General features: G+C 42.6%; 3 protein-coding genes across 9 annotated transcripts in view; 1 reads left to right on the top strand and 2 right to left on the bottom strand.

Moving 5' to 3' along the window:
• The window catches only part of rspo2 (R-spondin 2), a 62,511-nt gene extending 8,090 nt beyond the window's left edge, over positions 1 to 54,421 (bottom strand). The window contains exons 1-5 of one of the 6 annotated variants that reach the window (XM_037075984.1): positions 54,235 to 54,421; positions 52,237 to 52,562; positions 26,746 to 26,934; positions 16,438 to 16,581; positions 15,961 to 16,149 (exon numbers count right to left, since the gene is read on the bottom strand). In XM_037075984.1, coding sequence (XP_036931879.1) covers positions 15,961 to 16,149; positions 16,438 to 16,581; positions 26,746 to 26,934; positions 52,237 to 52,336 — 622 coding nt within the window. In that variant the 5' untranslated portion in view covers positions 52,337 to 52,562; positions 54,235 to 54,421. Of the gene's footprint in view, positions 1 to 15,960; positions 16,150 to 16,437; positions 16,582 to 26,745; positions 26,935 to 31,403; positions 32,133 to 32,268; positions 32,593 to 52,236; positions 52,563 to 52,869; positions 52,958 to 53,261; positions 53,402 to 53,852; positions 53,974 to 54,234 lie in introns of those variants that run through there. The other 5 variants (XM_037075987.1, XM_037075985.1, XM_037075986.1 and 2 more) reach the window with 5 other exon arrangements.
• A 3,923-nt stretch (positions 54,422 to 58,344) lies between these two features.
• Positions 58,345 to 89,165, bottom strand: eif3ea (eukaryotic translation initiation factor 3, subunit E, a). Its single transcript, XM_037073510.1, has 13 exons — positions 89,007 to 89,165; positions 87,731 to 87,848; positions 87,393 to 87,510; positions 85,422 to 85,464; positions 84,341 to 84,445; positions 76,810 to 76,935; positions 76,345 to 76,469; positions 73,471 to 73,597; positions 73,184 to 73,285; positions 66,177 to 66,286; positions 60,289 to 60,391; positions 59,693 to 59,827; positions 58,345 to 58,519 (listed from the first exon to the last, which is right to left on the bottom strand). Exons 1-13 carry the CDS (start codon positions 89,094 to 89,096, stop codon positions 58,484 to 58,486), a joined length of 1,338 nt encoding a protein of 445 aa, XP_036929405.1. The 5' UTR covers positions 89,097 to 89,165; the 3' UTR covers positions 58,345 to 58,483.
• A 9,104-nt stretch (positions 89,166 to 98,269) lies between these two features.
• emc2 (ER membrane protein complex subunit 2) lies at positions 98,270 to 124,117 on the top strand. 2 transcript variants are annotated; one of them, XM_037073511.1, is made up of 11 exons: positions 98,270 to 98,370; positions 99,130 to 99,243; positions 102,649 to 102,713; positions 104,514 to 104,599; positions 106,360 to 106,417; positions 111,055 to 111,140; positions 111,440 to 111,499; positions 114,718 to 114,799; positions 115,049 to 115,159; positions 116,876 to 116,980; positions 123,476 to 124,117. In XM_037073511.1, exons 1-11 carry the CDS (start codon positions 98,331 to 98,333, stop codon positions 123,560 to 123,562), a joined length of 894 nt encoding a protein of 297 aa, XP_036929406.1. In that variant the 5' UTR covers positions 98,270 to 98,330; the 3' UTR covers positions 123,563 to 124,117. The 2 variants fall into 2 exon arrangements, with proteins under 2 accessions (XP_036929406.1, XP_036929407.1); XM_037073512.1 differs by lacking the exon at positions 98,270 to 98,370 and adding an exon at positions 98,559 to 98,689.
• Positions 124,118 to 144,179: the final 20,062 nt, after the last annotated feature.

Here is a 144,179-nt window from a genome sequence, read left to right as displayed (position 1 = left end):
CTCCAGAGGTCAAAGTCACGCTCTGCTACATTTCACAATACGGGGAACTGAACTGTACCCCCGTGCTGTTTGGGTTACCACCTCTGGCTCGGGCGCTCAACGGTAGGTTATCATGTCCAAGCCTTCCATGACAGATGTTAAATTAGGCCGACTTCCAACACTGGCTTTCCAAAGCTATTACCGCTCATATGCCTTCACTTAAACAATTAAACTGTGTTCCAGAAATATTGGAAAGTTGTGAACTACTTCTTCCTACTATTCTAGGAAAAATTAACCAGAATAATCCTCTAGGTCAGACTTCCAAATTGGAAACTCTGGGCACAATTTCTCAGGTTTCGGTCGTTCACTTTTACACTGCTGAAATCCTTCATATACTCACAGTGTTGACATACAGTATATTAAATCTTTCAAAGCATCTGTGTAATAAACAGCACTAACCTTGCACTAGTGCTAACCTGGCAGTCACACCAGATCAATCAATCAAAAATCAGCAATTATATTAATGTTGATATTGGATTGTATCTGAATTTGACGCCAACACTTTCAATGTGATTTCAAGAAATCACAAGTCAGAAGCTAACATGCTTGTTTTTTCTTGCTAGATTGCTTGTAATAACAGATACAACGATAAGATGTGAAAATATAGCATAAACTAGCATCAGCTACCTAGCATCTACGAAACAGTAACACATGATAGGCTATTTCATCTAAAATGTATTACATTACTGCAATGAATACATAATAAATGCTTCACTGCCTATCACTGATGTGCCAAGTTGGCTAACATGCTATGCTAGCAAAACATTAGGCTACAACAGTTGCTGGCTCACAAGCGTCTTACATGGATCTTCTGTTTTATTTTCCCATGCCAAATCAAATTAGGCTCTGCAACCTCATAACTCTAAAACTTCAGAACATATGTTAAAGCAATTTACAATCTCCCGATGTAAATAAAAGGCAAACAGAATGGCCGGCCGTGTTAACAAATATAATTACAGTTGCTCTCTTTAAATTAGTTTTCATTAAACATATCACTTTTCAACAACAGCAGTATTAACTGTCCTGACTAGGGGGAAGTTAAAAAGGGTCCCACACAGGAGCAGATGGTTTCCAACCAATCCATGTAGAGTTTATTAGTTTAAAGCTGCACTAGGCAAGATTTATAAGAATAACTGCACCCAGCTTTAAAAATTGTGGATTCAACAGGGAATAGCATCCAATCTAATAAAACTCTAGTAACAGCTTCATATATACCATACACGGAAAGCGTTTCATATAAGGTTCACGTCAAAACACAAATGACTCTCCTAAATTGCAGTGAGCAGATGCCTCATCCTGAGACAACTGGACTCAGTGACTGGGCCTAAATTTCATCATTCCAGTGGTAAAGTGGTTTCAGCCATTATTTCTAAATGTCTGGTGGGGGAACCAGACACATAGGAGTAAGAAATTAGACCTGATGAGTAAAATCACAGGATGTTATATATGGTGTCTGGGCTGTGACATCCTGCCAACTGTTACGGTTCCCCCACTTCCACATGAAGCTGCCAGAATGTAAAGACTTGTAGTTCAGCTTGCAAAGCAGGAATCTATATGCACACTGCCGCCCCCTGCAGCATAGACGGCTCACTTTAATGAAAGCCTGGTGTTTACGTGACTAACCCACTGCGCAGCATAGAAAAATGGGCCAGCTAGTGAGGAATGCCACTGTCTCTTTATGTTTCAATTTTGAATTAAGGCTTATAACTGATCATTATCGACCTTTTCCCCACTAAATGGGAGCTTGCTGTTTTGCAGTGGCTTCACACAGAAAATGGTGTCATGACGGAGTAATGTCAGCAGCCAGGCAGCGAACAGGCATCACGGCTGGCCCGCTGAGCCCGATGCGCCTTGAAACCGCAGGACTATGAGAGAATTGAGCGGCCCCCTCTGCGGTCTGCTATCTCCCCGACTGACTCATCGACACATCTGGGTCTAAGTATATGGGGCTCTCCTGCCCCATGGGCACTTGGGCAAATGAGGGATAATTAGCTTTAGTTGACTTTAATGAATGGCTTAATGTTGTGTTTCATTTTCTGATGAGAAAAATATAAAGCTCAGCACTTATCAAAGGGAGTTCCTTCAGGCCCGCTACTGGTGTGGGTCTGTTTGTGTTTGTATTTGTTGTGTGTGCGGGGGCGAGGCAGAGCAAGCTGAAGATAGCGGCGGCAGACGAATAGGGGGCGGTTTTTAAAATGTGACCGCGTATCCAAGATCAGGAAACCTGCTGGGATATACGGTAGCAAATTCATCATTCCAGCTGGGAAATTACAACAGATGTGAACTCTGTTTTCGCTTTACTCGAGGAAAGAGAAGGGCCAGAGCGCTCCACTTTGATTTCCATTTCTTCTGTATCAAGATGCGATATCTATAAAGGCTTTGATCCATCTCATAATTCCCACAAGCTGTGATTCAAAGCAGGAAGAGTCTCGTGGAGTTATGATAGTCATTTATCTTTGTTTCCGATAAGTGTATTGCACCAGGCTGATGAAATCAATCATTTTTAACGGACATGAGATTGCTAGATCCAGCATGCATTTATTTGTCTTATTCAATCTTTGATAACAAACTGCTCTCAAGAAAGTCCGATATAACCGTCATCTCCGTCCCCGTGTCACTGCAGCTCGACACCGTTCATTATCCTTGCTGTGCCATTAAGAAGTGGAAGCCAATAAAAGCTGTAAAAGCTCTACCTTTCCCGTTTTACAGCAAATCAGGCTTGGCATCCCTTTGACTAACAGAATAAAACACACTCACTCCACCTCACCAATCACCATCTCTCTGTGTAAACCAGCACCCCACCAGGATTAACTGTGCACTTTTAAAAAGCACCCTCGTACTGACAGTGGATCAAGGCAGGACTAGCTAATATTAAATATATCAATGTTAGACAAATATTTACAACACTCATTGTTTGTCCGAGGAGGTGAATCTGCATTTCCAGGAGTCTGATGTAAGTCTGGGGCCTCGGGTTGAGGGGGGGGTCCAACCCCCAACAGAGGGCCTTGGTCTGGGGATTTACCTGCCTCGGCCCCCTCTCATGAGCCCCAAGGTCTTCACAAACAATCCCGCCGCATTACAGCACCCCACCCCACTTTATGGAGAGGAATAAAATGGTTGTTAACAGAGCCATGAGGGGGGCACGCAATAAGGTTTGCTGAAGGCAGTGGGCTTTCTGCAGCCCACTGCGGCCGTAAGATCGAGGAGGGATTTTTACAAACAATTTGTCAACACTGTAAACTACTGACTACTACATGGCAGGGTGCACCATGGAAAATGAAAGTGTAATTGATTGAGTTTGCGAGCTTATCTACCGTGTGGTTCTCCTCCACTGTGTGGAAGTCACTCATTGGTTTCTATCAGAGTTTAGTGTAACATTAGCAGCTCTGTTCTGCTCTTTATTGGATCAAAACAGAGCCAAACTGATTTACTGAGATAGCGCTGCATCTGCCAAACATCGGAGAGTCCTAATCCTAAAAGACTTTTTTCTGTTGTATTGTAAAAATGAAAACATTTTGTGTTCAAATTTAAAGCAGTAAAAAAGCAAAGCTGCCAAATGGTTATGTCAGAATGCAATAAAAGTGTGATCTTTTCCTTATTAGCCTGATAATACCTGGACCTAAAGGCTCTACACACCAATACAAGGACAATGCTGATTAGATATTTTCATGTCATGTAGACGGATTATCAATTGGTGGGGAATCTGACTTATTATGGGACCTAAGGACATTTCCAACGAGTGAGGTACAATGCGTTACAATAGAGATAATCCAAATGTGATTTTGCTGCATGACAATTTTAAACACTGGGTCCGGTGCAAACTATCGCCAATATGTTTGTAGTAGCATTAATAAATACATTTCACGATCAGATTGAGTCTTAAGCTATATGAATGAGGCTGAATACGTTCCCTATGGACCCCCAAATTTGCTGCTTATGTTAGCCGTTGTGGCTAGCCAACAAATAACGTTAGCAAATAAATATCAGCTTCATCTTCATTGTATCCCAGCTGCTGGGCAATCTTAAGCCACGTGCCATCCTTAACTTGTAGATTGAGGTAATGTTTGTGGTGTTTTTCATGCCAGACATGGGAAACTAAATTCACAAGTTTTTCTCCTATTTTGTCAGCAAGCTAGGTATGACCTGGAAGTTGAAACAAAGGATTTTGTTAGTTAAGTGCATATTTTCGTGGACGGCAATCCACTGACATTGAGATATGTCAAAAAAATGTACCGCCCGCCTGAGAGTTAGGGTAACGTTTGGTTTTCTGCAGACAAAAATCTACCATTGGTGTAAGAAGGCCTTTAGGCTAACGTTAGCTCAGTTAGCTGGACAGAAAGAGCTAATAAGGTCTGCCCTATGATGATTGTAAATTCAGCCAAATAACAACGGCCGCTGGTTAGAAATGAGAGAACCAGATGTTGTTTAGCTCTGTTTAAAATCACTTAGAACTTATTGTTTCAAAAAGCAGAAAACATTTTGATGGTATATCTAACAGTGACATCACTGTAAAACTGCATATGTGCCAGGCAGGAAGAGAAAGATGACAGGCATAGCAACAATTTCTAAGTGGGGCGGGGGGAGTTACGGCTATTTTGAGACGGTACAAAGTGCCCATGTGTGATCCACACCAATCACCATCTCCAGCATCCCAAACAACGTGTGCTTGTGCGTGAGAGCGTTTCCATGCACATGTTTACATGCGCGCACATACTCCTCCTGGTCTGCATCCTCCTTGTCTCTGTGGGGCTTTGCTTAAGGGAATGGCAGTGGGGGGGGGGGATCTCGGAGGAAATTGTCCAGCATGATTCCCTCTTTATATCTCATTTCTGCACAAGTCCTTTTATCCCTCCTTCTCTCTACTGGGAAACCCCAGGAGGAATTCCCTCACATGTTTGGACATAGAAGCACAACTGTCCCAAAACAGAGACCAGACCCTAACAAGTCGGGAGCCAAGCTAAATCAGACGGGCTTAGACAGTAAAACAGACATAGGGGCCATCAGGATCATGCCGCAATCCCCGTGTGATGGCCAGTGACAAGGGAATCAAGTCCGACTGGCGCTTTTTTGTTTTCTTTAGTGTTCGACTAACTCTCGAAAGGCGCTGATGTCCGTCCAGTCTCCTCTGATGATCCAACAGCCCGCTCATATTTTTTGATAAAAATAGTTCATTGGTTCACCGCGGACGAAAATGCGGGGAGGGGGGGGATGTGTTTGATGTGTTCCCAGAGCTCCTGTTGCACAGGGGAGAGAGGTAAAGCCAATTCAGGAAGGGCTTGATCCTCTCTAAGGCCTGTGCTGCATCAACCACTTGTCAAACACCGGGCAGACAGACAGCTGAGTGGCTCTGACAGATCTGATCACAGACACGGGCAAATAACAGTCACCGCTGCTCAGCCCCTCTATCCAGGCACCGCTCGCACACTTCTGTCAATAATCCACCTCCGACTCACTAAAACACAAACAGAGGGCTCCGAGGCATATGGCAGACATTTTCTTGTTGTTTTTAGCTGTGTATGATTACAGTGCAATTTCAACGGTCATTTCAGGGTCTCACCTCGCAGAGGAGAGGTTTGTGTACTCCAGAAGGCAGCAGCATCTGTCAGAGATGCAGCAGGAGACGGAGAAAAGGAATCAAATCAAATGGAGACTTAAGCTCCCACTAATCTGAACGAAATGTCTCAAGGCCTGTTGGGATCACGGTCCTGAACCTTGCCACCCAGCGGGAAGGAGAGTTTATGTTTGAAGGGATTGGATATGGTACCTGGAATGGGTCGAGTTTCATCACATCGACCACTCAATCATGTCTTGAGATTTTCTTTAGGGGGCCATCATGTTATGTCCTCTGACAGGGCAGTATAACGGGTATTTCTGGCAAGACAGAACGCTCATGTGTTTGATCTGAAGCGTGATACAAGTGTTTTACATTTTCTTTTGAAGAACACACTGTATGTATCGCTGTTACTTTAAAACTTCTACTGTGAATGTTTCTGTTTTAGTAACAGTCAAAAGACCAAATTCAATTTCAAAATTGTCGCTCAGAGTGACCGACCCAGAGAGAATTATCACCTGATCCTGCATCTGTCTTGTCAGGCTAGAAGCTTTGTGCTCGTGCCCGAACCACAGCGGGTCGACAGATCGGCATCCTTTGAGCAACTACTTGCAGATGCGTGTGTCGTTAAGATGTGGCAAACAGCGAGAGAAGTGGCTGTTGGTTTGAAACCAGCAATAGTGGCTGCTCAAGAGGTCAGCAAAGGGCAAAGACCAGCACTGAAGGCAAATATTTCTTCACTCTTCTCTCAACGGGCTTCAGTAGGCGTTTGATTAATCAACTGCTTTCAACTCTGCTAGTGGTAGTACTCTCCTAATGTTGATCTGATTGATTGAAGTTAGCCGGTGTTATACTCTGATAGCCAGATGGTTTCTCCAACTCTACGCTGCCTGCCAATGACAAATGACAAAGTTAGTGGCTAGCTGGTGAACACTGGAGAATTTAGCAGCTAAAGAGACAGACATGTTCTGCAGTAGTTAATGCCCTATCACCCTTGTAAGAGGATAATATTTAGAGTTAGGCCCCTTGTTGGCTCCAAACCAGTGACTTTTCAGTTACTCACAGAAGATGGACTTTGTTGATTGGTGCTTGTGTTTTATGCAGTGAGAAAACATGTTAAGGTCTCTAACTTGTGCCTGTATATGCTCAGTTAAGTTGAAATCCCTAACCTGTGACATCACCTGAGTGTTTGGCTTTTTTTCTAGTTGATGGGAGCGTAGTGCTCTACAACTGTGGTAAATTGGCCCTGGCCTCTACTTACCACTATAATGGCTGTGCTTTTAGTCTGCATCCCCCCTGTATTTGTCACTGTTAGCTCACACACAAAAAAAAAACCCAGACACACACACAGCCAAAGGCCGGCAGGCCTATACTTGCATTTTGTTGTGTCTGCATGTCTGTTTGCTGGGTCCATGCTCATGGACATGAGTGGGTCATAAGCCACAACCTCTCTCTGAATCACCAGCTGTAATTTAAAGCTGTGATGTCTCCATAAAGACGCCCTCCAGTGATGGAGAAAGAGAGGGAAGGATGGTGGAAAGAGGAGAGGAGAGGAGAGGAGAGGAGAGGAGAGGAGAGGAGAGGAGAGGAGAGGAGAGGAGAGGAGAGGAGAGGGGCTTCTGGTGGCTGAGCCAGTGCAACTGTGCACCAGATGTTCCTCTCCTTCCCTCTTCACTCCTCTAGCCAGACCACTGGAGAGGGAGAACTCCAGTGCACGCAGCGCTGCCTCGAACAATGTGCGCCACGCGAACACATCCTCCTCCGTGACATGCACGTTGCTCCTCAGACAGCACTGCACTGTGATATGTGATACATGATGTGAGAGAGTGTCATTCGAGTGGGAGGCAGGAAAAGAGAATGGAAAAGGAAAAAATAAAAAGGGTAGATAATGTGGTGACTTGTTCTGCCTGTGAGGTCTGTTTTATTGTCTGTCGGTGTCTATTACGTGCGTCTCACGCTCTGGCTGCGTGAATGTGTGCGTCTGGAAGCGTGTATGTGCATCCTCGTGTGCCTGGTGCGGCGTAGATGTTGGGGATGAAAGGGTTTGTGGCCCACAGGAGAGCTGGCAGCGGTGTCGGACTGGAGGTCTGGCAGACAGAGAGCGGAGGTGCAGAGATGTAGCATGATGACACAGCTCGGGTTATCTAAATATGAGCTGAGGAACACCTGGAACAGGGGCCTGTGCTACACAGGGTCAAACCCAAGAAACAGATGTTATTCTGTGCCTGTATTCCATACATTTCAGTATTCCAAACATTTGGAATAAAGTTTTCCTAGAAGTCTATGCCTGTCAGGGTGGAGGAGCCTAAAACTACATCATAGCACTCCAAATCCATACTCGTCATTTTTTTTAAAGCAGGGTGAGCAGGTTTCATTACAAGTTTTACAGATTGCCACCTCTGAAGCCGCTCTATAAAATCCTTTAACACCTCACTGTATTGATTTCTCTGGTCAGCCTTCTGACATAAAATCGGAAAGGATTCAAAAATCGTATCACAAGTGGTCATCTCTGGCTGGCAGTCATCAAGTCTTTTATAAGAGACCAAAACGGAGCCCCGTATATGAGTTGAACTCTACTTCAAAGATCTCATCACAAGCTGTTGCCATCCATCCCTGTAAAGACACAGACCGTGTCTCGGCTGCTGTAAAAAATCACAGGGTGTAACAGCACAAGCTGCCCAACGAGGGAAAGCTTGCCGAAGGTGTGCTTTACAGCCCCGACCGTGTCATGGGCAATATCAGCCCATATACTGCCCAGCGGGGGGAAATAGCTCCCGTTTGTGGAGCATGAGAACATGAAAACATTCCACTTCTGTACAGTATCTCCCCCTCCTCCTTCTTTCCCCCTCCAGTTTGCTGCCACTTTGTTTGTTTGCGTACGTCTGTTTTTGATGGGGCTGTTGATGTCGGGCCCATATGCCTCATTTCCTCTGCCAGAAGACGACAACGGAAGCCTCGCAAACCAACGCAGCGTTCCTGCTGTTTGATAAAGTCCCACTGAACTACCGTGTACATGTGAGAACACCCGGGTGTTTGAGCTTACAAACGATCAATTTTAGATTGAATTTCATAAAACTGTGCAGTCTTCGGTTGTGACTGGGTGTAAACACCAACCTTTGATGATGTTTTGGCCTCTATTCAACTGACTCTCGAAAGACACCCACATCTGCTGGCTTGTATTTATTGGAAAAGCATTACTACCGATGCACGCTTCACAATAAAGCGAGTCAAACAAATAGGAGGACTGCTGCATCTAATGTGTGTACATGAGGCAGTTCTGCAAAACCACAACTCAACTAGGCCAAGGAGTGTGAAAAAAAAAAAGAAAAGAAAAATCCCTCGCTCACACCCCTCCTCTTTCTTCCTGCTTGGAAAAGACCAGATGACAATAATGTGGAGTATAGAGCCCCAGTGAGCGCCACTGACCCCTCCTCCTCCACCGCTCCCTCCCTCCATCCCCTCCACCCCCCCGGTCTTTGAAAGGCCTCCACATGTTTATGGCTCATGCCTGTGGTATGACGATGGATTCTCCATATAAAAGCCAGCAGGATCATGGGGTGTTTCAAATATTGCTCTCTGAAGACAGTTGCTGACAAAATGACAGCAGCCATATTTATTTTGGTCAGGGAGCAGGGGCACTTAGTGGGAAGTTAATCAGAGACCCCTCCTCCTCCTCCTCCTCCTCCTGCGCCCCCCCAAATGAGGAATGTACCCAGGGCAGAGAAGTCTCAGAGACTACTGGTAACGACTTTCTCCTCCGATGGAAGATTTAATGCCGCCAAAATGCGCGAGAGGCAAAAAAAGAAACCTGAAAGTTTGGTTTCAGACTATCAGCATAAAGCAAGCGTTGATTGCCTGTCCAGATACAAGCCCAGATAATCAATTTTCATCTGGTTAGGAGGAGATATGAAACAGAAGCGCAGAGATGGAGGGAAAAAAATAAGAATAATCTATGGCAGAGATTTGCAAATATGGGATAGCTAAAACAGAACTTGTGTTAATTTGTGACTGTGACCGCAGTGGTGACCATAACTGCCATTGGCATTGGGATGCTGGAGACCAGGCCAAGTCATGACAGGTTGATGTGTCTTTCCTCTTCACCCATGCTCTATTTCACTACAGCACAGTGCGAAGCTTCCAAAACACTATGTGTCATCTCAGCTTTACGGCTTCACAGTCGTGCGTACAGCATGAGGGAATCATCATTACGTTGCTGAATTTATTTTTTTTTTAACTTCACAACCAGTTCCGGCAGCATTTAATTAAATAGATGAACGATGCAAGAATGTCCGGTGGGTGGTGGTGGCTGCGGCGAGGGGTCTCAGGCCCTGTGTCCGGAGCCAGCCACTCCATGCTGTCCAAAGGAGGCAGAGTACTTCTGAGGCCTTCTCACCAGCTACTGTGTCAGCTCCTATGGAGCCGCCTTATTAAATGAAGATTAAGCCGTGGCTCCCCCAGTCACAACAGGCTGCGGTGTGAGGCACACATAATCACTATGACAGGGCGGCTGCCAATTAGAGCCCTCCTTCTGTCCTGGGAAAATGCTCCTCACTCCGCTCCCGCTGGCGGGAAGAACTGATCCGGATTGTCCATGATATTACCCGGGCCAGAGATCACCGTTAATCACCCAGTCATTCCACTGTGGCAGAAATCAGAGCGGGACTTGTCATCTGCGCACCAGCTCTCCCTTCCAAAAGTCCTGACTTCCCGTAGAGCACACCCGGGGAAAATTAATTGGAATAATGAGATAAGTACATGAAGGAACAGAAGTGCAAATCTCTGTTTTCTAGTGCTTTGGGTAGACTTCAGAGTGGTGGCTCAAGCAGAGCAGAGCTCGATTGTTGTTTGGCTTGGACAAACAGCACCGTGAGCTCTTCCGCAGAGAAGAGACGAACACATTCGATCAATTAGCCTCATGTTGAAAGCGTGCGTCTGTTTAAGGAAGAAGCTGGCCTGATGGTAGAAGCCTAGATCTGACAAAAACACATCCAGAAATGTGTTTGGATGTCGGGTTTCCAAGCCAAACACAGGCCAGACTCAGATGTGATCATGCTGAGTGCGTAACTAAAACGCTCAGAACTGAATGGCATCTTTCGCCAGAGCCTAAACCTCTTGGCTCAGCAAGTATAAACACCAAAATTGTGTGTCACACGCTCGTATGCATGCACGCGCATTAACTGCTTGCTCGAACGCAAGGACTGCCAGAAACCGGAATTGTTTGGTGTCTCAAACGTTGTGCACTACAGACAAGGCGGTTGAGCTTCCTCCAGAGCGGATTTGAGGCAATCACCATTGCTCTGTGCATCGGTTTACAGGAGCAGAGAGTTTGGAGCAGATGGTTCGCAGACGGTGCGGACCAGGAGGTCCACAGTGCTGTGGATTCACCGCAGAACCAGACTGGCTCAGACAGAACCTGGCGTAAATCCCACCAGTCAACCAAATCCTCATGGGTCTGGTCGATCCGAGGCGGATCTGGGTTCACTTTGGTCTCCTGCACCAGACTGTAGGTGCTTGTGGGGAAAATTAAATGACTGCCCGCCTCTCCGTCTTGTCCAATGGCCTTAAATACAGGCAAAGACCTCGAAGGGCCTTTAGATGTCACGATGCAGAGGAGTGATGAGGTGGGTTTATGCTCTTCCACACCCCTGCCGCAGGACGTGTAGCAAAACTTGTTTATCCAGGGTTTCAAATTGATGGCGGAGGGAATAGATCAGGCATCGTGGCTGCAAGAGGTAGTTATCACAGTTACAGTGCAAACACAAACTGCACACAGAAGTTATGACAGACAGTATTAGTGGTGTCTGGACCCAAGCACTCGGATGACTGATGGGATGGAAGGCTTGGCCTCGGCTGAGCCCTACAGCAGAAAGGGTTTCTCTGGTTACACACACGGGAGATCAATACTCCCACAAAGGCCTGTAGCTCTCCAAGTACAGGTACATAATCCAATGGCCAAAGATAATCATTATGTGTTCTTTCTCTTTCCCTGCCTCTCACTGCTTTTCCTTCGTTCTCTTTCCATGAGGTCAGCAGGGTGGCTGTGAGTCTTCACGAGCAGTCATAAAGGCATTCGGAGAGTAAATTGTGCAGCACTGTTCAGGAAAACCAGGTCTTAAATATGCTTCTGTTATCAGTTCCAAAATTTGCTGTGAAGCCGTGAATTTTTACTGTTCCATAACTTCATATTGTAAAACTTCTGTTCTCGTCTGGGTTCGCTCTGTGCTTGGCCGCTTCTTGCACCCACACAAGCCCGTTAAAAGAAGCTTCTTTTAACCTACAAATCAAGCAAGCAGAACAGAGCATAGCAGCACGAATGTCACTCTGGGCCCTACCATAAAGACTCCTGTGCCGTCTGAGAATCTGAAAGCCGATTTGTAAAAAAAACTGTTGGAAATTAGCCCGAGTTGCAGTGGTGTGTTTGTGTTGGACTTTACTCCCTCTTAAATCTCAAATCAGGGATTAGATTAAGTGGGAGTTTTTCGAGAGCTTTAACATTTTAAGTTGTTTACTCAACATCTAATGTCAGTGGTGTGGCAGACGCAGCTGTTGTTCAAAGATTATAGTGACGGCGGATGGGCAAGAGAGGAAGAGGGTAAATGCACAGATGGAATGATAGGGGTCAAAGGGGCATCAGAAACAAAAAAATGAGGTAGAAACTTGTCACATGTGTCTTTTAGTAAGCCAGTGAATCCGATGACAGGGGTTGCTGGGAAATCTCTGTTGGGAATTCCTTAATGGCATCAATATGCAGCAGCCAGGCGCTGCCGTGTTATCACTCTCCTCACCTTCCCTTCAGCTCACAAGATGGAGAGACCCAGTCTGTGAATGCTGATAGTGCTGGAGCAGCTATTAATAAACTCTCTTTATTGTTTATAGCCCGTCCAGAGCACCATCCGGAGGATAGAAGAGCATTCTACCATCTCAAGGGTACGATGCAAATGCCTGGCACATGCAGCAGCCAAGCAGCCATGAGAGAAGAAGTATTCCTTTAGGGATTGTCTTGCATGTTTTTCTATTGAAGTGTTATTTGCAACAAATTTAAACAGCTGAGTGAAAACAGCAGAATTTCACAAACATTGCATGGCAGGCTTTTTCTAATTGCCATTTTTTAATTGAAGTAATGTGATGAATAGCAGCGGGAACACCAAATAAATATTGCCGCAGTTGTTTAATCTCATTGCGAGAAACAAACGAGCAGGTCAAACTATTCAACATGGTCACTTAAAGGGGCACTGTCTAGTTTTGGAGAAATGATTTTAATATTTACAATATCAATGAGGTAATAACACAAACTCAGAAGCATTCATTGTTTTTCCCTGACTGAATAAACAAGCTGTTTTCAGTGGAAAATAAGGTCCCCAGGTCACTGTTTGAGGCTATAAAAGGTGGCAGGGTCCGCCATATACAAACAAAGTAAAGCAGTATGACATTATATTCAGTTCAAAGATCAGTTTCTTTATTTAGTTTATTCAGTCAGCAAAACAAATGAAAGTTTGTTTATTTAGTTTGTTTAGGCATCAAATATCAGTCAATGAAGATCTTTCCCTTCTGATTAAAATGTCTTCCCCAAAACTACGTAGTGCCCCTGTAAACTGACAAGTAGATTACCAACCCCCATTAAGATTCAAAATGTTGTTCTTATAAAAAGTGTATGAAACTCAAAAATACCAAAATACTGTAATAATAATAATAATAATAATAATAATAATAATAATAATAATAATAATAATAATAAATGATTTCCCTTTTTGCTGCAAACCTCACTGGTCCACTCAAGGACCCTGAGAGAACACTGCCTCACTATTCCGTGTGACCCAGCTGCTGTCCAAATCCAATTTTTATTTTCCCCAACCTTCAAAAGCGTGCCTAAAATTAGCCTGACAGTTGGATGAAAATAGCTTTTGTGACAGTGCACCGCCACATGTTTTGTCTTCTCCATGTGCACCGCGCAGCCTTTTCCTCCCCGCCATTTTCATGAGTGTGTTATCAGGACACGGCTGTTCTGGCAAACACCGGCTGAGAACGGCAAATGAGTCCCAGCAGCGCGAATGATATACGGTGTTTACACTGTACGGAACACATCAGACACGGTTTACACAACTCTTCATGTTTGCTGTGAAAACGCCTCCCCTCTTGACATTATCTGGGCTTTACTTTCCCTGCCTGCGTGTGTTTTACACAGGGATTAGATCTCTGGCGACACAGAGGGAAAAGAAGAAGATCGCTCACGTTATCCTTGCGCAGCTCCGGCTAAGCTGGGAGACAGGGATCTGTCGATGACGTCCAGTGTAATTTAAATATGTGGAAATGTAGAAATACAAGCCACGGTGATAAGATAAGCATTTCCATAAATAGTGTATACCTACATGATGCTTCCTCCGTCTCCGTTTAATCCACAGCATCTTTACGGTCTGCAGTTATATAATCCTGTGCTTATCCTAAACACTGGTGTCTGGTGTCCAGCAAGAAGAGCAGATAGAAGTGTTCACTTTTAGACTGTCTCGTGTTCCAAGTGATCATTACAAAGCACTTCTTGTATTTACAATTTTTCTTTCGGCTGTAAACTCCATACAGCTCTAGACTGTATTCAGAGATTAAATTTACGATATTGCATTGCACAGCCTGTTATTTTCAAGAGGTACAGGGGACACATGGGTTGCAAAGTGTGTGTATGTATTTCATGAAGAAGTCAATTCTTTAACCTCCACTTCCTGATCACCTGGCCTCTCCTCCCATTGGAACCGCGCTTTATTATCAGTCACGGGAAGTGATTATTTTACAATGTCGGTCGGCTGATCCCATGCGACGGCTCTGGATCTCGTCCCGTCTGACTTCTGCCGCTTACATTTTTTACGTTGTATTTATTTGAACTGAAGAGTGTTGCCTTTCACTGGCCTTTGCCAAGTGGGGGATTTTTAACTAGCGGTCGAGCGGCGGGGAATTAACAACACATGCCTAAGTCTGAAATTTACCTTTATTAAACGGGCCACCGCAGCACTTCACAAGCCCAGAGAGCCTCAAGATGCACACACAGTGACACTTTTACGCACAGCTGAGGCCGCAGAGACGTAACTCAGTCACCGGACGAGGAACTGTGCTGAGAGGTTGGAAACGGCCGTCGGAGAGCAGCAGCTTTAAGTAAGAAGATGGACATGGGGAATCGGCTGCGGGTTTCTAAAGGTCCGAAGATGAATGACTCTGCCATGGACTCAATTTAGACTTCACAACAATATCCCGTCAGTGACTTCATGCTTGAGATAATTAACAACAGTAACCATGGGCAACGATGCCAAATTTTAATAAAAGAAGGTCATAAAGTGTCTTTGAAAAGGTCAAGCAGGCACAGCAAAGTCATGAAGAGGTGCACAGGGGGGCTGGGGAGAGTTTCCCTCACAAACAGGATGGGAGCTTTTAGGAACTAAATGTGCCATGGAATCACAGTTTCCAACCCAGACAGCAGCCACTGCCGTGTTAGTGCTGAAATATGAGAAACTATCAGGGTTTACTTTGAGTTTATTTATTCTTTCACCACTTTACTCAATGATCCTCCCATTCAACACTCCAGGCCAAAAATGGAGAAAAATCCTCGAGGTTTGAATATTTCCCTCTTTCTGTTCAACGCTGTTTTTCTTATTTTGACAGCCTGAATGATATCTGCCACCGTAATTGCTTCCTTATTTGGTGAATTAAATATTTACACTTGGTCTATCCTAATCCAAAGTTTATGAGAGATGTAAAAGTACATTAAGGGAGAAGACATTTATTTTAAAAGCACTGCTAACTGGGGCCATCACCCCAAATGGCGTGTTTGGACCGTCTGAGAGAAAATGGTTTACTTTTTTGAGAGGAAAAATATTTCCCTTAGCTGTATTCGCACACGGAGAGATTCCAGATTTGACTTCTCATTTAATGGCCTGACATACATGCTGTGTGCACCGCAAATATCTCTCGAGCTGACGGGAGGAAACAGAGACGGCCATTGAGGAAACCTGCAGTTCGTACTTTGAAGAATTCCACTGAGGGGAGGAAGGGAGATGGGGGGAAAAATATACCTCAGAAAAAGAAAAAAAAAACTGGCTCGAACAAGGCCCGCCATGGAAAAATACTGATATTTCATGCACGGAAACGCCACTGTGCACCTCAAAAACGCAGACGCCGAAAAAACAAAGTTTGAGCGCAAGGTAGAAGGGGTTACATGAAACAGGTGGAACTCAGAGAGGGGGGGAAAGAGCCCTCCTATGGGATAAGTGGGCTGTTTTTCTTTAATATTCACCAGAGTAGCGTAAAGTGAACATGGATGGAGTTCGGACGGACTGACAGAATATCTCTCTCACACATCAACATATGGCTGAATGGTACGACATCCTTACCTCTCCTGCAGTGCCTCATGGCCATTTTGCACATCCTGGACTCAGCGATGGTGGGACAGGGTATTGTGTCCTTGGGTGGTTTCTTTACAATGTGCCGCGTCCGGGTCTCCAGACCCCACTTATAGCCACAGGTTTTGTTTCTCCTGGTGCAGGCTCCCCATTCGCTCCACTGGCCCACCTCGCAGCCCTCTGCAGAGACACACAGAAACAGTGATGTGCAGTGAAACCACAGCAGTGTGCCGTTTAGAGGCAACTCAAAGACCCCGGGTCAAGCTTTAATACAGGGTGAGGGAGCTTTACTGGCGTGCTGTAACCTCTTTGTGTGTGGTCCCTGCTGAACTGCTCGTTTTTTTTGGTGCAAAATAAGCAGTTGAACCGAGAAATTATAGATCACTGTGTGCAGGTAAAGAAAGTGCAAAAGGTTGTTTACTCTCTTGAAACTTTTTTCTGTTCATATGTCTGTGATGTCTCACGTACCTCCACACTCCATGGTGTCCTCGAGCGGGGCAAAGCCCTCGGGGCACTTGTCAAAGCAGCGCCCTTTGTGTAGGTAAAAATCTGACTTGCACTTGGTGCAGAAGTCTTTGCTGAAGCAGGACTCGCAGTTCTCTATCCTGCACCCTGGAGGAAAAGAAGGAGAGAAAGAGGAGAGTCGTCAGGGTCTGAGCAACCCTCTCATCTGGAGTTGATCGAAAGCTAAGGGGTTTGGGGAAGGGGGTTCTTGAAAGGATTATACTGTCTCTGCCGCAGAAAAAGCCGTCGATGCCCTGTGAATCATTTCTCTCCAGGGCTCAAGTGTATTTCAGAGAGCTTGTTTTGCCCGACAGAGTTTTTTTCTTTCATCTTCCTGTTCATGTTTAGAGAGGGCGAATCAACAGTGTGAAAAAGCAACAGCGGAGATGGTGAGAAATTATGTCACGCTGACCCCTTTCAACAATTGCACCAACATCCAACAGTCTGGAAACAGACACACACGCTCACATGTTTTCAACTAATGCTGCACTTCAACAGGAAGAATACATCCCATCAGGGCTCTGAGTAGTTTCCTTAACATGCTTTCTTATCACTCCGCACTGCTCCGATCCTTCCGTAGCGGAGGATTATTGGGAGGTCAGGTTTTCTGTTAAGTGTGTGCTGGCCAGCTGTGAGGATCCTTTACGTTTTGGCTACAATATGAAGGGGGGGGGGGGCTTGGGGGGACAACAACATTATGCGCAGCCTTTCAAAACAAATGCTGATGCGTTTAGTCAGCAAACACACAACAGCACACTTATCCTCCCACGCCACACCCTGCCGCTGCGCATGACACAGCGCCGCGCTCACAAAGAAAGGCACGTCGATGTGTCACCGAGCTCTTACCCTGCAAATAGCACGTCAGGCAGGGCCAAATTACAACAACCACACCAACAGGGCGACGCACAGGCCCACATGATTAGAAGGAGCCTCCCCAGAGCTGTCTAATTTACGATGCTGCTCAGAAAGCTCTATTGCCCAATCGGCTTGCACAGTCGAGGGAACCACAGTCTCTAACCTGCAGCCACCGTCTCCAGGTAGGGTGTCATCTGCTCCTCTCATTGTGTCTCGCACAGGGGACGCAACCATGCATTAGCGTGTGCGCATTCTCGCACGAACCCGCGCCGGTGTGATTTCCAACATGTGAGAACGACGGAGGCTGAGGGCTGCTCTTTTATCTGTGACCCTTGCAGGGCCCGGGGAAGGGAAGGTTCTCACAATCACACCCCTTAATTACACCATCTCCAGCTAACCATCAGGCCTCCTCCTCGACATTCCTCCAAAACGAGGGGGTCCCTCCCCGCTTTACTTTGAACCCTAAAGTATGGCCTCTGCCCACTCACTCTGGTCTCACGCTTTCCCGACCAGTCTAAACAAACCGTGGACACACGCACGCACATGCACAAACACACACATACCAATCAGATACGGCTGGAGATAGACCCAATCTGCAGTGACGCCGTACTCCACAATCTGAAAAATGTAGATCTCTTTGGTGATTTCCTGTCATTATTTCAATCATATCATATCGTTTAGCTTATCTGGGTATCACTTTTTGTTCCATTTGATCTTACATCTCAACATGTGTCTTGGATCTCTAAAGTCTAAGGGCGGTATAAATGCATTTTGCCGTCCTTTTTTCAAAAGCTCTCTGTCACTCATGCATATTTTCTAGGTGAAACTGAATCAGTCGGGTTTGGGTTTGATACAAGACAATATCGGGAGCAGGCTAATAAATCACCAAGCTAATTGGAGAGCACAAAGCTGTCTTTTAGCCTTCACATTTCCCAGGCCTGTCATCACCTGAGAGACTTTTAGCTCCCAAACAAAAAAATAAAAGAGTAAGCGGGGGAACAAGAACATCTGGCAGTACTCTCAAGGGCTGGGGTTGTTGTGCAATCCTCGGTTATTGACAGTAAATACGAGCACCGCAGATGTGAGAAACACTGTATCCTTGCAGCAGCAGAAGCACTCAACAAGGTTTTTGATTAAAACATCACCGCTGGTTTCAGTTTCAGATGCGGTAATGCGATGGCTCGAATGCTGGGAAATCCTGTTTTCTAAATAGAAGATAAGTAATACGGTCACTCTTGAGAGATGGAGGAGGTGGATGTCACATCAATGCGGCTACATGGGAGTTAGAGTGCAGAGAGGCAAAGCTGGAGGGTCAGAGGTCATCAGAGAACGAGGTGGGTCGGAAGGGATCACCATGACAGACATTTATCCCTCTGTCCAGTTATCTGGCAAAAGGCTATCTGGGACAGTGAGGGCTATCAGTGACACTGGAGAAGCTCCCACACTGACGGCCGGGCCGAGTCGGCCTTCAGTCAGGCAGCTCGTCCAGCGGCTCCAGAAACAGATACAGGGGAGCGGGTTCATTCTCCCTGCGGGATTAACCTCTGGACCACCTTTAAAGTCTTCATCGAGGTGCCTCAGGGAGACTAATGAGAAATAATGAGGTCATCAGATCCCATTGAGGGCCCAATGTTCCTGGGACTTAAACGTATTATCATCATTATCTCCCAGCCTGGTTCTGGCTGTGAGTTATAATATGAATGCAGGAGGAAAAGCCTTACGTTTCGGCTTGGTGAGGAATTTCAAAAGCTGCCAGCTAAGTGACCGAGGATGCACGAGCTCAGTCTTGCACCATTTCAACCGTTACCCATACCACTGTTAGAATTTTGGTGCTGTTGGTTTGTTACAGGGATTACACAAAAACTACTGAAAAGATTTTTTTTACAAAGTTTGGATGGAAGATTGGTCTTGGCCCAGAGAAGAACCCATTAACTTTTGTCCAGATCCAGGAAAATTTTAAATTGCAAGATAGGGCATTTTGTAGACATTTTCCCATATTTTCTCTGGGAATAATGCATTGATCTTGCTGAAAAAAAAGAAGTCTGGCTGGTATCTATGAGCAAGTACAATTTGATGCAGATCCAACTGAAAATCTGGATCTAGCCCATTTAAATTTTTTTATTTGGTATTGGAGAAGGTTTGATTGAATTAAAGGGGACTGTTGGGCCTCGGCACATTCCTGTTAGATTTTTCACTTGAATTTTATGTGGTCTGCATGTCAAGTGCATTTGTATCGAGAGATGAGTCACCAAGCGTTGTGAACTAATGGTGCATGCTTGGCAGAAGCCGGTCCCTCCGCTGTGGTCTGGATAAGGAACCCACGGATTTTTATCACAGATACTCAAAGCCTCATGTTCGACTGCAGTTCCTCCGCAGGGTGACATGTGCAATCACTATTTATCTACATGAATATTCACAAAGTAAGGAAAGGGTGCTAAATCATTCTGCAAAGATTAATGAATCTCTTGTGTTCCAGATGGGATCTTTTACGTTATCTGAGCTGGAGGTTCGGTTGTCTACCGAGAGAGTCTCGGCCTCCTCTCAGAGAGCTAACCAGACCCGATGTTGCGCAGCAGGAGTGTCCATGTCGTAAAAAGGCCTGGCAGTGCGAGGGGGAAAACAAGCCCCATTTTTCCATCTCTCGCCTCCAAGCTGAGGCGAACAACTCTGACCTACTCTCTAGGCCCTGGGTTTGGCTGACATGGAAGCTCTGGCTTGCTCACTGCCACCCAGCCATGTCATGTGGAGCTGCGGATGGCAGGAGTTCATGGCAAAGGCCAGAGCTGCCATGTTCTTCCCAGCTCTCCCTCCATGCTGTTTTTTTTCCACATGGGTGCTCCCCACACGCCGGTGTGGAGCTAGGTGAAGCAGAGGTGCTGTTCCTGTCAGTCAGCATCTCCCAGAGAGAGCACAGGGATGACAGATGTGTCAGCGGTCCTCTCGGCGTCTTCAATCCAAGGAACACAGTGTGTCCTGTCCTGTATCTGCTCAGCCAGCTCCAGCACACACGCAGACAGCTTAGGCTTCAGACGGCGGTCAAGCACAGACAGCCCTTCCACTCACACTGTAGTATGCACAATTACACAATGTTTTGAGGATAAACCCGATTCAACTCTTGGGCTTGGTTTGGTGGGTCTCTTGTATTGTCTGGCAAATCCGAGAGTGCCGTTTGTAAAGCTGTGATGATTAAATGTCCCTTGGTAAAGCTCAAAGGCCAAAAGCAACTGGTCTTTTTGTTGGTTAGGCTGTGCAATGGAAATACCCACAAGCTCAGAATTAGAGCGAGAAAGAGAGATATGGAGAGGCAGAGCAGGAGTGAGAGCTGCCAGCGCTGCCAACTAAAGGTTGCAAAACTCACGCAAGTGCCTTACACAGCGTCCGTACCCATTTGGCTGAGACCCACGATGCATGGCTCGAGTCCATCTCCAACCCAACAAATTCCCATGATCAAACAATGTTGGAAAATCCAGCCCGATCACCTTCTACTTCCAGCCCTAATTTAATGTGACAAAGCAGCGAGAAGTACAACAATGGGATTTGGTAACAGATTCCCTCCGTCCAAGAAATGCAGTAAAGAAGAAATCACAATTTGGCAATCCCAAATAATTACCTTCGACAGACGAGACTCTGGTGGCACATGAGGTTGGCACAGAGCGAGCTGTTATATTTAAACCACACTTCCAGGATATTGGCAATCTCAGGCCTTGATCAGGCTGGTTGTTGGCTGGCAGCGAACACAGCAGGGGTTTCTGCGTGTTTTAAAAGCTGGCTGTAGCGGGGTAATGCAACTGGGTTGGTGGCTAGAGTATGTGTGTGTAACAGTGGGGGGTCTATAATACACCCAGAGGGAGGAAGTTTTGAATGGAGCTGTGCTCCCATGCTGACCCTCTCAACACGTTCTCTTTTCAAAGACAGCTCTGATAGTCGGCTTTAAGCTCGTAATTCTTTCAGCCAGAGAACTCGCTTGTGATACAAAATGACAGAATATGCTTTGGCTTGGGAACGTATGTTAAAACCGAGGTATTATGAAATGTGACTGAGGCGAAAGCATGACTGCTCCACATTAACACAGATTTGGCTGTACATAAAGCAGCACACTGTGTGACCGTTGCTACAAATCTTCCCTGCCGAGCAGTGGGTTGACACCCACAGACACTGGTGTGGGGCCTCTTCTGGGCAGCTGATAAGAGCCCCTGTGGATAACACTGGAGTTACTGCATATGGTTTATGGCTCATATCAATCCGCCCATTAGCTGCTGAAAGGAGTTCTTGCAAAGTAGAGACCGAGGAGCATAATATATGGACTTAAAGAAAGGTATTACGCAACAAGAAGCCATTGCTAACGACGCAGCTACATCTCAGTAGTAGCAGTTAACACTTGCGGCTCCCATTTCTAGGGCCTCTTTGGAATCCAGCTGAAGTGTAGCTGTAAATGGGCTTCCCGTTATGTTATATGAAGGAGAGTACGGCTTCCATTGTTTTTGGCTCTAATTATGGCGATATGTTCTCTGCAGTGTAGGGGAAGTCCTGGGAACAGTGAGCCTTCAATTTAGTGTCTCAAGTAGTGCTGAGAAATTAGTAGGTTATGTTTGGTAAGGCTGATAAATTAGGTTGCTGAATCAGCACTGTATACTGGGCTGGTTCTGGTCTTTACGGAAGTGTTGGGAATACAGAACTGGGTGGTTCCCATAAAATGAAATACTTCAAAACCAGTAATGAATGCAGATTTCATTTTTGTTTTAAGAGTATTTAAAATCAGTTATGGAATTTCCAAATATCTAAGAATTCAAATTCTCTTTTAACAACTCACCTTGAAAATATTGTAATGTGACAATATTCAGCGATACTGAGATAATACTGCTAGCTACTGTTTTCCAATGTGACTCTACCCTTTTGTGTCCAGACTTTAAAGGGTAACTCCACCAGTTTTACACATTAAAGTGTGTTTACAGGTCTTGGGAAGTATGACTGACTATGTGAAAAGAAGCAGTATAAAGAATTTTGTGGCTCCAGATGAAGCTGCATGTCATCTGATAAATTGCCTCCAATGATGTCACTCAGTGGCTTAGTTGCATTGTGGGTTTTCAAAAAGCAGTTCATTCCTATAGCACTGTTGGACTCATTATGGACAGTTTTAAACAATAATTATACATTATTGATTTCAATACAACAGAAACAGAGATGTTGCCTTTTTCATTCTGCACTTACGTTTAAACTTTTCAATATGTGGCCTCATCACCCACAATGCAACTGAGGGAAATCAAACAGTTAGTTGCTGATAGGTGACATTGTGATAACTGCATATGTGTCCCAATTCAGCATTCTCAAAGAGAATCAAAACTATTGGTTCATTCAGAAAGTCAGTCAGAAATGTTTAAGGTTTTGACCAGAAGGTCGACTTCTAATGGCGACAAGGCTCCCGATGCCTAAATGTAGTCTGAACCAGGGGTGGAAAACTCTACGCACCTTACAATTTGATTCTGAGTCGGATGGCTACAATGAAATTATAAAATTATTTCAGATGCATCAGGTTGCATCTAAAATTTTGATTTCTGTACATTATTTTTTTGCCACATTGTGACTACTTGCTACTTTCAAAACATATCGAGTTGGTAATTACCCATAATAACAATACACGTATGAATTTAGATCTTCGATTTTAGAATAAAACCATGACGCACATGTTTCACATTCATTATGTATCACTGTCCCATTGGTTCAGCTGTAAATGCATACAGCTGATTATAAAGTTGAGAGCTGTGTGTCACATTTCTGATTACTGACTTTTTCAACATCTAGACATAATCTTTTAAGAGAAAACAGCAATGCATGCTCCAGCCAATAGAAGATGCAGAAAAGTAATACTCCTGTAATGTTTACTAATGCTGCTTCAGAGGATCTCCCACCACTGAAAAGAACATCTAAAAGCACATTTCACAAATGTTTTTTTAGTCGAAAATTAGCAGCACTGCTCTGGCATTAAACTCCTCATTGATCAATCTGTATGACTTTGCATCACACTAAATCATATTTTTAGCTCATAGAGTAAAAAAGTTTATTCATCCTCTCTCTCCAACCAAAGCTCTCTCTGTCACATGCCTCAGGAGCCCCTTCAGAAAAACTCAAACTGAGGTTTTCAGCCAGCGAGGGGCTGAGTATATAAGCCTCTTGCTTGTCTAGCTCTTGTTTTCTTTTACCCGGGCAGTCCAAAAGTCTTGAATGAGATAAGATCACATAGACAATCTCTGGTGTAATAATAAGCAGCTGCTCTCTAAGCGATTTCAGAGACTGCGTTTGAAAATCGCATGATAATGGAGACGTAATACTGCTTTCCAGGGCCTCCTCGGACACCAGGAGCACGCGGCAGGTCTGACCACGCCGGCCCGAAAGCCCCTCGCCGCCATTTGCCCGCTGTGCCTTTGAGCTCTTGCATACCGGTTGCCTGTGTCAACTCTCGCAAACTACTCACTGACCCGACAATTAGCTTCCAACCCCCAGAAAATTTCCGTTTATGGAGGTTGGACATGCACTGTTTAGTGAAAATGACATGCGGAGCGCAGCTGAGAACGAGGGTCAAATAGGAAACTGGATTAGAGAGCCATGACTGAAGCAGCGATCACATCAAAGTAGGTCTCGCTCTGAGATCTGATGCTACGTGACAATACAAGATGTTGTTCTATGAGCGGTTGGTACGGAGAGGGATTCAGATTAACTTGCCACACATCAGAATCAGTTAGTATCAAAACTCACCCAGCATGGGGATACAGCGGTTAGGACAGCAGGGTTAGAGTGAAAAAATAAAAGACTTTTCACAGGAGAACAAGATGTCTTTCTCTTCCAATTTTCTCTGGGTCCTGAAAACAGTCGGAAATGACTGTTACTGGTTAAAACTGCTGTAGACATGACTTTTCTGAGCGTCTCTCTGTGATCGCATTAGCCTAAATGACACAGAGATGCTACAACATAAGAAAATCTTATCACATGGTAATTTATTTGCTAGTTACTTGAATGTGTGCCCCATGTACAAGAGGTCTTCACTCCATTGGACCAGGATCAAATCAAACCTGATGCCCATTACTGCATGTCATCCCAACTCTCTCCCCACTTTTCTGTCACAATATACTGCTTTCCTGTCTATTAATGCAGGCATAAAAGCACAGTTGAAGGATGGGACATAGGCGTTAAGACGCAGCTAGCAGCAGTTTGAAGCTACCTCAAAGAAAAACTGCAACTGAAAAGTCTACATAGTGGGGAGACAACAAGGTCTGGGAGCTTCTTACCCTCCAGGCCAACAACCACCACTTAGCAGGAATGGTAAATGATAACTACCGGTATGTTATACCATTGTTTCGAAAGCGCTGCCCGACACATAAGCTAATGTAGAACATCACCATAGACCCTGACGTTGTGGTGTTGGCCATGGCTCTTTTGCTTGTGAGCAAGCGCAAGTGTCTCTGTGTATAGAGGGCTTGTGAAATAGCTGGGTTTGCACTCCACACGCGTCTCCCAATGCCACTTGTTACTGCGTTATGCATTAGTTCCCATCTCTGATGCAGAATCCCAGGTTGACCCAGGTAAACATTAACATGCGCTGACTTCTGGATTTCTGGGTACTGAACTTTTTTCAAAACCATCTCGTGGTACCAACATCCGCAGCTGGCTGGTGCAGCTAGAATATGCTTTTCATTTCCATGATTATATGGAGCCAACGGATGTACTCGCATCTCAGTCGGCAGTGATTGGGTAAGCAGAACGTTTTTTGTTTTGTTTTTTTTGCTGCGGTTGCTACATGTTCATATTATTGGGCCCAAAGGTCCGGACACCCTCCTCTGGGGCTTCATTTTAGTGCATCTGTCAGGAGTTTGGCTCAGGGAACCAAATGAGTTCAAGTCTCTCTCTGTTTTCATATGAAACACTCAGCCAACACCTCGGGCTCCGTGTAAACCTATAAAGTCTCTCTCTCTCTCTCTCTCCCTCTCTCAGAGTATATTCCATGTTAAAATAAGGTTATGAGATCGGGGTGGTACAAACGGAGTAGAGGGACACATTTCATTAATTGGATTTTGGAGTTATTCTTTAACAAGAATCATGAGGACATTTCCATTTTTCACTGTTATTATTGGTGGGGTTCTTTTTTTTATTGGTAAAAAGTAATTCAGAGTGTGTGAAACCGAAGGTGTGGTCTATTTCAAGCTATTAAATGAAAACAGTGTTTTCCAGCAGACAGTTTTGTTGAAAGATAACAGAAAAAAACACATATTTCTTACAATCAGGTGACTATTAGCAAAATGTTTAATGTGATTGATGAAACACGCTTCTAACCTGAAGGGTTAAAGGGACACTATGTAGTTTTTAAAAAGAAAAAATAATATCTGAGTTTGTGTTATTACCTCATTAATGTTTACAGTGTGTTAATAAATATTAATGAGGTAATAACACAACCTCAAGATATTTTTTTTTTCTTTCCATTACTGAATAAACAAACTGTTCTCAGAAGAAAATAAGGCCCCAGAACACTGTTCGAAGCAAGAAAGGTGTCAGGGTCCGCCACATATAGAAAAAGTAAAACAGGATGAAACTGTGTTGTCCTTTCAGGTCAGTTTGTTTATTTCAGTCATGAAAACAAAGAATTTGTTTATTTAGCTTGTTTAAGCATAAAAAAATCAGTTGATAAAAATATTTCTCTTCTGGTCAAAAACTACATCGAGCATCCTGCTGCTTCGTTTTTCTTTATCAAACTTTAATGAAGAAGAACTTGTTGGTGGAGGATCTGGACAATTCAGTCCTGACTGGCTTTCTGTTCAAAGTCAAACACTACTTTGGCTGCCAAAAAAAATTACACTGTCTGGTCAAAGTCTCAATCCACAGACCGCGCAGGCATCAACAAAAGACGTCACTTTATGCCAGAATGCTAATATATAATCATCTCTAATGTTCAGATGATATTGACTGACTCACTTGTACATGTGACCATTGTCTCTGGAGTAGGTTTGGCCAAATCGTCAGAGCATCTTGGTTGCATTTGCACCTGGATTTCATGCCTTCAGACATTCCTGGTGACTATAGGAAGTCCGGTAATGCGAGTGTAAAGGGAGTGTTAAAGAGAAATGAGAAACAGCGCTCATCCTAGCTGGAGTTCACCGTTAAATCCCGCGGGAGACACTGCGAGGACGAGGCTTCACTACTTACATCCACCTGTGTGAACAGATGAGCCGTTCAAATTGCGAGGTATGTGTGTCTCCTTTGGATAATGGACAATAAATCATGTGTTGTGGGAACAAGGGGATGTTGAGGGGAATGTGTATGTGTGCCTGGGGATGATGGGGGGGTGTGGGGGAAAAGGAGGAGGACATCAGCGGTGTGTGAGACGGAGATTAGGTGGAGTGCGAGGGTAGATTTAAACATGGAGGGACTTACTGGAGCACATGTTGAGCTCAGGGCTGCGCATGCCGTAGTATCCGGCTGGACAGTCGTGAAGACACTCCCCGTACTGCCTCATCCGCTCCCTCCGCAAAAACAGGAAGAGTTTGGGCTGGCAGTTTACACAGCCATTGTCTCTGGAGCACACCGAGCAGCCTTTACAGATGGGGTACGCTCCATAGCTAGCTGCAGGACAAACAGAGGAGGAAACGGCAAAGGCAGTTAATAAGATGGTATTAAAGGTGTCAATAGTTCAATCAAAGTGTCGTTGGATGGTTGACCGTTATGAAACCGACTCCGACATCAATTTGCGGCTGCCTCCAACAATTCTAACAACTTTTTGGAATTGACAGTCAACAACATATATAGCAGCTTCACACGGATAAATTAAAAGGATTTAATTTTGATGAAAAAATATAGTTACTCTCCAGCATTTTTGTTTATATTTGTTTGGTGGTGGGCATAAAAACAATGTATTTGTGATAAATGACTTCATGAGCTTGTATTTGTGTATCTTAATTAATTCTATCTTAATCAATGTTATTCTCAAATAAGACACATTTTATCACCAGGTTCAAACTTGTAGAAAAAAAAACTACCGCATGTTATTTGTGTTCCTCATGACCAGTAGCTTGACGGAAGATGCTGCTTTGGTGTTTCCCACTAAGACCTGAGTCTTCAACAGGTGTTCTCCTGTTAATTATTTTTTACTTACTTTTTTTTAGGTTCGATTTTGTCCGCCATTTGTTTCTTGCTAAAGAAAAGGAACATCCTGTTTAAACCCCTCTTTAAAGATCCGTAACTATAACTTGTTAATCATGACCAGAGTAACAATGCAGAAGGTCGGTCAATTTAAGAAACCTTTTAACAACGCAATACAATAGCCGTTTGCAATCGGCCCCTGGCCCACCATTTACTTTCAGTTTAGGATCTCCAAGGGAAAGAGATCAGGCACCCCTGGTTTTAAGAAAATGTAGCAATGTCTAAATACTAAGTTATTGCTTTTGTTTTTGCCACAGATGCATTCGAAGATGATTTACCGTGGCAGTGCAGAAAGCTGTTTAGCCTGTACTGTAACGGAAAAGCGGAATCATTTTGGACTGTTGTATCATCACTCAGCGGTGGATGACCCTGACTTCACCCAACAACGGGGACAGGGTGAACTAGAGGCAATGGACTCAACTGTGGGAGGGCTGACCAACAGAAGACAACCCACGTACAAGAATCAAACCAAAACAACCATAATAGATATATCAGCAGGATATTCTCTAACTCATAGTAAATATGTTCAATTCAACAATTTGTCATTCATGCAAACTCTGGCTCCCCTCTCAGCGTCCGAATGCTGATTGGTTATGAATGTGAATATTGCATTAATTCTGGTCAGGGCTGGCCTCCTGAACAATTGTGTTGAGACAGCCGATGAAAGACCCCAAAACCGCAGTGGCTCTGGCCTCAGCTCGAGTTGCCTGCAGAAGACAAAAGGAGCCAGGAAAGAGACAGTCCATTCCACAATATGTGACTTTCAGCGTAAACTCCTTAGCGTCCCGTTTACAGGAAAATGTCCTTGGGCGAATCCAGTCCCTCCGAACGAGAGATACTTCAATTGATGTAAGCCAAGTCTTAAATATCACAAGCAGGGACCGGTTAACAGCGCCGCTCAAACCGAGCGACCTACCACAACGCTTAATAAAACACTGCGCAGCAAACTGGACAAACCCTGAGAGACAGAGCAGAGCATGCCTGCGTTACTGGCCGTGGACGCACATATTAGATTTCTCCGAGCGGATTCACCCAGACAAAAGTGAGCGCTAAGTGGGCCCAGTGCAAGCATCAGTTAGTAATCATGTGAAAATCAGTCAGCGGATGTCAGACTCATCTTTTTTCATTCCTTTTGCTGGAGCGCTGGGAGATAGTCTCGGAGAGGTGCGCCGGCGCTGCCAAACTGCACTCAGTCTCCCGAAGCCAGGGGTGGATGGAAGTAAGATTAAGTGCTAATCAGAATGTGTCTCCGAGGGTCTTTAGGGATGAGGCTTACAGCGACACCCCATCGATCACAGCAGCGCCGGGGATGTGCGCTGCTGTGCCTATTCATCACACACACACACACACACACACACACACACACACTCACTCATGATGGTTCATCTCCAGTCGGTGCTCGTTCGGTAAGACATGAGGGAGAAATGAAAAACCCCCCCAAATTATGTCTGGTTTCATCTCGTCCAATCCTCAGATGGAAAACCGTGTCCCATGTCCAACTGTCAATCCAGTGTCTTAGATATTATCATTTCCTATTTCTGCTGAGTATCTTCAGAGTCAGCTGGCTCTACTAGTTGGACACAGGTGCTGTTTTTCAAGTTTACAAATGGCCAAAGTACAAAATGCACAACTTTTCTTCACACCGTCTTAAGTAGTTTTTCATATTTTATTACGAATATTTGTACATTACAACACGCCATGAGCAGCAGGCTGTATAAAAGTGTTACCCTTTCCAGTCAGGTAACACCTCAACCTAATTCCCCAAAACATGTATCGTATTTCATCCTGTCGCTCCTTCCTTCCGGGAAAACTAAACTGCAACATTAGCCCAAACCTCATACCTAACCATATATTTCTGTAGAATATACAGTCTGGGTGTGTTTACAGCAAACTGACATTCACATTAACTTGGTCAAATTTACTCGCTCTGCCCTTCGCCAGACTCGAACACAGCACTGACAGAAAGGGAAAGCCAAATTGGCAAACGCAAAGAAGTGCAAGGCTGGGAAGCTTATTTCTCCGGGCCCCATTTTAAATGGCCTCAGCTCCATAACTATTAACAGCGCGCTAACAATACTATCCAAACAATAATAGAAAAATAAAATCAGGGCCTGTGGTCGTCTTAGATCACCGGCCAGTCAATCAGCAGCGTAATTACAGTCAGTGAAAGGACTCTTCGTGGCTCTGGCTTCGAAAAAGCCTGCTCAACTTTTGTTGTCAAACTTTTGTTTTGCCGGTTGCTAATCTCGCAATGCGCGCTGATTGAGGATAGCATAATCACTCGCCGTTCGAATGCAGCGGATCCCACATCCTGGAATTAGCGTAAGATTGCGGGGGGAAAGAAAAAAAAAAGCGGGGAAGGAAAGGCTGTGCACGATGGAGAGAAATTTTTTTTGGTGCTGATCTTGGGAGATTAGCTTGTGTGTGTCTGTGGAAAGGTTTGGGGGTTCAGGCCACAGGTATGTCAGGAAGGAGGCCACAATTCACAGCGTCTGGAGCGGCGCTGTCCAACTCACGTCCTGCACTACCGGCACACTGTCTAGCGCACTTTACATCAATCTGGCGGCTGCCAGTAGGTTTCAGCCATTCTTAAAGAAAACACTCATTCATATGAATCAGATCTTTGAGACAGGGAGAAATCTAAGAGTGGTCGTTTTACAGCAGGACTGAAACTGTAGCGAGAGCTATTTGAAAGGGAAAGATTTGTTTGACCTCTGCGTGCCTTATTGGCATGAAAATTGAAAGCAGTTCGCCAAAGCATGTAGCAACCGTATTTTTAAGTGGCACTAAAGACGAGAAAATCAAAGGAAAACGGGTTAAGTGTTGGTTCTGAAGTCTATAGATCATCACAGCTTAACCTAATTTGGCAGGAACATAAAACTGTATGTTTAGTGTGCTGGGGGATGTGCTCTGAGTTATGGATGTGGTTTTTGTTTTTTGCATATCTTCCCCCCCCCGTTCCCAAACAGCATTCAAACCCAGTCCAATCCGAAAAATGCTCAAAAAATATGCTATGCGTCATGTTCTGACACATGCCCGACTGCCCTCTACGGCCTCTCCTTTCCCCACAAATCATGTAATGCCTCGGCTCCTCTAGCGCTCCTCCTGTCAATCACGTTGAAAGCGAAGTGACCCAGACACACAGAAAAAAGCCACACAGAACGTGGTCAAAGCAAGATTATGGATGCCATGTTTTACCATGCATGTTCTTCGAGACAGCTGAGGAGAGTACACACCATCCAAAGTGCCACTCCCTGCGCACGATAAACCGACTCCGTTTACGGTTTCAACCACAGAAATCATATTACGTGAACAAAAACAAATCCGCAGTTCCCACTTCTGACAGCTAACTGGAGATCCCTCTGAGCCTAAAGTATTGTATTTACAAAAGGCCGGGTCCATGTGAACATCACTGAAGAAGCCTTCGCAAAGACCTTTTTTAATAAAAAGACTTAATACGTGCCTCAGTGTGTCATGCCTGCAGGGCAGAGGGCCGCTTTAAAGCCGCTGCTTTTGTACATGAACCACATGAAGGACCCGTCACTTTTCTGCTTCTTCGCCCATCACCAATACATTGTGACAGCTTGACAGACTGAGGATTCTGTGATTCTGTGTAAAAAGTAAAGAAAATTATGACTAGAATTTTTCAGGGGAATTGCTTTGTTTTTTTTGCATTTAAAAGTCTAAATGATATTTAAAATTTTAGGAATATGCTAACTGGCTTTCTTGCAGAGAGTTGGACTCTTGTGTCTTTGGGTGCGTTCGTGAATCCAGTCTAACGCTACACTAAAACTTGAGCATGGCTGTTTAAAGAAGTAGAACAGTCAACTGTCAGAAAACAGACGAAAGAAAACTTTACTGTCAATCATGTACAACATTACAAATCATCTCACCTCTTCTGTAAGAGCCTGACAACAGTGACGAGGATGACGTGAAAGCTAAGAGACACATGACTCTAACAATATGCTTATGAAATTAAGTTTTAGAGATGCACTGCTACAAGTTAGCAGTTAGCTAACGTTAAACGTACAAACAGCTCACTTTCTCTGCTAAAGTTAGCTAGAGCTTACCTTTCAGCTGCTCATTAAGAGCTGACTGTTTAGTGCTCTAATAAAATCAAACCATGTATTCCAACAGTGCCCCGAATTCACAAACGGTCCAGCTTATGCCAGAGAACGCTCTGAAACTTGGAGTGATTCATTTCAAACGTGTAAACATGCAGCTACAGCCAACAGCCTGTTAGCTTAGCTAAGCAAAACATCTTGCAACGTGTAAACAACTAGCCGGGCTCCGTACCAAAAACAACCGGTCAGATTTAATTTGGGTTTTTCAACAGCTGAAACAGATATAAAATGTGTAATTTAGTGAGCTTTAGTGGCACTGGTTGGTGGACTTTGTTACTTTTAACAGGCTAGCTGTTTCCTATTTCTTCTAGTCTTTATCCTTAGCCCTGAGCTCAACGGCAGCTATTTTTAGCATGCTGCTACATAGCCAATTTAGGCTACCACACGAAGAATGGAATAAGTCTTCTCAGGCGACCCTCACTAAAGTGTACCTAAAGTGTCAAGCTCTTCCTAAACAAAATCCATCATCATCATCTTTGAAACTATTTGACAGTTTAAAAAAAAACATTCTAATCGAGGCCGTAAAATCAACGGTACACGGTGCAACAGCCCTGCAGATATTCACTGATACGTATCTAACATGTTCAGGTGAAGTTCGGGTCTTTCATTCATGCAAAACAGTCACACAGCTCACAACAACATGAAGAATGACGGCATGTTTGGAGCGCAGCACTCTTCATTCTGCAGCCGCGGGCAGGCTGGGAGGTTTTGCTCTGAAGCAGCTCAAGAGCAATTAGGGCTGCAGTAAGATCCAGCAGAAACCCAAACTCTGTCTCAGGTACGTTTTTATGAGTCCAAAGCAAGCGTGACAGACTGCTCTCAGGGCTGCCAAAAACCTCCGCATATACAAGGGGGTTCCACCCACGGCCCGGCTAACTTCCTGCCTTCCACTCACCTACCGTTACCCATGAAATCATTCACATTGACCCATTCCAACTTTCTGCAACCCGAAACCCTAACAAGGCAAATTGCACATAATTTTTGTGTTTCTCTTAGAGCCCTGAACTTCACATTGAGAACAAGAAGACATTCTTATGTACGGTTTCACTGATGTGGGCTCTTCAGTAAATATGTTTTCAGGACCAGCGCTGCCGAAAACTGGTACTTTCCAACCATTTTCAGCTCTTTAAATGTGACAATTTTATTACAAACCCTAACTCTATGCTAAAAAAAACACATAAAGAAAATGCATTTTACTATCAGACGTAAAGTTTAATATAAACTTTGACCATATCAAAGTTTGATATTGGAGTACATATGATTTTTAATAAAGTTACAACAAATCCTTTAAGTTTAAGTAGTTATGTTTTGTGTTTTACGGACAAAATGGGATTGAGCAATGCCATAATATTCCTGTTCACATATATGTTACTGTAAGATGAAGGAATTGTTTTGTGTTTTGCCATACCTGAAAAAAAAAAAGTACTTACATAGCTCTTTTCCTCCTCTTAGCTCTGTTCAATCACAGACTGGTCCATGGAGCAGCTTTTACAGCTACAGACCTTTTAAGACCAAACCCCATCCAGTCATCATCTCTTTAACCTGCTATGACATTTTTTTTATACGAAATATTGATTATTTCCGTGTGTAAAAACCCAAAGGGAGTGCAGTGGGTCACACATAAAGTGGAATGTATCCACATTAGCAGCCGATGATACTGGGGCACAGTTGTATAAAACAGCGGTTTGTGAGACGGTTATTTTGATTAGACCCTGGTTTATTTTGTCACGTTTAATTTTTACACTGAACTAAATGGAAAAATAAGAGTTCTGAAAATTCCGGTCAGACGGTGTGTCTTGATTGAGAGCTGAGGCAAAATCATAACGCAGCAGTGAATTCCGAACCGAGCATTCGGAAGACAAGAGCTTATATTAAAACACAAGTGTTTCTATTCTTGCAGTCCTCCTCCATTTCTCCATGGGGCCCTGGTATGTAAATCTAATAACGCAGACTGCGAGTGCACCTAACCAGCGGCCACACTGTCCATTGTTTTTCAAAAAAGACACTTTACAGTACAGCCTATGTTAGAAAGTGTGGTATCATCACGTACCAGGACAATAAAGTTATTCAATTCATTCACTGCATCCTACCGCCTATAAATGTCATATGGCTAAGAGGCAGCATTGGCAAACCTCAAGTTTTGGAGTCACATAGCAGCAGCAGGTCAAGAAGACGTGTGCTCTCATGTGGAAAGCATCACATTCACCAACAGAATTATACGCTTTCATCGTGGCACTGAGACAATTATTGTTTATTGTCCACCTCCCTTGTTCCCCCTAAATGATGGTATAAGCTTACTGCTGCTCCAGTTTAGAGGAAAAAGAGAAAGCTTGGGAGAGGGAGAGAGAGAGAGAAAGAAAGGGCAGATACGGGACAGAGCAGCACTGCAGCCACCAGCCGACGGGCGGCGGACCAAACCGTAAGAAGCAACAGCCGCTCTCTGGATCCCTGTTGAAACCACCTCACTATCCCGGCTTACACGCTGCAGTGGCGAAAAGGCAGAGGAGCCAACAGTGTCAAGCCTCGCACTCAAGAGTTCACCAGCCGCTGCACCATCTCAACATTGTTCAAGCTCATTAAAAAAGCTGGTGCATGGAAAAATGACATCAAACCGCCCCGCTTTTCAGGCCCGTGACTTTATTTGTCATGGAACTGGAAGTTGCACTTAGCTCAAAAATTGCGGAGAAAAAACAGACGGGGCAAGAGGGGGGTACATTGGGCCTGTGCACTGAAGGCACATTTCTGTTCCAATTTAGCAGAAAATATGTTGGAGTTGCCTCTGACTCCTTTCCAGCTGGAAATAGTCATGTTTTAGGATCTACGTTTTTTTTTTCCCCCCCCAGTTTACTTTAACAGATCACACTGTAGGCACATGTTTATAATTTAGGACAGTCCTGCTGCTTATAATGATTTTGCCAAATGAGTCTGAGCAAACACTTGCTGTCAGACGTATTAGCTCGGCCAAAGTGTTCCTTTGACACAGATCCACCGGGCAAGGCGGGCAGCGCAGAGATTGGAACCATCACTTGAAAGGGTGGCGGGTTTATATTGTGAATGGGTAAAACAGGCAGCCGCGGTCCAAACGGGAAACTGGAAAATGGGGGCCAATTTAAAGCTTCACTTTTTTTAGTGCACAATAAAACAGAAGCTGAAGGTAATTTACTTGTGTGTGATTCAACAGGTTGAGCCAGAGGCACATGCAGGTGAGAAAACTACATTTGACTCATTCAGTGACCACATTGCCATCTTACAAAGAACTTGTGTTAAAGACATAGGACAGAATAGAATAGAATAGAATAGAATAGAATAGAATAGAATAGAACAGAATTTGACATTATGGGAAAGGTGTGCGTTTGCTTTCCAACTCAGATCGAGCCATTTTCATTCTATTTTGTTCATGTGTATGTGTGTATATGTATATATGTATATGTATATATCATACATTGCCCTTCTTTGAATAGTGAATTTGCAGTTCTTAAACTTTTGTGCAGAATGAACCAATCAGATTTAACAGGATAATCCGTGAGTATCAGAGGCTTTCAGGCGGGTCTTGTAATCAATTTGGAGACAGTCAGGCTCACTGTTTTCTGGTCCCAGTCTTTATGCTAAGCTAACCTGCTTTTGGCTCCAATATGTTCACCGTACAAATGTGCAACTGGTACTGCTCTTCTCATCTAACTCTCTGCAATAAAATTGGTAAATATAAATGAAATATAAAACTATTTCTTTGAAATAGCAGTTACAGTTAGCAACCTGGTGAAGCCGCGCGTGCCAAAAAATAACTTTCCATATTTCAAGGGGCTCTTCAGAAGTTTTGTGTTGTGCTGGAAGCCGGTCAGTCATGTCAGCATACTCAACTTCTAAACTAATGTTATGTACAGTTGCTCTATGTTAGCGGAGTCCAGCAGCATTAACCCTTTAAACCCCAAGGTCCCCCAACTTAATGCAATATTGTGTTTTAATGGTGGCAAATGTAGAAACTCATAGAATATTTCAGGTCTGGGTATAGTCTACACAGTATTCCCAAAATTGAGAAAATAAGGTTATGACTAGATTGTAGATAAAACAATACACTAAAATACAATTAAATAGATGTTATTTCTCAGCCAGATTGCTCACACTTAGTCAGCAGTCAAGGAGATGTCCTTGTACAATGTGTATTGACAGTCTCTCTGCCCTGTTCTGTGAACCTGCAGCCAGTCAATAGAGACATTTACAGTGTTTCTGAGTCAATCTGGAAACACTCTACACCTTTCACCCATCTGTCCAGCTGAACTCATCATGGCTCTCACCCCTGCAACCCTTTCCAACTCCATATGAAGACCCTCAGTTAGTTCACTTCCTTATTAACATCTTTATGATGGATTATGACTTAAATCCCCTGTCCTGGGTCCGATCCCACATCTGGATCCCCTGATGTGAAAGAGACCTCATAATTCCTGTTTGGAGAATATTAGAAATAAAAGGTGACCTCGCTGACCTCATCTCACAGTATGCGCTGCAGTCTTTTAACACTTGCTGCCACGATGATGGACGCTTCAACCTTTGACCAGAGCAGACATGTGACCACCATGGAAAGCTCTATGGTCACATAGGAGGGAAAAAACTGAGAGGATGACCTTGATGTGGCGGTCAAGACACAGCATCGCCTATTCACTGTGGCTTGCGGTCCCGTAAAATGTTTTACAGCTCAGTCGGGTCTTGAAAACAACGGAATATCTGTTCAGAGTCGTTGTCAACATAGCTTAAACAATGCACTATAACAATGCAAACCTCTAATCAGATTAAATCTTTGTTCCAGGGGAGGAAAAATCCACTCTGAAACACAGTTTTAACACTTTTAAAATAGCTGCTGGTGATGGTGCATTAATAGGTCAGCTTTATTTTTAGGAGTGTAGTTTACATATTAACATAACAGCTATAAAGTGGTTACTCCAACAGAAAAAAAAAAGTAGGGTAAATGGCAGCCCTTCATCACAACGTAACGCACGAAACATCACACGCTGAGTGGGACTTTCCCCAAACATATACACATGCTCAAACTTTCCAACCAAAAATAATTTCTCCCTCATCATGGTTTTTTCTTCTTCTTCTTCTTCTTCTTCTTCTTCTTTTTCCTTTTTCTTTCTGAATCAACCTTGCACTTCCTGCTGAGTGGCACAGGTCACTGCTTAGCATCTGCCTTTGATTCTCCTGACAGTGACACTTCATGCGCCATGGTTGATCAGGGCAGGTGCAAAAGGACTTTATGACACTCAGGAATGGGATCGCCACAGGAGTTCATCGATGAGTCATGAGGATGGACTTTATCGCTCTCTGGGCAGGCGCTGGGAGGCGAGCATGTGGTTTATGTTTCTTGCCAGCTCTTCCCCACCCGTCCACCGTTATGCGTTCCTTCAAAGTAAAAAGGTTAACGCTCCCTTGAAGTGCCCCGGTAATGTTCTATTCATCTCCACTATTTCCGAGGAGCTCGCGCTATACCTGCGATGTTGTTCCATGAATGCAACGTGATCTAAGATCAGTATTAAAGCACTAAAATAGAGCTCAGATTGGGAGGTTCCAAGCACCATGACAACTATACATCAACGAAGCACTTTGTAGGCTTAGGCGATATAAAACTTGACATTTTGATATTCCCAGAACTTCTGAAGCTTAGACCTGATAACTTATGGTCTCTTTGTAAAGGAGTGCCAAACTATAAGGAATATGATGAACAGCTTTATAGCTTTTTAGTCATGTGAGTCCAGAGATGGGGCATGCCACATTTGGAAATGATTTGTTTAACTGTCCAGGAGGTGTTTGCAAAATACTTTACATTCTTTAGGTAATTATCAGAGAAATCCATTGAATCAAACATGGTCTAAATGAATGGAACTATGTGCATCCGATGGAGCTTGTGCTGGTTTCGCACTAAGGAACTGACTTAGCTCAGCTGCTCTGTTGTCTCTGTTTCTAGTAGCAACCCAAAATAATAACATGAATATGTCACCTTTGTTTATTTTTTTGTTTTTAACTGACCAGACAGCAAAATCAAAGAACTTAGTCCGCAGCGTATTGTATTGAGAAAATGGACAAACAATCTATGGAGGTGATGTTAATGATGCTCTTCTTCCTTTTGGGAGAAATCTCTGCATATTTAGACAGATGCATATAGACAGATGACTAGAATGGATGCAAAGATTATGATATATCTTTGTTATTCCTCAAATGAATCTACCCAGGTGCTTGAAATGCCCCATCTTTTCCAAAGTTCTCCGTTTTTTTGACAGTAACCAATAAAATAAAACGACAGATGAAGTTCATGCAGTGTAAAGACAGAAATAAGCACCAGAAGAAAGTGAAAAGTTTGAAACTTTGAATTTTTAAATATTTACACTCCCTAAAATCCAGTCAAGCTGTGGGAAAGGCGCGTTTTCCCCCCGTTGGAATGAAGAAAAGGGAAAGGAGAAAAAGGGTGGAGTGGCTCCGATTAGCCCACATGTTGGTAATTTATCACACATAAACCTCACACCTAATTTTCACACCTGTAGCTCAACGTGCTGGAAGTCTAGTAATTCACTCAGTCACACACACCCACACCTCACACACACACACACACACACACACACACACACACACACACGCTGCAGAGTGGGACCTGGCTGTGGGTTTCCCTCAGTGTGAGAGGAGAACGAGGACATCACAAGTAAGGATCGGTAAAGTCAGCGGGCATGCTCGGCATATTTGCACCCCATGCTGCATTGCTCTGTCCCTCCCACTCCAACCCTATGTTCGACTCTCCCCTGCCTATTTGTCATCACCTTGACTAAACTCATCCCGACGTCCAGCTCACACATGAGAGAAACACAAAAGCTGGACGTGTTTTCTTTTTCTTTTGTTACGTTCCAGAGAGCACAACGTATTAGATCTGCAAATCCAGATGTGAGACACTCATCTTTTGTGGAAGTGTTACACAGAAACAGATTGCAAACTAAAATGTAAAAGGTTGATGTGAAAAACAGTGTTTTATTACTTCCTACCACTGACTGGTGGTGCTGGAAAAAAGAAACCAAATCCTTCACTTACTGGTCTGATTTTGATAGTGATGCTTGAATATAGCATACGTAAGCAAACGAGACAATCCGCAAGAAAAATGTATGTTTCTGAATAGTTTTTATAGTTATTCATAATGCCTCCCTCCACATCAGAATCCGACTTTTCTTGGTTGGATAGGTCATAAATTAAAAATAGTTTGCTGAGGATGAACTGAGGAGTTTCACAGCCTGAAGAAAGAAGCTGCACTGTGGTCTGGTGGTGAGGCACTAAAACAAAGTTGTCTTTTTTCTGCTTTTGTCCACAAGGGGCGCCAGAATCAACAAAAACATAAGTTCAATGTTGCAGCTTTAAGTAACAGTAGAACAAAAGCAGGATGGATCACTAAACTATCGTGAAAATCTGGCAATAAAAAATGTATAATGTTCATTCAATTGTAATGTCATGTATCTGAGACAATACTTTCTTTTCCTTGTTTTTTTAATAATTGGAGTTAAACATGTAAAAAGTGTGTTGAGAGCTGAATTCTTAAGTTGGGACTCAGAAAACTACACTTTTAAATGCTTAAAAAGAAGTTCAACATTTTGGGGAATACCCTCTTGTCTGCACGCTGAATATGAATCTAAATCAAGTTAGCTTTGCTTGGCAAAGGGACTGGAAACACAGCCAGCCTGGCTGCATCCACGGGTAATAAAATCTGCCAACCTGTTCCTCTAAACTCCCATTCCCATCCTCCATTTCTTCGCATATGGCTTTAGATTCATATGATGGATAAGAAACGCAGTACTGATCTTCCCAGCTGACTCCCGCGTGGAAAGTAAGTATAACAACACAAATGTTACCTCAAAATTCTGTGAAAGTCTGCGATTACGTCACAAACTGTCGACAATGGTGGAGAAAGTATTTAGGTTCCGTCTTTGAGTAAAAGTAGAAATTCCATTATCATATATTACTCAGTTAGATCATGAAAATAAGCGTCCTCTGAATAAATAATATATATATATTATATATATTAGTGAAATATTGCTACTGCTGCATAATGTTGAGAAGGAGCTAGTTATTAATATGTACTGCTGGATATATTAATGATATCAATTAATCAAGTGTTTTCTATCTCTACCTGTTCAATATGTGTAATGAAATGCAGCGTGAGTGTAAAGCAGCAGAAGGAAAAAAAACAAACTTTTTGTACAATAGAGCTGATTTTCACATGTCTTGTATGATTGAAAGAAATAAAAAGAAGCAGTAGCTGGCATGAGCAAAAAACGCACTACCTAAACAAACTCAGCTTTCATCAACACATTGGCAGACGTCATACTGTTTGACTGACATGTGACAATCAGTCCAGAGCTCTTTGCATTAAAGACAGAGACAAAACAACCAAAAGGAGAAGGAAAACACGAACTTGCTCCCAAAAAAAAGAGCCTACGCTGTCCAACTGCCTCCGGCGCATACCAATCTTGAGTAGGCACGACGTGAGCGCCTGCCACAAAGTTCTACCTCATTAACCCTTTAACAAGATACAACTTCGCACCCCTCCTCGCCCGCTGAGGCCAACGGGGAGATGTGAGGTGACCGCCAGGGTCAAAAGTGGAGCGCACCGCGGGGGACAGATGGCAAAGACCTGGTCTCACTTTTCACACATGGTGCCTGCCAGACAAAAACAAAAAAAGACCCTAAACATCAAAGCCGTATGTTTCTCCTCTAAATAAATGGTCTGGATCCAGTATCTACACTCAGTCCCTCACTGGAAAAGAAGACAACTTTGCTTGTTTTCTCATCTAACTGAAGTCTGTTTCCTTGTAGAGAAAGGGCCACATCATTATTCGATCACTGAGGGTTGAATATTAGAATAAAACTGACATTTTTCATGTGAAGCTGCCAACGATTGATACAGTGTTCCTGTCTTTACCCTAAAATAACTTGAAGGGTATCCCAAAAGTACAGGCACGCACATCAAGACTTTAGAAAGAAGTTCATCTGAGGTGCGTCCAAGGCTTGAGATGGACGGCTTGTTCAGCTACACTGAATCAAGATGAGAGCTGCCGCCCCCTGCTCCAACAGGTGTCCGGGTCACATCTGGCTCCCCGTGCTCACACCACCATGAAACTGCACCTGAATGGCTGGCATCGCCCAGGCTTCTTAACAGGAACCGGCTTGTGTTGGCTCCAGTAGGCCACGCTCAGGCCTCAGGAGTTCACATTTATTCCCAACATTGCCCTTTGAGAGAGGGAGAGAGCGACTTGGAATAAATGCTTTCATAAAGTATGAAGGATGAGTGGACTCCACCGGCCAAAATGGAGCACATAAAGCAAAATGAAAATGACTGTGGTGCAAGGATAATTTCCTCTCAGCAAAAAGGACTATATGTGCTCCCGGGTGTGGAAATGTAATCTGCTGCCACAAGAAAAGAGAGCTCTGGTATGCAGGTGTGCTCGAATCTAAAGGTGTTAGATGTTGCGATGAAAGACACTTTTGGATGAAGGAATGGAGACTCGCATCCAAAACGTCTGGGTGGCACGAGGCGGCGTATCATCGCATGGACGCAGCAGACGCGTGGAGCTGTACCTGTCTTGTGCCTACATGCCACAGTGTTTACGACTACAAATGAGCGGCAAACTGGGTTCTCATACATTGGCTGCTGTTACAGCAATGCCGCGAAGCCTTGGATGTGCCAGAGAGCTACGCAATAACTCAGCCACAGGAGTTGTCTTCCTCTCCTCCAAACAGTCAGGAAAAAATCTCTGAGATGCAACTCATTCTCCGAAAATAACTCTCGACCTTTGAAGCTATTCATAGAAATATCCTGTTCTAAACACTCATATGCATATGCATGCTCCATGATGATAACCAGCCCCACGTTGTCCATTACACTTCACTACTGCCCATTACTGCACCAAGGCAGTACCATCTCTGAAGCCATTAGCTGGTAAACATGTAAACTACATGTGACCCCTGCCTACAGATACCTATTAGTTATGACTCCTGCTGGTGACAGCTGTTTACACAGCTAAGGCCCCGCTCCTGAGCCCTGGCCCCAGTCCAAATAAAATAATATCCAGTTAAGGAGAAGTCAGCCAAGATGTAATACAAGTGCATAACTAGAGGGGGGGAAAGAGCGAAGGAATCTGAGCAATGTTAATGGACTTCTTTTTCTTTTAAATCTTTATAGCGGTTGTCTCTACCACAGCCTTGTTTCATTGTCTGGACCCTAAAGCAAGATTAGTGAGAAGCCCTGATGGAGAGAGAAAAGTTAAAAACAGTCACCACAATTGATGTCCTCCTTGACAGAGTGCAACATAAAAATGCGCTGCATTAAAATCATAACACAGCTTACAAATTTCCCCCCACAATTAGACTTCCACTCACTTCTGACAATGTCTGTGTATGTGGGGATCTTTGTCCAGAGCCTGCGTGGCCTGAAGCCAGAGCGATTCACAAAAATATACAAGGGCTTAAGTCAACACAGGCAATAACAAGGCAAACAGCAACTAAGACCACAACCACACAACTACTCAGACAGACATTGACTGTGTTACAGTGAACAGAGCTGGACCCATTCTGGTGGATACATCTTGGCGTAGGAGGGCAAGTTACGACTAGGATGCATTCAGGGGCAGGTGAGAAGAAAGCAGGACTGACTTGACTGACAAAACGCCTTTGTTCACCTACATATGGGCGGCAAATTACAGGAACATGTGAAGCCCCATAGATAATAAAGTTCAATGCCTTTGATCGACTTTGGTGATACTTTGCTCATTTATTCAGATTTTTTCCTTTAATTAGTCTGCCATCTGTAGTTTTCTTATGTACTTATGCAACCCAACTGAAACAACCATGGAAGCAAACCTTAAATTATAATTGGACTGCATCCGCCCACAAAGGCCTGACTGTAAGAGGCGTCAGCAGTGACGCCTTTAAGTCTGTCTGTACTTAGACTGTGTGAAAGTCCAACACTTTTTTGGTGGGATTTAACAGACCCTTACAACAACAACAATACTAACCTCACTTAGAAAAATTGATATGGACATAGCCCTCTGTGCTTCTATGACGCCGGTCATCGATTTCTCTCATTGGTAAATGGAAACGAGCTGTCCATCCACATGTTGTCCACATAACTCGAGCCTAAACATGGATCTAACAATTAAAATCTGGATGAAGCACTGGAGATGTACTCAGTGGTGCGTGAAGCCAAAAAAGCTCAACTTCCCCAAGTATGAAAATACCTGGATATTCCGCACTGAGGGGACCATAGAGCGTGCACATTAGAGACTTCTGCCAACCGAGCCGGCAAACTCCCAGTTTAGCACCCAGCTAACCTGGCTGTTCTACACCAAATTTTATTGAATCGCATGGCTCAAATTATGAATGAAATCAGTCATTTCCCGGCGGTTGTGATGCTCACTGTTTTACAGACACTTCTTTCACAATGTACGCTCATGGGTAAAAGTATTGCCGGGCCCCAGTGCATAACGTGACGTAATTACATGGCTTGGCCACTACTAAACATCTTCCTGATTAATGTTTATCCACTGGTAACACTGAAAATTCTCAATTGAGGCAATTAAAAACACAACTTCATCAAGTGTTAGCTCGTTGTTGCTAGCACCCGGTGTCACAGCTGTTACACTATGGAAAGACAGTATGGACAATTGTAGATAACATTTGCACTGTCGCAGTTCTGCGAGGAAAAAGACATGAGACAGGGCTAATGTGCTCACTACTTGACGACCAGGATGCTAGCCAGCTAGCTACAAGTTACGTAAAGGCGGACAAGTTCCTCTCTTATCACAGAGCTAATCACACAGCTCATTAAGATGATTGACAATTATTTGGGTGTGAGCTTGAACAACTGTAGTGGAACAAGCGAGACTGCCTTGAGGCAAAACATTATGTACTGTAGCTTCCATTACATGATTGATCTACAACCTTATTGCTTTGCTGTGATGACAGACAGATGCATGTCTCATTCAATCACCCCCTCGCTGCCCGCCCCCCTGCATCCTCTCTTCCCATCACTTTCCTCCTTTGCTCCATCCATTCTGACCACATAAATCTTAAGGAGATGACCCTTGAAGACCTCTTTACATCTGACATGCACGCTACGTTACCCTCCACGTCCCCCCTCCTCTCACTCCCTGTCTCCCTCTCCCTCCGCGGAGGGAGTCACAGAGACAATGAGCTCAACGTCGAGGCCCAGTAATGACTCCCAGCCTTGCTCCTGATTAAAAACACACCGGGTGCTTCTGCACTCCGCAGGCAGCCATGAGGCCTTCCCCTCCTCACACCACAGGGCCTGAGAGCGGGGAGATAGAAGCACAAGCCAGCCTCAACACAGCTCCATGCCCAAGAAAACAAAACAAAAAAAAATCCAGTGCAAGCCTTGCACTCTGTAGCATTTGAGGCTCTTGTCCCGACTAGTCCAAGCCTGATTCCACGGGCAAGTCTTCATTTAGTCTAAGGGTGCCCAGTTACCAACATGAACCCCAACCTCAGCCAAGCCAGTCCCTGGCTTGGATACATCAGTGGTGGGGCTCAGATATCCTGTCACGTATTTGCATGCGGGTTGGGATTATCTTTCACACTACTTCATCATCGTACTGGCAGAAAATTTTGAGAGAGGCTTGACAGATGTACACAGTGAGTCAGACAGGCAGTTAGACAGGCAGTAGGCAGCGGTGGAGGCAGCTGCACCTTTACCTTTACCTCTCTGTGTCCACACTCGGGCCGCCAAATTACAGGCGAGCTCCTCAGAGAGACCCTTTATTGCATCTGACCAGCTCACTTCCTCTCCATACCAAAGGCATTGCATGCTGAGCTCTATTTTGATGTGGCGTGTAAGCATAATTAGAGGTCCCATAAAAGCAGGGGGGGTGGGGGGGGGGAAGGAGTCTTGTCCATCTGTCGAGTGTTAAAGGGTGGGCATGAGGGTAGCGATCAGAGCCCCATGCCTCACTGTTGTTAAAGTAGCAGCCATTCTAACAAGCATCCATGCAAGCGCCAACCTACAGTCGGTGTGTGTGTTTGTTTCTGCACACGGTGTGTTTCCTCAAGGGGCCTCCTTTAGTTTCAGATTTCCAGGCCTTGCAGATCGATGCAAAGTGGGTACAAGCCGGCACGCACACGGAGGAACACACTGACAAGGCAAACAAGAGCCGATACAGAGTGTGACCTTTTCTAGAAACATTAGAGCATCACTTCCAAGGGCTCCCAGATCCTTAAATCTGCACAGCTCTTCTACACGTCAGGCAGGTGGCAAATCAAATTTATGGCCTGTCGAATCGGCTCAGCTACCAAGCTGCATGCCCAAAAGTTGTTTAAGTGAAATACGCCTATTTACTTCATTTGCCTGGAGACGTGAAGAAGATTGATGCCATCCTGACATGCGGCTGTAAATATGGAGTTAGCTTAACATGAAAACTGGAAACAACGAGTGTGGCTTTGTCTAAAGAGATCCCCAGAACAAAATCCAGCTCCCCCGTGTTTCTAAAGCTCACGAATGAGGGAATGTCATTTGGCAGTTTTACGTGGGGCTACGTGTTGGACCATTTGTTGGCCGCTGGTTCTCCCCTGACGCCTGCCACAGCTGCTGCTGGCCAAATTGTGACGTTTAATATAATGTTGTACAGTTAATTAGTGAATTAGTGGTACTTTCAGGTGGATATCATTGACAATAGACAGAGCCAGGCTAGCTGTTTCCACCTGTTTTCATTCTATTTGATACGCTAAGCTAATCCAGCCTCCAGCTCCATATTCTCTGATACATATTTACCACACACAGGTGAGAATGGTTTTGACTTCTCATCTAACTCTTGATAATAAGCGAGCATATGTGTATTTCCTAAAACATCCCTCAACTCAAAGGATGATCTTTTCCTTGACCTAACCAAGTAGTTATGGAGCCTAAACCTAACCAAACTGCAAAGTTTTCAAAGTCTAAAAGTCACTACATCTCAAAATAAGTGAACTGTTTGACAGCAAGCCTTGTTTTGAAAGCCGAACCAGACGTTGCACATGACGTGTCATTTCCACCTCGACTGCGGAGACATTTTCACGTGCAAAACTCATAGTTTGGAGCTTAATGGTTGCTGTATTTGATGTGTTGGGATCGAGAACACGTTGCCCAACATGCCTACGTTGAGTCTCAAGCGTAATTTAATTAATATGTAAACAGCGAAGGGGAAATTGGTCATTTTAACAATTCTCGTGATCAAATTCATTGGGGAGCAAACACAATGGATGCCTATTGTATCCACGTCATTACCTCTAAACAGCTCTTCGTTGGACTCTTTTTAGAGGTGTGTATTAGTAATGTGAGAGGTAAGCAGTCTGGAAGTGTGTTTCGGTGTAAGCCTGAGGGGCTCCATCTCCGGCTCTGGGCAGCTCTCCTACCTGCGAAGCCCATGAGTCATTTTTTCAAAAAATGCTCCTTTTGTGTTGTTGTTTTATGTGTGGCACTTAGAAATGATTCCCACATTAGATTTTTTTACAGCCCAATAAACTTGAGAGAATCGGACCAAATTGGCTGGTCACATTTAGTAGCTTTATAAGGAAACGTATTAAGGTGTAATTGCTTTTCGGGGGCGTGCGCAGTTGAGGGAACAGGCCTAGGTGAGGGTTACAAAACCGCCCTCTGGAGGGACACTGCACTTTTTGTCTGCCGCTCAGGAGTTTCCAATCACCGTGCGGAAATATGGAGTGTATTATAAGATTTTTATATGATAACTTCATTTTATTTCACATTTCCGAAAAAATGAACTTTTACAGCGTGGTAAAAATGTAGCCTGGAATAAAACCATCTGTTTGGCGTTTGGCTCTGCCAGCATATGGGATCCTCTGATGACAATGATTGAGGGTGAAAGAGAAGGTCCCCCTTGTGTATTGCCTCCCTGAAAACATTTTTTGAAAAAGGAAAAGGAGGGGCCAAATCTGCTCACAATGAATTCTTCCCTGGCTGTGATGTGATAGATGGACGGGTGCAGAAGTGTTACAAAACAAGTTTTATCATCCATGGGAAATGGATATTACTCATACAAGGAGCAACACCCAAAGAACTGACAGATGAACAGGAATCCTGCATCCCACCTTACTGCTTCACTTAGTTCCAATTGATAAATGTCAGGTAAAGGAGCATTATGCTGATTTAGATATATTTGGCATAAAGGGGCACTGTGTTGTTTTGGAGAAGATATTGAAATTCTGATTTTTTATATTTACAGTTTAAATTAGGTAATTATTCAAACATAGAAATGTTTATTTTTTTGCATACGTGAATCAACAAGTTGTTCTCAGAGGAAAATTAGGTCCCCTGAGCGCTGTTTAAAGCTAGAAAGGCGGCAGGGTCCACTACATATAAACAAAGTAAAACAGTATGAAATAGTGTTGTTAAAGTCAGTTGGTTTATTCGGTCACGAAAATGAAGGGGATTGTTTGTTTAATGTATTAGGGCATAAATCATCGGTCAATGAAGAACTTTCCTGACTAGAATTTTTTCCCCAAAACTGGTGCTTAAATTCCGACGCCAGGGGTCTCAAAATAATGACCATCATTGCCGATAAAAAACCTGCCTATGACAATCTACTGTTGAATGTTCACAGACGAGGTCCCGTGTCAGAGTTTCACTCACGTTACCTATTAGTGACATTCTCCGACTTCCTTCCTCGACACATTATCTTCGAGTTTTTTGATGTTGCAACAGTGGACCAAATGAAATACACCATTAAAGGTGCACTATGTAGTTTGATCGGAAGAGAAAGATCTTTGGTGACTGATATTTTTCTGTCTAACCAAACTGAATAAACAAGCTCTCTTTGCTCTCATGACTGCATAAACAAACTGACCTTAAAGGACGCAGCTTCATACTCTTTGACTCTGTTTACATGTGGCGGACCCTGCCACCTTTCTAGCTTCAAACGGTGTTCCCAGGACCTTATTTTCCTCTGAGAACAGCTTGTTTATTCAGTTATGGAAAAAAATGAATAGAGTTTGCATTATTACCTCATAATTCTGAGTTTGAATTTCTTCTCCAAAACTACCATGAAAACATTAAGAACGATGCAAGTTTAAAACTCAACAAAATATATATAACAAATAGTTTGTAGACATTTAAATGCGGAAACATTATGTATTACGTCTTTAAGTAAATTCATCAAATAATGTTTTTTTTTTTTCTATGGGAAAACAGAGACAAAGTGAAATGGATCATCCCCACTTTGTCACATGGTGCCTGAAAGAATCCCTCGCTCTCCAGCAGAAAGTTCATGCCACTGCATGTTTTTTCCTCTGCCGGGGTTTTTCGGCAGTGTAGCATGGCATGAGCGCACTGAGGAGCCTTTCACCGGCTTCATCTGATACCGCTGTGACTCGGAGCTGGAGCTGCGCTACAGGCCAGGATCGACATGCATGGGTTAGTAGGTCAAACAAGGAGCTAGTCTTTCGACAGAGTTCGGAAGCTAGGTCAGACTAATGTGATTTATCAATACAGCACATAAGTGAATCATTGTCCTTAATGGCCATGATAATCCCCGAGACAGAGGCTGGATGTGATTGGTCCAGGAGTCCCGGGTGTGAGCTGTTCTTGAGTTGATGTCTTGATTTGAGCATCAGGAACATGCACCTGCGGGTTATTCATGTATCTCCCTGGACTCCTTTTTTCTCCCTCTCTCTCTCTCTCTCTCTCTCACACACACACACACACACACACACCTTTGAGCACACACACACACACACACACAGATTTACACTCATGGAGGCTTGGCTGATGGGGCCTGGGAGAGAAAAGACAGAGCTCTGTTCCTTGACGCCGGAGCTCTGGCTCAGGTCAGGACTCGGCTCGCTGTAATCCCTCTCAGGTGATGCTGTTCACATTCAGCCGTTTCCAGCTGATCTGCTTAAATGCGCCTCACTCATCCCCGTAAAAAAAAAAAAAAAAAAAAAAAGCCCCCGCCTCTCCTCAAGCGAGGACGAGGAGGAGGGGGAGGAGGAGGAGGGGCTGCTAATGCTGCCGCTGCTCCACGCTGTCAGATCACAGATCACTTTTCAGCGTTTCCTTTATGCGATCAATCTGCCGCTATATACACGAATCAGATACACCAACTCCTTCTGTGTCACGGAATGAAAAAGGTCAGGATGCAGGGCTCACATCACCTGGATTAGAGTGGCATCATGTGAGAGAGCCTTGTTAGCAGACGTGCCATCTGCGGGGCTTTTTTCACTTTTTCCAAAGGCGAGAGTGGCAAGGCTGGTTTTTAAAAGCAGCCTCTTGGAGCACTCCCTCCCCTCACTTAATCAACGTATTATATTGCTCCCGTGCACCCGGTTCCAACGTTAACACTTACACACACAAACCTGGGACCTGTGTGTGTCAGCACACCGAGGCCTGATTTCCTCTGGCTTAGAGAGAGAGGCCGCAGTGTTTGAACGGCTTATCTGCATCAAAAAGAGTGCTTTCATTTTAACATTTGTACGACCGAAACTCCACATCGTCTTCTCCTCTTGCTTTATCATCAACAAACTTAAACCACAAAGTCCACTTACAGGAGTCGAACACCAGAGAGCATCAAGTTTCAACACACTCTTTAGAGGGAAAAAAAAAACAAAAAAACAAACCCTCGGCCACAGATCATGACACTTTTATGTGTATTCTGGCATCAGAATCTCACCGCACACACCCTTCGCTGCCGACTGTCATCGGCAGTACGACATGTCATGCATCTCTGACCTCACTCCCTCCGCCCTGCTGGGCTGCGTCTAATCACGTTTGCCCTTCAAAACATCTGGCAACGCTGCTGAAGTAACAGATTACACAGTCGGGTGTGATCTGAAACGCGCCGCGGCCCCGCTGGGAGCTCAAATTTTGGGATTTTCTGGCTAGATGCGGAAGGGTTAACGGTATCGCATGGCAACTTCTCACCACTCCCGACTGCTGCTACCTATTCATTACCTGTTTAAACGTCCCAGGGCCCCACTGCCTGTCTCTGTTCCTTCAGGCAGCGCTCGTACTCCAGCCTGATTTTATGTAGTCAGCAGGTGGCATCATTAGCCAGAGAATAAAAATGAAAAGTAATACCCTTGAGTCTAGCTATGATATCATAGAAGGGCTCATTGGCATCACTTCCCCGCTCCTAATTGGCAGGATAGGGGGCAAGGAGGTGTAAATTTAATATGTTTTGTCATCTGTTTTGCATGAAAACATGTATGTGCACGGTCACCGCAGCCAAACGGGAGGTTTGGGTCATGTCATGCAGTGAGTGAGCGAGACAAGATCAGCCCCGAAACCACACAAAGATCCCAATCTCTGCCTCTACATACATTTAAGCAGCCCGAGTCAAATGCAATGGCTGTTTTTCTCCTTGACATCCCCTAATTATACTGGCATCTCAATCCCTCACACCTCTCCGGGTCATGTGGTCACACGTGTAATGGCAAAAACTTTTCTCTTTTTTTTTTTTTTTCCCCTGCACGTAAAAAAAAAAAAGAAAGAAAAAAAATGAGAAAGACATTCGCTAAATTACGTGTTTTGTTGCGCATAAAACAGTCGCGCCCGGGGAGGCGAGCGTGGCCAAAATTGAATTTTCAAACGTGTCTGGGTCTCAACACTCCTGAACGGTTTGGAGGGCTCTCCGTGCATGCCAGACGGCGCTGTGTATAAAGCTGTCACAGGAACCTCGAGGGCTAGAACAATATTCAAGCATTTCTGGGCCTATTGGACAATGATCTCTTACACATGCTTCTTTCAATATAACCGTGATAAATAAAGGAAGGAAGCAAATACCGAACACTTGGCCGGCTGCCATCGCCTGCTAGAATGGCACTTTTGGCCCAAAGTACAGTTTCCCCCCTCAAACACACACACACACACACACAAATACACATTCAGCGATACAGTAAAACCTGTACATATTTGCATGGGATTAGTTTGACAAGTGTAACATCCGCTCTGAGAGCCGTGGGGGTAACAACGTGTAGCTTATGGAGCTCAACCTAAAGCTGTGCTTGAGGTCAAATGTGTAAGTTAACCTCTAGATCTCATCCCCACCACCACCACACCACCCTCTCTGCCATTCTTTCTCACAGGAACCACGCAGATAAAGCTACACACACGTGTTGTTGCCGCTTCGACTGTCCAAAAACACCCTCCAGGTTGAAGCAACTCCGAGAAAATGAACTGATCACACTTGGAAAAAAAAAAAAAGGATTCTATCTCTTTTATACTGTCTCAGATCGCACAGTCCTCAGAGGGAGCAGCAACACACAGAGGAGCAGAAGAGCGTGTGTGTGCCAGTACCCCGCACTGCCTGATTATTTGCAGATGGGCAGTGGAGGGCTCACAGAGTGTGGAGGTTCCCCCTGGCACGCAGCGCATATGATTAAATCTGTGATTGCCTTACAATTTACAACACGACCCCCCCATCTCGCTCTCTCGCTCTCTCTCTCTCTCTCTCTCCCCTCACTTGATGTGACTCTTTCTTCAGTGCGGACTGCGTAATGCTGCCCAAAAAGTGCGCTGCGGTCCCCCGTGCGCCCCTTTCCTCTCGTGGTCACTCCGAGGGATCTTGGTAATGTGTTATGTCACAGTTTCAGGAGAAGGACTCTACGGGGGGGGGGGGGGGGCGGGGGTGCTCTCCTAATCCCACTGTCTCCTCATTCATTCAGAGTGGAGAGTAGTATTTACAAAGGGGCTGATCCCCTCCTCAGCCCCCTGCGCCTCCGCCGAGCGATTGTTATGCGGGTTTCCTACCAACCGTTCAAAGTGGTTATGAGATCAATTAAAACCAGCTTAGGGGGGGTTGGAGGGGTGGAGATGTGCAATTCATAAGTCAGAGGAAGGGGATTCCGTATCTATTCATTAAACAACCCCCCTCTCTCTCGATAAGCCGCCCGCTCTCTACACAGCGATCCGCACCAGCAGCTTTTTCAGCAGCTTCACATGTAAATAATAAAGGGAGCCCTTTGTTGGGGCCGCAACATTTGGGAAGTAGCGCTAATGGCTGTCTGACAGTGTGGTTTCGATATGATAAGCCAATCCACTGACGCAACACGTTCTAATATTCTTTTTTTTGTTGTTGTTTTGGTTTTTTGGTTTTTTGTTGTTTTGTTTTTTGTTTCCGGAGAGCCACACGCGTGGCCAATTTTGCGCACATTTTACGCATTAGCCACCGGCCCTGAAATCGTTACATAATGATAAAAAGTCTTCTTTCAAGAGGTGAATAAGTTACATCAGATGCCACAGGACTGATTTGCGGCTCGGGTAACAAGTTTCTTTAAGCGTGATATTTTTTTTTTTTCCTTTTCTTTTCCGGAATGTTCCTGGGTTACAGTTACAGATTCTCACCTGCGCGCTTTTCTTTATCATCAGCTGTGGTGATCGGTACTGGCTTATGTCTCTCCTGACTTGCCCGCCTTGCTCTGCGCGCACCGTGCCCCTCTGGAGAAGGAGCCGGGCTTGTTTTCAGGACCGTCGCCTCCCGTGACCCACACTCCAAACTCTCCAGGCTCCTTGTTAAAAAGTCGCTCACTTGGATGCTGATCTGAGACCTGTGGGCTGCAAGCCCCCCCTGCACCGTCTTACCTCTTTTGCTTCTCCTCCAGCGGTGCGACGGCGCCTGACAGTTGCTGTACTCCATACAGTTCAATACGATCAGGGCAAATGAGAAGAGTCGAAACTGCATCTGGACGGCGATCTGGTGCTCGGACTCCAGTAAAAAAGGTGCCGGCGGGGGGGCTCGGGATGAATTCTCTGACTTTCGCAATGTCCTCCCTCCAGTTTTTCCTTGAGTCGATCCTCGGATGTGTCAGACATCAGACGGGATGCGACATGTTATCGCGCCGCCGATCGGGATCATTTTCTGAAGCGCTGGTGATCCTCCAGTCACTAAAAGTGTCCGTGTCGGTGCGCTGCGGGGAGAATGACAACAACAAAATAAAAGAGGTTAACTGTGATAACAGTGTAATGAAATCAACACCATTCTAAACAGTGATGCGCGGGGGGCTGATAAGATGGAGGTTCAAAAAAAAAAAAGAAAGAAAGAAAGAAAGAAAGAACGACTCGCTCTTCTGTGTGTTAATGTGCGGAGAAAACCATCACAGACGCGCAGGCAATGCGTACCGCTCAAAACGCCCCTTCCCAAGGAAAAAAAAAAACAAGCGCAACCGTGCGTAATAGTCGCCAGGACGCTCCGTGTAAGAACGTGTCGGTGTGTACCTTGCATCAGATGGAGAGTAATCCCGCTCCGGTCCACTTTCTCTCTCTTTTTTTTCCTTTCTTTGTTTTTTTTTCTTTCTTTCTCTCTCTCTCTCTCTCTCTCTCTCTCTCTCCCTCTCTCTCTTTTTTTTCGTCAGGTTCCCTCTTAGTGCAAGTGCGGCTCGGGAACGTGCAGCATCCCTCTTTGTGTGTGAGAAAAAACAAAAAACAAAAAACTTGCGCCTCCAGAAGAGAACAGAGGTCCGAGGAGGAGGAAAAAAAGGTGGTCGCGGTGAAGGAGGAGGAGGAGGATGATGAAGGAGGAGGAGGAGGAGGGGGTTTCCTTTCCTCCTCTCTTTAAAAAAAAAAAAAGAAGAAGAAGAAGAAAAAGAAAAAGCTTAGATTCCGTTTACCTGCGTCTCCTCACTCCGAGCTCGTCCCGTTCGGTTCCAGCAGCAGGGACAAACTCACATGTGTTGCTTTCTATACAGCGGAGAGCGAGAGCCGGTAACTGACTGACTGGCTGACTGACTGGCTGAGAGTGAGTGAGTGAGTGAGTGAGTGAGTGAGTGTGCGTGCTGCGCGCTGCTGAGGTTGACTGGCTCCCAGCTGGTCCTGATGCTTGCTGTCCCTTTCCGCTCATATAGCGCCCGCGCCGCCGTCACGTGTGGAGATCTCCAAGCTCGCCGTCCTCTTCCTCCGTATTTAAGATGTTGAAGATGACATTTAGTGGAGTCTCCCCCCACCTCGGTGCGCGCCCCCCCCCTCACCCCCACCCACACTGGCCGGTACGAGGGTTGCCTCTGGGTCCTAGTGAGCGGGAAAGAGTCTGGAAAACCATCCCAGAGGAGCAAAGTTAGTTCATGGAGGAGGAGGATGAGGGAGGGGGGGAAGTCACGACTTTCACCGCGTCCCCCGTTCCAGCACCCAGAATACCCCTTCAATATTCAAACTCATTGAGTATCTCCCCCCTCTCTCTACCCCTCACCTATATGCAGACTTACAGATCTCATAATTGAAGTCCAGTGACCACTCTCATTTTTGGGGGATCAACAGAAACGGGCTCCATGATTGCCGCACGGTTTGGTTGAGCTTGCCTTCCGCTGACGATAGCCCGATTCAATAATTACAGGTTCGCAATTATCCGCATAACGTGCGTAATGAGGTGGGCCGGCAGGTCAGCCGTCCCGTCACGCCTCTTTTAGGACGACTTTAACCCTCTCCTCCTTCGGAATGAATGATAATCGTTAGGGAGGCTGTAATTGTGGGAGAAATAATTGAATAAATTCAGGGTTGTTGTTTTTTTCCCCCCCTCCCTCCCCAGGCATAGGGCCTTCCACACTGCCAGAGGAGACTCCATCAGCGGGAGGCAGAGAGAGGTCCTACCTTGTGAGGAGAGAGAGACGAGGATTGTGGAAGCCATCCGCTCCTGAGTAACAGGTCAAGAGGGAAACTGTGACACAAATGTTATAGGGAGAGAGGTTCCGACGAGAGGAGTGGGGGAAAATAAAAATAAAAAATGTGTGGCGATGAACAACTGTGAGGAGCTGGAGGGACAGTGGACAGTCACAGGAGGCATGTCTGGGCTTATCATCCCCCCCAGCAGCTGGGACACAGAAGCTGTGAATGCTCTACCCGCTTCTGCCACTAGGTGTGGCACTTAATCTTTTATTTATTTCAGGGCAATTATTTTTTCCATGTGAGAGCTGCGCTGGGCCCATGTCAGTGTATTCTGCATCAGTCAAACTAGTGTGAAGTTAAGAAAAACACACACACACACACACACACACACACACACACACACACACACACACACACACACACACAGGAAATGAAAGACAAATGTCAGATTGTTAGGGAAAAAATCAAGTTTAAAAAAAAAAAAAAAAGCTAACCTTTCTGTCTGGTTCTCCTCCCAGACCTCCCATCTGAACACTACAGAATGTCATTCAGACGGTGGTTTTACACTTTAAACACCAGGAAAACTGTTGAAGAAAAAAAACGTCCACCCTCAGGCAGTAAAACACGCGCTCGCTCAAACACACTCACTCACACACACAAGTGCAAGTTTCCATTTCGTCACTGGAACTGATTGAAAAAAATATGTGTGGGGGGGAAAACTTCTGACAATATGTTAAAAAAAAAAAAAAAAAAAAAAAAAAAAAGAAGCAGAAGGAGAGGAATCATGGTTGTTTCCTTGCCAAAGCCTATAGTGACCTTTGTCCGGCCTTTGTTTATTTATTTACCCGGGGAACAGTGACAGACTCTGTGGTGAGGAGGGCTGTTAGCCACAGGCAGTGCCGCTGGTTTGGACTCCTCTCTAAAACAACATCTGAGAGTGCACGGTTAAGGTGAATGTGATAATTTAGGCCTCCAGCACTTTTATTTTCATGATGTGTCATGGAGAAGGGGGCCGGTAAACCAATCACTTTACTCTCCCCCATCCCTCCTCTCCTCTCCTCTTCCTCTCCCCTCCCTCCGTCCTACTCGTTGCAGTGCACATAAGTGGGGGTGACGTCAGCATTTGGATGGTCTGGCTCCGAGCCCTCAGTGCCATAACAGCAATGAGGGGAGCTGCTGTACACCCTGTTCATCAGAGATCCAGACTCCTCAGCGTGGGCTGATGTCACGGCTCGCTAGGTAGAAGAAAAAAAGTAAAAGAAAGAAAAAAAAACAAAGTTCCAAGCCACAGCGGCCGTCGGGAGTCAGAATCTTCGAAAATGTCAAAGGGAGAGGATGAGAGTGAGGCGAGCTGAGAAAGTTCAAGTTATACTTAGCAACTTTCCATGTTTGCAAGCTGGAAAGAGGCAAACTCCAATTTCCAGAAATAATCTGACGTGACATTTGCAAACAAAGCTGAAACATTGCAGTCCACATGTACAAATAGGATTTTATTGCCACCATAAATCTAGTTGACAAAACTTCCCCCACCTCCGGGTCCGTTTCGTCCTCCCTCCTCTGGAGTTTGAAAATTGAAAATGAAAATTGAAACATCTTTTACAGCTGGAAATCCATTGATGGAGATTGTGTGGTATGATCAGAAGTTCCAGCTGTTTATTAAAGAAACCTTCTGGTGAGTTTTTCAACTTCTGAGTCCAACAGCCGCTGGAACAAAACACTGGCATCCCACATTTCTGCAAACCACGAGACAGATAAAATGGGCACGTTTCATATGTGTCACACTGTAACGTTTACATTACATGGCACATTATGTTCTGTAGGACTCGATTTTCTCATCGGGAGGCTGAGAGGCTGGTGCATCAGCGATTGGTGAGAATGGCTGCCAAGTGTGATGCCATTGTTCGAGACTATCTGCTTCCTTTTTCAACAGTCAAAACCAGGTATTTGTATGGAGAAAGTAGGCCATTTTCTGGCCGCGTCTGCGACATCAAAACCAGCTATTTTAACCCTGACCAAGTTCTTCGTGTACCTCCACCTAACCAGAGTAACGTGGAAATAAAAAACACACTGACAGCTTCCACCCCCCAGCGATTCTGAATGGTACTGTCGGCGCCACTGTCGCAAAGACTACTGAATCGGTTTGGCTTGCCTCGACCACAGGACAAATGTGAGTTTATTCATTAGTTTGGTCTGTAACAGAGACACACAGAGTGAACAGAGGAGGTGCCAGGTTGCCCGTCAGGCAGAGCTGCGAATCGGCCTTCATTTTCCCAGGTTTTGCGCCCAGTGGCAGACAAAACTGCACTGTGAAAGCAGTGTTTATAGGGGAACCAATGTAAACGAAGATGGTTTCTGCAATCACCATTTACTTCCTAAGTTAATGCAAAAAAGTGTCCACTGCCAGTTTAAGAAGTTGCCACTACGTAAAATGTTATAATTCAGATGTCAAGAGAAAAGAAGCATGACATTTCACCATATCTGTGGTTTGCAGAAATGTACAGTGCCAACATTTATTTTGGTAAATGGGTTGCAGCCGATTGTGAATGACTAATTATTAATATTAATACTACTACTAATAATAATACTTATGACCTTCAAGCATGGATCTTGATACATTCCATTATCCATCCAAAACCATTGAAATGTCCCTTAAAAGGTATGAGATTGAGAAGTTGATAAAAGCTCCTTTAAAGAACATGAAAACCGGTCTCCCAGCTCAGCCTGGTGAAGGTTTCTAATTGAACCCAGGAAGAGAGGAAGAGTTTCTGACTGTTAAACCGTCAATAAGATGATGAGTCAACATGGTCGACCCCAGTTTGTACAGACAGGTGCCGAATTGTCAAACGCAAGAATTAGAAGGACAGCGCCTCATGTAAATTGTTTACTCATGCACGGCCCCGTCTACTCCACACTGTTTAACTTAAATAAATAATGGCGAGGGATGTTTTTGACTTTAAGCCTTTATTTACTGTAATCCCAAGTAATGTTAGAGAACGACTGTAGATGTTGAAACCAGGTTTTCTGAACCCTCAAATCAATACCTACGTCACAGTTCATCTTTGGAACTTTAACGTCTTATTCCAGAAAACCAATTTAGCGAGCGCCACCATTCAGACAGGTTGTGGTTACCACCTTAAAATGCTGTGGCTGCTGGCAGGGAGTGACATATTGGAGGTGAAAATAAAACAAACGGCAAAGAAAAACAGAGTGGTGCTGAAAGACGGGTGCCTCATGCACTCCGCCTGTGGAGCCTGAAGAGGAGCATAAATTCACCTGCATGTGAAATTACTGACTGACAGAGCAGCACAGCTCGTCTCAAAAGAGATTCATGGCCACAGTTTTGTATGTTTTAGATGGCACAGATGTAATGATTTACTCTTGTGGCATTTCTTCTTCTCTGAACAAAACAACGCCAAACATCTGGTTAGAAGTCTTTTCTTAGATTCTGCCGCATCACTTCATGGGAATGTGGCGGACACGCAGGTAATGTGACGCTCTCTGCACTTTCCAGACTTTTGATGGAGCCTAATATAGCAGGTGCATTCTCACATAAAATCCATGTTTCGTAGTTAAATTATATGTAAAGAGATAATTAAAAGGCTGGTGAGGGAATGAATGCCTGTTTGTGAGTGAATGTGACAAAGAAGGAGAGGCAGAGGACTGAGTTATGAGAAGGTCAAAAGCAAAGGAAAGCGGGGGTGGGCTGGGACATTAAAAAGATTGTGTCCGTCTGGCTAATGGTTCTTTATGGCTCCCTGATGTCCTCAGATGGGCAGGATGACTGGCAGAGAGTGTGACCGCCGGTAACTGTACATCACCTCTGTTTGCCCCCTTCAGCTGATGTCCCACTCAGCGGGACCGCCTGCCACAGTGAAGCGAACCACTAAAACGCCATAAAACCGACAGACTAAACAGCCATTCATCATTACTGCGCACACATGAGCCGCGTCACATGCTGCAGTCTTAACTGTCCCAGTCGGTGACTCAATACACACATTAAAACTTCATCAAGTATTACCGATAGAACAGAGTCTGACCACTCAAACCTCAACCGCCATTTGTAATGTCCAGAAATAAGGCAATCATGGGTGAAAATGGTTTTGTTGGTCACTTTTATTGAATTGGTGATGACTTGAACCAAGTGCAAAGCAGTGCTGTGCTCCTTGAGAGTCAAGTGTGGAAAAAAAAAGATGTAAAACACAACGAGTGGGATGGCTCCATCTTCACTGTGACGTTAAAATCCTGCATCCTGACCGGCCCAGTTTGGTGTCTGGAAGAAAAGCATGAAGAAAATGGAAATTAGACCGTTTGTAGATCACTGAGAACGATCAAAACAAGACTTTTGTTGTTGATTGTGGGAATTGTGAAAAAGCAACATACATGTGCAAGCAGTTAAGTGGTGACGTTTCCCTTGTTGAAGTGTGTAATGTGTGTGTTCTGTTGTTGAGCACTGGGTGGCTGTGAGGGCTGACAGGGACCCTGAGCAGCCGGCCCAGATGGTAAGCAGTAAATGTTCTCTATATGTAAGTGATTTGTAGCCTTGAGGACAGCAGGATGTAGTGGTGCTCTGTGAGTTGTTTGCAGCCTCTTTTGTCAAATTACAAAAACTCCTTAATGAGTGGTGGGGGGGAGCTTTGCTTTTTACAGGACAGGGTTACGGCTGCACTCCCACTGCACATATTCAAACAATAGGGAGGAGGGTAATTGAGCACATCAAAGATAGCCACTTAAGAGCTGCACGGTTAAAAAGTGAACATTTAACATGTCTGTTGTAACTCTGTGGCCTTGGTGCTGTCAGGTGTCGGCCCAGGGAACCAACCCATCAATCTGCTCTGACACACGTGCATGTCCTCAAGGAGTTGTGTGAAGCAACAATTCACAGCTCCACCTCAGAGTATGTGCGTGATTATGACATTCTCTGTAGCTGCAGTACTTGAACAGTCTACATACCACTAAAACATACAAGGTCAACATCAAAAACACACTTAAATGGGATGACTGGACCCTGAGCCAGACATCTGCAACAGGTCCTAAGTGCAGGGAACTCCAGGCTTTGAGTAATGTTCACCAAAAGCCAGTGTGAGGGTCCACCTTATTTACGTTGCTGAGCTGAGTCACAGCGCTCAGGCATCGTTTTATGGTTGTTTGGAATCTACCTTGTCATTAGGCCTTTGAAGAGCAATGGAGGGATGAAAGCGTTAGCTCTGTTAAACTTGCTCTTACTAGCTTATTTCGTGTAAAGAGAGCTTTTGTTGATGGTTGTTCATCAACATTCTTTAGCCTTGTTGTTCTGAGCTGATCATTTGAGACGCTTTGAACTGCCCTGGGTTCATGTTGACCTTCAAGCAATGTGATCGGTTAAGGGAGGGTGGGTTGCCTTCAGCGACAAGCTGGGAGTGGTGGTTTATGTGCATTCAGTATGTACAGTATGGGAGTTACTTGCCTCGGTCTTGGTGCTCTGAGCCTGCTTTTTCTCAATGTTCATGGCCAACATTTGGCTGCGGAACGAGAGGCTCTTGGTCTTCTCAATCACCTGCTGGTAAGGTGATACAGCGTTGTTCCCCATGACCACATGGCCCTAGAAATAAAGACAAAAATGGACAACAGATTTTCAGAAACTACCAATCAGCAAATCATACATGGTCCTGTAGACACGCCATCCTACAAAACACCAACCAGCAGCTACTCAGGTCCCATGCACATCCACTGAAGGCACATCTAGATAATTCTATGTCATTCTAGAGGACTGGGCTGTGATTTGCTGATTACAGAGAACTGTTGTGATGCATATGCCAAAACATGCAGGTTCAACATTGAGCCTCGTGAAGGGGAACTAACAAGGGTGAGAAATTATGGTAACAATGTCCTTACATTGTGCTCAATTACAAAATCAGGACACGAATAATGACTCTTTGTCACTCTAAAGTAACACGGGAGAAACATCTAAAAGGGATATATGACTGTCACTGCTGCCTGGGCTGTTCGATTCATTCATTAAATTCTGAAGTGACTGATTGAAGGGGTGACAGCAGGTCTCACCAGTTTGGAGTCAATCTTTGCATCCAGCCTGGCATTGCGGATAAGGTTGACGATCCATCTCTCAGCTTCCTCTGGCGACATGTTCAGTTTGTCTGCCAGCATGCTGAAGAGAAAACAGAGAGACATGTAGCAATATTACTATATGTGAGGACCCTTTTGATTAATGATTTCCCCCACAAATGGTCTTTCCAGGGATAATGAAATTCCACAAAATCACTGGAGCTTTATATTTGTGATGTACCAACTTAGCATATCAGAACCTGATGACTGTACTGATCATATGTGAAAACACCTCCTTGATAGATGACACCATACTGTCAGAATTACACACGTGTTGCAGAGAAAAACAAAAGAGAGACGGGTATGAGCCGAGCAGCTCAAGTCTGCTGTGCTGCTCTTACATGTTTACCCAAGAAAGACAAGCAAGATGTTTTTCGCCATGCACAACCAGCGCTCATGCCGGATATACATGTCCCACATGGACATCGTTAACAGTACATACCTTAACACAGACAAGTTACCATCGTGGTCATAAGCATTTTCAGATACTGAGATTAGTTATCAGGGTCGAACTAAATCTGTTGTTTGTTTTTTTTTTAAATCACAGACAGGCAATCTCTTCAAGTAATAATCCTACCTAGGGACAAACAACTGCAAACACTTGCATCCGCTGAAATATTGCTGTCTGAATGTGTTGATGCATTCATGAAACATGTATTAGCACTAAATGACTCTAAACCATGCTAAATTACATTGTGAAGACTGTTGCACATTTTATGCCAAGTCACTATTTTCATTTGAGAGTGTTAATAAAAGACAAACATACTGCGTCCAGGCAAAAGATCCACATGAAGAAACACGTCTCAAAAACACTTCTAATGGTCCTCTACTAACAGGAACTTGATTTACAGACTTGTAAGAATAACTCAATTAGAAGTGCTGGGACGACCTCATGTTGTGAGCCTCTGTGGTTACTTAACCTTTCATTTTTTGTACCTCTGTTCAAGACACACTCTCTCCCCACCTGGCTGCCATGTCTTGTGACACACTGGTCAGAATGGTGACTGTCCCTCAAAATGAAAGCAAGGTTGGAGGCCGGCCTGCTCTTTGATACAGCGAGACATGGATGTGTCACAGCAGAGAGAGGGGAGGTATGAGGGTGGCTGCCATTCTTTGATCCAAAGCTTTCCCCAGTGCAGCTGGCTTCCCTTGTGGCTTTCAAAATAACTAGACCCCCCTCGATACCCCCATCTAGACCCCCTCCCCCCCACGTTTCCTGCCCCCTTCCTTCTGTCTGACCCCCACCACCCTATACGCCTACCACATTTCATATAAGGGCCCCAATAAATATCATCAACCGCTCTGTGCACTGCCTACAATTACTACAGAAACCCTACCTCTCATCTCAAAAGCAAGACACCGACCCCTCCCAGCCCCGAAAAACCTTACTGACACACATACTTAATGAATACTGTAGGTAAAAATGTGTCAGTGCATAGTCTGTGTGTGTTTCTACAAAATAATCAGGGTTATAAGGCCTATGTAAAAACAATTTACTTCACTAATTATCACTTCCTGGTCCATTCATCACATTTTGTGAGACTCCTTCTGTGAGTAAGCTAGAATTTGCCCAGACCACAGCACTTCTCACGCCACGGCTCTGCAAACCACCACTATTACTGCTTTCAACTGTTGCTTTCGGAGTTAAGACATTCTTTTTGTGGAAAGTAATCTTATTTGGGATTTGTGATAATGTCTGTCTTACCTCACGGTTCAAAAAGTAAATGAAAAAAAAGCGCACCACTTTCTAACCCATGAATGTTGGTCAAATGGTGGCAAAACCACATGAAGAAGGGAAGTGGAATGATGTCAGTGTCTGGATGAGGCATTAAAAGCATAAACAACAAATACAAGCATTACCTCAGCATAATGAGAAAAAGTGGGTTTGGTCTCCAAGTGACAGCGCACATCTCTCAACACTTTCACCGCAGTGAACTGACGGAGGAGGTGGATAATAAGACAGAAGAGCAACAGTTGGAAGTTGATTCATGAATATCTAGGCAGCTCAGAGGAATGTAAGGGCAACAGAGATACTCATCAACCAGTCACTCATCCCAGCAAACTACCACAGCTGACTACAATTCAGGTCATCAAAACCCAGGGAAAATGATGCTTGACAATGAAATTGCTCCTATGGATCATTATTGGGAACCTAACAAGTTTGGAAAAGTGTCAGCTGTCTAATGACGCAACTTCAGGTTGTGATGGGTAACACATGTGGCCGATCTCAGACTGACACTATTAACATGAAGGAATTTAGTCACACTGAAAGCTTAATCAATGACAGATTTTGATTTATCTTGTTATCTGGATTAGTAATATAATATGTAAGTATAATATATAATGCAAACAAACAACTAAAACTACTGCATCAAAAAATTATCATAAAAGTTAAATGCTTGTCTAACAAAGCAAGTAAACTAACAGGGGGTACAACTAACTATTACTTGCATTAGCGATTAATCTGACAAGTATTTTTAATGATTAAGTGATTAATCGTTCAGCAGTTAAGAAGTCAAGAGATTGTGATAAAAGCTACAATTATAATTTTCCCACGGCCCATATTGGCATCTTCAAATTGCCTTTTTTGTCCAACCAACAGTCCAAAACCCAAAGGCTCTTCATTTACTGTAACGTAAAAGCAGAAATGCAGCAAATCCTCACATGTAACAAGCTGGAACCATTAAATGTTTGACAGTATTGCCTATACAAATACTGACACAAATAATCAATTTTCAAAATAGTTGGTGGTTAATTTTCCTTCTGTTGACTAATCTTGGCAGCTGTATACCAGGGCAAAAGTAAGATTCAAGTGTTTGTGTTACCTTGTCCACTCCATTATTGTGTTTAACAACAGTGTAATATTACAAGAACCATAGTCAACACCTGTTGGGAGCACCCCTCCATCACAGCCACTGACATTCAGAAACACCCTTCACTTATTTGCCCTACAATCAAGTAATCTAAAGCAAATTTGAATGAAATTTGTTATTGGTTCCGATTTTACCCGTGTGATTAAGTGATTGCTGCGCAGGGGTACTGGGTGTTTTGTTTGGCAATTCAGTTTAAGTGGGGACACATGTCAGTCAAGTCCAGGTCAGATATGATGATCAAAACAAACACGATCTGGTTTCCTCACTAGGGAGTTAAGCTAACCCTTCACCCCTCAAACATGATCTGTGCAGCATAACACAGGAACACAGAGTGCCCCCAAAAGGCCCAGGGCCTTGGCCTGTACCAGCCAAACTCCTCTAATTTAATTTTTAAAAGAAAGTCTGGCAATGTTTTCCTCTCAGGAAGGACATTTGTACATCAGAGGAGGGTCACTTTATCTCATTGTGTCTCAGCAGGAACTCCTACTTCAACCTTAGAGTGAAAATCAGAAAAAAAATGGAAGGTGGAAAAAAAAAGACATGGAGAGAGATTGTGAGGGAGCAGGGAAAGGGTCAGACTTATATAACCTATGCTATTGACATCCTTTGGCCCTAAAGCCAAGCAGACAGCCTCCATGACCGGTTTTATTTTACACAATCATGATCCTGTTCCTTAGGGGAGAGGGGATCACTTACATTTCGACCCCTTACTCACTCTGGCTCCTGAGCTTTCGACTTCAGGCTAGGGGACTCCTTTGGGTCTCAATACCAACCTCACACTTGAAGAGAGGGGTCAGGCATCGGGGTCTAATTCTGTTAGAGGAGAGGAGGATGAGAGGGGGGGTTCCTCCTCAAAAGTAGCCCCTTTCTTAACATGACTGGTCTAGAATGAATGCATTGTTAAACACTAACATATGATAGCATTTGGGAGACTCCAGGCCATTTGGAGCAACTTCGCTTTCGACTTCGGGTAAAATTGATTTTTCAGGGAAACCGAAATGATCGTGTGGTCTTTTTAATGACTCAATTGTGAGGTGGAAAGATCCTCAGTGTTACATCCAAATACATAAGGCACTCCTTCCAACTACCAGTGAGCTGTTGTGTACAAATACACGCATGATGAGGGGAAAAGAACAGCCCAAATGATCATGTGTCTGAAGCAGTTACTCAAAATGTCAAAAGGACAAGTGTGCATCTGAGGTCAAACCAGGGTCTAGCCACTGAAAAGTCATGGAAGGACTAAGGAAATAAACCCTGTAAATCAAACAAGGAAAACAAAGCTAAATTGGAAACACACACTCAGAACACTGAAAAGTCTAGACAAAAGGATGTGTGTGTATGCAATTACGGGTGCAGGCTGAATCACATTTTCACTGCCTACAGTACGTTTTACATAAGGCTTTATTGCATAAAATAACTCAATTACGCCAACTTCTGGTCTACTTTTGTGTCCCAAGCTGTGGGCAAAAGGCGAGCTAAATATCTGTGAAACCATCATGGCCAACAGCTGTAAAAATGTCCTCATTAAAAACAGCCATCAAATTCATTTGAGTCCACGCTTGGGTGCAGAGGGCTTCTGGGTAGAGGACTAATGACTTGGAATTTGGGTGTCTGTCAAAAATAGGCATGTTCTGTCCATCGTCACAAAGCCACCAAAAATAAATAAGGAAATCCCTGAAACTGCATCTGATATTTGTTCCTCAACGAACTGAGAGCCCAAGAAACAGAAAAAAGGTGAAAAGTAGAAAAATCACCGTTCCACTTCCTCTTTCAGTGTTACCACTAACCTTTGTGGTCTTTAACAAGTAAATGGATCCAATTGCAGTAAGTCTGCCAAAAAGAACCAGGACTCCTAATCAATTCCAGACAATCTGCAACTGGAGATTTCGACAGGGCCTGATCATGTTCCACGGTTCAACCTTGACTACAGACCTCCACGGCTCTATATAACAGTCAATGCAATCATTTTCGTGTCAGCAGAAGTAATTCATTCCCTCTTTCCACTGAGCATCATGTGTTCGTGGACCATAATTGAAATGCAGATCTTCCTTCAAATCTTCAGCATTCACAACATGTCCAAAGAGCAGTTGAATGTAGCTTTCTAAAAGCAGTGTGAATTTGTAGCGTAAATAAATATGGAACAGGATAACAAAAAGAACGTATGCATTAATTAATATCAGAGATTAAATACAACAACAAGCGCAATTCTACTCTTTCAAATATCAGGATTAATGGCTGCAAAGGGTGAATGCTCTGCTTCATCTTAGTCACTCTCTAAAATTGATATCAAGAGGCAGCCAAATCCCATAATCTCTCTTAATTGCAGACAATTACTATAATCTTTTATTTTCTCTCCACTAATACGCACTATAATTAGCATTGACTAAATTTCTTGGTTTTGGGGAGGCATCCAAGGTCAGTTTTATTTTAATGCAACTATACTGAATTTTGAACCTACAAAACCTTCTGACCTCCATTCACCCATGAAAAGGAGCTGAAAATGTCCTGCCTGTCAGAGCAGCTGGTAACATCTCCAACAGTCCTTCCTGAGAGAAACTATCCAAGAGTTGGCCTTGGACAGGTGGTCTTAAAACTTGAGTGTAAAGACCAACCTGTGGAGACCTGGAAGCAGTTAAACCTCACAATACTTAAACCCCAAGATGTGTGAGGTCAGCATGGCTGTATGAGGAAAGGGCAATAAATGCTTATCTTTGAGGAAAATTCCACTAATCATTAAGCCCATGTTCTCACTTCCTGTTTACTGACTGCCATCAAAGTTTTGTGACAGCAAACAGGAGTTCCTTGTGGTCTCAAGATATGTCTGAATTCTGCTATGTAACAGGGTTGGGATTTAAAAAAAAAAAAAAAACTATTGTCCACATGGAACACTGAAAATGAGACATCCCAAGTGGCAAATTATAGTTAACTTAGTTTTGGTTGTATTGAGTGACTAACCTGATACTGATGCACTGGTGAATTCTGCAGAAAGTCTCAAAGATGAAGAGACGAGCATTCTCAATGAAGTCCTCCAGGCAAGCCACCAGGAAGAAGTCATTCACAAGAACCTGAGAGACAGAAAGCATGTCACATTAAAACAGCGCAGAGAGTATACAAAGAGTTATTGATGACAACACTTTAAGGTTCCAGTACGGCGGAACAGTTAAACATGCACAGAAGCCAGGGCTTTTCTTGGACTCAATACGACAATCAAACAGGGACCCTTATATTAAACAGCATTGGAGTCATGAGTGTAGCATTACAAGTTTCAATCCGTCTTTGTCTCTGAATTCATGTCTTATTCAATTAAGTAAAACAATCAATTGACTGAAACCAAAATCCAATCAGTTTTTTTTTTGATCTACTTTTTATTGAATTTGTCACATTAAAACTGTATTACACAGAAGGGACCATAGGTAGGGAGTCCTCCACAAAAAACAGCACTTAACATGAGCTATAAACATACTGCATTTGCTTTAAAAAAAAGGAAAGAAGAAAGAAAAAATCAGAGAGTAGACAGTGTGTATCTGATTCTCCTTATATTCTATAAAATTTGCAAATTAGGCCTATATCTGTGCAAGAAAAAGCAGATTCTAAAGAAAAGCAATTAGGATATCCCATGCCTCCACAGTGGATGTTTCCCTATAATGATTCAACCATGCTTTTATCGATGTAGGTTCAGGGAGAAACCAAGAGTGAATTCTGGTCTTCTCTGTGGCAATTAAACCGAGTCATTGTTGAATTCAAATAATTTTGGTTGTTTAGGAATTTAGAATATAAATAGACACTTTCAAGACACTAAGACACTTTAGATCAGAGGTTAGTTGTAGAGTGGCATTCCCAGAAAACATGAAGGTTTGTACCAGTAGTATTCCAGCTACATTTATAACAGTTTGGGCCATCTGTGAGCTTTAATTGTATGTTAACATATGCAATTATTTGGTGTGACATAAAATGTATGCACAAACTTTTTAGAAAATGAGCTGGTGTGCTCGTCTTTTTGATGAGATCAATAAATTAGTTCAATAATAGTCCCAGTCAAATTTTAGGGCCTGTCCCTCAAGGTCACAGTGACAGAGCTCAGTTACCCCTGATGTTTGGATTTCAAGAGATTAAATCATTAGAATTGATAGAGACACCATTGCAGCAGGAGTGTTTTCATGGATCCCACTGCTTTTTTTCCCAAGCCTTGCCCTACACCTCTGCATCTGTTGTATTTCCATAACAAAACCATTTTGCCTAGAGTGATATAGGGAAATTGTTCAGGCCTATGCCCATGGCTGAATGCCTTTTCTCAGCTGTCCTTCCGAGTGCCCAGTGGACCAAATAAAATACACTGTTTTATTACCAAATGAGAAAAGAATTAGCTAGCCATTGTACCATTTCCTAACTGTATGTGCAGCGTTTGTCTTTTGTTAATGGGTTTTTTTTTTTTTTTCCCCCCCTTGCGGCTGGTTTACAAAGCGGATTGTAAAATGTAGTTTCCCCAGTAAACACAATCTCTTTGGATGTCTTATCTGCAGCATGTCTAGGCTAGGTAGACTGAACAGGCCACCCTACGGACACCGCTCTGCCTACCCCAGAGGCTGTGGCAGGGAAGAGTGGCTCGAGAGGATGAGTGAGCCCAAGATAAGCAAAAGCAGACCAGGCAGGACGCTTAAGTGACTGGTGGGGGTACAGGGGTTACTACATCTTATAGATCACTATATCAACGCTGCAATAAAAACAGATTCAACCAGAACCTCCATGCCTAGGCATGGTAATACCTAAATCTTACCAACACAAACAATGAAGGCAACCAATCAGAAGCAAAGTAGGGTAAGTCTTACAAGGAAAGCAGTGGGACCCATGATAAAGGCAGCAGAGTAAGTCTGAGGGTTAACGCAAGTGCTCAATCAATGAAAGGGTAAAGGAGAAACCAGCAAAATGCTATGGGCTTGGACTTCCAATCTTAGTTGTAGGTACAAGTACCAAGAAAATTGTGGAAGAGACCAACGCTCTGACCTAATGAAAGTACCGTATTTTCACGACCATAGGGCGCACCGGGTTATAGGGCGCGGTTTCAGTTACGGGTGCTTTTTCTGTATTTAACAAATACATAAGGCGCACTGGACCATAGGGCGCGGGCATGGTAAAACACACCGGTAAAACATGCATGCTAGTGTGTGTATTTAAAAAGGCAGCGGGAGCAAAACTGAGTTTGGTTGTGCTTTATTGAAATCCTGGCCCGGATGGAAAGATGGCACCGTTTCATGAAGCGAAAGCACCAAGACGGACCTCCTTGAAAATGTTCAATTTTCATTTCTTCCGCTAGCGTTACTGCCCTTAGTCGTATGGTGACTGTAGAGACGCTTCTTCCAGCTGTCCTTTGACTGGCAATCCATTGCTCGAGTCGGCCTTCCAACTCGGGCCATCTCGCCATGTGTCCGCGGAAACTCAGCTGCATCTTCTTGACCTGTCGCAGCTCATTTTCCATCTTCCTCCACTTGCGAACCATGGATTCATTGATATTGTATTCCCTCGCGGCTGCTCGATTCCCATGTTCCACCGCGTAACTGACAGCTTTCACTTTAAACTGTGCTTCGTAAGCGTGTCTCTTTGCCAGTATCGGGGTTGCCAAAACAATGACGCACATACCGGCACAACGTTCTCATCTAGTCCTCTGTTACGTCCGCCTTACAACAACAACAATAACGCTCACACTTCACCCTTCAACGTTCTCATGTAATCCGCCTTACAAAAAAACAACACATTAGGTGCACTGCACTATAGGGCGCGCCGCACATTTTGGAGAAAATTTGAGACGTTTAGGTGCGCCTTATGGTCATGAAAATACGGTAATCCATTTCTATCATACAAATCTTTTAAAACCTTAAACTATACTGAAGGCCCATCTATGGTTGTAACATGGATCAGAGTTCTGTAATTTGTCACATTATTAAGATAGTAAGGACAGAGAGTTCATCAAAAAAAGAAATGTATTACATTCAAACGTAAGTAAACAAAATCAGAGTTATGCCCCTGAATATGAGGAATAGCTGGTAATGTGAAGTGTTGCTATTTGGCATTCAACAGAATGAGGAGAGATTTATAGATTAATATTTGGAGATGTTAGCAGAGTAATACATCATCTGTATAAAAAATTATTTTATGCTGTATCATACATAATGATATGCGAGATGTGGCAATTTCCTGGGCCTATGATTCTAGTAACAATACAATTTTCATAACTAGCCCAGAGTAAAGTCGGGGTAAACAGGGAAGAGAGGTGAGACCACGTGAGACAATACAGTAAAAGCAGCCACAGCAATGACCACGTTGACTGTGACTTATCACCATTCACCTGGGCTGCAAATTGTGCAACTGTGAAAGATTTCACAGCTACAGTCATCAAACAACTGTAATATCGCCAGTCCAAATTACCTCACAGATGAGAGCAAATCTTTAACTTTCATATACAGTATCACCTGTGTCTTGTTACAGTGAGAAATAAGGCATTGTCTGGACTCTGACACAACTGCATGCCATCTACTGTAAATGTTCATAACCCAGAGGTACCACTGTGTGAAATGCTCCCATTTCTCAGTGCTTGCTGCATTCCAACTCTCCACTCATTACCATTTCCCATCACAAATCTCCATCTTCAAAAGTTTTCGAAGAATTACCAGCTCATTGTTTGCTTAAGCTTAGAAAGTTGTTATCTGACTAGAGTTCTGCTTGAATAAATCCCAACGACATGGCCCTATCAGGCAACGCACATTTCAACTATGACAACGCTTATCTAAGGCTGATAAACTTTGAACAGTTAAGTGCTCTAATTACTGTCATCTGGGATTCAGACCACAAAGCTTAAACAAATTCTGAATGGGCTTCAAGAACCCTTTTATGCACAATCTGAAGGCCGGGCTATAGGTAGGCCTATACTATTCATTCTTTGACATGCAAGGATCCAACATCTGACAGTGATTCCAGATTTGGGTGAGGGTGGGAAAGAAAGGGAAAAAAACTGTGCAGCCTGAACAGGACAATTTAAACCAAACTAAACCCCCCATTTGAAAGCACTTGGCTCAAACTAATATACAGGGCACAGTGAACTAAAGACAGGAGGGCTGAAAACAATACCCATATCTTGCTATTACAGCAATCAGTAAATAGGTGGGTGCCACTTCTCAGTGGCTTGAAATTGATGCATTACAAATGCTCATCAAGACAAGAGCCCATCCCAATGGAGTATCCGTTTACCTCAATCACTCCACGGTCTGTGAAACATCCCTTTACCTCTGAAATAATGCGCTTGTTAAAGGATTGTGTGTGAATTTCTGCTGGGGGAAAAACTGCCATTACTGACTTCAAACAAGACCATTTTGGGGAAATGTTTGCAGACCCATCACAGGTAATGCATTAAAGGTGCCGTTAAACATTTTTGGAACCACCCACCTTGCTAGACCTGCTTGTGAACTGAACAAGGTCAATAGAGGGCTTTTGTGCCTACTGGACATGCTCTGATAAGACTGACAGGTATGCCCAGAGTTAAAAGCACCTGGAATAACTTGGGCTCTGACCTGAAAAGTAGTTGGGATAAAGCAACTGTTTCAATCAGGGTAAAGCCTGTGTAAACAGAATCCCATGAGGCGAGGTCAATAACAATTCAGATACTTCCTAAAAAAAAAAAAAAAAAGTATGTACAAGTGTTTAACAAGGTCAGTGATTGAGGGCCTGTGTCACGTCTTAGCTGAAATAGGATACACCTCTGATATTGTTGATAGTACATGTTATAGTTTGGAGATAGCCCGGAGGCCTTTGCACAGGAAAAATCAAATTTTCTCCTAGAACATGCTTTGGATTTGTTGAGGGTTTTAGGAAGGAAAAACAAATCAGCTCAATTGTTTATAGCTATCTCATTTGTTAAACAGTAATTTGGGGATCTGAGGACTCTTTGTATTATCTTAAAAACAGCTTAAAATGAAACTGTCAATAAACTGCTGACATGATTTATAAACATTTACTCAGAGAAAAGACATATTTGATCAGGCCAGATGTTTTGTTTTGTTTTTTTCATTTTGAGGGTTTATGGTCAAGAGGCAGAAGATGAAAGAGACCAAATAACCCCAAGTTTTGCCTTTTATTCCTCTGCAGTGCCAAATTATGATGTCATCTGAAAAAAACAAATTATATTGCATATGAAAAGAATGAACTGAGTTCAAATTATGCAAAATATACATCCAACACAACATCAGAAACTACTCTTTCGCAATCTAATAACTGCTGATGGAATGAGTCTCCAGAATCTCCACAGCACCTCATAATAAATGACAAGATATATTAAAATAAATTCACCACTCAATTATCATTGATATTATGATTCATATTACATCAATTTTTATTACTGAAAATCCAATTATATAAATTCTGTGGAGAACATTTTGCAGCTGGGTCTAGAAGGGACAGCTAGTTGTGGACTACATTATAATGCAAGGTCTTTTTAACATTTTTGCTAGAAATTGCAACTTTGCTAGAATGCAGACTAACCCAAAAATCCAGCTATAAATCAAACCATATTAAGCTTTTAACCTTATTACTGCTGAAATTTCAAGGTTGTAGTTTGTGGTATTGTTGAAATTTTTGTTAACATGTATGGATTCAACTCTTCAATTCTTCTATCATTTCTCAAGGTTGTAGCTAGTCGTATTGTTGATTTCTACTGCATTATACCAAGAAATCCAATTATATAATTTTGGTGGAGAAAATCTTGGTTTAAAGCAATCTACTGACACTAGGCACAGCCTGTAGGCTTATGCCAATGCTTACACTGTGTACCCAGAGCCATATATTAGTGTACTGCAAAGACAGGCAGAAGAGCCAATGCACAGTGTTATACTTTACAATTTGATAAATTCTATGTTTTCTTCAATTTATAATTCATCCTCATGTCATTTAGGATAGAGCCTCTTAATTTTGCTTTCTAGGTGCATCAGATTTAAGTGTTTGACTTTAAAATGTGCACAACTTTCTTCTGGGGAAGCATGCACCTGGACACAAACTACCACAGTCTAACAAAATCATGCAGGAAACACTGATCCAGCTACAATTATTGTCAGCATTCTTCAGTGTTCTTCAAGTTTGTTTGTGCCTAAAGCAAATTTTTACAAAAAAGAGACAGACACAGTAACAAGGACAGACAGATAGACAAAAATGTTTTTTTTAGAACAGATTGGATACACAGACCTTAACAAGAGGGGTTCTGGACATTATCAAAGGAATTTTGGTATTGACACATGCAAAGGATCAGACAAAAAAACAAGTCTGTCATGCCTCTACAATACTGATCTGTAAATATCAGCTCACTTGAGGTCAGTTTAACTTTCAGAACTCAGTATTCCTTGTGTGCTGTGCATTGTAGTCAACAGACAAAGAGGACTTTTATAGTATAATTCTATTCTCACATCAAGGACCATTACATTAAAAAATTTCAAACCTTAATTGAAATAAACGCTCTGAATGTCAGTGCTGTGACTGATCTCCCCCTACGTGTGTCTGCACGCCTCTTAGGAGACTTTTGCTTATAAAGCTTTTACTGTTAACTACTAGCCTGATGGGTCAATTACAGGCCATAGTAAAATCTGACAGAAGCTTGAGTCATGCAGTGTGTTAGAGGACCTCTATTTTTGACAGTATGATACAAGACACAGACTATCACTGTTCTGTCTGCTCTGGACCCACGCAGGAGCCCAACAAACAGAAAGGCTGTGTGAACAGGCAGAAGGTCAGACAGAGACCCCATCATTACTAACTATGTTTACTACGATACTACATGTGAAAGTGCAGGAGTCTGACCAACAAATCAGAGTTCCTCTGAAGACCTCTGCATTGTCACGGAGACAAACAATCAAGACCAGCAGCTTTACATACTTCAGCAACAAATGCTTGAAACAAATGCTGGTAAGGTTATTGAAGTGGTTACTCACCGACTCACACTCCCTCAGTTTCTTCTGAGCACTGTCAAAGTCAAAGTTGACATACAGGCACTCCACAAACTCTGTGATTGGGTCTTTGTAGGTGTAAGATTCCTGAAAATATAAATGAAATATAATTAAATACATCTATATGTTTACATATCAAATCTGCTTAAAGTCTGTTGAGGTCAATGTTAAGATGTACAAAATAAAGCTGACTTCTACTTAGAAATTTATATTCAATGTTGGTGTGATTCTTTTTATTAAACACAGCAGGGTGAAAATTCAAAGTCTGGTACCTGCTGTATGACCTTCACCAAATCCTTCAGAACCTGTCGACGCTTACGAACATCCTTGTTTGTAATGACTGCTGTGGTCAGGTAACGCAGGATGTGTGGGCACATGGTCTGGATGGCATTGAGGTATCTGGAATGAGGGAGGATAAAGGTAATGACTTATCAGATTGATCAAAGACATTATCTCCTTACAAGGACACATAATATAACATTTTGGCTGCCTGTTGGGCTCCTGGCATTTAGGACAGAGAAAAAGCCTTCGCAGATAAAACAGATAAATGTCCTAACAGGACCCTCACTCTGGACATGGGTCCCAGCTTTAAGCTGCCTCTTTCATTCGTGTCCTATGAGAGAGAGGAGAAAAAGGAAACCCTGGCAAGAAGCTATAGATCAGTGAGCAGGGACCTGCCCAGTGGCTGAAACCCAATCCATCAGGGACTGATGTTTCAACCACAGGTCAACTGGCTAAGGGCTGAACACAAGAGACAGGACGTTGTTACAGGCTGATTCTAATCCCACACCAACCCAGAGACAGATTTCTGTTGAAAACTTGGAAGTCTTCACTCACAAGCACAAACCACCTTCCTGCATTGCCTGCATCACCAAATTGTTTTATTGGTTTCTAAATGTCTACCTTTGAACCTCCAATTGACCACATTAAATCTGAAGACAGGAGGTGGAGTGGGCCCCTTCAGGTCTCCTATAGCTAAAGCCAGAGGAACACGAGAAGTTCAGAGAGAGAGTGGCGACAAGAGTTTAATTAGCTGAAACAATTAAAGGGATAGGGGACCAGTGGCAAGAGTGAGGTTGAGTCTAAAAACAGCACTGGTCTGCTCGGCAAAGGCATCGTCAGCCCGGTTTTAGGAGATCTCCCTCCCTCCCTTTGTAGTTGCTTGACTCCCGTGGAAGACCGCAACGCTCCTTGCTGTGTTCCTGATTAACTTACACCTACTCACTCTCCAGGGGGGGCTCCGATGGCAAGCAATCTTGCATGAGTCACTGTACCATATCTGGGGGGCATTCACCCTACCCCACTTAGGGGACTTCATCTTTTTCTCTCTTTTATTTTTTTTGTTTTGAGGCAACAAGCGTCGCTGCACTGGTTTGCTGAAGATGCTACTGAGGCATGCAGCCAAGAAATCAAGTGCAAGTTCATATTTCCACTGTTGAAGGGGGGCTATGGGAGACAAGAAGAGGGACAGGGTAACGAGGTCCAATTTCATGGCTTGTCTGGAAAAGAAAATCATGTCGAACAACTGAACAAGTGATATAGACAATGTAGTTACTCAGGGATACCTTATTGCAGTCGTATTTGTCCCATTTGCACCTGTATCATACTTAGATATTGAGCATTGTTTCCCCTAAAGTCAGTGCAGTCTGTCAATAGTACACAAACAAGGCTTTGGATCAACATCTGCTGACTGCGGGGGTAACGGAGGTCATATGTGGAACTGAAGGCCAGCTACTGGTCACCAACTTCAGCCAAAGGAAGTACTGGTCAAGAGATAGGATACAAGAGCCAAGCCTCAGTGGGAAAAACATGAGGTTTAGACTGTGAAACTGCAAAGCACACAAAACTACCTCAGTTTGTCCACACAGATGGTTGGGTGAGCTTTTCATGAGTAATTATTGGGCAGGCCCCCTTAATCATCCACAATAAAATTAAAAACTGAGTAAAATTCAGGGAACCAGACATTTGAGTGTGCTGTGTTGTGGTCGCCTGTCATACTGTCTGTGGAGCCCAATCATCTGTTCAATTATACAAGCCTGCAATCAGAACAGGGGGAGGGAGCAAACACATCAAAATAGGTGGTGTGCAAATTTTAACAGAGTTTAAAGTTTCCGATCTGCGATACACATGGCCTCGTTCTCGACTCGGAGAGTAAACAGACCACACGAAAACACACACACACACACACACACTTCTGCTGAAACCACTTTAAAAATACCAGCAGGGTTCATGAAGAAGCCCACCACCCAAAATGAGTTATTAAAGCAAATGCTTTTCTCTAAATCAAGTTAATGCTATAAAATGACTCCAAATGCCCAGGGAAGTAGGACTTACCTTGGAGCTATAATACAGTTTTCACTAATATACTTTAATATGGACTGATGATAGAAAATAAAGATGACATTTCTAATATAACTACACACATGCTGTACTAGTATCACGCAACACATCAGAGATGCAAATACACACGCAACTTGAGACAAAAAACCATAAGTCAGCAATAACCATTAATAAGTTATAAAAAGATTGTGTCTGAATTGCTATGCAATCTCTCAGATATATAATGTGGCAGCTTTTGGTACAATTCACCAAATATTAATTATGACAAAAAGAAATAATGTGGTGAAAAAGTTGACACATCTGAGCAAGGGGATTAACTTTGCTTAGCAATACACCTCTTCCATTGGTGCTGCTGGTTCACACAAAGCTATAGTAGTTAAAGTTGAACTATACACAAGATTATTTATCCTCCACTTTACACATAATCACGTAAAATTCATATTTGGTGTGAATAATTGCTGAATATGAAGTACTGGATCTCGGACCCCAGAAGACTAACTACTGCCATGCACACGAACTAATGGGCATGCTTCTACATAAATAAATACATTTATAAGACTCACAAGGATGGCATAATCTAAACTCAAAATGGTGACCAAAAGGCTTCAATATGGCTTAATAGTCAAACAGACCCAAGTTTCAACCAACCTTCACAACTTTGCTTTTCCTGTTCCCCTTGTTTAGTAGAATGCATCTTATCTTTAAGACTACTTCCTTTACTCTCACAAAGGTTTTCGCAATTTCCTGGTTGCAGGAGATCAAAACAAGAACACTTAAATACGACCATATTATAAATGTTTACTTACTGTGGCTGATAGAGAAACAGCTCAATGATATTGTCTCTGCCCTTGGGGTGGTTGAAGAAGACAAAGAGGGACCAGTGAATGAGCCATGTCCTCTGCTGGAGAGACTGGAGAGGGGATGTAACAGACTGGAGAGGACAAAGACAGAGATATAGGCAGGAAATAAAGACAGAAGGGGAAGAAGCACAGAAGAGAAATTACAAATGTATTTTTAAATTAAAAGTTGTCCTGTTCTCCAGTATAGCACATGAACAAGCAATTCACATGTTCTTGCCTCCTACATGGCCATCAATCAAATACAGACAACCACTATACACCCATACCCAAGTTCTTAAGTAGTCAGATGAGTGCATGTGGGTAAGGAATAAAATGCCACAGCAGAGCTGTACTGAACGTGAAATATCAATAAGAGAGTCTATGTAAGGGAATCTAAATGAGGTATCAAATTCTGAGAAGTGGGGCATTTACGTTGTTATCGATAGTCTCTCTTAGGCGGGTCAGGTCCTCCATGGCTGCCTCCCAGTTCTGCATCAGGATCTCAGAGGCCAGCTTGCCCCACAGCGAGTTCAGGGCATTCCTATCTGTAGATGGGACCTGAGGAACAGACATGTTGCATTGTTAAAACCTGAAGCACACAATGCTACAACTTGGAAACAACAGTTTTTCCACATTACTTGACAGATCAAATTCTGATTAAGAGATTAAGAGTCTTCTTATTCAGGGTAGCGGACTGCTCAGTAACATCTGCATCCATACACAGTGAGACTGGGCTTGCCACTACTTGCTTGGCTTCAGTGGCACTGCTGCACAGTGCAGTCACTTTTCTTATTTATACTGGATAAATGGATTAAATTATGTCATCCGAAGGGAATGGAGCTTGACAGAAAAAGAGAAATGGATCATGAAAGATTGTTTAGCTTTTAATGAAACCAAATTTGCTGCACTTTTAGATACAACCACTGCATTGCAGTTGACCATAAAGTGTAATATTTTCAGATTAGCATGTTAAGTGAAGGGATATTTGGAGCATGTGTTTAGCTTGCCAAAACCAAAGCATTTGGTTCCAGTGGAGTTCACTTTATTGGGCAATGCTGAGAATCATTCTCAGTCAGATCAATCTAAGGCGATATCAGTGATGATGGACTTGATCAATGCCTGCATCACAGGTTACTACATGCACATTTAAAGCAAGGATTTCAAATGCCATTTGTCTTGTTTGCAGAAAAGAATATTACATATAGTGTGGTAAGGTTAACTTAGACAAGAAAAAAAAATGTCAGACAGGTTGACCAAAAGCCCAGATATCCCAGCTTCTATTCATTAGAATAAGAGGGGAGACAGGACAACGATTCCAAAATTAACCTTTGACATGCACTGATGCCACATATAACACATTTGCTACTCACAGCTTTCCAAACTAGAGGATGTTGTTGCTTTTCTTTATTTCATATCTATGTCAAGGGAATACTTTTGGCTTTTGGATGATTGGTCAAATAAATTCCAGTCTGAAGAAATCAATTTGGTACTTTCTGATGGGTGTTTGTCATGTAGATATAGTCCATTTCCAGGGTTCTCCCCAGACGATGGAATGGTGGCGCAGCGCCGCTATACTGCTAGCTCAGTGCCACTATATTCATTTTGAGTGAGGGTGACAAGCGAGGTGAGGTGATTACAGTCAAAAAAAAAAATCGTACATGGGACGCCTGCTCTACCAACTGAGCTAAACGACGCCCCATCTTTGCGAATTTGAGGCAGCATGTCCCCTCAGTGTTGTCATAGGGCAGCAGTTGCATATTAGCTTATCATTGTAGCCAACACTGTTTCCCACCATTGCTCTGAATGAATCTCAAACTGTTTCACCCTGCAGAGGAAACCACTTCCTGTTACCAATGCCATAAATCTCTGTGCCAGGTTTAAAAGCATCCTCATCTCATCAACACTGCTGCCACAGATTTTATGAAAATAATTAACAGGACATGGAGACGTAATGTCACTGAGGACTGAGCAGCAACATACTTCTATTGTTTACTTCTACATACTTCTATCCCCACATTTCACAAACAACTACTGCCTTACAGCAGCTCTGAGGGGACATGCCACTTAATCAGACTCTCTGTTGGTCAGCATTTTGAAACATAATGTTACGATGCTCAGGGATTAGTAGACGGTGGCTGTCAGGCATCGTCGATTGACGATCGGAACCATCCCTAGATGAGATGTAAAAGAACAATTAATTTTATCCATTGATAATAATATAAGTGCAGCTTTAGTGATTATTACAGAAGGAATATCCTGTGCTGGTTTTCTGGCACTTAAACCCAACATCAACTACAGAGTTCCTACACTTCTCCATTGTCAAACTCAAGAAATTTACAAGTTTTACCACAACCTTACAGCTGTGTCCATTACATGTTCAACATATGTGTATTGTCACATTAAATTGTGTTGTTGTGCCATGAACAAAAAAAATGTATGTTTCACGATAGCATTCTGCAGAAAAGTGACAAATTAAAAGAAAACAAAGTTTGATGTTTCTCCTCCCATAGTAACTTCACAAACCTTGAAAATATTTTCAAGGATCTCCAGCACCCATACAGCCCTGCAACTAACCTGCAAAATGGTACTGCCCAAGATGTAAAATATTTAACAGGAGCATTATTTGAACAGTGAAATTGCTTTGTTATCATTTTGTTGTTAACTTTACTCCACTTCAAATATGAGAATGACAATTCCAATAATATCTACCCATTGCCTTCAGTAACTCTGGACAATTTTGTCGTTATCACAAGGTAATGAGGCTGAAATATGAACTGATGCTAATGAGACACATCTTTTTGAAGATAATCACTCTAAAAAACGTTGCAGGCTACTGTTTCCGATTTCCAGAACAGACTAAAATAAACAAAAAAGAAGCAGGTAATGAAACACAGGTTGAGAGTGCCTCTGAACCTCTGCAAGGCAATCATCTGTAGTGGACACTGGACTACACCCTCAGGCTCTGGGAAACTCTGTGCCACAGTAGTTCACGATAACACCAAACACCAGACACAGTGACATGAGTCAAGCAGGAAGTCAGGGTGGGTGTCTGCTGAGCGGCCAGAGAAACCTAGATCCTAACCACACACCCCCGGACACCGTTGGACAGCCACAGGATTGGACTGTGAGACATGACAGATGTACAAGTAGAGGAAACACTAAAAAAGAGCAGGTTTCCGCTGAAACTCCATAAAGTGGGAAAATTATTCAGAAATAAAGAGTTTTTTTTTCCCCCCTATGAAGACCAGTTTCACTCTGATAACATTTCAACAAACTACTATAATCTGGACAAGCGCAGATGAGGGGAAATATTTGGAAACTTCTTGTTGTATTGCCTTAGAAAGCGAACACAATAAGATGGTGTGTCTGTCCAACCAGGCAGACGGGCAGGGTTTCTTTGATCACATAGCACAACTCAGGTCCATGATGAGTGATTTTTTTTTTTAAGTGTAAAACTCACAAGAAAGATCGGTGTTGTTAACAGCAAGAGAAAAAATTGGCTCCACTGCCAGGATAAAGGTCAGCATTTCATCTGTTCAAGTGTTTTGTTTTGTTTGTTATTTTTTTCCCTCTCTTGGAAGTCCCTGCCTGCTACGTTTGGCTGACCTCCAGGTCATTATGGCAGCTTTCTACACACACACACAGTCTGGCTTTCACTAGTGGCCACGCTAGAAAAGTTTCAATACCTGGGTTTTTCCAGCAGTTACCTTAAGTTTCCATTGGTTTGTGAAATGAGCACATTTTCGCTGACTGACCAGCAACAATAAATTTACTGTGCTGGGGATCTGTCGGGATACTCAATCTTTATTCTTAACATTCAATCCCTGCATTAAGTGATGATATGAATAAGTTGCTCTTTTCGGGATAGGCCACACTGTAACAAGACCTGAGGCATGGATTTTGCAAGGCTGGCTTCCTTCGTTTAATTGACTGGGTTTCCCACGTTAAATGACTTTATGGAGCCTCACCTCTTCCATACGGGGGAGGGAGAGACAGAAGAAGGGCCTGTGAGAATGGGAGGTCCACAAAACACTGAAAAGAGTGGAGGGGGAGAGTGGTATACACACTCCCACTAATGAAATCCATTTCTTCCTTCTCCCTGTCTAAAGAGCCTCTTGCATTGTCAAGAGTAAGCAACAGATATCTGGTTACAGAGCCTGATCTGGCTGGAACTGAATATGAGGGGTCTAACAATTTGAGGGGTAAAAAGAAAAAGGAAAAAAAAAAACTGTGCTGGACTTCGAACAACATACCTCAATTAAAGCAATTTTGGTTTATTTAGACTGAGTTGCAAAGCCATAAACAACTGTTGTTGGAACAGTGGGACATATCCGTAGCAAGCTTTTGAAGACTTTTCTTAATGCATTTTTTTGGAGGGGAGTGGAAGTGGAAATCTTGGGTGAATTACCCGTCATCTTGTCACGGTTGCAACTCTTCCCCCTACAGATTTGAGCAGATCAGTGAAAAACCCATCAAATGAAGTACCCAACTGCTTTGGGTTAAGAGGGTTGTTTGTAGTGAAGAGGGTTCATCATCGCTCAGAGTCACTGCCAAGTTTTTGAGGAGGGGACACTCCAGCATAGTGAATGTGCATGACTAGCCAGAGTCACTGACATCCAAAAGACAAGAGGCAATGCAGTGCAGTATCATATGCCAATTAGACTCGGAACAAAAGACGGTCTTAATGTTTTTCACTCTAATGAAAAGACAAAATGTTGATCTTATTCTTGCCCATTCTCTCAGGGCTGGCTTTGGCATAAATCCTTGCTGGGCCGCAAAGTTAAATGCCGAACCAAAGACAAACAAAAGAAAGAGGACAAGTGAGTGACACTTGGAAACCACTGACTATGCAGGCTGGTTCCACTGGTAATTATAGGACATTCATTTGAGCTGAACTTCCTCACACTTGATGCAAGATGGTACCAAAAAAACAAATAAATGAACATTTGAAATTTTAAAAGTTAATTTCCCGCTGGACAAGTGTGCTTTATTTCAAATTGATAAATAAAGTCAGTCAACAGATACAAGCCTGGAGATGCCCTATATACAACCTTACATGCAGCTTCAATCTCAAACTCAATGCTAATAAGGAACTTGATTACAGTAATGGGAGAAAATGTGTTGGTTGCATTACTGAGAAATTAAAGCAAAGCAGCCTGTTGCCTGCAGGGTTTCTTGTAATCTGCTCGCTTTTCCATTACTCCACTGTCAACAAAATGCAGAAGATGACCATTTCTTTTTTATCTGCATTTTTGATGATCAACAGCGGCAATTGCTAGGCTAACTGACAAGCACATTGCATTTTGTGTGACTAGTTTTGTGTTTCTTGTGTTTGAGCAGCAACTTCATACAGCACTGTATACAGTGCATTCAGAATTATTTTGACCCATTCACTTTTTTCACCTTTTGTTCTGTTACAGCTTTATGTTGAAAACATTTTAATAAATAAATATTCCCCATCAATCTACACTCATTACACCATAATGACAAAGCAGAAAAACAGAGTTTTTTAAATTTTTGAAAGTGTATTAAAAAAGCAAAAACTGAAATGTAACACTGACCGCCATTTTCAGGTCTCTCCAGAGATGTTTGATTGGGTTCGAGTCAGGACTCAAGAACATTCACAAAGTTGTTCTGAAGCCACTTCTGCACTGACTTGGCTATGTGCTTAGTGTCACTGTCCTATTGGAAGGGGAATCTTCCACCGCGTTCAAGGTCCTCAATCCTTTGAACCAGATTTTCATTAAGGATATCTCTGTAGTTTGCTCCATTCAGCTTTCCCTCAACCCTGACCAGTCGCCAAGTCCCTACCACTGAAAAACATCCCAAAGCATAATGGTGTCCCCACGATGCTTCAATGTTGGGTTGGTATTGGGCAGGCGATGAGCTGGGCTTGATTTCCTTAAGACATGGCACTTAGAATTGGGGACAGCAGTTAAATCTTGGTTCATCAGACCAGAGAATCTTGTTTCTCACAGTCTGTGTCTCCTTTAGGTGCTTTTTTGCAAACCTTTCACCTTTCACAGGAGAGGCTTCTGTTTGACCACTGTGCCATTAAGCCCAGATCAATGGAGTGTTGCAGTGATGGTTGCCCTAAAAGTTTCTTGCATCTCCACACAGGATCTCTGGAGCTCATACAGACTGTCTCTGAGCTCTGAAGGCAGTTCCTTTGACCTCATGACTTGGTTATGGTTTTGATATGCATCATTAGCTGTCAGACCTTATATAAACAGGTGTATGCCTTTCCAAATCACGTCCAATCAATTCAATTTACCACAGGTGGACTTCAGTCAAGGTGGAGAAACATCTCAAAGATGAGCAAGAGAAATATTAGGCACCTGAGTTTTAGCAAATGTATCATGGCAGAGGGTCTGAATACTTATGTCAATGTCATATTACAGTTGTTCCTTTTTAATACATTTGCAAACACTTCTAAAATTCTGTTTCCACTTTGTCATTATGTTGTATTGATTGTAAATTGATGAACACTTTTTAATAAACAATTTTAGCATAAAGCTGCAGCATAACAAAAGGTGAAAACAGTGAAGGGGGCTGACTACTTTCTGAATGCACTGTATATATTGATCATCATCAGTGACTTTTTTGTCTTGTAATATGTCCAGTGTAATCTGTAACAATGGTGTTGTGATGACTTTATTATAACCAGTGAGATAAATTTCTTCCCGTGGTGTCCGTACAGCTGATTAGCACTTACTTTAAACTTATAGTCTGAAGGCCCCTTAAACCCAACCAGTAGTTGTTCCTCGGCATTTACACTAGTCTGAACATTTCACCACTGTAAGAAGGCTCTAATACAGAAAGGATACAATTATGTCTTATTATTATTCTTTTGTAATCCGAAACTACCCCAGTAGAGAAGGTAAAGCTCAACAGCAAAATATTCAAGGTTCACTTTTTAACAACCTAAAACAGGACAACTCAAAAGAAATGAGGTGGCACCTATCTGACACTTTAAACTCCACAGTGACTCAAACTTGGTTTTTGACCATGGCCACTGAAAGGTTGTGGATGTCTTATGGGAGGCAGCAGCCCATGCAGTCAAGCTGTGCAGAGCCCTTTCACTGCCTAGTTCATCTAGGTAAAGGCAAAGGGAGAGAAGCCACAAATGCCAGAACCCAGTTAACAAGTCTTTTTGTTTATAGAGGAAATGGGGAGTGTGCATGTGTACTAACAAGAATAGTGCCAGTACTGTCTGACCTGTAATTATTTTCATCTGAAAAACATTGGTTGGCATTATCCAATTTTTCAACATTCATTTTTAAACTGTTTGTATAACATAAATAGTTTTTCATCCCCTGGCTCATCATTTTACATTCAGGAAAAAAAGCATCCTTATAAAAACAGCCCTTAATAAGCACACCATCAGCACACTACCCATTGAACATACATAGACTCCCTGAAACACCTTACAAAATATATGTAACCCTCTTGATGCTAACTAAGAGATGCCTTGCATAACGTAAGCGCACCATAACCTCAGAAGTCGTGACAAGGGACTCTGGCCACAGCACTCAAATCAATAAGCTGTCTACTGAGGCCAGCCCTGTGAGAAGACTACAGACTGATTATGCAGTCCGCCACTGATCACTTGGCCCAGTAAAAGATCCTACTCAAGTCTTACAGCAGCAGTCTCCTCTTAATACAAAAGACGTGCAGGGAATTGAATAGGCAATGACGTAAGCTTATCACATTCAATTACTTCTAAGTGTTCTTTTCCTCTCCTATGCAAGCACTGGTCTTCTGAGGAATTAAAGCAATCTGGCAAACATAATGTGATGTTCAGTTTTAATATGTCAGAGAAATGCCTTAAGCCAGTTTATAAATGAGGACAGTAAAATACTATAGGCACTCTGTTAAGTGACGCAAGGTGTGCAGTTATCAGCAAACATCACCATTAATGTTAACTGGTGTTGAATGTCAATGACAAGAGTTGAAAACTTACCAAGACACGGAAGAAGTAGAGATATTCTGCAGCACCAGAGTAGTTTCCACACTCGTACTGGAACTTGGCATATCTGTAAAGCGTGTCCAAGTACTCCTGACGGAACTTCAAGAGAAATACAAGTTTATCAACATCACTCAGGATGAAAGAGAATTGCTGTCAAAACAAGTTACAGAAAAAAAAAAATTTTTAATAAAAAAAAAAAAAGATATATTTTTAAATTGAAATGTACAATGCAGCTATGCGGCAATCCCAGCTGTGTCATATATTGTTGCAGCATTTCAGGGTTAAGGTATAATCAAAATAAAAATATTACGCCTCAAAAATGTGGGATACTCCAAATATCTTTTAAATCCTCATAACTAAATTGAAAAATCTAATTTTAATTGCGTACCTATTTGTAGTGGTAACATACTTTTTCTCTTGCGGTGGCACACCACTGCTAAATAAATATAGAGTAAACACTGCTACAGCAATGTACCAAGCAGTGGTCAGGTGAACTAAATTAGAAATGGAGATGTATATATAGGGCTATCATTTCAAGCCTACTTGTCTACCTATATTTAACTGTCCTTCCTGCTGTCTAGTATCTCACAGCAGTGTGCACTGACGTCAGGCCATTCACAAGTATTCAGTAGAATTGGGACAGGCAGTGGGTGCACCGGGCCGCCCAAGCCTTTCCCACAGCATGCTGAGGGGCCCCGAGCCTGGGCTGTGTGGAGGTGCACTGGGGACAGCATGCAGGTCAGCGGGATACCGGAGTGGGAGGGGACCAATGGAGGGGAGTGTAAGAAGCCAAAAATCATGGTAAATATAGAACCTCCGGCATTCTTGCGGCTCTATCCACGAGTCCCGAGCTACTCCGTTTATTCTTAACAATTCACCACAGAATGTAAATGTCCGCAGAATTTGTGCAAGCCATACAAACCCCGAAAATGAGTTAAGGGTTTTGGGAAGTAATTCTGCATTTCCCTGCTCGGCCAGCCCCTCCCACTTCGCCCCTAAAACAACCATGGGTTCACACAAGAGCCATGGGAAATGCAGTGAAGAAGTGAGATGTCAGCAGATCAGGCCAACTTACGTTATGTTTTTCTGCCAAATAGTCAAAGAGCATTCGTCCATCCCTGCAAAAAAGAAGGGAAAAAAAGAAGCAAGACAGTTCATGTAGTTAGAGGTCATTTAACTTGAGTTGCAGTTTGGCTGACATACTGGTGTACGGAGTCCCCTTCAGGTACATTTTTCCACTTCTGTTCTAAATCAAGAGCTGTGCATACATGAAGACCATTTCACTTTTAAAACAGTGTGATGGGCTGTTTATTACAGTCGGTTTGGCCACTATAAATCTATGCTAGCCATGTCTAACAAATTATGTCTGGTGAGGGAAGTGCCTCTGAGTCTCTATGGCTTTGTCAAAATAAAAGGAATGCACTGGCTCTTCTAAACTTTTGTATCCAAACTGCGTTTTACTACTTTGCCTGTAACCTAAAATCTTGGTATTTATGTGGACACCACATTGAAACTATGTGTGTTTCTTGGGTATTTTCTTTTCCGTAATGTGAACAAATTAATGCACATTTGCTTGCAAATGTGTGATGTGTTATTGAGGCCAGAGCCAGATTCTTAGCTCTACAAACGCATTGCAGCACTGCAGATGTATCCCTCACAAAAGATACAAAATGGGCCAAAGAATAGTATCCATACAATGGCTGTCTTATTAGTGATACAAACTAGCTTAACTTATAAATTTTGCTTTGCACTTGTTTTGAGGTTTAGATGAAAAGCAGCTGTGCAGATGTCCAACAAGTGGCAACTGTTTCTGAAAAAGCCTGCACAGCATTACTGCCACCTTCTGCACTGAAAAGTCAAGGAGCAATCTATAGCAGGTTGACTTAAAAAACACACACAAAATAAGGGTTTCATTGCTTTAACAACTCTGAATAAATGAGAACATAAATCATAGCTCACTCTTGTGGTTTTCATAATCTACCATGTGTGTCCAACAATAACAGGCCGTTTATAAATATGGTACTAACACGGTTTACTATGACAGCTGGGCTTAAGTGGTTGTCCAAATAAAGTCTGGTAAAGCAGATTAGCCTACTGTTCAAGAAAAGTCCTGAGACCAATAGGTTCTATTACCCTGTAAAATGATTTATGCATCAGTGTGTGTTAAACCAAAGTACAGGGCAATGGGGTTCAAATAACAACCCATTTCTCATTCCCTGCACCGAATGATCGTCTAATCCAGAAATAATGTCAAAAACAAGCAATCGCATCAAAAACTATTTAGCCATAATGATGGAATAAAACTGTTGCATGTCCTTTGGCTTCAGAGCGAATTCTTCATTGACCCCAGATGAGTTCCCCATTGTTTCATAAAATCAGATGGTATGAAGAGAAAATTCTTTAACTTAAGACAGACACAAGATACCTCATCCAAAAAGAAGATTTCCTCCTGACTTAGCAAATTTACAATAACATGGACATAAATAAATCAATGTTGCTATTATCAGTCTTCAAATCTCGTAACAGTCCATATTAATCTGTGTCTTATAAACAAATGTCTGCAGCCCAACTACAACAATACAATAAAACAGTACAAATTGAAAATAAATGAAAATGGAAAATGCTTTTGATTAACTGTACACACTCTTGCCAAGAAACAAAGGGAAGGACACAGACTGAATATGACCAAACTATTTTAATCACCGTCTACAACAAAACAGTCTTAATAAAAGTTAACCACAGCATTTTGCGTCTGTCTCTTTTTACGTCCGTCTTTGCTGACTCGCCCCTAAAAAAGGCCAAGTGCGTTTTTCATTCAAAATGCAGTTCCATTGACTCTACAAAATCTTTTTGCAGTGCTGCTGTTCCATGTATGGTTTCAAATAACAGGTTTTACTAATCCTAGAAAGATGGCAAGAAAGACCAGCAATAAATTTCACAACCTCACAAAGGCGAATCATATCTCACATAAAATCTGTTTTAGGACAGTAACAACAATCATTATAATGAAATACACCAGTCTTTATTCATAAATGAGAGCTTTTACCTGGTGGACTGCATCTGCCTTGTAGTCTCTGGGTCCTCAAACATCTTCACAATGGGTTCTGTCTCTGACTGCAGCTGCTTTAGCTGGGCCACAACCTCAGTCCTCTTCTCCCTTAGAGCTGACACAGGGAGGATAAAGAAGGGCATTAACTACAGCAACACCATAAACCAATACTTACACAGCCTGCAACCAAGCACTGGAAGTGCTGTGAATAAAGTTTACTGCTAAATGGATTCTAAATGGAGTGAGTGAATTTCAATATCATCCTTGCTATTGTGTAAGTGGTTGCTGAAGAAGTGCAGATAAGGAGTGTGTATCCATAATGTGTCAACACTTACTATGGGGAATTTCCTTTTCAGAAAAGAGGCTTCTGTGCACATCCATGGCGAAGTCCACCATGTTAGTGTCACTGAGGAGGTCCAGTTTCCCATTAAGCAGCTCCTGCTCATTGTAGATCTACAAAACAATAATAGAAAACAGAGGTAAGCGGATGCTTTGTACAACATTATTATAACTCCGGGGCACAGAAAAAGTTATACTAACTTACATACTGTATGTTTTCAATTAATAAATTATAACAAAGTACAAATTCTTATTGTCAACTGATTTAACCTTTAAAAACATATAAAGTATACGTTGCCTGTATAGTAAATATTTTTACTTGATAACAAATGGCGTGCTGGCTATTGTTGATGGTATTTTAACAACATTCAGTTTAAATTAAACCAAACATATTCGCCATGACTAGCTAACTGCACGTAACAGAGACATCTAGAACAGAAACTGACATTCATGTGAGCATTTTAACTTAACCTTCTGATACAGAATACTATATTTATCACCGAACTCAGCCGGGGTTACGTATTGCAATTGATAATCGTGTTATGTGTTATGAACAATCTTAATCATTATTTTCCGGCTTTTAAGCGATCCTTGTCACAGACAAACTAAATACATACTCAGACTTTTGGGGTTATTTATACAAAATGAACGACTTTTGTTAGCTTCCAATGGTTAGCATTGACTGAGAGCTAACTTACGCCTGTTTTATACACCCGTATAACCCCACCGGGCGGGAAAGTCGCTGACCTACAGAATGCGAATGTGTATGGAAGCACCGCCCAACAACGACGTGCACCCTACTACGCCGAGTACAGGAACCACGCACTCCTAAAACCACCCGAAACAGCGCGTGGCTCGCTCACCAGCTTTGTGTCAAGCTTGTCCAAACAAACGCAGGACTTCCGATGCCTTTTTTTCAAACGTAAAGTTCAGTGGAACTCGTTGGTGTGTTAAAATGTACCATGCGCAAACTTTCATGTCGCGTTTTTTGTCATATTTATCCATGTCACAACTGCAATTATTAAATCTACTTATTTTGTTCAATTCTCATGGAGAGTCATCCATTTAAGCCACAGGTAACTGTTTCGACGCTTTTATTTTGAAACCATGTCTACATTTCCGGCTACACTCCGGATGAACGTGGTTACTTTACACAGCTCCAGAAAATGTGGACAACTCCGTAGCGCTTTAAAACGGCTCAAAAGCCATATATAGTTACTTTAAATAACGATAAAGTGAACCGAAAGTTGTATGTGTTCGTATAGTTCGTACCTCTTTGACAGACAGGAACTCCAGGAGAGGGAAAACGAGATGACGGTCTAAAAAGTGGGCAATTTTGGTGGTGAGGTCGTATTCCGCCATCTTTGCTCCGGGGAAAGGAAGAAGGAAGCGCGTTTCAGCTTTGTGCAGAGTGGCGGACCAATCAGCGACGTCCTCTGCATCCTCACTGAAAAGAGTGGTGATGCTGCTTTCACAGGGTTTTTATGAAGTGCATGCTGTCCACTTATTCTGTTCTGTATACAGTATTAAATCATTGTGATAGATAGATAGATAGATAGATAGATAGATAGATAGATAGATAGATAGATAGATAGATAGATAGATAGAATTTACAGTATGCAGGCATGATAAAACTATACAGAAGGCAAATTTCAGTTTCAGTCATTCTTTTGCATGTTTGCAGTTCCCTGATGGTGAGAAAGAGACTTGAAATTCACCCACTATTTTACCATTTCACCCTTCCTGAAATGTGTAGCCTTTTCTTTTCTTTTCTTTTTTTTTTTTTGTTAGCCTCACTGGGTTCTCAGAAGGATGCATGACTGTGACTCGTAAACCTTTCAAAATTGCCATAATTTCCTTGCGGTGTTGATACAGTGAAACATTTCATTTATAAAGAGGGATCAGAGCGAACGTTTTGTTGAATTTAAAAACACAGGCTTTCCTCCAGACACCGCCAATATTTCTCCTGTAAGCCTGTGTGTGACTGACTTCTTCATGGGACCAAAACCATTTGAGGGCAAATATAGTCATGATGATCCGGCACTCACACGCCCGCTAAATTTGAATGAAAACAACCAGATAATTTCCAATCATTTGACTTTTCCACAAGGCTATAGAATGTCTCCACTGTGCATCTGAACCCAGCCTCCTTTCTCCTCCTCCAGCAGCCGCTTCATAAAGGTGCCCATGTGTTGGCCATACTCAACAACAGCCAATATCAGCTACTAAATGGCCCATCTCTAATAGGTTTCACTACTACCTTGTTTTCTTGACAACCACACGAAACTGTCTTGTGTCCTCGCACAATTCCTCCCTTGTTACCGCTGAGCTCTCTCTCCTCCACTCCCACTTCTCCCCACCGCCTGACGGCAGGTAGAAATGAGTCATAAACAGACAGCACTCACCATGGCCATTTGCTGTTTTACTGGGTGCTTCTGACACAGTCAACTCTGGCTCAGTGGCAGCTTGCTTAAATTGAAAAAAAAGAGAGAGAGAAAACCCTGCTTTTATTCATCTGAAGACCCCATTGTGTTGTCTGCTTAATTTCAGCAAAAGTTGTGCAGGAGTCACCCATATGGTCATTAAATCAGTTTGGCAGGCATCATTTAGGAATTTGTCTCTATTAGATCATTCATGATTTAATTTAAATACTTAAAAACTCCAGCCAGTTTGGCTGCTACAAGTTAGCTTTATAAGGTCAAATTGAAATACTTTCTGTGTTTCTTTTTTTAAAGTACCAGTTTCACTAATGTGAGCAGCTATGCACACTGTAGACACATTTCTTAAATGTCATGTTTGTTTGGTTTTGTTTTTTGTTTTTTTTGCTGAATGTGGTCATTTCAATTCTCCTTTTTTTCTTGAAGTATTTGAATTGTTGATCATTTTAAAAATCATTTGATGTTTCTGACTGATGATAGGATGAATTTTTTTTTTTTCTGACAGCAGGAGAGCATTGTTTTTTATCTCGCTATGAATTTATATTTGCAATGTCGTTCATACTTACATAGTTACATACAAAAACACTGTAGTTCATATGAGTGCACTTGGCAGAATATGAAGATGTAATATATACAGTGATAAGGTTGAACATGTCAGCGGGTACATGTTTGACTGTAATTCTACCACTTTAACATTGTTAATTAAAGCAGCTACAGGGAGCTTTCATTTTTGCTGATTATGGTGACCCCTGTGGACAGAGTCAGGTGTGTCACCATTATGTTGTAAATATCCTGATCCTGCTAGCTTGTGAATTTGTTTGAAAGTGTGTGAAACAAAGACACAAAAGATTTCTTCTTTAAGCACAGCCATTTGCACAATATATGCTGATGAGGTAACGTATCCATCTGTGGCTACACAATTAATAACTGTACTAGACAATGTTGAAACAAAGCTGTAGCACCAGACTGCAGAGCAGCTTCTTTCCTCAGGCAGTCAGTCCCTTGATTCCTCCTCAGCACTTTGCCGTGAAATTGTTTTTTGAAATAGAAAAACTATAGTAACCCTATAGAAATGGCCAGTCTTTTTTGCTGCTGGCATTAAATTGAGACTGTTTCAGCAGTTGAAACATCTAGAAGAGGCCATCAAAGACAACATTAATAACCCTGGGAAGGGCCTTTGTTTTTAACAAAATAAAAGTAAGGTTCAATTCCTCTCACCACCTCAGTAACTTTCATACTTACTGAGCAGGAAAACCTCTACGTGTCCTTCCAACCTAAAAGTGATCATAAACCAATAATTGTTCCTCCATGTAACATAAACAGACGCACTATTTCGTCCATTCTCAGTATAATTTGAGTTGTGTGCTTGTGTTTTATGTGCAGGCAATAATACTTGTTATTACACAATATTGAATTAGGAAGCAGCGGGAAAGGTCTTCACTGGTCCAGGCAAAGCCAATGAGCATTCTCAGATAAGTTAAACACCACAAGCTAAATTCAAACCGACAAGAAATCATGTATTTTAAACACTGATATGAAGGCCAAATTGCTTTGGTTTCTCTTGTTTCAACCAGCTAATCTTGATTTTGAAAAAAAAGGTGCTTGGGAGGTAGTGTTTTGGAAAACATGTGCAGGGAAATATTCTGTGCTTTCTTGGGATTTTCTTCAGTTTTCTTTCCTGACGCCACGCTAATGTTATTTTGCTGATAGCATGCCGGTATCGCATAAACATGTTCAGTCTAGACTTCAGTCTTCAGAGTAATCACTGAGCGGAGACGTTCTCTATCTTTCTGTTCAAAACTAACCTTTGACCAGTTCTTTCATTTGGTAATAGAGGTCTTATATTGCATATTTAAAAACTTGCAAACCAAACAATCCCTGCTGCTGAGGGCCTGGCCATTAGGGCCTGAACTATGCTTAATACATGTTTTCAAAGGTCCAGTTCCAGCTTACTCATCTATCCCCGAAGAGAAAAGCAAAGGCACATCTGTGAATTGCAAACAATTTGGAAAAAGGGCAAAGAGGTATAATTTAAGTTTGGATTATACCAACCCAAACTTAAAATGGTGACTGTTTAAAGGAACAGTTTGGCATTTTTGGAAATACATTTGCTGTCTTGCTGAGAGTTACATGAGGATATTGATACCATGGTCAGATCTGTATAGTTGATATGTAACTGGAGCCTGGCAAGGTCACTTAGCTTAACATAAAGACTGGAAAATAGAATTCACCTGGCATCATTTTTGTTACACGACCATAAAGTGTAAAAACAACAAGTTGCAGTTTTACAAGCATTCATGTTCCTGAAGTCTTGTCATCAACCTCGTGTTGCCAGGCAACCAGCAGACTCTCCAGGAAGTCAGTGCTCCAGGCCAAGAAATAGATTGGCCCACAACCCCTTGTAAAACTGCAACTTGACGTTTTTACACTTAAGCATATGAATTATACAATTAGTTTGGTTTGACTGGGCTGGAGCTCAGCTCAGCTCAGGCTCCAGCCCAATCGAACCCAACTGGTTGTGTAATTCAATTGATTTGAAAATCCAAATCACATCTGTCTCATTCAGTATCATTAGACAACTATCCCACGGTGACTGAACAAATGTAGATTTTAGGCCTACTGTACAATGAGCATCATTAATAAATGCTTAAGAAAACTTTAGTTAATAGATTTTCTTTGTTAACAAACACCGAAATGCTTCATAAGCCAGTGTGTTATGGTTTATAAACATCAGTTGCATCTTTATAACGGCAATCCAAATAATATCTACAGATGAACTATAATAGAGATATAATGATCGTATGTCTCTGAGATTCTCTGGAAAATCAAGCCATTTCTCATTGGACATATGCCGTATCAGGAGATGAGGAGATACATCTTGTTTTGTGTTCTATATGGTCCAAGGGTGATCTCATTCATGCAGTATGGGATGACATGAGCTCTATTCTAGTGGTATCAAAGTGGCCCCATACTGAAAGATAGACGTTAATTGAACAAAAAAATATGTATCGATCATGATTGAAGGAAAATCAGTCACATTTGGATCATATCTTGGAATAGTCTGGCTATAATATGGCTGGATTCTTGGCGTTGTATTGGGGTACTGGCCTATATATTTGGGTTATTGAACTTCTTTCTTTAGTGACCTCACAGTTCTCCCAAGAGGTTAGTCCCCCCCCTCAAAATCATTTAAACGAAATGGCCAACAAATGAAACAAAAATGACAATGCACTCACTTCTCCTTAGTGGAGTCCATTTAGATTGATTCAACTGAGATAGTCAGAATCAATCTTAGATGTAGAAGGCTCAAAAGTCTGAGACCATTAGTAATGACCCCAAACACATCTCAATGATTTAAAGCACTGCTTAAAGACCAAAGAAGACTGATGCGTCCTGACTGTCATGGACTCTCCTCCATAGTCACCTGACCTCATCCCCTACTGAAAGGTTTTTAGGGCATTTGCATGCTGTTAATAGAGCAAATAGAGGGATATACAAAATAATACAATATTCTGAAATTCATGGAGCTTGTTGTTTAGTTTATTCAGCTTTTTTTTTTTATCAAATTGTTACATTTTTTCAGAATTTGTAATATTTTTAGGTTTGAGTTGACTAGTGGTCACAGACCCAACTGTATCTTATTCATAAATCACCAACACTCTGGTGTTAGGTATAATCTGGTCTGTGCTTAAGCAATAGAAAAAATAATAAAAAAAAAAACATATTTAGAAAATTCCATGGCAACATCTGCTTCTAGAAAAGATATTGTTCCTTTGGAGTCTCCATATCCGTCTTTTCATTGGAACTACTTTCTACTGAAGAAATAGCACCTGTGATAACAGTTGACAGTGCGGCCCATGGGAACCAAACCACTCATACCCAACCCACCAACTGCAAGGACAAGTGCTCCCCCAACAATATGTAACGTGTAAGTGAAGCCTATTTACCCATGTTTCCAGTCTTTATGCTAAACCAACCAGCTGCTGGCTTGTTAAAGATGTAGTGCAGATAGGACAATGGCGTCCAAAAATGTCCAACTACTTGATTAAGGCCGAGTCTATGCAATCGTGCATAGTTCCTGCGAACATGAGCCCCACACTTTGATTGTTTAACCTCTTGTGGATGCAGTTCACGGCCGTCAGCTCGCTAACATAACTTTATTTTGGCGATTTCTCTTCAACTTTGTAATCTCCCCCTGCCAAGGTGCTTCTCAGTCAACCCAACCAACAGGCTGAATGTGACTAATGATTTGTTCCCAGCAACGCCCATAATATCCAGCCAGGATGGTGAATGAAGAGGTTTGGGTTAAAGGCTTATCAAAACTTTAAACAAAACCCATAAAAGTGGAGTAAATATAAACAGTCATCCAACATTTCTGTCTGCTCAAATCAAAGCATGCGCATGTTTTTGTAGGATGAAGCAGTTGCGGGCGGTGACGGCTCTGACCACACATGATCTCCAGGTCCAACACTGGGATGCTCAGACAGCAACACATTTCAGCATGCAAGAAGGTTATCCATCATTCTACGTGTTTGTCTTGCAGAAAACACTCCTCTGCCTTAATGGGATAAACTTAAAGGGCGCTGCTGTGACGGGCCAAATATTCCATGAAAAACCTCAGCTCTCCAGTTCCCTGAAAGCTTTCTTGGTCAACAAATGAATCCAAGAGAGGGAGAGGAGATGACACTGCCAAAGACACCCACCACTGGCCTCATTCTAATATCTGTCAAAATATAAATCAATAAGACCTGAAGACGAATGACTCGGCGCTGTGTGTAGCAAAGCCAAGCATCCCTGCTCTGAATCTGAATTCCAGCATCTCATATGAATTTCAATGATTCTTTTGTAAACTTTTTAGATATGCATCACCTCGCTCTGTGTGTGTGTCAGGTTATAAATCAGCGGCCCACACTCCTGATTCGGTACACAGTGCTGACTTCAGCAGTGTCACACTCAATGGCGGAGGGATGAAGGTTATCGACCAGGCCCGCAGGCCAGAAAACAATGCAAACCTCCAGCGAGCGCCCGATGGTACCAAGCAAAGAGGACATCTGCGCAACACATGTCAGCCGCACAAACAAGGAGTGACTTGTACTATACATCAGCAGCATCGCAGAAGGCACACATGGGAGAAGATCAATATTTGACCTCTCTAATCCTTCCTCAGATGCTCGCTCCTCTCGTTATGCATAACTTCACTCGTCCTCTGCAATTTGCTTTGAAAAACATGACATTACAGAGAACATGGCACTATCTCCAAATTTGTGGTGGTGAGCATTCTTACCAGAAAAGAAAAGTGAAATCGGATAACTCCAGATTAAGTTGTATAGTTACAGGCTTCCACTGCATGGGGGATGAGATTTGAATATCCTTCTTCCTGCGGATTTTACATTTCTGTAATAATTGCTATTGTGTGTATTTATGCAGCTAAGTGGAGGTCTCTGAATAAAACCACTCTCGAGCTAACGGAAAGAAAGTAAGACCAGTGAACAACAGCCGTGACTTCTGTGAATGTCAAACCTCAGCGTCGACCCCCTGAGAGGTTGTAGAAGTGCTTTGTATTTCGAGTTGGAACCACGTATGAAAAAAAAATGCTGGTGGAATGAATGAACTTCACCAGCTGCCGCAACTTAAGATGAAGATGATGTGATTCTTGGATGAGACGGAGAAAGAATTTTCAATATTTGGCTCGGAGGTGTCAAAATTGTCACGTCACTGCCAAATCCTCTCTCAGAGATCAAACTTTCTCTTTAATAAGACTGCATGAGGGTTATGTAAGATCAGGCTTCAATGTAAAGTCCTCCGATGAGACTCTTTTTTTTTTTTTTTCTACTGTAATAAATTCAAGGAGGAGCGCAGGAATGTGTTCGTGTAGAAATCAATTTATGGCCTCCAGAGCTTGTAAGAATGAGTTTTTCTCAGTCTAAATTACCATCACTTCTCATGATGAATGTGGCCATCACCTACAGCCTGCTCTGAAGTGTTTCGGAGGTAATCTCACACATGCTGATGTTAAATCCTTGTTCGAATTTAATGAGAAAGGACGATGGGCTATTAAAACTAATCTAGCAACACATAATATACTACATGTGGTAATACTCCAATCCACAATAAGCAATCACGCTACTGCACAAGGTGTCAGGGGAGCAATACGTCCAACACTTCGTACCGTGTGAGGAACATCAATTACCAGCGTGGTGCTGCTCTGACATCGGGCTGAATATTGTTCTTGGCACCAAAGTGAGGACGGAGAAGAGCAGGAGATTGAGGAAGCCTAATTGTGATGTGCCATAATTTCCCGCTCAGGGCCTCTCACTCAGGATATGGGTAAGGTCAAAGGTGCAATAGAGGGAGTCCATCAGAGGCAAAGCGTGCTGAAGTCATCTGTACAGAGTTATTCGCGGTGAGGTGAAAGCAACTTGCTCAGACAGGGGACCTAATCAGATTTCAAAGTAAACACAGCGCCGCCGGCTCCAGAAGGCTGAGTCCAAACATTGTTGCTAATTGCATCTGTCTTCATTTTCCGCAACTCACTGTACAACACCAACGAATGAGAAACCTAGATGGAACAGGAACTATTTCAAAACCACAGAGAGCACCTCAACCTTACCTCAATTTTGAGTCCATAACTGTTCATTTTAGAGATTGCCAACTCTGATTGCTTCTGTCAGAAATCAAAATATAATGCCTGTGAAGTGTTTCTACTGGAATATTTTGCTTTTTTTTTTTTGATACATGGAGAACGAATAGGAAAATATATATAGGCTTGTCCTGTGTGCCATATGTGGGGGCTTCCAGAGCATGGAAACCTACGTAAGCACCAGTCAAGTAGTACAATTTGGGTTTTCAGATGGCTGCAATTGATCTCCCATATTGTGACATTTCTGCACAAGAGAGCTGCTCCAAGTTAAACAGGCACCTTATGTCAAGAGGCTTTTTTTTTTTTTTTCACCACCGCCACATCCAGCTGCATCTCAAAGTTATAGACAGCTTGTTCATAGAGCGCTTTTTACCATCGTGTCCTGAAATCCCAGGAGTCACAGCTGCTGCACGGTGTTTATTGCGGGTCACTGTTAGGGCCCTGGCCTTCAGTGGCACCTTGGCAGACAGGGGAAAGCCCTCTTCCCTAGAGGACAGTGTGTGATTGTTTTAATGTGGTCTCTTTGGTATTTCGCGTTCCAGCAAAAACCCAACCACATATCAACTGACTGCCATGTGCAGACTTGAAAATTACAAGTGCACAGATCGCCAAAGCTGAGCGTAACCTAAACTGTACACAGTGTTATTATTTGTATCCCTGACAGGGATGATGACATTTCATCGCTCCCTTGTGCACTTGCCCATTACTGATGATGTTAGGCTGTTTTACAATATCATTGTCCTTTGGAAAATAAATCTCCTTGTTGTCCTTTGCAACAGAACATCAACAAAGTATGCATAACAGTAGGCTGTATGCAGTGAGCAGCACTGGATATGACATCAGGTCTCTGAAATGTCTCTGTAAGCAAGTTTGTGCTGAGCCCACATCAACAAGTGTGCAATGTGGTAAGAGAGAAGTGTGTAAGCGAGCATACACTGGGAGGGGATGAGATTCACAGAGGCTCCTCAGGGAAATCAGGATAAATTGTAGATGTGCTTGGAAAGCACATTTCATATTTTCGGAGGAAGCTGATTCTCGGCTCGAGCCGACTGTCCAACCCAATACTTAGCAGGGGAGTTATATAAAAATGGAAGTGGAGCATGAAAACGGCATGATGTGGATTGTTAATGTCTGCTATAGACTGCTCACCATCATGCTGCTTGTTGCTGGGTGCTGAGCAGTGCAAAGGGTATGCAAATGTTGTGTTACATTAGACTGGGGTCACATTTACCAGACGCCAAATAACAGAACATGAGCAGAAAAATTATTTTATTATAATTATATCATTATTTATTGTATTTATTATTTTTTTAAACTCATGTCAATCTCACTCATCAATAGTATGATTATAACAACGTTATAATGATAACAATATCATCAACAACAAAAATTATCATCATCATATTTATTTATTATTAGTATTTTATTTTGTTATTTTCTTTTGTCGTCCATGTCAGGCACGCCCACAGCCGGCAAGTCCATGACGTAGGCACGGCGTATGTTGTCATAGGAGAAAAGATGGCGTCTGTGTCAGAAATGTACGATGTTGGCTGGGAAGGTAAGACAAAAGATAAAACACGTTCTCCTCCAGTGTCATTGAGACACATTATGATATTCACGGCATTCAGTGTTTGCTTCGTGTTCCTTTTGTATAAGAGCGTGGGGGAGAGTTGTCGCCGTCCCAGACTGAAAATACGAGCCGACATGTCAGCGTGTAATGCTAGTTAGCATGGTCAGCTAACGGGTCAATCGACGCAGTGCATCCATACCAGCCACATATCCGTGATGTAACTTGGTTGTCAGTGTTGCTAAAGTTGTGTTTCGTGTAAAGCAGTAAGCGACGTGTGTCTGTTTTCAGATGACCACAAACGTTTTTGGTGAGCATGTTAGCATGTCATGGCTAAACGACAAGCGGCTAACGTTAGTTAGCCATAGCTACATCGCAATTGATTTAATAATCTGCTCTTAGTGGCAGTGCCGCATTGTGCATTTAGTGTGCTAGGAGCACAAACATTTCCGTAGTGATTGTAAGTGAAATGTGTTTCTGTGATAATCAGTGCTAACTAACTGCTTTACTGACTTTGTGTGTGTGCGTTTGTGTGTGAATAGCTCAGTAATTTGCATTCCACGGTATGACTACGTCAGTCAACGTTACTACTGCATATTACAGTGAAGCTACATAATATTTTGTTTTTCACTGTCTCATCCTAAATGGCGAATTTCACAGTTCTGGAGTTAAAGGAACATGCTTGATAACACTATGTCGCCAACTGTTGAAACACAATTTGCCTGTATTGTTTAACATCTTTGTCCACAGAGATGAGAGACAAGCTGCGAAAGTGGAGGGAAGAGAACTGCAGAAACAGTGAACAAATTGTGGATGTTGGTGAAGAGCTCATCAGTGAGCATGCATCGAAACTGGGAGATGACAGTAAGTGTGTCATGAATAAATACATCAGTATGTAGTTTACATTATTTCATGGAGGACCTGTTAACAATCATACACACCGAGGTGCATTGTTGTTTTCCGATCATTAGAAATAACATGAGACTGCTAGATGATACTTCCCTTTTATGCACTAGTCTGTATTTAATTTTATAACAGCAAAACAAGAGACTGTATTGACGGGGGAAAATTGTGGACAAACTCATTTTAGCTGGGGAAACATTCAGCTGTTTTGGTAAGAAGAAAAGGGACTGCTTGTCACAAGTGGCATTGCAAGTTTCAACATATGATACTTCAACCACCTCAGAAAATATCACAGTTTTATGTTGTACAATAGTATGCAATTATTGAAGTAAACTGATTAAGATCAATTACTGGGTTGTGGGGAAGGGGTAGGATTAAATAAGTATCCAGGCTCCTTCTACTTTCTAGTCATTTTCAGGCATGTCAGTGCTTGTTAAAGGAATATACTTATTTCTGTTTTGTTTTCACATGTCTGATTAAAAACATAATGTCTCTTTGTTTTATCTTTTTAAGCTTTATTGTAATTTCACAAAATATGGTATATCAACACAACATAATTATTTTTAATAAAACGTATATAGTAGAATTCAGTACCTTGGATAAGCAAATGCATTAATGTTGATACAACAGTATACCTTAAAAGAATTACACTACTGCAACCCCACACAGGTTGCTTGCGGCAGTCATTATATTAAAATATGGTCGCTCATATATCAGCACCTCTTATCATAATATAGAAGTAAGAGTATAGCCTGCACATCTGTTGGAAGTTTCAAAAGCATTTTTTGAACAAGGATCTTCTGCTTTGTACAGCTGAAAACCACTGAAAGTCTCTCTGTAACTGACTGTGGGTACATCTGTACAACTGTGAGATATGATTGATCCAAGTCAGCGATTTTCTGCTGGCTAGATTTTTTTTCTCTCCTCTCTCTTGTGGTACATATTTTTCTTTTGGATACGTTTCTGAACAGGATCTTAGGTTTCCTGTGATGTGGAAAACATAGATAGATGGAGTCATGGCAGAAAAGCCAAATCCAATAATACAAGATCACTTGTTTTAAACAGATATTTAGGAGATTTGAGGGTGAAAAGTTGAATACTTAACTTGGAAAGACTCAAAAAAGCATTGCTGGCTCTTGGTTTGCTGATCTAGATGATGAGTTGGCAGTTTCACAAAGAAATAAACGAGTAGCTTATCAGTAAAGGCAGAAAATCATTTTAAAAGTTGACTATATTGCAGACATACTGTAAGCTGGGATACAGTTAAAGAGTGACTATAAAGGCCTGATAGATGTATTAGTAAGCATGGTTGGTTGCTTTAATGCGTATAGTATGCTATCATCCAGATTTCCCATCTGGGGGGATTAATATCATCTCGTTCTATGCTGTTGATTTCTTAAGATTTCCCTTTGTAAACAGCAGTGAGTTTTACCCTACCATTTACATATGGTAGGTCATGGTTTCCTTTATAATGGTACTGTCCTGCTGCATAACCCCATAAAACTTTCGCTTTTCCCCCTAGTCATTATGATTCATACAATCCTCAGAAGAGGCGGGTAAACACTTAACATGCCATGGTTTTATTGAAACCAGCTCTTAAATTGGCTGTGAAATGAGATGGCAATTATCAAAACAAGAGCTGGAATCATTAAAGTCAAGAAAAACTAGAGGCATTTGTTTGTTTTGGCAAAACCTGACCCAAGTTTTTGGGTGGAGTTGGATTTTTGTTATTCTTTTCAATTAACGGGGGTGTTCATTTGGCTGAACACATCCAGTTTGCTTGTCAAAGCTGTCTGTCTGACATGTTGTATTAATGCCATTAATTGGCCTCTGTAGCCAGGCTATTATGCATGTTATGATTATGTTACAGTTGAATGAAAAAATTAAAACTACAAGAATTTATAGCTGACAACCAAGTGGGGCATGTTAAAGAAATGGTTGAGCCTGTTAATACCATGACTTTATCTACAAGCATATCAATATAACAGTGTTGACATTTTCAGACTTGCTTGACATTGGTTATATTTATCCTAACATATTCAACCATAAGGTCCCTCCTTAAATAACCTCAACAAGCATCATGTAGTGCAGTGTAAAAAGTGTAAATGCCTAAATGACAAATGTCTCTGTGACCAGCTACAAATAATCTACAAGATAATGAACACATTGGTATTACATTTTTTCTCATCACAGTAGCAAGACATTGCCGTTATGTTGCCCATTTATTTAAAAAATGCAAGCTGTGGAGATGTGGAAAAAGTTTTTTTGAAAAAGTCCTCTGGAGGATTTTGTGTATTACAAATGTTATCACCTTCCAAAAGTAATTCGCTGTAATGTAAACATTCATTCATCTATCTGTGTTGAAAAGTGTCAGGATGTTTAGAACCGTTCATGTAAACATATTGGTAATGCTTCAGCATCACTCACTGATCAAATTAATTTTATGCTGTGTTCATGTTGAAATACATATTTGATGTTTTTAGTGAAAACGGACACATTATGATGTTAACCCAACCACAATTAGCTGTTGAAACTTGTTCTGGCATGTGAACTACAGCAACTGTTAACACTGTCACACTACCCGGAGTGAGGGATGAGAAACAGCATGGCCTGTGCAGAAATGTTAGTTCGGTTACTTTGGTTTCACACTGCATCAACAGTGTTTTTAACTATGCTGGTATTTTTCTTTCTCACTAAAACGTAGCATTTGCTCAGATTAAACTGTCCTTTCAGAGTTCACCTTTTCCATGTCACATTGAGTTTATGTGAGGGAGACATCTACTGATGAGGAAAATGAATTGTGGTTGGGTGCGCAGGTTAATTTTCAGATAGTTGAACTGAGATTGAGAGGTGATTATTACAAATGTAACAATTTATTTTCTTTGATAATGTTACACTTACTCTCCTCCAATTTAACATGAACTGAAATTGAATTAGCAATTTGTTTCCAACTCACTGTGGGGAAATTAATAACATGACTGTAAAGCCTCACACAAGGGCGTGTACTTGAAATGTTCCCTCATTTATGATTGCTACTATTATTGTAGCGCCGTCCAAGTTTTAAATTGGTGTTTGGTTTTTAACAAGCAACATTATCTATAATGTATTCCATATAGAGTATATTATAGTAAATGTAGCGTTACATAATAAATGAAATGGGAAAGTTCTTTGAAGTCTCAAACTGTTGATTCACATCATTGAGGTTCATTTGTGTGAGTAAAAGACATGATGTGCAGCTGTTGGGGAGGCCTCTCTCAAGTTGGGATGTCAAGTGTACAGTTCAGTATATCATTTTTTCATGTTTCAGCAGACAGTGGAGTGGAAAGGGCGTTAACACAGTCTTCTTTGTCTGTCTCCTCTGCCCAGTATGGATTATTTATGAGCAGGTGATGATCGCAGCGCTGGACTGCAGTCGGGATGACTTGGCTCTGGTACGTTTTCACCGCTCTTCCTCACACACCCAGAGGCTTCAAAAGCCATTGCTCACTCTCTCACAGCCATTCCTAGTTTACAGCACCCCCTCTGCCAAAGTGAAAATCTGATTTTTATTTGGCCAAATGGTATTACTCTGTCTGTACTTTGGAAAAACAATTTGCTGAGAGTTGGAATTAGAGGGTGTAGCAAATGAGCGGAGAAGCATGCTTCAAGTGTTAGCCGAACTTGGCCTTCATTTATGGAGTTCAACTGCTTTTTCCCTCAGGATTTATTTGCCATCCTAAAGCTTAATGTGATGTTTCTGAGTTCATGTTGAAATATTCATAGCTCTGAACATGCTCGAATCTGCATGAAATAAAAACGACAAAAGATCGTGGTTTTTGAAATGGTTCATCTCCATTCAGTATGGATGAAACTTCTTGGCAAAAAGACTGACTCATTGAGTATAGAAAAAGCAGAACTCATTCATTTGAATTACTTGTCTGTTGGCTATCCTCTCAGCCCCGCTGCCAGATTTAAAACAACAAAAAACAAAACAAAACAGAAGAACCAGTCTTCAGCTGATGGATAGCGCAAACGATTCAGATCACACTGCAGACTTTTTTTTTTTAAACTCATTCAAACTAATGCTAAATGAGACTGTTCCCATTCCTCACCTCTTTCATGACTGTGTGATCAAACAAATTCAAGCTCTGTGGAGAGGAGGAAGTGGCAGAGAGCATCCTCACTCTACTTTTTACAGCAGCAACTGTGGTTGGCTAAATGGTTACCATACAACAGTAACAGCAAACTTTCACATTGAAGACTGTGAAAGTCACCTTTTAACAGTCAGTGCGTCAAGGTCTTGAGTTAGAACTTAGCCAAAAGACCAAGATGTCCATTTAATGAATAACACTGCTGCTACCCCACTATTATTTTTGCGAAATACCTACAAATAAATGAAATGACTTACCAAGAAAACGGTAAAGAAATGTAGTTTTCACAAAAGTTCCCCCTCTCTCCAAAAGTTCTTCTATTTTATACTCTGGTTCGGTACTGGTATGCCCTTGTCTTCATAGCGAACAGCATTTAATTTTGGTGTTGCTGTCAACAGTTACTTGTTTTTATTTTCTTGTATTGTTGTCTTTTCCATTAAACGCTGAATGTCCCAGAAAGCGAATGTGCAACGAATCAGGAGCAGGAATCGGACGTTCTTGGCTTGAGAAAATATAGTGCCATAGTAAAATGCTGAAAATATTCTAAATATAGCATACACTGAACAGGGCTGCAACTAGATAAGGAGTAAAGAAACCAGAAAGTTATTACATTTGAGACGTAGGAATCAGAGACTTTCCTGCTTCTCAAGCACAGACCTTTTTTCTTAAAATGTTAGTCAAACAGAAAACTATCAAAATAGTCGGCGATTGATTTGAATAGTTGAAAGATAATTGAATAAGTATTGCAGCTCTACCTTTAAACAGATACAGATGTTTTTAGGTGGTCTTTGAGGTGCCTACAGCAGTATATTAATTCTTATGATAGAGTACTACTCTCTGTTCCTCCAAACTGGGGGCGTGCTGACCACCATCAACTGTAGTTAATACTCTGACTGTGGATAAGTACCTTATAGGGATAGTTTGGGTATTTTGTAGTGGGGTTTATACGTTTGTTTAGATGAAAAGGGCCAAAACCGATATTTTAAAGACAGGTGGTTTGTATCTGTAGAGGTATGTGTCTGTGTGAGAGAGCTAGAGTGTAACAAAGTTTAGTTACAGCCAACTATAATTGGTCTCTCTCCTCTGCCCACATCCTTGCAGACCTGTCTACAGGAACTGGAGAAGCAGTTTTCAGATAGCCACAGAGTGAAGCGATTATCGGGCATGAGGCTGGAAGCTCTGGAAAGGTAAGCATCGTGCACCAAACACTCCAGAGGCAGAGGAGGCAAAAAACAGCACAGCCTCACTGTTGTGCATGGTACTTTGGGTGGCTTGGGGGCAAGAAACTGTTAGCAGATCCTAAGTGGTACAATGCTGTGGGTGTGTGTAAGTACAGTGTGTAAGTACAGTGTGTGTGTGTGTGTGTGTGTGTGTGTGTGTGTGTGTGTGTGTGTGTGTGTGTGTGTGTGTGTGTGTGTGTGCGTGTGTGCGCGCGCGCGCTGGGTAGGATGTGTTTATGTTGGATCACCCAGCATTCCTTTGGAGAAGGGAAGAAAGGTTCAGTGCTGGGTAGTCCTGTGGCCCTTCAGCTTGACTTAGGGATTCCCGGGAAGGAAGTGGTCGGATCCCACTGTTATTTTGGGGGTCTCTCAGTCTTCTCTGGTTTCTGTCCCTCAGTTGTGTCCTTATTTTGTTACTCCTCATCTCTCGATATTTTTCTCTCTTAGCCCTCCCTATTTTCATGCTTTCATTTCTGTCCTCTTTTGGTACAGAGACCAAAACAAGTAACATTGTAGCCCCCACCCCCACCCCCACCCCCCCACACACCTGGAATATGCAGAATGGAATAGGAAAGATAAACTGGGACTATTTTAAGTCTGTACTGAGCTAAAGTAAGGGAATTTAATCTGTTTACTACCTCGTGCACATTCCCCACCCGGATCACCATTGCTGGTTTATCGGTTATGTCAGAGTTTATGTGATAATTGAGAGTGATTGCTTCGGCACTGTCAGATTAAATAAACGGCACACTGGGATCTAATTGGCAGCAGACAGGGCTACACTTGAATGACACAGCTTCAAACAGTTAGGCCCTTCCCCTCCACACATGCACACACGCACACACTTGGTTCCTAAATAAATAAAGCAAATCAAAGTGGCTCGTGAGTGCTCGCCTGGTGCCATCTGAAATCTCCCAAAGTGTGGCTGAGTAATAAAGTGAATGTGAGGGAAGCAGCAGTGCTGGAAGTGGGGCTTCTCAGCACTAATGGGAACCAGAGTTGCTTCTGTCTGCTGCAGGCTGTAGGCGGGACAGTTTCTGATCACTGGTCCCCGCCTTTGGCTGCTTAAACGTCAGTGTTACAGATTGTCCCGAACAGGAAAAAAGTTCTAAAATCATCCTTCAGCGCCTGATTTGACATGACAAGGGAAGTGCACATGCCTCCTGTTCCCAGATTTCTTTACCGTATGATTTGATATTTACAGCTCGTAAATTTCCCTTTTTAAACAGTATCATGTGTGCTCAGTCCAACAATTTGAGGCACGCTGTGTTGAATGTTGTTGCTTATCAGGCTCGTGTGTATTGTGGTAATACTCTATGTAAGAGCCAAGAGACAGACAACTGGACCAACATTTAGCTGTGGATCTAGATGTATGTAAAAGCAGCAATTAGTTTTTGTTTAAAAGTGAATCAAACTGGATACAATCAAATGAAAATACAAGTGAGCTTTGTTTGTATTGATTTCATGACTCATTTTGAAGTGATATAAGACTCTCACAATGTCGGCTGTTTGACCAGCAACCGAACCTGAAATGAGTGTTTATTTCTTCCGTTAGATCACTGCTGATTTCTGTACAGCCTCACTGTAATCACAGGAACCTGCCACGTTGTATACAGAAACTTGATTACCCTGAACTGTTGCTTGATTTCCTCACTACCTAATTTTACTCAACTTGGGACTGGGATTGGTTAAAAAACAAATGTGTGTTATTTTCTCCCTCTCTGAAGGTACGATGAAGCCAACAAGGACTACGATGCTATTCTCCAAGACGACCCCACCAATACGGTAAGACTGAGGTGCAGGGAAAGAAAAGAGGGAAAATCCCTCTCGCTTAGCGTTCTACTTTGCTTCGCTTTGTGGTCTCAGCGTTTTGGAGGGCTTTAAATCTGCTGAGGCACTTCGGTGTGAGCAGTGTGAGTTTGCTAAGTTAAACTCTCCGTGGCCTCTCTGACCTCAACCACAGTGCTGATCAGCCTATCACCCACACAACTGGAAAGGGGCTGGGTGGGTGGGTGTGTGGGTAGGTGGGGGGTGATTCATGGCCTTAGTCAGTGGCAGACATGTTTGGTGGAAGTAAAGCATAAATAAAGGTCTGGCCTTTGAAGATGGTGATTTACTGGACCTCGTAGACCCCCACCCTGAGTGAGCAGGACACAGCTCCTGCCCCACCCTCTCCACTGTCCTTCACCAGTTTCAGGTGTAAAGTCTGCAGTGTGCTGTGCAGTCCATATAGACGAGCCCTAAATAACCCTTCTCCTTACTATCTTCACATCTCAATTTACTGTTCATCTCTGTGAAATAAGTCTTGCTAGTGTTCTGCCAATCCTACGCCACCAACCCGAAACATAATGTACCTGCTGTTAATTGTTTCCATAAGGACATGTGGCCATGCAAGAAAATAAATCTTTTAAAGGGTTTTCAAAAGAAACCATGACCTTATTTATTTTGGCTGTACCTCTCACCCTTCACCCCAGAGATGTTCAACAAGCCCTGGTGCCATGCTGACATATGGATTGCTTTAGATGTATTAAACATGTTCTCCCATTCCTGCAGACACAGCATAGACATTTGTGCTTTGGATGCCATGTGAAGATTTGTCGCATTGATATAAACTTTACCGAAGAACTAATAATCCAAATCATGTTCCAATGCACCTGACCTTGGTTGCTCTCACCGTGGTATAGAGGAACAATCCCATCTTCATCTAGCCACAGCTGCTGCCTTGCACTGCCTCTCGCTCCCACCTTCACTTCTTGAGATCATCTCTATTTATTTTACACTCTTGTTGCTGTTGGAAGTTTGCAAGTCGGATTGGCAAGTCAGCCTTTAAAACGGGACAGGACTGTTTTTATGGGCAGCTCGCTTCAGTTGGATTTCAATTTTTGAAGATTGGTCGGATCACAGGATGTACTTTTTGAAGGCAAGTGGTAGGCTGAATGTCACAACAAAAGTGTGCATGAGTTGTGATTTGTGTTCCATATATGAGCTGGGAGGCCTAAAGCACAATTATTTTTAACCAACAATTGTTTTTATACTCTTTGAGAGCTTCCATGTTATTGGAGGCTATCAAAAGTGCTGATGCTGCCTTAAAACAAACCTTGGGCAATACTGAAAACCAAATAATAAGCAAAAATATTTCTGTCATGGTAGGGCTGAACAGTTAATGGTAATATGGCCAAGTGCAATACGCTTTGGCCTACAAATCTTGTTCTCCAGATGTGAGAAAACATGTTTGTTCAGTACAGACTCCAGAAAATGTCACATCATCATGATTTAATAGTTTTTTTCAATGGAAATGAAAATTATGATGCAAAAAATAACCATTCCCACTATTCATGAATCATAAGGCCATCATAGTGTCACATCTTGCAGCCCTACGTCATAGCCAAATTTCATAATTTATACTGAAGACTAGATTCATGTTATGTTTGACAAGGGAGATACACTGGCATGTTGCAGTGAACATTCTGAAATGATTTTGTCATTTTTTTTTGTCATTTTCAAATGGGAATTACCTCTGCAAATCCATCTTTAAGTTTATGCTGTAATCTGCAACAAATTGGTTCACATATATGCCCTCTTTGAACAATGGGAGTTGTAACTTCAGTGAATCCCAGGGCACCTCCCCGACATGGCACAGCTCTTTTGGGGATTCCAGGGACGTCCTCAGAAAGGGAATGGCCAGTTTCCTGGTTACTGCCACCCAAGTGAGCGGATGCTGTCAGTCAAACCCAGGGCCGGGAATGGAACAACACAGGCGAATAGGTCCTCTGTGCCTGGGATGTTAACCTTAAAACTTTTTCCCACAATACTTGTCCTGAATGACTTGGGTGTAGTGGCAAAGGGTGGAGCAATGATATGATGATGGGTCACCTGTCTTTGAGTGAGGGCTATCTCCTCCCTACATGTTCTCCAACATGCTCTTGTGAATCAGACGGAGGGACGGGCCTGAGAAATGGCGGAAAATTGGCGACCACAAGGAAGACTTGCGAGGCATCCCAGCATGCGAAGCAGAGATTGGAAACTGAGCTGTTGTAATTACAGGCTGTGGAATAGATGTGGTACCCATTAACCAAAATTGTTGAATCAACAAAAATTGCTCAAGGTTTTTTTGCCATGGCGTCGTCCAAAAAATGTTTCAAACTCTTAGCCCTTCCATTGCTCGCTATGTTCCAATACCTACAGCAATGATCTGGCAAAATTCTTGTCTGCGTGCGTAAATGCATTTCTTTCCACCTTTTCATTTCTTTTTCTTCTATTTAGATTGCGCATTGCCCACAACAAGGATCTCCAAATTTATTATTTTTTGTAAACATTGAGTTGCCTCAATTATTGCAATAATAGCGAATTCCAGCATTCTCATTTCCCCCTAATTGTTCGATATAAAAAGCTAGTATTTCTTAAATAAGCCACTGAGGTCACATAGACGACTCCTGAGGTTGACCCACAATCAAATGCAATTACAGATTTATTGTAGGACGAGATTATATTTGTGTGGGTCAAGTTCTCTGAAATTTAAAGCCCCAATTCAGAATTTCTTGCAGTGTATTTGCAAAATGTATGAAAAATGTTTGATTTGCAGGTTAAAAATAACAATCTGTTTTATAACCGATGATGATTGAAAACATACGTCTGCAAGATGTAAACAAATATCTAGCAGCATTTTATCTACTTTGCTCTGCTTTCCTTTTTTGCTCCATCCAGTTTCAAGTATGTTCAGTGCTCTACGTGTGCCACCCTCGTTTTGATGTTTCTTGTAGTAAAACTTGTGGTAGGTCGTAGCAAAGAGCCAGAGGTGATGTAAATAATCCAGTTCTCACTCCTGAGGTCTCCTCAGTGTGCTAATTAAAAAAGAATCACGACAACAGAGGGATCAGACCAACTGCCAGGTTTTTCTGGATCATTAGTTAGAGAAAGGAGGAGAGAGAGGAGTGGTTTGGAATTGCTCCTCGTTTAATAAAGTGCCGTGTGACTCTCTGGGCTACCAACTTCCATATGTTCCTTTGAGCCCCAAGTGGTTCTTTATCTGGAAAAGAAAAAGAAAAAGGCTGGAGAGAGAAGAGAGGTAGGTGTGGTGATGGCGGGAGTGCACAAGTCCAAAAATTCAGTATTGCAGATTCTTTATTTTTTTTTTTTTTCAACTTCCCTTTTTCAGTATTGGATGAGGAAAGTTCACATATGCTTGTAATTTTAGTGAGAATTCCTGAATCTCACATAACACCAAATAATGGTTGAGTGCGCTGGACATAAAGTAGTGTGATCTTTGTTTTATTGTCAGAGGACATTAGAGATTAATTAAAGGGTTGACATTTCACTGCTGATTGTAGCTTAATAAATTCAGAACATGTTTAAATCATTTTCTCTCAAGTTGGCTTTAGATTAAAAATATATACTTCATAAGCAAAACGTGTGTTTTTGCAATAAGATACGTCATGGTGTAGCTAGAAAACCTTAGTTTTCCTGTTGCCAGTGTGCTTTTTCCTCCGAGATGCTGAAATATTGCTTGTCAGTTGAGGCTGCAGTGTCTCTGCAGGTTTCAGTCACAGCCTGATGGATAAGTGGATTTCTTATGATGGCAGTGTCAGAAAAGACCCAAAATTTACAACTCCCTAGACATGACTCATACACAGCCCTCAGTGGCTTTGGTTATGAGTGCAGGAGAGGAAGCCCCACTCAATCAAGTGCCACACCATAAATAAAATAGGCTGTGACAGGGCAGTGCACTTCTAATGGAGCGGCAGCCTCCTGTTAAGGTTTTCACTTACTACCAAAAGGAGGAGGGTTAGTGGGAGTAAAATATTTGGAAAAACTCTGAGCAGCAGGGGTAATAGTATCTAATTCAGATTGATGAGAATCTAATCCACCTTAAGGTCACTTCAGCATCAAAACGGAGCGGAAAGCAATTTTCAGTTGATGTAAGTTGGGCTGGTGCAGCAGTAGATGCGTGCCCTGCCGGCAGGAAGACAGGCGTTGGGGTTTGGGGGAGTGTGCCATTTTCCCCACTTGGTTAGAGGATGACTCATCACTTTATCTCAGCTACTGAGCTCATTCCAGCTCCCAAAGATTGACTCATAATGTGTGTGTCCATCTCCTGTTGGACATGGCCACTAACTATCTACAATTATGCTTTGGAAGGCTTGTATTTGTTTAAATTGCCCAGTGATATAGCAATAAACTAAAAAAAGTAACTCTAGTGCCTCCTGTGCTTTTATTTTCACAGCAGTTGTTGTGATGCAGTGCTGATTCATCCTATAGAAATGGTTCAGTCTCACAGCAAAACTGGGAGCAGGATTGTGGTGAACTGAAAATACGCTAATGTACACACTTCAACTCACAACTCTTACACTCACTCATCTTCTGTCCCCTCTTCAGACAAACTCGAGGGGCCGAGTTCCTAATCCTGTTTACTCTCTGCTCTACAGGCGGCGAGGAAGCGCAAGATCTCCATACTGAAGGCCCAGGGGAAGAGCGCTGAAGCCATCCGAGAGCTCAATGAGTATCTGGAGCAGTGAGTGTTACAAGAGGGGGAAGAGGGTCAGATCCCCCCCCCCCAGCTTTTACTTTAATTAAAAACCGCGTTTGCTTTCAATTGAACTGGCACAAGTTGTGCATGAAATCCCAGCAACTCTTGCTCCTACCTTTTAAATTTGATACCATTTCATGGCTTGCTAATGTGGATTTTATTGGATGAGTGTCAGTATGGTTATTGTAATAGAGATGTTTTTACTTTACTGTGTTACAATCACATTCCCAGCTTTTGAAATGACTGTTATCAATGTAGAACTTAATGTCATTTTGTATTTCCAGGTTTGTTGGGGACCAAGAAGCATGGCATGAGTTGTCAGAGCTCTACATCAACGAACATGAGTACTTACATCTTTCTAATTTATGCAACTGTGTTATCTTAGTCATTGCTATTATTAAATGCACCATAACATGACAGTTCTGACTTTAGCCTAGTTATTCGAGGACAAAGCCCCCTCCATTATGTATTGTTTTTCCATAAATCTAATCAGTATACAACTCACACTGTGTGGTTGCTGTGACCTAACAAATTCAAGCAAGACGTTTCCATTGACTATCATGCATTAAGCATAATTTTACACAGAGGATAAAATAAGTGATCTCTATCATTGAGAGGATTATCTTATTAGTATTTGATTTATTTCAAAATGGCAAACTTTAAAGAGCAACCAAGACCATACCAGAGTTACTTACCAGATCAGTTAAAACAAGTCCACGATGCCACCAAATAACCGAAATAAATGAGAATTTCACACAAAAAAGGGGGGATAGATCCAAACCACCTGCAGATCAGAGCAAAATGTACAGAAGAGAACATTTGACATCTTCTTCTTCTTTCATGTTTGGAAATCAATTATCTGTTTTCAGTAAGGCAGCCTTATGTAGAGGGTGTACCTGTCAATTTAACGGGGCTGCACATCAGAATGATGGCTTGATCTGTAGAGGGCCGTTGGATGGCCACAATGGAAGGCGGTGAGGTGCCTGTCTCAGCCAGGAGCCTGAATGGAGCCCTGTCGATGTTTGTCACATAAGAGTTGTTTAATAGGATTTTGGTCGTAAGCCCCCTCTCCTACATATGAGAGCAGACAGACTCCCCGGCCTCCCACTGATATCTCAGTTGCCAAGGAGAACAGCCAGACAGACGAGAGTGTTAGAAAAAAATAATTTTGTTTGTGTCACCTGTTATCCCTTCTTAATTGTCTCAGGCTCAGAAGTTAGTGAAGCAGTTTCTGTAGTTTAACTCTGGTTTTATATGTGTGTGTGTGTATGTGCGTGCTGGTCACTCTAAGGTTGCTTGGTTGCCCCAGTATGATGGCAGTGGCAGCAGGAATGTGTTGCGCGGTGAGAAGGCTACTTATTGGATATTTCATGCTTTTGTCTGCAGGGCTTTATTGCTGTAGTAGCCAGAGGAAATCCAGGGGTGAGAGGATTATCTCCCAGCTTATCCCAACACTTCTAATATCACACCATTCTCTCCCACAGCCCCTTATCTACAGGCGTGTCAATTTCTTTTCTTTGTTTTCTTTATTTTGGGTTACAAACTCCCTGTTTCCCCTCCTCCTCCTCTTCCGGATAGCTTGGCATTATCACCACTCTTTTCCATAGGGATAGAGTAGGGGGGGCAGAGGGAGAGAGCACTTGCTGTGAAATTCCCAGGAGAAGGTGGTGGCACTTTTCTTCTCCACCCCCTGGGCAGAGAAAACAGAGGGTGATGGAGAAGCAGGGAAGAGAAATAAACTCTCCTCCCCTCACTGCACAACACCCTGGGAGCTAAAAATAAACAAAGCAGTGCGTCTGTGCACCGCCATTGTCGGGGTCCCAGCAGGCATCAGTGTTAACACATTAAAAACGTAATTAATAGCCATAGAGTTGACAGTGTTAAAACAATCCTTATGCTAGTGGTGTTTGGACAGGAGAATATTTTGTCTGTTTGTGAGTCAGAATCTACTTTTGGCTCTCACTCTGACCCAGCTTATGAGGCTGTTTGACAAAATTGGACTGGTCATCCAGAATTGCAGGATAAATAGTAATCATTTTTTCAAACATACTCCACACAGTCTGAATCCATTTTTGTCTTAAATGCAGTCAGAATGTGGTATTAAAATGAGGGGAAAGCCACTGCTGATGGTTTTACTAACCTCCAAAAGAAACAAATGTGATTCTTACAGTCTCGCTCATAATGGTGGCTACAACCTTACTCAAGCACTGTGGTGAAGAGTGAGCTTAGGAGAGCAGCTTGGTGTTGGTGGGGTAAGATGGCTCAGAGGAAGAGTAGAAGAGGTAAGGGTCTGGCTCTGGTACAAGATTCTGGTTGATGGCTGATGGAGCAGGCCACGGCCACTGCATGAGCACATCTGAAAGTCTTTATGGAGAGGAAGTGGTAATTGTAAGCAGCCCCCAACCTTCCAAACCCCCTCTGATCTCCCCCTCTTCTCAACCCCTTCCCCCTGTTTATTTCTTTCTTGCTCTGTCCCCACCTTCCTTTCCCTCCTATGCTGTTAATCTTTCAGCTCTTAACCACGGTGGACTTTAAATAGACTGATATGTTCTTCATGTTGTGGTAGGCAACATTTGGTCCCTGCAAAACATTTTAAAAAACCTCTGCATGATAGCATGTCCCTCATTTTTCACAAGTGAAATTACTCCCCATGTATTAGTGTCGAAGCCTGTTGACGCAAGCAGTGGTCTTTTGGTTGCTCTGTTCTTTAAACTAAAAGGTTCATTAAGAAACATGTAAAATCTTCTAAATAAAATGAAAAAATGGCATTGCTTGAAAGTGAAAACTTGGCTACAAAGAATGACATGAACTTCACATGTGCTAATAAACAGCCAATGTTTCCCCATTTTCTGTTTGTCGGTCTGCTTCTGCCTCGCTGTGTGTGTGTGTGTGTGTGTGTGTGTGTGTGTGTGTGTGTGTGTGTGTGTGTGTGTGTGTGTGTGTGTGTGTGTGTGTGTGTGTGTTGGCTTCTATTTTGTTAGGTGCACAGACGTTTTATGGCTTTGTGTTCAGTGATATACTGTATCTTAGCCCGTCTTGGCCTGGGTCTGTGAAGGGGAAACTGTGTATTAGAAGCGGAGTGGCAGCAGATTAGTGTGAGGTCAACAGCTCAGCAGTCTGCTGCTGAGAAGTGATCTCATCTGAGTATAGGCACAGTGTGCCAGCTCTTACTGTAGTGCTGACCTCAGGAAGGTAGTTAACTACACATTAAAGGCTGAAAAAACACACAGACGGACAAGATTGATCCTCGGTGTGCCCAAAGGAAGGAGAATCACCGCACTAGTAGACTAGATAGTCTTTTACCTTTGCCAGCTGTGTTGGCTAAATAACCTTTACTGTAAGCCTCTAAATAAACTTTATGTCACGAGGGGCACATTTACAGATCTGTACAGAAAAGTCAGTTGCATGAAAAACTGACCCGCACCCCATGCAGCTTTCAATTTAGATTTATACCTGCAAATTTATTGGGCATAGATGTTGTGCTTCACAGTTGACCAAGCTAAATGATGACACATCCACAGCTGTATCAATTGACTTACTGTTTTCCTTGTCATTTCCACAGCTATGGAAAAGCTGCGTTTTGTCTGGAGGAGCTGATGATGACCAATCCTCACAATCACTTGTACTGTGAGCAGTACGCTGAGGTAGGTACTCGCTTTGGATGTCCGTCGTCAAGCATGGGGGCAAACTGTGGAATAAATGTTAGCTCTCTGTGAATGGTGCTTCTCTGTAACACAGAGAGACGTGCACTTAACGTCACTGGGAATATCGGCTCATGAAAAGAGACGTTTACACAAGGTTGTCATGTATTGCTTATTCAGATGTCGTGCTGTCATTGCTTGAGCTGCCCTTCAGCACAGCTTATTGGCCGTGTTTTATACCTCCTCACACAGGTGAAGTACACGCAGGGGGGGCTGGAAAACCTGGAGCTGTCCAGAAAGTATTTTGCCCAGGCGCTGAGGCTGAACAACCGAAACATGAGGGCATTGTTTGGTCTGTACATGGTAAGTACTGCTTTGCATGGAGAGAAAGTGGGAGGGAGGCAGAGGAAGAAAAAACAGTCTAACCTTTTTTGTAACCCTGTGGTTTGTCAAGGTTGAGGCTGGCCGCTGAGTGTGTCGAGCACGACTGTATTCTGTGTGTGTTTCTTTTTGGGGGGGTGGGGGGGGGAGTGAAGAAGGGGCTCTCAGACAGGTCAGCTCACTGCTGACTCAGACGGTGAACTCCAGCATCGGAAAAGTCTGCCCCTCTGGAGCTCTTTATTTTCATAATAATACCCCTTTGCTGAGACTTTTTTATGTTTATGACTTGAATAAATAAAGCACTCACATAGTAAAAAAGAGAAAGGCGCAGGAGAGAGCAGCACAACTGCTGCAAGCAGTTTGTCACTGGCAAATTATCCAACCAGGTGCCAGTTTGATTGTAGTTTTGGCCCAGCAGTTCTTTCATCTGTACATTTGTTTAAACAGGATGTTGTCTGCTAGTGCCAATGCATCATATGTAAGTGAGACTTGACATAAAAACACAAACGAACCAGTACAGGGAGTGAAATATGGTGAGGGGAAGCAGGTCTAACACAGAGAGCCCCTGTGTTTTCCTTCCTCTGTGCTGCACTGGGAGTCTTCAGGTAGTCCAAACACCTCCGAGCAGCACATACCCTCTGAAGGCGCTCTGAGGTGGAGGTACGGGAGGAGCAGGGCAGGGTCAGACCAAGACATTCGCTTCTGTTAACTCTCATGTTTGTCTGGAGACAGAGCAGGCCCTGTACGGATTCCTGACTAGTCATCCACTGACACTTGAGTCTTTAATGGATACTTCAGGTGGGAGTTTATTCCATATCAGTCACAGATCTGTCTGAAGAGTGTTTTGCAGATTGTCAGCTAGTCTTGGTAGCTCCAGGTCCTGACAGGTGCAAGAGGTTCAGTGAAAGGGCAGGAAACTTTCACCATCTAACACTGAGTCAATTCGGCAAAAGACCTGGTTGCACTGACCACAGTCGGGTTGTGGGTTAGTTCCTCACAACACTTGCGTGGGGATTCCCCTCCATAATGGTACATGCTGTTACCCGGGGATAGCCTGTCTGAGTTGACATAATCTAAATTAAGGCTTCTCTTGAGTTAAAAAAAGAGAAGAAGTAAAGAAAATGCTTACTAAAAATTACAGAAGCCAAACCATTTGATAGAAGAAACAGGGCCAGGTTGATTGGTGTGTAGTTAAAGTTTCAGCGCAATGGTAGAGCGGGCTTTGAAGTGCAGGCAGGGTAAGCCCTCTGGGGTTTGCTGTGTGGGGATGATGGCAGGAACATGGGAAAGACACGGGATTTGTGGTTCGGAGGGGAGCTGTCGGGGCAGGCAGAGACCGTGATTCACACAGCGCTCCTCTCACTGCGTGCCGCTTTTTTTCTCGAAGGCATACAAGGTCCTTTCATCGCCGGGAATCGATGGTGTTGGAGAAATTAGGCCCCCGTTAAGTGACAATTTACGTATGAAGCATTAAAGCACTCACTTTTTCCTCCCCATAAATGATTTCTCCTGTGTCATCAGGCCAAGGTCTGTTTTTTCTCTTCACTCTGCCACAATGACTAGTGGAGTGGTAGATGGTAAGAGTGGTTGCACATTCATCTCAATTACGCTTTTATTGCTGTTTCACCAAGTTTTGATATAAGAACACCCCTTTCCCTGTTCTCTCCTTTGCTCCCTCTTCCCCATTTTTTCCTCCAGTCTGCAAGTCACATTGCTGCCAGTCCAAAAGTTAGTGCCAAGGTGAAGAAGGACAATATGAAGTATGCTGCTTGGGCTGCCACTCAAATAAATAGAGCCTATAAGGTGAGTCACGTATAGACTTTAATTCTATATGTTTTTCTTGTCTTGGCTCCGCATCTTTGGTGTCTCTGTCCTCTATTGAAAACATCTCCTTACTCTTTCCCACATCCCCATTCATCCCACAAGACAGTGAAAACCACCGATCATATTATCTCATGACTCTTCTGTTGTGTTTTAGCTTTCGTGGGGTATTTGCACACAATATCCAGACATCCAGAAATCCCCTTATTTGCATAGAATGCAAAAAGCATTCACCACCAACAAATGACCCCCAAAATCACATCATCCCTGAAGGCAGCCTTTGACTCGCAGTGTTGTAATAACAACCCCAGTGTCTTTTGCTGTGTCTGGGTACGTTTACTCTTAATGTGTTTATTTAAGGCCACAGTGTCTGCGCAGACTTTATCCCACACACTGCCTTCACAGAGCTGCAGGCTGATTCTCCGAAGACAGCAATCACTGACTAGACTGAGAACAACGGAACTAGAAAACTCTGTGACAAAGGGAGGTTCACTGACCCTCAAGTGCCTTTGAACTGGATGTAGTTCTGGATGTAGGAGATCCCCAGCAAATTCATGAGCCTAATGATAGATTTTAATGTAATTTCTTCAGTTGCAGTGGTTTTTCATTAGTTGTACATTTCATATGACATAAAAAAATAACATATCTTTCCCAGGTGTTCCTGATATTAAATGTAATTTCTGGGGAAGAAACGGAACTGAACCCATTTGTGGAAGAAAAAGAGGTATATGTTATAATATAGATAGTAAGAGTGGGCAATCAAGGGAGATGAAGGTTGGAAGTAGTTTTACACAACAATATTATCATTTTTTTAGTATTAGCCTTTAAAAATTTGAAAGCATTTAAAAACCTGTGCGCCATCATGATAAAATTACATAATATGTCAATTCTACAACAAGAGAGGTTTATGTTTTCTGCAAGTAGGTGCTAAAAATATATGAATGTATCAGTACCGGCATGGGCATCATCCAAACTCATCATCAAAAATCAAATGTTGTGCAATGCTTAATGAAAGTGTATGTTTTTGCATACATGCTCACATATCAAGCAAGGAAGGGTAAAAGTGAAGAACTGTTCCAATGGTGTCACTAAAATGGTTTATGCTGTTGTTATGACAACTAAAGTATAAAAGCATATTTATAAGAAGTCACATTTGCCATGTGGGCCATATGTGTTGCTTATTTGGGCATCAACAGTTAAACGTGTAATAAGCGGTTTCTTGCTCAGCTTGTGTGGGTCCTGCTGAGAGAGAGGCTCCCCGCTGAGCCTCTAAAGACCTCGTCTCACCACACTCATAGACACATGTCACATGTTGAAGACTGTGTCGGAAAAAGTGTGCCTGCGAGTAATGTCATGGTGAATTGCTGCGCTCTCGTTGAGTTCTTGTAGGAGTGTCAGGGAAGAGTTCTGAGATTCTACTCAAGGTTTCACTTAAAGTGGACTGTCTAACTGCCCAAACTGTTTCCCTCGGATGGGCAAGACTAAACTTTAGTGGTGAACCCTGGGCCAAGAGCAACAGTTGTTGTAAGATATTGTAAAAACGCAGAAAAGTACTATACGGGAGCCCTGAGAGGTAAGTTTGAAATATTCTTTTTTTTCCCAGTTTGATTTAAAAAAATAAATAAATAAAAAATGATTCCTGTGTTTATGACTGAAGAAATACCAGGATAATCTGTCCTAATATCTTGGAATAAATCTCATTTGCCTCTAAGGGCTATAGAACTAGCATCCCAAGTGTGACATGCAATGCTCAGATTATAAAAAACAGTTAACAATAATGAGGGATCTACATATTTAAAGACCCAGTTACCTCGCAAGAAATTTAACTTGTAAAAGCATTGTTATCTTCTTTTTTCTCCTTTATTTTTTAAGCTATAAACATCTGGCAGGCCAATCAAACCTTATGGCTGCCCTCGAAGATACAAATCTCCTTGATAAACATGAAAATGTTGAGGTGGTTTGGTTCACAAAAATGGGTCAATCGGATGACTCAGTTGATGTCAAGTCCACACTAACTGCACTTTGATCAGTATGCTTGCTGACCTTACCTCGCTGTTTTAGAGAGTCTTTGATCCCAGCAAGAGACAAGATGAATATCTCAAACTGCTAACTTTTAATCATAAATCAGAGGCCAAGAAAGGGAGAGGGACAAAGTATGAAAAAGGAGAACGATATTTGGAGCTTAGCCTCCAAACATCTGAAGAAAATAAGTGAAGGCTCTGAGGCATCAGGCTTTGACAGGACAGCTGAAGCAGAGCAGAGTACGGTGAAAGGGTTTACAGCCAGATGTTTGATTAGGACAGCGACAGTCCTGTAATTTTTGTCAAAATTCCTGTTGCAGCCTGTAAATTACCTCTCTTTTCCGTAGACACGTTTCACTAACTACACTAACTAACTGAATTTTATATTTTTCTTTCTAACTGGTCATAAATCCATTATTGGGAGTTGCCAGGCTCTATAAAAGTACATCAAACATGTTTTTAAAACAGACCAATTACAACATAACTTTGGGACCTCATCTGAAACTTGTTACAGAAATTAGACAGTAGCGTAACCAGAAATGTTACACATGTTTTCCTTGCTTAAATATTTTCCTTATTGCCAAGGAGGTGTGGGAGAGGGTTAACCCACAGACGGGGAACACACATCTGTGTTTGGGTAGCAAATAACTGTCTATTTGATTCATTACAGCCAATGTCACCAAACACTGCCATGCATATGACAATATACACCCTGTTTTTACAGCTACATGGGCACAGATTTCAACTGTCATTTAGCACTTTGCAGTGATTTTAGAGAAAAATGTCAATGTTTTGATTTGAAAAATTAACCATTTTCTGACAACAGCTTTTATATATTACATATTTATTAATCCTTCACACCTCTAAATGGATCAGTGACACTGGAGTTTAAATCAGTGTCAGGGAAGCTGAGATGAGCATCACTGTCGTACTGTAGCGACCCAGAGGAAAATAGTTTCAGTTGAGTTGTTATGATGACACTCTGAAATACTTAAGCTACTTTCACACGCCTGGTCGACACTGCGTAAATGTTTAGGTGTTGACTGTATATGGTTTTGACCCCTGGTGATGGTAATGAAACACTTCAGTCAGTCAGTCAGTCAGTCAGTCAGTCAGTCAGTCAGTCACACCTTTGTCCTCCAGGGAGCATGTGAGCTTCACACCACCCCATTCTTGGTCTTGTATTTGTTGAAGTTGCCTGGTCATAGTGAGGTTGTACTTGGCTGTGACTACGTCTGTGCAGTAGGTGAATACAAGCCCTGCACCCTGCACATATGTGCGTGACAATGTTTTTGTAGTTGCTGTGTGAGACGAGTGAAATGACAAAGTGTAAGGTTAGCCTCCTTGATTTTTTCACTCCCCACCTCCAGTTAAATGACTTCTGAGATCTTTTAGGGAGCAGCGGTGTGGGCCTCCATCAGGCAGCTGCAGGCTGCTTTGGGCTTGTGCTTGCTGATTGATGGCCCCTTTAAAGCGTTGCTCGTGTCAGTCGTCCACTTTTATTAGGGCCTGGTACCTGGTGATTGTCATACCTCAGTGAGAGAAAAAGGTGGGCAGGTGAGTGCAAGTGGGAGCAGACGTCAGCGAGAGGTCAAGACTGACTGGGGCCCGTTTAAGAAAAAAAAAAGGTAATTACCTTGGTGGGGTCTTTTGACATGTAAAAGGTGTGCGTGTGTGCGTGTGTGTGTGTGTGTGTGTGTGTGTGTGTGTGTGTGTGTGTGTTGTAGGTGCAGGGGTTTTCAAAGCAGCACTGTGTGGCCTGCCCTCCTGCCCGAACTCTCAGAACAGATTCTCTGATGAGCTGCTCTGTCACGGACCACAGGCTCCCACTGCGTCATGACTCTATTATCAGATGCTCTAAATAGATGTGGAGCTGTCTGGTCTGCTCCTACTGTTGTAGAACAGGGCAGGAGTTAATGTGGTGGTCTCACCTCAGGCTGAGGAGATAATTGACTACCGGGCCCGGGGTAATGGCGCATTAGGCAGCAAGGCAATGAAATGCACTGATCATTATAGCTACCCCCACCACACACACACACACACACACACACACACACACACACACACACACACCCTAAATCTAGAAGAATGAGTCACACGTGGAAATTACGTTGCCAATTGCACACCTTAGCCAACTGCCCTCTCTAAGTTTGGCAAAAGAGGAAGGAAAAAACTTTTGCCATGGAAATAGTGTATAGGCTAGGTTTAGGCTGCCGTTGGTTCCTGTTTGTAGAAGCTTGAGCAGGGCCAAAGGTTGAATGAATAAATGCGTCACGGCGTTAAAAGCATGGCTTCATGTTGAACATAGAGTTGAGTGTTGTCTGTTGTCCTGTCTTATTCCACAAACAGATTTTGAGGACAGACTGTGTGTGTTTTTTGGGAGAAAGCCAGGATGGTCTTGTTGAGGTGACAGGAGTTAAATTTCTCCAGCCAGCAATGTGTGTTTCAGGTATTGAAATTATTATGTTTACAATGGATGTTTGTGCTTCTGTCTGATCAAGTACACGGACACTCTCAAGGGGCACATCGTTCACCTTGGAGGACATGCAGAGGCAGCAATGAAACAGTATCCCCTGCCTGTGTTTGACTCAGGGTAATGGTGTTTTCACAGTGATTTAATTGAAAGACGCCTGCACTGCTGTTGCCTACCGCATGTCCTTTGCTGTTCAACTGGGTTGTGGTTGCTGCTGAAAATGCAATGCTTCTACACAGCAGCAGAGTTATATATGATGATTTATGTACTACAAATTGTCCTGGTACTTGTCCCTCCATACACAGGGTTTGAAATTGCACATTTCAGACACTCATTCTCATGTGGATTCTGGACAGTGTTCTCAGACTTGGTTCAGGACATTACCTAGACTTGTCCTTTCACACATGAAGTACACAACGAGGAGATCTTTGTCAGGCATGTTCTAATCTACTCGAGATACATCATTTGGTATGGGTGAGGGACAGAGCTTAGGTAGGACAAGCAGGAGGCAGGACATGATGGCAAAAAAAAACTGCTGCAGAACAGCTGCATCTCTTGTCCCACTATCTTAGCGTTGGCCCTTATGACAGAAGTTCCAGTCATCTCTGTAGTTAAGACTTTTTTTTTTTTTTTTTTTTTTGCCAAATGACCTTTCCCCTTGCCCCTGTAATATTTGTGTTCCATAGGTATCATGCCATATCGGGCCAACTGATTCAGAAATCGCCAGTCACACAGACAACCATGGGCCATATCTGAAAAAGTTCAAGGTTGCAATGCATGTGTGAATGGGACAAAAGCCCATTTATATATTTGCTATTTTCCTAAATTTTGGTTTATGAAAGAAAATGTGTAAAATTTGTTATGTATGTCCTCCTCAGAATGCAATGTTGTTACTTTGATGACCCCCTGTCTCTCATCCAGCCCTATCATCAAGTTAGAATTTTAATGCATCCAAAACTTTAGCTTGTAACCTAATACCGTCTCCACTGAAGACATTCCCAGCAGCCTCAGCTGCACTTTTGTATTTGGTACAAATTGGCAAATGCTAGCATGCTAACACAGTAAACTAGGGAGCCGAAAATGGTAAGCATTATTTCTGCTTAACATGAGCATGTTAGCGTAGTCTTTGTGGGTATACTGGCATGCTGACTTTAGCTTTTAGCTCAAAGCACTGCTGTGCCGAACCACAGCCTCACAGAGCTGTGAGCATGGCTGGCTCGAGGTTACAAGTCTCTTACATTAACAATAAATGATAATGTACAATTACAATACAATAATGTTGTTTTAATTTAGTACATTTTAACACAATCTGTATGAACATATATTTTATACTTTAACCCACATCAGTTTGAAACATAAATCTGGGTGAAGTGAGGCTAATTGGACTAACCCTTTATTATATCCCTGGTCCCCTGCCCAAGGTTAAGGAAGTTGCCTTCTTCTGTGGTATTTTTGAGGGGATGCCTTGTCTTCCGCAAAAATTAATTGGGTAGAAAAAGTGTGTGCCTTTATTTGCACGCATGAGTAATCCTGACTATGCTTGTGGATTATAATTTGCGGCATTTCCTGTGAAACCCTTTGGACGCAGTGCCGAAATTAGAGCGGAGTGTTATTTACTCCTGTACTAGAGGCCATGGAAATAGACTAATCATTTGAGCATCCTGTCTCGGAGCTCTCACACACAGAACTAAAATGGCACTTATGCAAGATTCGAAGAAAAACCCTCACATTAGAGGTATTATTCTACATTGCATGACCTCTTTACCAATTCTATCTAACGACCACTGTTGTCACTCTGATTATTTTTGCTTCTAGCAGTGCAGACTGATGTTTTTGCTGTGTTCAAGTGTGTTTGGCCCTTGATTGCTTCTGCTGGCAGAAGGACCTAATGTTCTGATGTTCTCTTTTCCTCTTCCCTCCTCTCCTCTCTCTTTCTGTCCCACTTGGTGTCTCTTCCTTTCACCTTCCCTCGCTGACATGTAGCTGGCTGGTCGCGGGACCAAGGAGAACAAATGCTCCATGAAGGCGGTAGAGGAGATGCTGGAGTCCATGCAGATCACCATGTCCTAGATGCCCTCTTCCCTTCTGCACACACAGCCACTTGGAGCACCATGGCAGCTCAATTAGCCTCGCTAATGTGACCAGAACCAGATTTTTAACTGATTTCCTTTCTTCATCCCTTCAACTTTGGTTCTGTAATTGAGTTAACTTGACATGGACAATGGAAGACATTTGTTTCAAGAGCAAAGATGTTTTCAATCATCTGGAAACTACAAACAGCACATTTCAAGTAATACAACTAATTAAAAAATGTTCTACATAGTGATAACCTAGCTGTGACTGGATTATACTGTCCCTCCCATCCCATGCTGTCTTTTATGTTCACCTTGAGCTGATCGCTAATCATCCACATCAAAGGCTATAACTCTGTGACAAGGAAAGATAACAAGCTGTACAGTAAATGCTATTTATAAAGACAATGTGGAGAAGACCACCTGTCTGCACTGAGGTCCTTAACTGTCATCTGTAAATGAAACATCTTAATCTAATAAAACATTTTTTTCTTTTGTCTAATCTATCAAAATATCTTAATAAAAGCAGGACTGATTCCGAGTTCAAAATGAATTATTTTCTTTGGTTTTTGTAGCGGCATTTGAGAAATGTTAAGTCGGTTGATTTTTGGATTTCCATTTATATAAAGAGTCATTTTGTCCCCAGCAGTGACACAGTAACACATTTGAGCTTGCAAAAATTATCCTGGAGAAGGATGAGAGACATTTGTCATTGTGGCGGCAGCAGTGGCAACAACAAGGACATCTTCTTTCCCAATGATTCCAGCTGGGAAATTCTGCCTTCCAATTACTCTGGACAGCAGCTGAACCAACCTCAGCACACTGAAGAACACCTCTGCCATTTCAGTTTAAAGAGCCTCAGAGATCGCTGCCAGTAATTAACACGCCACAAGTCTGAAAGGGGAAAAAAAAAAATCTTATTCATGAATCTGGGAACTTTCATGACAGGCGGGGAAGAAAGACATCTTAGTGCTGTGAGAGGCTAGTTTCCTCTACTGTTACAGCGGTGCGCTTAGTTCACTGGGTTCTGTAATTGTTGAATCTGAATTGATCCACATGATCATCTTAAGTTGTCGCTCACCCGTGCAGGGTCAGCTGTTACTTCCATTTCTTTTGTTTATTAAGTCATGGCAATTGTCTCATAATTTCACTCTTCGGCTGATGGAAAACTTGAGCGTTGAGTTTATGGTCTTTTTTGGACGCCTTTTAAATTGAGAGAGGTCACCAGCTCAAAGCCCCGAGTGTGGAAAGCCGTTTTGCTCAAGTTTTTTAATACTCTCTGGCCCTGGTCAGTGGATGAATGTGTCTGCATTTGATTTGCCTCACCAATCTGGCGGAACCAATGAAAGCCAGGGGACGTTTGAGCATAAACTGAATTGAGTTATTTTTACAGGAAAAGGGCTGAGGGTAAGTGAAGCTCTGTTTGAAGACTTGCAGGGTGAACGCTGTTTGATTTGAAGCAGTGTGTTCCTTTCTGTTTTAGCTTCCATGTTCACATTGCTGTGCTTGCAAAGGTTTATGAGCTTGTAAATGGGGAATAAAGGTTGTCAATCAGTTAGATGGTCACCAATATATGAGATATTGCTATCCAGTGCCAACTATACAGAGACAATAGTGCCATCTGTAGTCTGGATGAAGAACATATGAGTGACAGCATGCACCTAGAAGTAGGCTGTCACCGTTGTGCATCAAACATCATCCAAACTTAACCTGTATTTAATATTATTTCTTGTCTGTCTGCAATTCTGATTTGCTGAGCCAAATAAAAAAACAAAAAGGTGTTCCGCACCATTTATCAGTCAAGGTTTCTGATAAATCCCCTCCTTGCGTTCAGCTGTGTTATCCAAACATATCCTTGTACAGTCAAGGAAAATAGCGCGTTTGCACTGCCGTGGGTTGTAGAGTCTGAATAAACCTTAGCATCACTTCGCGCCCCACTGTTTACACACACCTCTAGCTCCTGACAGCCTTTCCAACCTTTGTCCCAGTGGTCCCGCACTTATGAGCATCTCATCAGCCCATACCTGGACAACAGAGCCAGACCAAAAGACAGGAGAAAGGCGTTGAGAGAACCTTCTAACCCCACTAAGCCGTTGGCTCAGTATAGTGCGTGTAGGGGATTCACTATTAGTGCTGCCCGTAATCCTGGATTCCCTGGGAGATTAGCCCCTGGAGAGGGTTTGCTTGTCCTCAGCTGCTCTACTGTGGCCAGGTTAGCAGAGCCGGATGAGCTAGGAGATGATAAGCTTATTCTGGGATAGAGCTGTGCCTGATCAGCCTATTCATCAAAAGCAGCGGTGATGATGACAGATATCCAGCAAAGGCTTGCATTGTTAACATATTTCTTCAGTACTGTAATGACTCTACAGGTTGTCCTCTTGGAAATACTTATCCTTTACCATTAACGGGACGCAGTGCAGGTTCAAAACAGTTGCTGCAGATTGTGTTTATCATGTAGCAGACAGCTCATAAAGATGTCTGACAAGCGCTGGCAGAAGGTGAGACGCATTCAGTTTGGCTTCGGTGAGATTACCGTCATAAACTGCATGACTGGCAAATAAACATCACGAATACAATGAAGAATGTGAACAGTGAGTTTTACGTACATTTTTTTTTTTGCCTCCCTAGCATCGGACTGGCTAGTTTAGTGCTCTAAACTAGCCAGTCCACCACTTTGATACCAGGCGATAGCTTAACAACTACTGCATGGGCCACCACTTAATTGTATAGCTATTCATGGTCCCCAGAGGATGAAAAAAGGTGTTTGCTTTCTGTTTCAGTTTCGGTCCATCTGTCGAAAAAGTTTTGCAACCCATGCTCCTGCATTACCACGGGGTTCAAATTTGTGGTTTTGAGTGAAATGTCTTGAAAATCGGTCATACATTTATTTTGTTCAGTGTTTTGGAATATGTCCTTAACTCTAACCTGATGAATGTATTTCAACTTGTTCCCATCCCTCTTAGCCACACATTGTATTTAGAGGTAATCAGCAAATGTTAGCATGCTAACTTGACCAGACTAGGGTGGTCTATACCATGGTCACCGCCAGATGGGAGTCACTGTCCGATCTGAGGAGCGTGTGAGAGCGTGCCGACCATCTTGGACAGGTAGGTATGGCAACACTGATTGGACACACCACGTGCAGAACCGCAGTGAAAGTGTACATTTTTTGATAATAACTACATTTGCTACTATAGCAGTTTTTCATTCTTTTCTATTCAATTCAAAGTGGCTGTACTGACATGGAAATGATACGCACAATTTTTCTAAAGCATGACTGCACAATTTCCTGCTCGGCCCATAGACTTTACATTTGTGGTGATGTTACAGATTTTTAAACCGCTTTTTTCAGCTTATTGGAAGTTTTACAAATATAAAACCTCCATGGATACAAAATTCAGAGTAGAAAGACTCATTATCAACCTTGTCTGAAGTTCTTGGCGTCCTGTCAACGGTTTGACGGACATCTTTTGTATAATGGCGGTCAATGGGGAAAATGCTTTCTTTGAATTTTTTGCTCCAATACTGTGAGTGGCCACCATGACAGATTGGAAGCAAGGCTGAGCAGAAGAGCACCAGGTTTTGTAGTGGCCAAAGCATGTAATAACATCATCAGGCTGACACTGTGGCTGGAAAAGACTTCTCCCCATAAGTGATTTGGTAAGCAAGGTTATCATTAAACTAACATTGTGGACATGGTGAACACTCACTGGGCATCAGGATTTTAGCACTGACATTGTGGCGCAATGTTCACATTAGCACTTAGCTAAAGTCAATATTGTGCCTTAGTGTAGCGTAATGGAGCCACTAGCATGGCTGTAGTGTTGTTATACACAATAGAGTGCGTCCTAGCTGGCAAAAAGACTTCAGTAGTGAGGGAAATATTGGATTTGTAGGAGATCAAAGCGGAGGTAGAGATGATTCCAGCGAGGGTCAGAGGAACTGTGGGCAGCTGCAAGACAAAGGGAGGAGCAAAGTGCTCCATGCTGCTCGGGACCGGAGCAGGGGCAAGCAACTTTCCCAAGGTGAGGGAGTGAGTGGAAAGGGAGAGCAGGGCTCCAGCGAGCTCATCCATCTCTGTCTGTTTTAGGGGGAGAGGCTGGGAGAGCTAAAGATGGATGAGGCATGCAGCGCTAAATCCTGCCCCGTCCAGTCGCACAACCGGGCCTGGTGATGAAATAGTGTTTTGGCTGCGAGCAGGGACGGCCCGACCCACTCCCTTTTTTCTGGGAACGGAGACGCAGGAGAAGCAGAGAGTTGGACCGGTGAGGATGGATCAGTCGAATGACACCTGACATGTGGAGGAGAGTCTCGAGGAGACATAATAGGCCATCCAGAACTCACTCGTAGAAATTCACAGTGATCTGCCGCTCTTGAGAGCTTCCAAGCTTTTGATCCATTTCAGTTAGCTTTGAATATTAACACACATAGATTATAATAAATGCACATTCATTGATTCGGCTGTATTTGCTTAGATTTGCTTGGCTTGTCGTGTCACATTAATGCTGCTTTCATGATGAAATTCATTTGGTGGAAAATAATGTTTGACAAGCTTGCATTCATCAAAGTAGATATGGGTTTTTGTTTTTTTGGCTTGGATTCACTTCTGTGAGTTGACCACAGCTCATTTATCAGAGCATCTAACTGTTTCACTCCGCACTGTTGGAGTTGAGATGTTTATGAAAGGGGGAGATGTTTTTTTTTTATTGCATAATCAAATGCAAGCATTGCATATGTAGAGGTAAGGTCATCTGGCAAAGTTATGTTTTCTGCTCGTTGCACAATATCTCTTTGTTGATCCAGTTTTATTTTTCCCCTACACAATTGCACCAGCGTGAGCGCAAACTTAATTTTTCCTCCAAGGGCTTCAATGCTGGGAAATAATTTCCTCTCAAGGCAAAAGAACATCCCTGAGAAAAGTGTGTGTGTGTGTGTGTGTGTGTGTGTGTGTGTGTGTGTGTTTGTGTGTGTGTGCACGGGAGGGAGGGAGGTAGAGAGAATTTGTGGTTATGAAAGTGTGATTATGAATGTGCAGACAATGTGCAGGCATGCCTTTGTGTCAGCTCGAGTTTGTGCGTGCATGTGAGCGAGAGTGTGTGCGAGACTATGTGGTAATTTCAACAATATGAAGAGCTTTTGCCCGTGGAATTAAAACTATTGGCTGCAGGCGATGCTTGTACTCCTAAGCCTCTTGACCAGGAGGCTCCAGACTGCTGCGATCTTCTTCCAGAGGATATTCTGTGGCCTCCAAGGGCCTTTTTTGGTTGTTGCGCCGGCTTCTCAGCTCCAGGGCTCTCTGGCAGGAGCCTCGAACGTGCACATGTCGAGGCTGCATCCTGTCTGCAGACTCTGTCACAGTGTAGGGCATGTGTCAAATCAGAAAGGGGCAAGTTGCTGGCTCCAGTAGAGAGTTGTTCTTTCCAGCACAGGCTTTCCAAACCGCAAATCCCCTCTCAGTGTGTCTTCTCAGCCAGAATGCACAGGCTTACCCCACACAGGGCCTGGGGCCTAATTACAAAAAGGAGGGAAAACCAGAATTGGCTACTGATTGAGCTTCCTGGGTGAATGTTAATGGCAACCACAGAGGGATATTTTATACCCTGAAAGGGATGCAACCGAGACTGGGAGTGTGTGGAAGCTGGGGAAGTTTGGCGTTGTACAGACAAAGGTTTACATGGGTTTATGAATACATACAAGCTATAACACGCTCTTTTATTCCATAGGCGTACCCTGGCCTGATACCATCTAGGCATGGTAAACAAACTTTTACTACAGTGTCAAGAGTCAAAAGAATTCCAAGGCATTGAGCCAAGCCTCATTTCAAAACTGGGAACAATGGGACACATATTCCTCCACACAGACACACTGATGCTTTGGGAACACTCACTTCTCCTGATTTTGATTACCCACATACCATTCTGTCAGTGGTGGAATGCAACTGAGAAAATTTACTCATTTATTGTAGTTCATCTTATTCACTAAATTTCAGAGGCAGTACTCCATTTATGTGACAGCTGTGGTAACTAGTTGCAAAACTGGAAAAAGAGAAAAACAACTAGCCTGACAGTCCACAAAAACTGCAATGTTTATTTTTTACAGGCTGTCTAAAGCAAAAAAAAAAACAAAAAAAACAGCGTCCCTCTGTGCAAGCAGCCTGTCACGGCCCATATTTATGTTTCTTTGTTCGGCAGTGACCTCTAGTGGATGTAGTCATTATGACAGGGGCAAAGGAGTAAGTCAACTGACATAGGGGAAAGAGAGAGAAAGTCCACAAGAAGACTGCCAGGAGAAACAAAAAGTTAATGTTACTTAATTTTAATTAAGTTCTGTAACATATTTGTGTCAGAAATTTGTGTTGTTTGTTCCTAAACCATGATCTTTTTCTAAACCTAGTCAAGTAGTTTTGGTGCCTGAGTCTTACCAAAGTGGAACTGTTTTCATCTTAAACATGTGACAATGAAAGCTAATTTGCAGTTGAAATATTCAGTCACTTTACATCTGAGGACATTTTCGAATAAACAACATTATGCTTCGTCGTGTAACATCATCAACATGATGCTGAAGCTGTTATTGTAAGAAAAGTTAGCTTTTAAAAGTTGCTTTTAAATTGTAATGGACTACTGCTGAATCATGCTGCTTCAACTTCAGTAAAGGATCTGAAGACTTCTTTCACCACCGCGTGCTGACTCAGCATCTGTCTACCTGTTATGGTGTGAGGCGCAGGGCCGAGGTCCTCATCCTAACGCCAGAGCATTTTGCTCTAACTCCAACAGCATGTTTTCCTTTTTGGTAATCTCCAACAATAGCATTATTAATTGCATCCATGTGTGCTCTTAAGAGCCCTGCATGTTTTAATTCATCAGTTGGCTGGTTCTTCTATCCTCATGGTAGCCATTTGTCTTCTGTTCCGTCTCTCGGGTGTACTTGTCCCTGTTAATTTATTATGATAATATAACTGTTTAAATTCAAACATGCTGTTGCTTGATATGTGTAAATGATGGCATTGATGGGAGCTTCAAGCCTCCATCTGCAGGACATACTGACATGCGGTGCGGTCTGCTGACTCGCCTCGACTCTCACCGTCTCACTTTGCAGCATGGTAAGGTTACCGTATTACATCCTTTCTCACATATATCCAGTCAAGACCCATCACTCTCACTCCCCTCGACAAGACCTGTAATAGACACAAAAATGTACAGCACGCCCTCCACTGTGGACGATAAGGGGGGATTTTCAAGTAGCCTTTCGCGATGGATGGGAATGAACTCTCCCATGTTATTGCCACGTACAATTTTATGTGCCGTCACGCACGCACATACAAGCCGATGGATCCTCGTGTCACACGCGCGCGCGCACACACACACACTCGTCAGTGTAAACTTGGCAGGCCCACGAAGCTACCATCTGCTTGTGGGGAGAGGGATATGGCCGGCGGACAACCACAAACAGCCAAGGTAATAGTGATGGGTTCCACTCAGTCTCTATCTCCCAGACAGCAGTAGACTCCTCATTCCACAGCGCCTGGACTTTGTACAACATGGGCCACGGCGCAACGACAAAGTGCTTCTCCAGTTCGCTGGCAGCTACTGTAACATTTCTCAGACATTTACGTAGTTTTGTGTAAACCAAACAGAATGACTTATTCATACAGTTCCTACCCATGTAAATCTTGGAGCCAGTTTCCGCCAATACTTCCAGGTAGGGATTTTTTAATAAATGCTAATTGGCGGTGAGTGTGTGTATGTGGAGGATTCTTTGCGCATAAAGTAAGGAACAGAAACACGCAGAGAGAAGGCTTGAACTGTGATGTATAGCCAAAAGACCAATAGAAAAACAGAAAAACAAAATAAAAGGACTCGGTTTATGAGTTGGGTCCTCAACCAAACGAATAGCTCGAATCCATGCCAGAGTATAAAAAAAAACGTAGGCTTTAAATCCATTACCTATGGCAGTATTTTAATGGACACTTTGTTCATCTGGACTGTGGACAGCAAAAACTCTTAATTGTGCATTTCTCTATTTCAGGAGCACTAAAACATCCATATACTCATAGAGCCACTAATGATACTTGTTAAATCTGGTTTTGAGTGATCACATTAAAGTCACAGGCATTTGTCCAACATCGTGTTTCTTCAATCTAATATACAGTAGGTGTAAATTCTCATGTATAAATCATTACATTTCCCATATTAAATGACAGAGTTGATCAGCTAAATTGCGGTTGCCCCCTCGACCTTCCCCCAGTATTAGTGTTGGCTTGAGGTTGCAGGTTTTTCTTCAGTTTCTGAGCGAGCCAAACCAGAGAGTCTAATTCCACCACATACTCCTCTTAGGTCAAAGTAGGATCTTTCACATGAAAAGCACATTAGGTAGGTGCTGTCTGGAGGATCTCCACAGTCTTGCTGCAGCTAAATGTAACACAGTCCGCATTGTGGATTGAATTGCACCACGCAAAAAGCACAACGTGCCACAGTCAATATGTTGGCAGTGATTCCAGTGATTGCCCATTCTTGATCATTCATCGTTTATGCATCAAAAGCAGCAAGCAGAGGAAATAACTATTTATGTCATGCAGGCAGATGACAATATACTTTACATGGTTGGTGCAATATGTAAGAATTTGCCCCTGTGTTATTTTCCATGAATGCAGCTAATGTTTCAATCCTTGTTAGCTCAGTTAGCTGTGTAGCTAGCCGCACTGACAGGAGAGTGTTACACTGCTACCAAAGGAGCTTTGAACCCCAGGGACAAAGAGACTTTTTTAGGCTAGGGGCTAGCTAGTTAGCATGCTACTTCAGTAGATATCTCTGCTGCACAATACATGGATGTCTTTGAAATTATGTCAGATCTGTTTGTGATTTAAGTACATTGTTAAATGTTTTAAACAATAATGATTACCCATTTGCTCCTTTAAGGATGAAGACGGCTTCCACAAGTTGGTTCCACCAGGCTATGTAAAGGAATATAGTTGATGTTTTTATAGTAACAAGGTATAAAAGGACATATAATCAATGCTGTGGAATTTGGAGTTCTCTGTCCTGATTGGACATAGTGGGCAGGGATAACAGATCATTTCTTCTCTGTTTTACTGTAACACCCTGTAACAGTGATAACTGGTTGGATATCATTGCACTATTGAACGTATATTTAAAAACAAACAAACAAAAAGAAACACATGACTTACTACTGCTTCAAGTTAACATTTTAAGTGTTTTTCATTCACTCATTTTAAATTTGTTTTTTATCCCCTGGATTTAATTAGGGCCAGATTTTTCCTTATAGCATGATAAAATAATAACATCTTAATGGTTTTGCTTTTTCATTTTTATTTTCTGTGAGGACTACCCATCTCTGACAGTATTTATACATGCACCCATATACATAGCTAAACAATCAGCGGGCTACTATTAATCATTAACCCAAGTCTGCACAGTGAACTCTGCATGAGGCAGTCTATATGTCATTTGTTGCTCTCTCACATGTTCGGAAAAATTTCCCTTGTGTCTGCCCGTGCATTCATACATTCTCACATCTGACTAGACGTTTGAGTGCATTTTTGTCAGAGCAGTGTCTCTGTGTCTGTAACTACATGCAAGCGGAGAAAGTAGCCCAGACCACAGCAGCCCGCTATAAATATATTAAGACATGAATAGATTTCTAAAGTCTGAGGAGGAATGCCTTTTGACTTTTGCTCACAACACAATGCTATCCTTCAGCTGTATCAGCAATAAAAGCTCTTAAAGACCACTCTCCACTACCTGCATGCCACCATACACATGTAGCACTGTAGCAGTGCTGGTCAAGAGTCATATGTTTTCACTCCAGAGAAACGGAACCAGCATATATAAACACAATATTAAAGATCAAACCAGTGGTTCCTGACCTTTTCGCCTTGTGACCCATTATGAAAAATCAATCTCTAGTTCAGGGTCCCTTGCCATGTTTCCGACAGTTTGTGCTTTAAAATAATTAGTTTGATTGACAGTATCGTTCCGCCTCCAAGTCTGGAGGCGAAACTGTTTATAATTGTTCCAAATGGCAACACTTGGTAAGGGGGAAATTCCAACATGGGAAAGGTGTGTGTGTGTGGGGGGGGCGGGAAGCTGTACTCCAACAAGCATATCTGTTGATGATGGCAGTGTAGGATTTCATTTAAACACTATTAAGATATTAAAAAAGTCAAAGATTAGAGAGGCATTGTTTTATTGGTACATTTATGGAAGTAATGGATATGAGTGTTCATTCCAACACTGAATAACACACAAAAAAAGGGTTCAAGGCCATCTTTTTGAGTAATATAATCAGACAGGCGTTAGGTAGAATTACTTATCTGACACCCATCTGGATATTGCAGCTATGTATCAGCACATCCAAAGCATCAACCACACCACAGCGAACAGAAAGAGGAGATCGGGTTCTTCTTTAAGCTATCAAATTCTGCAAAGTCCAATGAAGTTTACCTTTGCTTTGGCGGCCGAGACACTTAAGTCCAGCTCAATAATCGCAATTGCCACTGCCTGCTCACATTAGCCCCAGCCCAATGTGTCGTACAGCAATGCACCACTCGCACAGATCTGGATAAGTAATACGTATCACATGCTGAACAATGCACGCTCGTCAGAGGGGTACGATTACCTTTGTGGTGACTGTTTGTCAATAATTTCCTCTGGAAAGTTTCTGCAAGATTTTTCTCCTTTCTCCCCTTGGAAAATAATCATTGATGCAAATTTGTCTTGTTGTGGCGGCTATGATTCAGTCCAAGATCGAGATCGGTCCGGTTTCCTCGCAGCCCAAATTGGGCTGTTTTTCTTCGAGAGGTCTCGGCGAGTGGGATTAAAAAACCAAAACTATTAAGTTTTCTGACTGAGAACACTGCTATTTTGCCCTTGTGCGTCAACTCTGCTATGGTTCTTATTTTCGTTTGATACATTGCTGGAGTGTTATCAAGCCCTGGAAAGAACAGAGCCTGCAAGTCTACCTGAATGCTTCGTGGGCATACTTGAAGCAGGAAAGACTAAATCATTCTCTTCCTCTGAATTACAATTAGAACAGATGGTTGCTTGGATTGTGGTTATCAACATTTGAAAAGCTGATTCTGACTCATTGTGTTGCCAGAAATGGGGGATATCTTGGACTCTATTGCTGCAGGGGGAGGCAGGAAGAGTTGGGTTAAGCTTTATTACCTTCATATTTGAAAGGGTTAAAGGGCCCATACTGGTCCCGTTGGGCTAGGGCTAGTCCCTGGAGATTAATGAGCCAGGCTTCATCCTACAGACACACATGGGCCTATTATTCAAACTGACAGACCAAGGGTTGGCACTTTAGGCACATAAATAACTCTCTGTGGTGATACATACCATCTCATTACTTATCCTCAATGCTACCACTGATGTCATTGCCACCGTCAACCGCTCCCACAGCCAAAATAAGAGCTATACGGGGAGATTTTGACCAGGTCTTCCTCTAGGGTTGGATCGACTGCTCTTTGTCTGTTAGCAGTAAAATAAAGAAAGTAAATGGTCCATCATCAAGAAGCAGTGATTTGTTCATGGCCGTCCAGTCCAGCCTGCAACAAATCATCCAGAACAGATGCCCTGATCCAGCTCGCTGGCACCCCGGCCCAGCCTCCTCTCTTCTTGTTGGCCGGCTCCTGAGTCTGGGAATCAGGGATGTTGTCACTCATCATCAGCCAGTCAAGTGGGAAGCCAGAGCTTTATATGGATGCCGAAGTGGAGATGGTTAGAACGACAGCGAGCCAGTGGCTGTGAATCCCCAGCTGCTGGTGGAGTTATTTTTAGTAGAAAAAAAGTGCACTGTAGTGTGAGAAGTTGCAGTGTCGTCTGAGTCATATACTGTACTGCTACTTCTACTGATACTCATGTTTTTCTTGGTTATTATATTATTATTCATGTTAATGTTTGGTTAGTTCTTGTAAATCCGAGTGCAGGAAACTAACTTGGAGGCCTAAACTGGAAGTATTAATCATGCCTGGACAATCTCCATATTTTTACTATTCTACATATAAACTCATGTTCTGGGTAGCAATACAAATAAAGTCTGTTTAAAACAAAGCCTGGGTGCTGGATATGACGCATTTCACACCATAATTGTGTTTTCACACATTGAAATCTAGCATAAGCCCAGCAGTATTGCTTATCTGGCACATGTTTTGCAGTAGATGATTCAAAGTAACAGACATTTACCTCACAAGCTTGTGTAACCATGCCATCATTCTTGTAATCCTGGACCACTGTGGAAGCTGACAGAATGTGGAAAAGTGTTATGTAAACAGTATTTATTACCGTAATAAATAAATCTGCAGGTATTGAACAGATTGAACAGCATTAAGACAAATATCTACCTACTTAATACTGTGCAGGTTCCCCTGGTGTAGCTCTGACCTGTCAAGGCTTGGTCATAACACCTCTAAGGTTGTCCTGTGGTGTCTGGTACTGAGATGTTTGTAGTGGATCCTTTGGGTCCTGTACGTAGAGGAGTGGGGCCTCCATGGATCAGACTTGTCCAGCATATCCCAAAAGATGCTCAACTGGATCGGGATCTGGAGAATGTGGACGTCAGGTTGATGCCGCCCGCCCTTTGTTGTGCTACCAGAGCTGTTCCTGAACTGCCTTTGTTGTGTGTCAGGGCGCATCATCCTGCTGGGGGACCCACCCATGGGGGGATGTCCTCGGTCCATACTGGTGTTTGGATGGGTGATGTGTCTCAAGTGACACGTGACTGCAACAGACACCTATCAGCTGATTGGTAGCAAACAGAGTTGAAACGTAAGCAAGAAACTCGGTCAAACATTAAATGTTTAAATCAAACTATTTGCATTTAAAACTGTGGATTGTTGTTGTTTGTACATTTAAAACTTTTTTTTTCTTTAAATAAGTGAGATGAAATGGCTTGGTATAATAACACACTGTACATAGCTTGTTGACATAATAACATACACCGGACAGGCTTTTAAATCTAAATGAACACAGTCTTTTTGGTCTTGTTTTTTGCTTTTGTTAAAGAAATAAATAAAACAGATTAGTTTTAGTGTGAGGTATTTCTCTGCTACTTTAAAGGTAGCTGCAAAAAATTACCAACAGAACGTGAAGAAATAACAGTTTTGAAATTATTATGTCTTTGTATTGTATTTCAGCGATATCTACAGAAGTTGGCATGCTAACCAGCTACAGTGCTAGTGGTGTGAAGGCTAACACTTGCCAGGTCCCCATGCTCCCAGTCAAGGACACTAAGCAGTCACTCTGGTGTTATTCTAACCCCTATTTGTTTTGTGTTTGAACCTGACAGATGGCCCATTCTTACATAATGTACCTTTAACAAGGTCTGGAATCAGCAAATATCAGATGGTATTTGCAGGGATTCATATATTCTTGGACCGTGTGTATGTTTTAAAGTATCACATGGTGCTGTACATGCATGTTTGGTCTGCATGGGAAAGTCTGACACAAGCCTGACTGACTACCTGACCACACAGAGAAATCAATGCAACAGCTGTCATGGCCCTTTTATTAAATCTGACAGCTCAATACTGGAAATGTAGTGCTGAACTGAAGCGATGTCTGGCCATCCAACAGCATTTCACTGCTCGTCTGTTGACGTGTTTTCTACTAACACTATTAGGGACAGTGCATTCTCAAATTCTCAGAAAACAAAACAAAACAAAACAAAAACATCTGATATTTCTGAGAATGTCCGAGCCCTCATAGACTGTCAAAACCATAGTACACTACACTCCTGGATCCAAAACACTTTCAACAAGCCTTTCTTCACTGAGGCTTGGCAGTCATGTCACACATGTACTGAACACAGTGTGATCACGGTGGTCCTACAGACAGATTGTCCTTTCACTTTAACGGTAAAAATTCCCAAGCTGCAGCAGAGAGACATGACGATTATGCTGTGAATGTGGGTCCAAATACCAGACTGTGAATTTATGGTTTTGAGCTTTTGTACTGTGAGCTGTTATTGGCTGGTATGCAGTAGCCATGCCATACATACCGACTGATGATAATTGGCAGTAAGGTCCTGCAAATAGAAGAGAAATGGCTGTGTTGACCATACAATGCTTGGCTATTTACCAGCCAGATATTGATGAAATAAAGTTGCTGTGAAGTTTAAGTCTTGTCATTTACAATTCCATAAGACAGACATGATAGAGTCTCTGTAAGGTTGTCCTGCTAGGAAGTGTTAATGTGATCACTGTCTTAGTAAAGCATGGTGATGCTTGATCTTGAGATATGTCACTGGATAAGTGTAATTTAGACCTGCTGTTAGCGCTGGAGGAAAAAACGTGGGGGCCACAAAGATGATCAGGATTCAACCTCTGGGAAATGTAAATATCTGTACAAAATATCAAGCGTGGATGCGGAAGTAAACAGGCTAAGGGTAAACAAATCAGGAGTCAAAATGGATAGAGGTCTTCAGGAATTACTTTTGATAGGGCAAGTTGTACTTGCTCTTGCATGTCAGCTAACATTGGCCATGTTCCATGCTGTCCGGAGACCACGAAGAAATGCAAGGATTATAATGCTCGCAGCAAGGGCTACATGAGATGATGATGACGTGGAAACAGCTGATGTGAGTTATGTGAGTTCAATGTTCCCCTTGTCAGAGTTTATTTGGCAAATATGTCTCCAGCCAACATTTTGAGCATCAAAGACAAAAAAAAACACCTCAAACTTTTTACAAATTAGAGGAATTTTTTTTTTTGTTTCCATAACATTTCTAATTCAATATCCTTCAAAATGGGCAGAAAAATGCTTTATGGAAACACGGCTACTGTGACTGCCATCCCCGAAACCGTGCTGTGGGGCTTCAAACAGAACCATTCACCCGTTCCTTGCCATGAGCCAATGGGACTCTTGGGGAACACCATGCACAATATCTTGTGTATTTTGGTGGTCCCTTGAGAGGACCTCTTAAATGGCCTACTTAAAGGCACCTTGCAACCTAAAAGCCCTCTACAACAATAAGATAGGCGGTGAATAAATAGACTGTGGTAGAGAGAGATGCTGGAGCATATTGACCTGCTCAAGTTGTGTGGAATCTGTGAGAATGTGCTCCGGGTCTCCATGTCAAATTTGACTCCTGGAGAGTGCTTGGCTCAACTGCGAACGCCTCTGAGTTACTAAACAGAGCCATTAGTGTTTGGTAGACGAGTGGTCTGGCCTCCGGGCCTTGCTGAGCGGCAGGGGTCCTGTGGTAGGAAGTAGTGGTCTGTAGAAGGCAGGCAAGGGGCTTGGGAAGCGTGAAGCCTAATACATATGGCCTGCTGGCTGGACCAGAGTACCAAAGAGATAGGGTGTCTGGGAAAATATGTGGATATTTTGGATTCATCACATTTAGAGACCACAGAGGACACAGAATCTCACTCTCCATCTTCCTCCAGCAGTCTCCCGAAAAGCATGACCAGGAAATCTTTTTTGTATATCATGCAAATGTTATTTCATCCTCTCTTTTTTTCCATGGAGGGGAGAAATGGGAATGGTGAATTCATAATGAACTAAGTGCATTGCATACCAGCCAGCAGGGAATGTAAGTATTAGTCTGTCATTTGTTGAACAGATTCATAAACTACTTGGTCCATGCACAGTCATGGCACAGAACAGAGGGTGACTGCACCATCATTTCCTGTTTATGTCAGATCCCACTGTAGCTAACACTGGAAATGAGTTGGCTGCCATTGAATGTCAGTAGAAACATTTATTTCATCATTGCTTGCAGTCTCAAATTTTGTGAACTTGTGACCATTGACTTTGGCAGAACATTGGGAAAAAAATAAAGTTCTGATGTACTATTTTCTAAAGTTTATTGGTTCTGAAACTCATGAGGGATTGTTTCTCTGATCATGAGGTTTTCAATCTCAGCTTTACATTCTCACCTTGCTGCAATGTAACAATTGGCGAAAAAATGAAACACGTGGAAGGTAGCAGCCAGAGAAGTACCAGTAAAATCAGTAAATTACAATAGCTCAAGTAGCGGGAATAACCATTTAGATTTAGAATGTGGTCAATTCATCATAATAACGTCCATTTCAAAATTTGCTCCAATGTCTGAGGGATTTGTGAGGGTGAGCGAGCTGAGCCAAGGCGGATATCCATGAGAAGTCTTATCTTGGAAAGGTTTGGCAATTGGCGCTGAAGTCTGGAGGATAAACTTAGATCTTGAAATCAAATCTTCCTTTCTGGACGGTTTTTCTTTTTCTAGCAGTAAGTTCTGCTTCTGTGTGGTTTTGGCTTCTTATACAAACATGTCACACCAATTAAAAAAACATATCTATATCAGTCAGTTTTCAGTCAGTTAATTCATGTAGACGAGATTATGGAAGTAGAATATGCACAGTGTTGATATTTGACATCTGCACTCTGACCTTTTCATTCCTTATAAGAAAACTGCACGCTCAGCACAGCATGGAGTAGGGAGTGACCAAACATGTCATCTATGGGAAGGTAGATCCGAAGCTTTTAGATTGATGTCAGTCTGGAGGTAGGTGTTTTAAAAGGCTTTCTCTATATCCTCCACTTCTCAGTTAATTCTTGTGGAATATATTATGTGAACGTTGGATATGTACATCACTGAAATTTTACATCTACGCTCTGACCTTGTCCTTCCCAACAAGGAAACAGCAAGCTCAGCAGGGGCAGGGGAGTGGGCAGTCGCCAAACTTCTCCCCTCAGGGAAGGTAGACTCAGGACCTTTAGGTGGATTTTGGTTTGGAGGTGGGTGATGTGAAACGGTGTATATCTAGGTCAGTATTCAGTTAATTCATGCAGCATGGATTATCTGAATGTAGGATATTTGACTTATATGCTCTGACCTTGTCCTTTCCCAAAACGGCAAGCTCAGCACAGCAGGGAGGGGGGAGTGACCAAACTTGCCGCCTCTGGGAAGGTAGACTCAGGGTCTGTGGATGGATGTTGGTTTGGAGGTGGGTGTTATGAAATGCTGTATATCTATGTCATTTTGCAGATAATTTATGTAGAATAGATTATGTTTGTAGAATATGTGCAGTGCTTACATTTATTATCGGTGGTCTGACCTTGTCATTGCCCACTGGAAAATGGCAAGCTCAGCACAGCGGGGGTCACTAAACTTCTCCCATCAGGAAAGGTGGACTCTGGTTGGTTTTAAAGTGGGTGTTATGAAATGCTATATGAACAACAGAAGTAGCAGCATGCAGTGTTGGAGAGGCTACTTTGGAAGTGTAGCTTGTCAAACTACAAATACTTGACACAGCACAAAATATGAATGTAGCTATGTAGTTCAACTACGTGTAGTTTAACTCTCCCCAACACTGGCTTTTCTGAGTCAGTAAAGTCCACAAGCACACTGCTTTTCCAGTTGCAAATGGAGAGTACAATGTACAGGTTACATTCGGAGGAGGGTGAACTGTCAACTGCAGTTTGCTAAATTTGACCTCCCAAGATCAAAGGTTTGTATTTGACATAGTGTATATATTAAGAAAAGCCTTTCAACATTGTGGAGTCTCCCTTTATGCTAGCAGGTCTTCCCTGGTCCTTTCTATGTCTTTGCTGTGGGTCTGGACAGAATCTGTACTTGCTTTGGAGAGGCCCAACAGTTATCACTTCAAACACATACCACACTGTTTTGCATCCAGGAGGGTTTTTTACCTGTGGTCGCATGTACTTTCAACTCTCAACAAAATCCTGCAAACCTAAAGGCAACATAAAAAGCCAACTGCTAATTTGTTTACTTTTGACAGCCCTGATCCCTTTCATCCGATCTCCGTGTTTGAGGAGCTTCTGGCACCTGAGGGGAGTTTTCTTTGAGGTAAGGGTCAGCCAGACTATCCTCATCACCCCTGTGGCTCACTTCAGCCATGCTGGACTGGATGGGGGGAAAGAACTCAAGCTGTGGTTGTGTCTAATTTCTGGTGCACTGAAACAGTGATATCTTTGGAATAAAGGCTGTGGTGAGCAGTGAGATGGGGCCATGTATCAAATCCTGATTGATTTTGTGATTACATCAGTCTTCCTGATTGTCCATTGTCATCTCATGATGAAAGTCCAACCATTCACTCATACTCCTGCACACACACACGCACCCTTTTACTATAATTCAAAGTTACTGAGTGAATAAAGCAGCCCCGAAGTGTATCTCTACCTTGGACAAATCAAATCAATGGCATTAGTTCAGGATGCAGTGTATAAAATGAAACACCCTGGGCCTTTGGGAGATGACCACCTCTTCCTGGTTTCTTTTCCCCCTTCCTGTTCTCCACCCTTGCTTTGCCCTCTCGATGTCCCCAAGGGAGAAGAGGAACATCTGAAGACGATCAGAGAGGGTAGATGCAAACCTCATCCTGCAGGGGCCCGACCGATGCTGCTACAGTGCGTTTGAGAGGGTCATCATATCTGTGGGGTCTTGGCAGGATGACTCATGCTGGGTTATATATTGGTCACAGCAGGGCTTCCGTTCTTGAGATCGCCACACTTCACAGAGGATCGTCTTTCCAACCACCACGGGGCTGAATTCCACATGTGCGTGTTAACGTGTGTTACTTTAACCTAAAGCAGTGGGTAGAGTGGTGATGACGCAGCAGGTGTTATCTGCTACTTTAAAATGAAGATGCCTTTCCCTTGCAACATGAGATAGATAAATGGCTGAGGGCAAGAGAATTTAGAAGATGAACGTCAAAAGTTAAACTCTTACATGTGCTTGCAGAGATGATTTTATACAGATGTATACTTAACTGCGAACTTAAAAAAAAAACCTGAGGATGCTCTCTGCTGTTATTATGTGTACTTTTGCCTCCATCCTTGTACAACATTAAGATAACCATAAGAGCAGAAGAACATCCTCTCGGATATACTTTATTTTCAACCTGACCTCAAAACACCCATTTTAAGCTTGCCTTTGATCAACTTCAAACTACCATTAGTTCCTTGTTAGTACTCATGTACATTAATATAATTTCAGTCTTCTCAAAGGGAGGCACTTGCTTATATCGCATCAAATCAGATGACGCACCACTTACTGGATGTACTACACGGATGTGTTTTGGTCTGCTGGCTTCCCCTTGAGATGAGACTGCAGCTCATCGGATGAGTCACCCTTCAATAACATCAGTGAAATCTTCCTTTACATACTGGCATCAGTATCAGTTGTAATGTAGATGCTCCATTGTCCTATTGTTGTTATACATGCTATAGCCAAAGCATCAGGACATCCAGTGAGGATGTTTCTATTGAAAAGGTCAGTTCAAAACTGGTTCACATGTAGACCAAATGTCAGTGGATTTGCATCACTGGCTTTAAACTGAGGAACTGCAAAGTGGCTTCTACAATTCCCTCCATGAATCCAAATTTGGAGTCGTCAGAGCTCAGTGCTTGTAACTCAGTATGCTCCTATCATGCTGTCCTGGAGGTTTCTTGTTGGCTAGACTTTATAGTTACATATTTGACCTAACTTTATCATTAAATATTTTTTAACAATATGTATATGATATTAAACAATAAATATATGTGACTTTAATATTTTGATATTTGTAACATTTTAGTGTGTTGGAAAAAAGCTGAAAAATGAGGTTCAGTATCACCTAGGACCCAGTGCTCCCAGGATTTGTGGATTTATTCTACATTTATTAAAAACAAAGTATCATATTCAACATCAGACAGACAGAAATATTTTCATGTTTTTATTTGTATTCATTTAGAGAGATGAGATTCACTATAGGTTTATATAACACCTTTTAATCTGTGAACACAATCTGTAATGTTTTAAGGTTGTTGATTGTAGAATACGGCCATTCAAGGGTTGCTTAAAAACATAGGGGGCAGCATATCACCAAGAGTAACAGACAGTTGCTGTTAGCTAATTAGCTCATAGCTCATTAAGCTGTGGAGCCAGTGGCCCTAGAGTTTGTTTGGACCGGGACCTCTTATCAAAGGGGGAGTCACCATGGGTGACATTGGCACATTGACATGACAGTGAACACATCAATCAATCAATCAATCAATCAATCAATCAATCAATCAATCAATCAATCAATCAATCAATCAATCAATCAATCAGACTTTATTTGTAGAGCACTTTTCATACATCGTAATGTAGCACAAAGAGCTTTACAGAGTTTAAACAGCAGCCATTAAAACAACATCCCCACACACGCATACACACACGCACACACACACACACACACACACACACACACACACACACACACACACACACACACACATAGCTACTTAAAATACAATAAGTAAAATAAAAGGGTGAGTAATAATAAATAAATAAATGGTAATAAATAAAACAGGGCACTAACAACAGGTATTGCGGAACTGATGAAATACTATCATCAATGTATTCCACTGAGGAGACACTAGAGGCAGTAAAATAAAGATAAAATGATAAAACTCTAAAACCAAGAATGATAAAATACTAGAGGAGGTTAGGAGTCTAAAACTGCTTTTTAATTGTTAAAATAAATAAGTATATTATAAATAAAGTACAACAAGGTAAAACAAAATAATTGAAATAAATAAATAAGTAAGTAAACAGATAAATAGAATAAAACCATGTTTAAGCATAATAAAAAACAATAAATACATAGAAATCAGCTAAAAGCCAGCCTAAAA

Source organism: Acanthopagrus latus, chromosome 17 (genome assembly GCF_904848185.1).
Source record: "Acanthopagrus latus isolate v.2019 chromosome 17, fAcaLat1.1, whole genome shotgun sequence".
Taxonomy (NCBI): domain Eukaryota; kingdom Metazoa; phylum Chordata; class Actinopteri; order Spariformes; family Sparidae; genus Acanthopagrus; species Acanthopagrus latus.
The sequence above is the reverse complement of the archived record's forward strand: the minus strand, read 5'-3'. Positions and strand labels throughout refer to the sequence as shown.

Bases quoted from the DNA above. Each gene is read 5' to 3' on its own strand.
- eif3ea (XM_037073510.1), bottom strand. From the start codon at position 89,096: ATGGCGGAATACGACCTCACCACCAAAATTGCCCACTTTTTAGACCGT. The intron at 73,286-73,470 runs GTACCAGACTTT...TTATATTTTCAG, and splicing joins TGGTGAAGGTCATACAGCAG to GAATCTTACACCTACAAAGA. The intron at 66,287-73,183 runs GTGAGTAACCAC...TCTGTCTCTCAG, and splicing joins AACTGAGGGAGTGTGAGTCG to GTTCTTGTGAATGACTTCTT.
- emc2 (XM_037073511.1), top strand. From the start codon at position 98,331: ATGGCGTCTGTGTCAGAAATGTACGATGTTGGCTGGGAAG. The intron at 111,500-114,717 runs GTACTTACATCT...TCATTTCCACAG, and splicing joins CTCTACATCAACGAACATGA to CTATGGAAAAGCTGCGTTTT. The intron at 116,981-123,475 runs GTGAGTCACGTA...GCTGACATGTAG, and splicing joins AAATAAATAGAGCCTATAAG to CTGGCTGGTCGCGGGACCAA.